Source organism: Crinia signifera, chromosome 3 (genome assembly GCF_055691185.1).
Source record: "Crinia signifera chromosome 3, ASM5569118v1, whole genome shotgun sequence".
Classification (NCBI taxonomy): domain Eukaryota; kingdom Metazoa; phylum Chordata; class Amphibia; order Anura; family Myobatrachidae; genus Crinia; species Crinia signifera.
Window position 1 is genome coordinate 301672415 of NC_139219.1, and position 129515 is coordinate 301801929.

The 129515-nt window shown below is 46.2% G+C and overlaps 2 protein-coding genes across 2 annotated transcripts; one reads left to right on the forward strand and one right to left on the reverse strand.

Moving 5' to 3' along the window:
- Window positions 1–3496: 3496 nt before the first annotated feature.
- On the reverse strand, window positions 3497–79474 carry NOL10 (nucleolar protein 10). Its single transcript, XM_083178548.1, has 21 exons — window positions 79229–79474; window positions 75279–75324; window positions 74381–74479; window positions 69906–69983; window positions 68426–68463; window positions 66930–67066; window positions 65171–65236; window positions 64914–64974; window positions 64159–64244; window positions 62550–62628; window positions 61359–61508; window positions 59651–59717; window positions 55184–55236; window positions 39149–39275; window positions 38119–38198; window positions 37918–38016; window positions 36201–36287; window positions 35622–35792; window positions 34706–34953; window positions 8206–8308; window positions 3497–3866 (listed from the first exon to the last, which is right to left on the reverse strand). Exons 1-21 carry the CDS (start codon window positions 79292–79294, stop codon window positions 3747–3749), a joined length of 2061 nt encoding a protein of 686 aa, XP_083034674.1. The 5' UTR covers window positions 79295–79474; the 3' UTR covers window positions 3497–3746.
- A 9790-nt stretch (window positions 79475–89264) lies between these two features.
- ATP6V1C2 (ATPase H+ transporting V1 subunit C2) lies at window positions 89265–128677 on the forward strand. The gene is made up of 12 exons (XM_083174798.1): window positions 89265–90328; window positions 93277–93344; window positions 108538–108623; window positions 113342–113436; window positions 116143–116234; window positions 117578–117676; window positions 119645–119713; window positions 121541–121633; window positions 122650–122743; window positions 124107–124204; window positions 126498–126627; window positions 128257–128677. Exons 1-12 carry the CDS (start codon window positions 90200–90202, stop codon window positions 128353–128355), a joined length of 1152 nt encoding a protein of 383 aa, XP_083030924.1. The 5' UTR covers window positions 89265–90199; the 3' UTR covers window positions 128356–128677.
- The last annotated feature ends 838 nt before the right edge of the window (window positions 128678–129515 follow it).

The window sequence follows — 129515 nt, forward strand, 5'->3', positions numbered from 1 at the left end:
TTATATTATAACCGTATTACAGACAATGCGGCCGGCTCCCTAGTATGGATATAATGGTGTATGGGTTATATTGTAACCGTATTACAGACAATGCGGCCGGCTCCCTAGTATGGATATAATGGTGCATGGGTTATATTATAACCGTATTACAGACAATGTGCCCGGCTCCCTAGTATGGATATAATGGTGTATGGGTTATATTATAAGCCTATTACAGACAATGCAGCCGGCTCCCTAGTATGGCTATAACGGTGTATGGGTTATATTATAACCGTATTACAGACAATGCGGCCGGCTCCCTAGTATGGATATAATGGTGTATGGGTTATATTATAACCGTATTACAGACAATGCGGCCGGCTCCCTAGTATGGATATAATGGTGTATGGGTTATATTGTGTGCATCCTGAAAATATCATTCCAATTAGTGTGAACGTCAGAAGACACACAAGGGAAACTCATTCTGAGACATCTGCAGGATGTTATAATCAAGGTTACCCGCAGTTTGGCAGGGACATTGGAAAGGATGAGACTTTGTAACATGAAAATATACATTGGATTGGAAGGATGTTTCCTATCTCAGCACGGCTCTGCAGTCAGGGAATACAATGCACAGTCTGTTGCAGGTGGCCATGGAGAAGTCAGATATTTCAGAATCCTACAGACATTCACTTGTTTCTGTTGCAGAGGAAACCAGAAAATAAACAGGTTATCTCTAGAAATGATGCTGTTGCAGACAAGTGTTTCATAAGTTTGTTGCATGTATGAAGCCTAATTTTATTGTTTGCTCATCTGTGTGTTACATGCGCATTAAAATTCTGTACAGAGACAGAAAGATTGGGCATGCACCGCACCTGGCAAATTCTTACCCTGAGGATTCAAGGTGAAACAAGGCTGTAATAGGCCCCACCGTGCAGGGCCAATATAACGACCGCAAACCTGGTGTGTCTTCTCCTCAGGGCCTTTGTTTTATGCCCGAGCTGTTCCCTACCTCTGGAACTCCCTACCTCTGACTCTCCACAAAACAAAACAGGCTCTCAAGTCCCACTTCTTTATCAAAGGCTTCCCATCTCTCGTCCTAGCCCTCTGCTTGTTCCTCACTGACCATCCCTCACCCCACCCAGTAGAATATAAGGGTCCTCTCCCCTCTCCTGATTTTCCTTTCCCTATTTATATCATTGTCTATTCACTACAACGTGCTGTTTTCTTGAACATCATTGTATTTTAGGTCACTATTTCTTTGTTTTGCTTATGTACTTTTTAACGCACCGTGGCACCATATAAATTAAGGAAAATTAAAGTACTAAGCCCATGTCAGGCTTAGGGGGGTAGCCAATTCTGTATTTCGGCTGGTGGAACATCCAGACAGTCTGAATCCCGGTCATTTTTCGTTTGAACCAACAGTCGGAATTCAATGTTCTGACTGTCGAGTGTTGGAAAGTCCATGGATTGGTTGAAAACCAGTGATAAAACAAATTCACAGCCGTTTCTGACAAAACAAATCCGACTTTGAAAAAAGTCAGATCTGACACCCTTCAATGTGTGTGTGTGTGTGTGTGTGTGGTGCTATGGCTAGGCATTCTTGATGAGTAATGTGCAGAAGATAAGCATATCCCTGATCTATAAAGTACAGTACAAAACCAATCTAAATCTGCAGTCAAGTGACTTATGAGTAAGCAGACAAAGTACAATGTCACGAAGTGCTGCTGTGTAACAGATAAACCTTCTCACAGGCAGCTAGAGGAAATCCTCGGGAGACCTGAGGATGACTCCGCTCTGGCAGGAGTCCCGGGATCCGGGTCTTGTGAGCATAACTCTTCCAGGACATTTCCCCGGCTGCCAGGAAAAGGGCCGACATATAAGCAGAGGCATATTGCTGCTTCCAGAGGTAAGGGGCTTGGACAAGGTTACTGGGTGTAGCTCTAGAGTTTAGTATATAGAAAATGTAATAAAATAGATGCGTATAAATTTATAGGACTAAATGTGTACGTCCAAGAAGCAAATTTACTAAAGCTTCTTAAAATGAAGAGGTAATTTTGCAACCAATCAGATACGGTCTTTCATTTCTCTATTGCATCCTAGAAAATGATAGACAGAATCTGGTTGGTTGCTGTGGACAACATCAACTCTTTTCATTTTTAGAAGTGTAAGTAAATTTTCCCCATAATCTACTATTTCTCTTCTTCCCCGTTCCTGTAGCTTGTGGACTGCTATATCCAGAATGGATGCATCAAGACAGAACAGTCACCAGGCATGAGTTGTAGCGCTTACAGCAGGGATGGGGAACCTTCGGCTCTCCAGCTGTTGTTGAACTGCACATCCCAGCATGCCCTGGGATGTTTTGCTATTTGGCCATACTTAAACTGTAGTAGGGCATGATGGCATGTGTAGTTCAACAACAGCTGGAGGGCCGAAGGTTCCCCATCTCTGACTTACAGCCACCCACACGCTGAGGGATACACGCAGCCCTTGGAAACCATGGTACATTTGCAGCAGGTTCTGTTTAAGGTCAGAACACCTTTCATAAATGACGTATTTTTGCCAAAGAACCTGGTAGCAGTCAGTGGGGCAGATGTATTATGGAGAGATAAATGCAAGGGTGATAAAGAGAGATAAATGTCCAGCCAATCAGCTCCTTACTGCCTTTTTTTTCAAACACAGCCTGTAACTGTGGCAGTTGGCTGGAAGTTTATCTCTCCTTATCACACTTGCATTTATGTCTTGTTAAGGCTTAATACATCAGCCCCATGATGAGCAAACACTGAATCGGATTCTTTATTGCGCTGTAATAAAATCTATTGATTGCGGCTCTGCCTGAGATGATGTTTTCCCCTCTACTTCCGGGCAGGAATAAACATTGTGGTGCACTGGCAACTGGTTCATGGTCCCATAAGTATCACTGATGCGCGTGCAGTCCTATTCCAAGAGCTACTATAGCACCAGTTGCTGGAAAAGTTCACGATGGCTATGACAGAAAGGTCTGATAACACAGAGTGCATCCCAGCTTGCTGCATATGGGGATGCGCAGCTACAGACCAGACAGACTGAGTGCCCTTGCAGACCCCTGTACACCACCGAAAGGACCTACAATGGGCACATGGGCATCAGAACTGGACCAAGGAGCGACGGAAGGTGGCTTGGTCTGATGAATCACATTTTATTTCACATCAGGTGAGCGGCTGGGAGTGCCTGCATCATTTACCTGGAGAAGAGATGGCACCAGGATGCACCATGGGAAAAAGGCAAGCTGGCGGAGGCTGTGTTCTGTTCTGTTGGGAAACCTTGGGTCCTACCATTAACGTGGATGTTACCTGGACAGATCACCTACCTAATTGTTGTAGACTCATTCAGGACAATGGCATTCCCTGAAGGCAGGTGGTTTTAATGTTATGGCTTATTTGTGTAATATTGTCAACTCTGCTAATAGGAGATACAAACTGTACATGGAATAACGGATCTGTTGTAGCCGGATAATAACTTATTGCACCGTTAGTAGTAAAAACTAAAACAAATGAAGCTTTATTTATATGCACTGGTGACACATACACAGCGCCATTTATGGTGACAGGCACATGAGGCGGGGCTGACACACCACTGGCGACATTAAAGGGTCATTTGTTATAAGGACACACAGCAGAGGTCCTGTCCATCCTGAGTTGTCAATGTGCCCTTGGTGGCTATAAAAAACACAATAAATTTTCAAGTTGGGTGTCCTTTGGCAATCTACCCAGAAAATGTCCAGCCTCTTAACGGAACGGTCGCCCTTTAGCAGCGTTACTGCGCAAATGTCCCGCTGAGCGACGCAGCTTTTTCCTCTCATCTTTATGCTGTTTCTCAGCTTCTTGTCGCTTCTTCTGCTGTTCAGACTGGGGGCAAAGCAAGGAAAAAATTAATTTTAGTCCAGCTAAATTACCACAGAATCACTATGCCCCCCCTCCCCCCAAGGGATACGCAAAATAATGCATAGTCTGCATGTTTCCACCCACATCAAATCAAGTCGTCTTGTAACTCCCTTTAGAACATTACCCTATATGGGACAAGAGGGTGATTCAGGTTGGTTTGCACAGCACATTTGGTTTGCTAATGGACAAACTCATGTGCACTACAGGTGGGGCAGATGTAACATGTGCAGAGAGAGTAACATTTGGGGGGAGTTATTTTATTTCTGTGCAGGGTAAATATTGTCTGATTTATTTTTACACTGTAATATAGATATTAGTTTGAAGTACACCCCCCACCCAAAACTAATTCTCTCTGCACATGTTACATCAGCCCCACCTGTAGTGCACTTGGTTTTGTCTATTAGAAAACCAAAATGTGCTTTGCAAACCAACCTGAATCACCACCAATGGGCCATGACTGTAGATGAGCAGATTACGGAATATCAATAAGAAAATCTGTCCCCCTACGACAGGCATGAGCTCTCTACAGGTGTTCATAAATATATTAGCATCACTTGTGCATTATAAGTAAATAGTGCCTGACTAAAGTTTTGTGCCACTAAAGCTGCTTTCAAATTGCCTAAACGTTTGAGACCCGGTATTTTGAAACGGTATTTAAAATTGTATATTACAGTTTTAAATCCCTTTCACACTGCACATAAATACCGGGTCTCAAGCAGGTTTGCAGTGTGAAAGCAGGACAGACAGTAGCTATAGGACAGCGTAGAGCATATGTAATGAGCCGCTCACTACATATGCACTGTATACCGGTTCAGAGACGTTCACACTGCATAAAAAACGGCTCTGAACCGTGTAGGACTCTGCTTTTTTTATCCATTTGCAAATACCGGTTATTTGTAACTGGTAAATGCAGACTGGTGCTTTCACATTGCAGCTCTAACCAGTTTAACAGGCTAAAAAATCGGCAATATGCCGGTTAAGAGCTGCAATGTGAAAGCCGTGTTTTATAAATACATGAAACTCATTCATAATAAGCTGTATGGGCTGTACGTCAATGGGCTACTGTATTGTCAAAATATGTTCCCAGAACCTCATCCTCTAACCTGCACTAAGCGTATTATCCCACTGCAGATAAAAAAATGGCTGATTACTCTGGTAGGATTTCGATCTCGGTACAAGAGCCCAAAAGTATTCTCATTACATATCACTTTAAATAGTGGTAGAACTATAAATAAATACATTTTAAATAAATGGTAAAACATTTCCTATGTATGACAGGCCAAAAGATAACAGTTTTAAGCTGTATTCAACATAAAAAATTCGGAAGAATTACAAACTTTAAAAAACAGCCCTTTTGAAAATGTATTTTAAAATTATCTAAACACTTGGGGCACTTCATAATAAAACTGAGAAACATCAGAATAAATAGTTTTTTTTGCTTAAGTGCCTATCAGAATGGAGCTAGCCATTTTGTGGGCTGTCCGGCTTGGCCTACCAAAGTTTCTCAGAGAAGACCACTATTTGATGGTGGATAGGCTGCATTCTCACGAACACTGACTGAATTTACAAAATGGCTGTCTATAGTATGTGAATAACAGGTATACCTTAAAGCAGAGTACCATAAACGCAGCCATTACAGTCCAGGCATTAGGAAACCTCTGCCTTAAAGTAAACACTTAACAGGCTTTAATAAAATTTCCTCAAAAGAATTGCAAACGTACATGCCACCAATATTACTTAAACAATTTGTACTGTATGACAGATATACACTGCTCCATGTGTGGTGATCTCCTATACTGGTAGCAGACACGTGCAGCTGTCACAGTTCTCAGACACAGAGCAAACACCCATGTAAAACATTTCCTATCCCGGACACCATGAACCCCGTTTCCTTTCATTTTAATACAATGTTGAAAAAATCCCAAAAGTGTGACAAATTTTTATTCAGCCAAAATTCTAACATGCCTTCATGTTACATAATTCACAAAATTAACGATTCGTAAAAAAATAAAAATTAAGTTTTATTTTCAGAGAGAAAAAGTGCAATAATTTTTCTAACCCATATTAAACAAGGAGAGGATTCCTTTTGAAAAAGTGGTGTTATCTGACCATCCACCCAGCAAGCTCAATATTCTGGACAGACAGAGTGGGCATTTAAATGTGCCCACCCAGGTGTGATGTCATTGCCGACGGATCCTGTATAATATATCGGCATTGGCTGTGCGTTCTATATCGGTAAATGATGTCACTCACAGACATAACAGCTGTGCACATGAGCCAATGCTGTAGCGATTCTCTCTCTGAATTTTATTCGGGGACTGTCTGTTGTCCCCTCCCCAATGTGGGACCCTATATAACAGTTATACTTCTGGAACATAGCAATGAGCCTCTCACATTAGTGATGGACGGATCATGTAATTAAATAGGAGAAATCTGCAGGCAAGTTTTCTCCTTTCTTCTCTATGAATAGAACCCATGGCACTAACATGATATGTGAGAAGCACGTTACCAGGGTAACATGACAACTGCTGTAAGTCGGCAGGCTCACACCCAGCGCATCACGGGCAACGCTGCCGAAAAAAATGTTCTGCACTATCATATTCCCTGAAATGCTAAATATAAGACGGGCGATGCTTAGTCAATGTAATGTGTCAGTGGAGGAGATGGGAGGATGACTGGACGTGCGCCTAAACCTTACACCGCTCAGAGGCAGGGCGGACATCGCTTACATAACCCCAGCACAGGTTCAGTGAAAGCAAGCTGGGTGTTTTTGGCTGCTGCAGGCCCGGTTTAAGCGGCTTTCGGGGATGTCGCAATGCCTGCAATCCGGGAGCTATTCAATTAGCCAGTGCAATGTCGCGGCTTATCAGGGCTAACGGGATTGCCCCATGTGAGCCAGTTATCAGTGATCAGCTATTGTGGGTAATCGGATACCACCCACTAGTTTCCCCTATGTGGTCACCAAGCATGACAAATCATAATGCTGGAACCTGTACACATTTACATAACTGATAATAGTGTATTAGAACGTGGCTTGTGAATGCATTCATTTCATATTCCGCCTCTCTCAAAACAGAGGCAGCTCACGTCTAACAGACTAGCTCATCTGTACTCTGGATTGGGTCCTTATTTTGTTAATATATGGATTACTCCTATAAATAGTGTTGTGGAGTGATATTGTACAAGTATCATATTACACTCCGCCACCATATATCAAGACCAGGCACAACTTTACGCACCTGACCTGTATACTTAATATAGACCCTTTGGCCATGTAAAGTATATTTTGCATCTGAAAAGATTCACGTTTTCCAAATAGGCATCTACATATTGATCATACTACAATGTGCGGGCCAACAGGAGCGGGTTTATCAAACAAATGTGGGCTTCCCCAAAGGCTGGACGCTCTGATTTACCTGCAGTGGAGGAGGAACAGGCTCTCAACATTCTTACCCAAGTGGATGAATTTCCGTCATTACCAGTAACCCAGGCATGTCCAAACTGTGGCCGTCCAGCTGTTGTGAAACTACACATCCCAGCATGCCTTGCCATAGTTTTAGCATTCCCTAATAGCAACTCTGTTGCAAGGCATGATGGGACTTGTAGTTTCACCACAGCTGGAGGGTCATAGTTTGGACATGCCTGGAGTAACCTATTTCTCCAAAGTTGATGCAATTATATCTACATTGCATAAAGGTATCTATGTACATGGAACATTTCAAAGCATGCAAAGAATAACTAATATATAATCAATAGTTTCAACTGACTACATTGCCTAACAGACAGGTTTATCTCAGCAAAAACCACAGCACTGATCCGTTCCATACTGACTGATCCGCTGACACTTATTGGGCCCATACATCAGAAGAATATCAGGACAATTCTCCACTCTCCTGATGCCTTGGTTGGTGGGACTGGAGAAATCAAACACCTTGAAAATCCTGTGTCTGCCTGGAATTATCCAGTTCTCTGATGGATCGGCAGAAAGGGGAACTGGGCCTTCAATACATGGCCCATATTAAATGCTACCGTTTATAATACTGTCCTATGTCACTTTGAAGTGTCGACTGTTTATAATCTTCTTCCATCATCTATGTATTTGTTTTTCAATTGCTCATTGAGAAACTGTATAAACCAGGTTTAGTTGTTTTCCTCCTTTATGAGCAGAAACACACAGCTCTGGTCTCAGTCTGAGGACCAGGCAGAGACATTGCAACTTCCCGGAACCCGTCCCTTCACTATTACTGGTGTCACAAACGCGAATGACAAACTGAACGTTGCCCCATATAGACGGCTGTCTTACCTTCTTCAGTGTGAACGTTAACTGTTTGCTGCCCACTGCTGTATCAGAAACATTCAGGGTGCCGAGTTTTTCTTCAACTTTCAATCGGTCTTCAAGTGTTTTCCTTAAAAAAAAAAAAAAAAAAGCCACAAAAAGGTTAATATTGAGTATTTCTTGCTTTATTCATTCAAATGTAGATACAATTGTAAATATTTACTTGAGTGTTATCAGTCTATTCAGTTATATAAGCAATTGAAATAGGTTCTAATTAAAAAAGGTCAAATCAACTACTTATACGCTCTATAGTAGCACTATATAGGTCGCTGCTTACTCACATGGGCCAGATTCTCTAAGCTTTAAAAGTGATAAAATGGAGAGTGATAAACAGGCAGCCAATCAGCTCCTGCCTGACATTTTTCAAACACAGTCTATGACATGGCAGGTAGGAGCTGATTGGCTGGCTGTTTATTACTCTCCATTTTATCACTTCTGAAGCTTAGAGAATCTAGCCCATGGAATCACAAGGCGCGATAGTACTAGTGAGACCTTGCAGGGTACTGAGCCAACATTGAGCATCTCAGCAGAGCGCTGGGGGACTAATTGTTCTTAAAAGGCCTACTGCAGGCACCTGATGTGTCCAAGGCCCTCCTGGTTCCCATTCCTTGCTAGTTTGAAAACAGTCCAAGTAAAACTAAAATACATCTCCCCTTATAGAGGATGACTGGGAGACGGCTGCTTCGCCTCGTGTACCCTCAGATCCACAGCACAAGAATAGTAGGACATAAGCCCCATACACTACTGCGACTTAAGACGATCCCCTTTGAGCCGCAAAGGAGCTTCCCAGGTGGCAGGACCGCATGTGATGTATCGCACGTGGTCCTTTTGCAGGTGATACAGAGCACGCGGTCCCATGGGAGGCTGTTCTTGTCTGGGGTCGGATGTGCAAGCAGGTCTGGTCGCCGAGTACGATACGATTCGCACGGGACCACTCATCAGATCGGATCAGACAACAAACGCTTGCAATTTGGCCACTTTTCACCTGATTTCTCAGCCCGATCCATCCCAATCCGGTGACGAGTGGCCGTCAGGCAAATGTATGGCCAGCTATAGGGAATCCACTACACCCAGCTACAGGGAATCCACTACACCGACCATGTCTCTATAACATGGAATGGAAGCCCACAGGCCTAGGTTATACATAGGTCATGAAGCTGGATTGTATCTACAGGTGTTCTAAAGAGTAATAAATCACTTTATGGAACAGGTAATAAGTACAGATGTGAAAAGACGGGTTGCAGAAACACTGCTTAGAGCGCTGACCAAGGCTGTTCTCTCAAGGTGAGCAGCTGCAATGAGGGACTAGTCAGGTCCCGACAAGAATATACAAGAAAGAAAGAGAGTTTTGCAGCGCTCATAAATTCTAATGAGTGAACCAATAAATTAAAATTATTTAATAGACAAATTTTACATATATTGCAAATAAAATGATTTAAAAGGGTGTAGGAAGAACAATATTATAAAAGCAATATCACTTGATGTCAGAAGGACCAATGGGTTTAATGCTCTGGTAAATCTCGACCTGGGTAGAACACAGGGATGTGTGGTGGCTGGAGTCCAAATGGAGCCACCACACATCCCTCTGTTCCACCCAGGTCGAGATTTACCAGAGCAGGTTAAACCCATTGGTCCTTCTGACATCAAGTGATATTGCTTTTATAATATTGTTCTTCCTACACCCTTTTAAATCATTTTATTTGCAATATATGTAAAATTTGTCTATTAAATAATTTTCATTTATTGGTTGACTCATTAGAATTTATGAGCGCTGCAAAACTCTCTTTCTTTCTTGAATAAGTACAGATGTGTCCACATCCACGTAGTCTCAATACGCCAAGTGGCGAGAGATGCCTGGAGGGAGCAAGTAGCCACTTTAACATACACAAAGTGACTAGGAGGCATGAGGAGACTGCGCTGATTCACGTGATATATGAAACTTCTATATTGTGTGCGACTATGGGGCTATGGGACTATGGGTATGAAGCAGTGATAAGAGGAGAAATGATAAAGTACCTGAGGGTAGATGTAGGAAGCAGTGATAAGGGAGAAGTGAAAGTACCTGGTACTTTATCACTTCTCCCTTATCACTGCTTCATACATCTTCCCCTGAGTCTGTACACGAAGCGCAACTCAACTTTCATTTAAAAACAGCTGCGGCTGCTACATTGCAGTACTTTATATACAGACACAGACTCTGTCGCACACAGGTATACAAATGTCATATATAAGCACTCAGCATATTATCCTTGTGCATCCTAGCAACATGCGACTAAAACGCAGTTTTCTGCAAAAATGAAGCAAAAACTTTTTTTTTTTCCTCATGCGACCTGGACCCGGTTCCCAGTATTAAAAAGGGTCTCAAGTTTGCCTTTTGGAGGATTATTGCTTTTTTTTTTAAACGTAAAAAAATAATAATTACATATAAATTCCAACGCCATGTATTCTGTCTCGCTAACACTTGGCTGTGGAATGATCCATGTGGTACTATCAAAGTGTTTTCTGTCCGAGTGAGGAATGAGCAGATGTGGTATGTATTAATGGGTGTGTTGGATATTGTTTTATGGTCCTGCGTTCGGCTGTATCAGTCGTTTGAAAAATTTAGTGCAGAAATAAACGTTAACATATAAAACAAACAAAAATAAAATAATGCAAAATGTGCAGCAGCTGTTTTCCTATGTACGTACGAGACTGGTAAAGGCCAAAACTAACAAAAAATGGTTATTAAATAAGTGCGTAACAACCTTAAATGCAAACCCTACAAGTAAAAAAGAAAATACAAATACACATATCCCCCATTTAGCGAAACAACGCACACGTTACAGCATAATGGCCCTGCACGTTACTCATTAAGCCTGGATTCTCTGGAAGGGGGACTGCTTCCAGCAGCGATTGTCTGCCGATTAGACAAATGTCCTAGATCAGAATAAAAAGTCTTATGTAAGGTTTCAGCTATTCCACTAATGAGGAGCCGTCATTACCCGGGCACAGCAAATGAGATGCAGTCCGTGACAAATAAGCCTGCACTTAAACACACCAGGATGAGACAGTATGAGAAAACAGGGGATTAAGGGGGTTATTCTGGTTCACTCGCAAAGGCACAATCACTCTCTAATGGACAAAACCATGTGCACTGCAGGGGGGGTTGATGTAAGGTGCAGAGAGTTAGATTTGGGTGGTGTTTGTACCTCAAACTGATATCTATATATTGCAGTGTAAAAATAAAGCAGTCAGTATTTACCCTGACCAAAAACAATATAACACCCATATCTATCTTTCTGCACAGGTTACATCAGCCCCACCAGCAGTGCACATGGTTTTGTCCATTAGAGAGTGAATTTGCCTTTGCGAGTGAAACAGAATAACCCCCTAAATCACAGACAAGAGAGCGCTACGGTCATGGCAGGGAAGGTACCAAAGAAGCATTGCTATCGTATCAGAAAACCAACTCTGCAGCCTATTACACCACAAACTATAGCTTGCAATATACAATATTATACATCCTCATATTAGTATTACAACTGTGACAGCTACCTGCTGCTGTACTTCTACACAGGGTTTCCTAACCCTTCCAGGGAAGAGTAAAGTGCTATTTTATATTAAAAAGTTACTAGTAACATGCAAAGCACAATGATGTGAAGAAGTGCTGCCTCGTTCATGCAGAACTTCAGCTATTGCAGTTTTCTCGTTACTGACCTCCCACTGCACTGGATGAGGTTCTTTTGTGCTTTTCGGCCAAGTGTTTATAGTTAGATTGGTAAACAAAACCCATCATATCTATTGGATAAAGCAGCAGGGGCGGAGAACAGCCTAAAACGGTCATATACACATAACAAAACTTGCATTTTGCTACAGTTATGCTGTCATATTCCGACAGTCAAATACCAACAGTCAAGATACCGAGCACCATTGGCCAACAGTCAAAACGCCAGCAAGCTCAAAAGATGACATGCATTATGCCGACATGGTCAAAATTTTAATTTAAAATGTCAACAGGTCAAAAAGCCGACCTGAGTCGGTCATGATTTATTTGCTTTGAAACCGACTTGTTTTTACTTCATGATTCAAGTGGGCATAGAGTTAGATTATTATAGTGCCCGAAGCAGGGCGAGTGCCGCGATGCCATGCCAAGGGGACGCTGTAAACTTAAACGGTGTACATGTCAACATAGACAACCCCCAGAAAATCGACATTTGACATGTCGACATTTTAAATGACTGCATTTTGACCGTGTCAGCATTTGACCATGTCGATATAATTATTTATTATTTATTTATTTGCAGTTTCTTATATAGCGCAGCAGATTCTGTTGCGCTTTATGCATGTCGGCATTTTGATCTCATCAGTATTTTGAGCGTTGGCCAATGGTGGTCAGTATTTTGATTGTCGGGAAATCATACTGAACCCTTGCTACGTAATCAAGGGAACATTATATAAAAAAAAAGGCAATTCTGTTTGGACAATCCCCCATGACCACTGACTCTGTATTACACCTGTACAGACCCGTTTATCAGCTGAACTTCCATGCACACTCACCTCCGTTACAAGATACCAGCTGCAGACCAGAGACGCAACATAACCTTTTGTCACCCATGGTTAATCATCCATTTTTTTAAAACGCTGAAGGGAATCAGCCATTTACACATGTGAAGGCAGTTAAAGGGTTACTGGTTTACAAACCAGACTGGCAGTGGCATTTTTATTTTTCCTTCAAACTGATGCCTAAATGCACTCAATGTGGTGAATCTGGAACTAGGAACAATATGAGAAGCCACCTGCTTATTGGTGAAGAACGTCAGGGAACCCATGCAGCTCTGTAATGAGAATCCCTCTTCTAGCAGTACCGTAAATCCTGGTCAGACCTCCCAGATACCGCCAATGTACTATTTTATGTCCCCTGTCCGCAGAGTGACACAAGATGAACACAAGTATACAGTGCATGGTCATAAATACAACATAAAGCCTGGGAGCAGGTGCACCATGGTCTCTTACTTAAGTATCTCAGGCCAGAAATAGAATTTATATTTGCATCCTCAAGTTCCTCGTTTCTTGCAAACAATTACATTTCCAGCTTAAATAAATCCCAGGGTACTGGTTTCCTATCTGGGCGCCCGCTACGTTAATTGCGCACCATGCTATTCTCCGTATAAAAATCGGATCGCATCGCATACCACAAATGCACATACACGATATTGAACGATGCGATCCGATTTTTATACGGAGAATAGCACTAATTTTTAGTGGACTGATAATGGCAATTTACCGCCCCATTACCAACGACACCACCACTATCCACGTGATCCCGAAGCGTGGCGAGCGCAGCAAGCCCCGCTAAGGGGCGGCGGTACGCGTCCTCCGACTTTTTCATACCCCCACTATCCACGTCGGCGTGGAGTTGAGAATAGAAAGTGTGGCGAGCGCAGCGAGCCCCGCGAGGGGACGCGGATACCTGTGAAGCCCGCGAGGGGACACGGATACCTGTGAAGGTATCCGTGTCCCCTCGCAGGCTTCACAGGTATCCGCGTCCGCTCGCCACGCTTCGGGCTCGCCACACTTTCTATTCTCAACTCCACGCCGACGTGGATAGTGGGGGTATGAAAAAGTCGGAGGACGCGTACCGCCGCCGCTCGCCACGCTTTGGTATCACGTGGATAGTGGTGGTGTTGTTGGTAATGGGGCGGTAAATTGCCATTATCAGTCCACTAAAAATTAAATCGGATCGCATCGTTCAATATCGTGTATGTGCAGCATTGTGCACCGCATGCGATCCGATTTAAAATGAAATCGGATCGCATAGCATCGTATGCCATCGTACATCATCGAGTACCGAATCCGATGCAATGCGATCCGATTTCATTACGGTGCCGTACGTAGAAAACCTGGGCGCCCAGATAGGAAATAAGTACCCATTCCAGTCAGGTGCTGCTAAAATCACATACACCTGGAGTATTCAACATGCAGCTCTACAGCTGCTACGGAACACATCCCAGCATGCACTGCCACAGTGCTGCTATTTGGGCTTGCTGGTGTGTGCCGTTCTACAGCAGCTGGAAGCCGCACATTCATTATCCCTGACGTACTCACCTCACAGCAAAGGGGCTTAACGCGACAGATGTTGGATTTCAAAATGCATCCAAATATCCTTTTATAGACTGTCTAGACCGCAGCTAATAGTTGTAAGTACAGTACATAGGAACAGAAATAAGCAGGACTTAGGCGCATCTGTATTTTTAAGGGTAGATACACATGCTATATGGACGCAAAATAACCACAAATAAACAGTCAACCACATCTAACCTAGTAAGCTGTATATATTTAGATTTTTATTTTATTCTAATGTACTATAACTATATTGTACATTAATTGTGCAGTGCAGCTGGTGCCCTAATAGATATGCAGATTATTTACATTGTTTCTTCCATTAATAGACCTAAAGCAGGAATGGGGAACCTTTTGCCTTCCAGCTGTTGAACTAAATGTCCCAGCATGCCTTGCTGCAGCCTTGCTATTTATTTACAGTTTCTTATATAGCGCAGCATATTCTGTTGCGCTTTACAATAAGAGACAGTGATACAACAAACTGGGTATTTGCAGACAGTCAAAGGTAGGAGGGCCCTGCTCACAAGCTTACAATCTATAGAGAAATAGGCACTGATACACAAGGATAGATATCCTTTATTGCATAAAGTCCACCAGAATGCAAAGGTTCCGGGTGTGCTGTATGATAAGGTGACCCGGCAGTTTGGCCATGGGTCAGGAGGATGGAAACATGAAAAAGAAAGAGAGAAAGACAGAGGATACAGTATGTGTGGACTGTACGGGGGGATGTGATTGGATAGGAACGGTATATGAAGGTTAATTGGCTGGTTCTGGAATCTGATAAGCTTGCCTGAAGAGGTGAGATTTCAGGGAACGCTTGTAGGTTTGGAGACTGGAGGAGAGTCTTATTGTGCTTGGGAGGGCATTCCACAGAGTGGGTGCAGCCCGAAGAAAGTCCTTCAATCGGGAATAGGAGCGAGTAATGAGTGTGGATGAGAGCAGTGGCGTAACTATAGTCCCGCAGCCCCCGAGGTGGTGGGGAGGCGCCAGGCAGGTGTGGGCGCCTGGGGGGTCTGCGGGACTATAGTTACCACCTGGTCCCGGCTCCCGCCCTTCCCCTCCTTACCCCATTGCCGCCGGCGCCGCTGCCTCTAACCCGACACGCAGATCTGTGTCGGGTGACGGGCGGTCCCCGGCTCCGGCTGCAGTGCTAATATAATAAGAGACACTCGGAAAATGGCTGCCCCCATAATGCTGTATGGGGGCAGCCATTGATCTGCGTGTCGGGTTAGAGGCAGAAGCGCCGGCGGCAATGGGGACGGGTAAGGAGGGGGTTAATATTTCGGGGGGGGGGGGGGGGGGGGGGGGGGGGCAAAATGTCCGGCGGGGGGGGGGGGGGCGCAAAAAAAGTAGTTACGCCTCTGGATGAGAGACGTAGATCTTGTGAGGAGTGAAGAGGTCGGGTTGGAAGATATTTAGAGATAAGAGAAGAGATGTAGATTGGTTTATGGCTTTGGTGTGTAAGTAAAAGGATTTTGTATTGATTACAGTAGAGTACAGGTAACCAATGAAGTGACTGACAGAGTAGCTTTGCAGATGATGAACATCTGGCTAGGAAGATTAGCCTCGCAGCTGCATTCATGATGGACTGTAGTGGTGAGAGTCTGTATTGGGGAAGGCCAATAAGGAGACCATTGCAATAATCAATGCGTGAGATAAGAGCATGGATTATTTAATCTAAGCTGAGAGTGTTGCAGGACATGCTGGGATGTGTAAAGGTTTCCCATCAATGACCTATAGTATACAGCATCTCCTTGATTTAGCCTTCGACACCCCGCACTAAACCAAATATGGGCAAACAGGGTGCAGAGTAATACAGAAATATATTTTCATCAGACTCGGAAGAGGAACGATGTGGCACAATTGGTGGTTGTGTGAGACAATGGGAGGAAACAATCAAGAGGTTCTCTGATTTAGCAAGTTACAATAACTAAAACAAATGAAAGACTTGTGACATATCACGTGACAGGCCTTGTCTACATTACAAACACATGACATCCCTATAACTGTAAGTAACAGCAGATAAGAATTTTCAAATAAAATTCTGGAATTACTTCAAAGTAAATCATGAATCTTGGTATTTTCCATTTTCCTTAGTCTGTTTCTCTGGGTTGCTAGTAACTCTGCATTGCCATAGCAACCACAGTCAAATGGCACAAGATGTTGCGCACAGACAGGCTATGAGTTCGCTCTGCTCTGCATGCTGTAAACATCTTTGAACCTGTATGATACTTTGAGCCTCTAGATATTTTAGTAAATGGTAATTATTTGAAGGCAGCTTACAAAAAATACTTTCCAATTTGTACCTTGAAAACATAATTGACACTGTACTATTAACAGAGAAAAAAAAACCGATGTTGGCTCCTACATCAAGCAATGGAATATCAGACAGACGCTTCATTACTGTATCTGATGGGTGCCCTAAATCCTTTGATGGTGCAGCACAAGCTACTAGCTACTATAGCAGCAGGGTTCTTAAAGACAACACCCACCTACTGTCCATGAACTTTTGGCATCAAGTTCTCAGAAGAGGGTAATGGCCCCCTTACATTATGCGATTTGGGCACGATTTTGCCCGATTCGGATGAATCGGGCCGTGAAATCGTCCCAAATCGCATATGGTGACATCCCCTCCGACCCGATGCGCGGCCCCGTGCGCATCGGATCGGAGATGGGAGGTCGGACGGGCTGCACATAAAGGCCCCCATACATTAGGACAAGTCGGACCCAATTCTCCTGTGAGCCGCCCGGCAGCTCCCCGGGAGGCTCACATACAATTTGGCACTTGATGAGCCAGTTTTTACATGTGATAAATCGCTTGCGATTTATCACATGTAAAACAAATGGGGAGCTGCAGGGCGGTGAGGAGCAGTGGGGGCGGGCGGTGGCGGTAGTCGGGGCGGGCGGCGGCTAACAAATGAGTTCCTGGCGGGTGCCGGGTGCGGCAAGTGACCTGGCCGGGCAGCTGTGATCAGATATAGCAGCGCTGCCGCTGCGGGACGGGACGCACAGTGGCGGCTATTAGATTTTCAAAATTCCTGTCAAATGACCGGCCGTTCTGTGATTGGCTGAGAGAGCTCTCAGCCAATCACAGAACGGCCGGTCATGTGACAGGGATTTTAAAAATCTAATAGCCGCCACTGTGCGTCCCGTCCCGTCCCGCAGCGGCAGCGCTGCTATATCTGATCACAGCTGCCCAGCCAGGTCAGTGTGTCTGCCCGCCGTGCTCCCCCACCCCCCGGTGTCTGCATGCATATGCCTGACAGGTGGGCAGGCATATGCATAGCATACAGGGAGGTCGGATGATCTTAGGTGCTGACCGTCCGACCTCCCTGATCCGGTCCAATGCGCACGGGACCGCGCATCGGATCGGATCATACATCACACACCTGCGATTTTGGGGCGATTTCATCTGGTTATCGGCCCAAAGTGCCGAAATCGGATGAAATCGTCCCAAAATCGTATATGGGGGCCTTAAGATTTGCTAAATCTTATGTGCTGCCCGGAGCCATGCTCCCCCACAACAGGGGACCTACCAGAGTCAGGCGCAGGGAGCCGGGCAGCATCAGCGGGAGCAGGGGGGGGCGGCGCAGAGTACCAGAGTACGCAAGAGAAGAGAAGAAAAAAAAAGGGCCATACAAACGCATAGGAAGCCATTCATTGGCTGAGACCTCTCTCAGCCAATCGCTCATTGGCTGAGAGAGGTCTCAGCCAATCAATGGCTTTCTATTCGTTTGTATGGGGTTTTTCTTTTTTTTTGGAAGTGCTGCTGCTGCATCGTGTTCTCCTGCCCGGCTCCCTGGTACTCTGCACCGCCGCCCCCCCTGCTCCCTGCCCAGCGGCTTCCTGCCCGGCTCCCTGCACCCCGACCCCCCCCCCTGCCCACTCTCTGTTTGCGGGCATATTCCTGCTGCTGTCCCCCGCTCCCATTGTCCCTGCAGCTCCCCGGGAGTGGCATGTGATAAATCGCATGCGATTCATCACATGCAAAACTTGGCACATGAAGTGCCATCGCATGTGATCCCTCCCGGGGAGCTGCTGGGACAATCGGGTCCGACTTGTCGTTATGACAAGTCGGACAAATGTAAGGGGGCCTTAACACTGCTTGTTGCAAGCAATCTGAAGCCGAACATAGTGATTCCTGTGCTAGACTATTGCTAGTAACACGAGATGTGAAAGATTAATGTAGCCCATACACTTGTGATCGGATGCGATGAGACATCGGTATGTGATGTCCCATCACATCCAATCGCATCTTATGGTGCCCAAGTGCTTTTTTTCCAGCACCTGATATCGCATACCACATTGGGTGCTAGAAGAGGGCTGTCTGTAAGCGTCTGTGTAACGGAGCAGGCAGCTGGAGGGCCAGCGTGCGGCGGTAGTCAGCGCGGGCTGCAGAATAAAAAAAAAAGGTACTTATGAGTTATCCGGGCGTCCGATTTTTAAATCGGGTCGGATCGGGACATCGCATCGCATGCGACCATCGGATGCGATGCGATGACCCGATTTTTCCATAGGAATCAATGTTAAAATGGACTGAGTCCATTTTAACATGGAATTCAATGGGAAAAAGGGTCCTTTTCATACCCCTACTATCCAAGTGGGCATGGAGTTGGATATAAACCTGTGGCGAGCGTAGCGAGCCACCGAGCCCGAAGCGTGGCGAGCGTAGCGAGCCCAGCGAGGGGACACAGAATACCGTCCCCTCGCGGGGCACGCTTCGCTCGCCACGCTTCGGGCTCGGTGGCTCGCTACGCTCGCCACAGGTTTATATCCAACTCCATGCCCACTTGGATAGTAGGGGTATGAAAAGGACCCCTTTTTCCATAGGAATCATTTTAACATTGATTCCTATGGAAAAATCGGGTCATCGCATCCGATGGTCGCATGCGATGCGATATCGCATCGCATCTGATTGTATGCCTTAACTTAAGGCATACAATCAAAAAATCGGCAGCCCGGATAACTAACAAGTACCAAAAAAAAAAAATCATTTCAAAACACTGGGCGGCCCTATGATTGGCTGAGACAGCTTTCAGCCAATCAGAAGGCTCACATACAGGTGGCCACTGATTGGCCGAGAGACCTCTCTCTCAGCCAGAGTGCTGCCCAGTCTTTTGAAATGTTTTTTTAGTCTGGCACCCGCCGCTGACTACTACTGTATACCAGCCCTCCGGTCACCGCTCCGCTACACCGCCTCCCGGGCTGCTGCTCCCACACCGCTAAACCGACACCCTGGCCAGGGCTCATGCCATACGCTGCCTGCCGATCGCATTGTGAGTGATTTAGATAAATATTATGTGCAGAACATAAGATCCATCGACGTGACATTTGACCGGCAGGCCCGCGTATTGCGTCGAGCGTCAAATGTGCATACAATCCTTTGATTTATCGCACAGATGCGATTGAAATCAAAGGATTATATGCAATATCGCCCTATATGGGCAGCATAAACGCGGATGTATACAATAAGGGCCTATTAAATACAAAGTAAGCGATGTCTCCATAACTGTACAGAAAGTGTACAAAACATGCTTTCCCTGCCTGCATATCCTGCGACCCGTTAGCCTTTAAGGTTCTGACGAACCCTCTCGCCTGACGGAAAATTATAATCAGAATGTAATCTACATTTCCAGTTATGGTAGGAACTGACCTTTAAATGAGACGTTTCAAAAATATGATAAAATATTTTTTTGAGACACGATTTCTGCTTACTAAGAATTATTATATGGTGGGGGGCTACATATTTGACTTCCTCTCCCATTTCTGCTTTTTCAAGACAATTGGTTTGATCTGGATTTTCTGCCACTTTGCCCACAGCTCGGATTTTCCTGGTAAATCCCTGTATAAACATCTCCTGTGTGCGCTGTTTAAGCCTCCGAGCGGACCATGGCAGGAGATCAGTCGCTGGCACAGGCTCGCAGTCTGGAGATCTCCCTTCTTTGAAAGCGGTGGAGAGAATGTGGCTGGCGACCAGTTATTCTTCACCGTGATTGCTTGTGACATTAAGTGGGCAACCGCTAAAAACTTGGAAGTACGGTGTTGTCTAGACACCACACGGAGGAAATGCCGATGTAGTAAAATTAAATTTCCAATGTGTGTGTGCCTTACAAACGTAGTAGGTTTTATTAATAGAAGGTGTTCAACATACATACTATTGTCCGAAAGAATACAGAACTCACAAAAAGAAATCTAGGAGACAGCTCAGTCTCAGCAGCACAAATTTGGGGTATGTGGCACACGTTTGCGGTATGACTGGCCAACAGACAGTATACTGAAAACGGAATCCTGACCACTGGTACTCCGACTGGGGCACAAAAAGGTCCCTAGCGGACTCGACGCACATGCCACGGGCTCACCACAGATTCTTTTCTCCCTCTATGGGGTCATGGACACCAACAAGGGAGAATAGCCAGTTGTTCAGGATTCTGACTGTCAGTGTCAATATCCAGACCACCGGGATCCAGTCAGTCGGAGCGTCATCAGGCACCCCAATTTTTTGGGTCAAAATAATCTATACAGTAACCAAACCTTTAATCCTAACATTAACTGAGAGCCAAGATTTAAATCTTCCCAGATCTAATCAAAGCCAGATACTTGGGGCTCTGTGCCAGAACTAACTCTGGTGCCTCCTCCCCTACAGGTATGGAGAAGGACAGCGCATGCCCCAAAAAAGGGTGTGGTCTTGCTGGGAAGGGGTGTGGTCACAAATAGTACCCACAATTCAAATGATCACAAAGCACCTTAACCCTAATTCAACAGAGGCGATCTAAGAGAAGGAGGCCTGTGTGCAGGCCACCTCCTCTCTCCACGCCGCACACTGAATGGCACAGTTGAGTCTGAGCTCTAGAGGCTCAGACTCTACTGCGCATGCGCAGAACTCTGAAAAAATGCATAACGGACATATTTATTAGTGATTGCACAGAATGCCGGAACGGGTAAGTATTTAAAAAAAAAAATGGGTGTAGTGTGTGCAGTGTGGGACTCCCTGGGATTCAGGGGCCCCATGTGCACCACACACATTGCACCCATTATAAGTACGCCACTGCTATTCACATTCCACCGCACAGTAGTCACACATTAGTACCTCATCGCGGGAGGGGGGTCCGCGAATCGTGGGAGGAGGGTGCCGTGGAGGGGGGGAGGTGTGTGTCACCTGCTGGTGGCTGTGGAGTAATGGTGGATGGTGGGCGTGTACTGTAGCACTGGCTGGGCGGGGGGGGGGGGTGATGTCAAGGGGGTGGTGGTGTGTATCACACTGGTCTTTTCCCTAGGGGGGGGGCGGGTTTGTGTAGAATGCTGGGCGGGAGAGTTATACACACAGGGGATGAGTGTCTTTTCCCTAGAGGGGGCGGGTTTGTGTAGAACGCTGGGCGGGAACGTTATACACACAGGGGATGAGTGAGATAGATCTGGCTAAATATATAAGAGATTCCACACAGAAGTACCCTTTAATTCATGTTAGGCCATACAGTAGATCGTCATATACATGTTATGCTACACTGTGTACCCTTTATACACAATTTGCCACAAAGTAGTACACCTTATTGACATTATGTCACATAGTAGTACTCCTTATACGCAAGACACCACACAGGAATATCCTTATATTCAAGTTAATTTACACATTATTACTTTTGCTACATTGTAGTACACCGTATACATGTTCTGCCACTACACAGTAATGTCCCCTATACACAGTAATGCCACACAGTAGTGACCATTATTGACGAGAAACACTAGTCCTGCAGCCAGATAAGGTTTAATTGGGGGAGAAGGTTTGGGTGACATCACAATCCAACTATTAAAGAACAATACATTATGATTGTTAAATAGATTAATTCAAATATTTGTATTAGTCTGTAATGTATTCCAAGGTCTAACAGACTCTAACATACATATAAGCTAAACTGTAAGCAAAATAAATAAAAGTACAACTTATACAGGTCTAGGGTTAAGGAAACAAAACAGATATTTTGCGTTGCAATGCTATCTTTGATCTAGTTATGGGATTACTGCTCACTAGCTGATAGGTACAGGAAAAAGAAAGGACCAATAAAGCCGACCTTTGCCCGCTGTCCAGAAACTTCTTACAGAGTACCTGCTATGTAGCTGCTAGGAAGCTATTATTAGCAATGCCTGACTGCAATGTAAAGTAAGTGTAAGGATCACAGAGCTCATGTAATCATTCACAGCCAATGTACGGACATACTGTAGCTGGGTCTTAGAGCATGCTCCATCCAAGTACAGACTATTTATACTGGAGTATACGTATTCATGGCTACCAGCGTATGATCAACATCAAAAGGTGATTAAAGATGATAAGAGGAATTTTAATGTATATATTAAAACGTATTTATTTGTATAATTTAGGGGGGAGTGGGTAGGTAGGCTGCATACATTGGGGTACAATGGTGTATCCAGGAATGTAGGCACTACAAATGTGGAAGTGCGCCATAACTCCTCCCCCTCTACACTGCACACCAGTGCGCCATAACTCCTCCCCCTCTACACTGCACACCAGTAAGCACTCCAGCTGCTTAAGCAAGCTTCAAAAGACAGGATGCAGAAGAACAAACAAGGAGGAGGAAAAAGAACAAAATCCTTCTAGATCATCAAACAAAACCATAGATAACAGTAATGGGGTATAGACACAGGGTGATATGAGGCCGATTTCTAAGCGATCGGACTAGATCGCCGCAAAAGGACGCATGGATCACGTTGTGTGCATGCCCCCTGGTCCCAATGCGTCGCCATCGCCTGACTGGATTTATGCCACATGCAGTATAAATCTGGTCACCGCAAGTGTTCTCTCCCAGTGATGGATCGCTCAGCACACATGGCTTGTGTATCGCTAGGTGCTGAACGGCGTTTGTTTAACTCTGGGGTAGCCAACCCTAGTCCTCGAGAGCTACCAACAGTGCATGTTTTGCAGGTCTCCTCACAGAATCACAAGTGAGCTAATTAGCTCCATCTGTGGATCTTTTAAAATGTGTCAGTGATTAATGAGTGCAGCTGTGCAGCAGCTAGGGTGTCTGGAAAATGGGAACTGTTGGTAGCTCTCGTAGCTAGGGTTGGCTACCACTGGTTTAACTGCATCGCTAAGCACAGGGCTCACTCGCCCCGTGCACAGGAGGACACTAGAGTCACTGCGAAGGTAATACAACTATCTAAAGGTTGGGTATGTCCAATGGAATCTGAAGCACCTTTCTTCCAAAATGGTCAGAGATCCAACCACATGGAACCTGTAAAACTAGTTACCGGCCCGTCATTATTATATTAGGATTTGGCGAAGGTAGTAACAGACAACAAAGTCCGGAGGCACTCACTGACCTTGTAGAAAGGGCCTTCAGATTTTCGACACCATGCACTGCATGAGGCCGATCAACTCAAGTTTAGGACTTTCACAGTGGACTAAGATATCCTACAGCAGTGATGGCTTGTTGAACTACAAATCCCAGCATGCCCTGCTACAGTTTTGCTATTTGGCCATGCTAAAACTGATGCAGGGCATGCTGGGATGTGTAATTCAACAACAGCTGGATTGTCAAGGATAGCCATCACTGTCCTACAGTAAAGTCTTGCAGGCCCTCATTTGGGTTATGGTATGCATCATAGACAGACTCATCATAGACAGTCAAATAGTCGACCACTAATGGTCGACAGTCACAAGATCGACAGGGTTGAAAGGTCGACAGGGTCGAAAGGTCAACGACCATCGAATGATGTGGAGCGAGCATGCAAAACTCAGAGTCTTAGCTTTGCGTGCGCCCTGTAGGAGGGGACAGGGCGGGCAGCTGACATCCGGTGCGTCGCTCCCTCATTTCCATGGGAACTCCCAGCATTTTCATGGAACACCCATGAACCGCTGGGCATCCCCATGGTTGCTTCCATCCGCCCACTCCCCCCGCCCCCACTGGTGGATGCGAATGGGAAGGCAAACTTAAAGTTCGCACCTGGTGTCTGCACATGTGGAGACACCAAAACATTGCAATAGACCTGAATAAGGTCCATGGAGTATAGGGAGGGGTTACAGACATTTTCCAATTTAAAGCGCCACAAAACCTTGATCCGCACCCATACCCAAACAACTCCAAGGTCTCTCAATAGAACGACAAAGTATACAACTGTAATAGAAACTAAGGGGCACATTCAATTACCTGAGATGCTTGTGTGGAGGATAGCCCGAACCTTAACAGCCGGAGCTATTCAATTTTTAGACCTTAACCTCTTGCGGTAATCCACAGCTAACGCGCATTTACCCATAGAATCGGTGTGATGTCACAGCCGCGGTAAGAGATTCCTACTGACAGCGGATTTCCGATCACACCTTAGGAGGGTGTGAACAGTAACTCTGGGTAAATGCAGCCTGCGGGCTGCAGCTGAATAGCGCCGGGCACTTCTACAAGCCTGCGGTAAGCCAAGCGGCTAATTGAATATGCCCTATAAGGGTATTACTGTATCTGAGATTTAAACGGCTGGGATAAATGCAGCGAATGAACATACGTAAAATATTGAATGCTTAGATGTGAATAATTAGCACTGCACTGTCTAACAAATTAAAGCGTAATGTTAATAATTCCTAAGAGGCAAAATGCTCTCGAAACAGGACCAACGTTCTCTCGTCGCATTCAAATTTGACCGAAAAAAAAGTAAAAAAAAAAAAAAGAGTTTTATCCCCCTAGTCCGCTCACTGTGCTGCTCTATTGTCAGCATCCGCGCAATCATCTTGTTTTCCCCTCTTAATCATTTATGAAATGCTTTTTATCATAATGAATTCCTGTTTGCCCACTCTCGCTATGAGAATGGATTTCAGCTGCAATACACACACACACACATCCGCTGCCGGACGGTTCCAAATCACTCAGACATTCATTACAAGTGAAAGGACAACGAGCACATTCTGTCTCCTTCTTCAGCAGCCTAATAAGAGCTGAGCTCAGCTAATAAGCGCCATAGTCATATAATTAAAGTTCTTTTTTTGCTTTTATCATTTTTAAAGTATCTGCGCTTCCTGCTTCGAATCTTCGATACGCTCAATGTATAATGATAATGAACTTTGGGGCCAAAACACTTAAAAGAATTAAGCCCCTCCACCTACCCACATTTAGAACGTTAACGGGAGGTTTCAACTTTATAGTCCGTTATTTTCAACGACTAGAGAGGGCTAAAATTTCACCACCGAAATTGTAAGGGTTAATGGCCGCCAATATCATTCTTGTGACCCTGTCTCTTCATTACACGCTTGTTTGTTTCCCATCTGCCCTTTTTTTGATAATTATGGAGTGGACCGTACTTTAATGCGCGACCTAGTTCTTAACAAAAAACATAAATTGAATTTTCCGAGAAGAGATTTTTTTTTTCTTCCCCTTTTAGCATTTCCTTCGTTAGACTCTATAACCGAATAACAAAATAGCAATAAAAAAATATAACCGATTTGAAGGTCAAGATGTTCCGACGTTTTCAAAACAAAAGGAAGGACGATGAGTCAGAAAATGTACCAGTTATATTTATGATAATGCAGAGAACTGGAGGGCTTTAGTTTTTAAATGCTATAAAAATAATGTCATTGAATTGTTTCAATATATAAATACATATGTAAATAAAAAGACGCAAAGGGGGGTATTCAATACGTGCCAATATTTCCCGACCAGGGAAATATCAGCATTCTCCTATTCAATGTGTTGCCATTAACGACAACATTGAACGGTGTCAGATCCAACTTTTTTAAAGGATTGAATTCACGGCCGTTTTTGCCGATACACAGACTTTCCGATATTCTACAGCCGGAACATTGAATTCTGACTGTCGAGTTATTGTTGGCTCAAACGAAAATGGACCAGGGTTTCCGGCAGTCGGAATCCCATATTGAATACCCCCCATAACCTCTATAGAAAAGTCCAATATGTTCTAATATGGCAAAAGTGCATCCTGACATCTTACTGGCAAATAGGACAATAACCTAGATTATAATACAAAATGTTCTGCAGTGTCTGCAAATACCAAAAAGAAAAAAATGCTACCTAGGTAGCATAAGCAGGCAGCGCCAGGAGTGATTTGTCAAGAGCAGCCACTTAAAAGGTGGGGTGGTCAGTCTCACACTAGAAGCAAAACCGATACAAACAGAAAAGTGACGACAAGATAAAAACAAATTATTACACAATGGGCAGTATTCAATGTGAATACTGGCGACGTGCAGCGAATCCTGTTTAGGATTCGCTGCACATTCACCACTGCTCGCTGCGTTTAAGAGCCTCGCCGGCTCCGGTATTCAACGAGTCAGGGGCTTGCTGCCCCTGCCCGGCGAATTTGAGCTCCTGCGGCGGACTCCCTGCCTGCCCCAGAACGTTTGTAGGGGGGAGGTGGGCTCCCCGGGTGCCAGGCAGCAGAGGCTGCCCCCCCGGGGGTGCCAGGAGGGGACTGGGTATATTGACTGCACCCGATCGTGCATATGTAATGATCGGGTGAAGTGAATATATGAATATCTAATGAGCCCCCTGCTGGCTGGTCTGTGTAAAAAAATATATATATATATATTTTTTTATTAAATATATATTCATGTGCTTACAGCACATGAATAAAAATAGCATGCCCCTCCTCAGAATAAAATTCCAGATTTTTTGACACCAAATGTAAAAAAACAAAACACTTTATTTTAAAAGTTCACCTTCCACTTCACCATCTCCTATATATTTGGCTACATCTGTCACTCAAAGTGGGTGTCTGTGTCTATAACGCTCTGTTCCTGGACTTTCCTCTTAATGTGTGATTGCCTTCATCTGTGCTGAACACCTTTCTGAGAAATTAACCTGTTTAAAACAGGTGATGGCAATCATACATTAAGGGGAAGTTTAAAACAGGTGATGGCAATCATACATTAAGGGGAAGTCTAGAAACAGAGCATTGTGTCCCTCCTGGAGAGGGTCATGTTGGGAGGTATGTGACAGAGAACCAGCCCAGTGAGCCCACAGACAGTGCCAGACACCCACTGACTTCCCATGTTGCCCAGCACTGCTACTCCCCAGCCACCAGGTGAGCGTCCCCCTCCCGCGATTTGCGGCAAAACCTCCCCCCCCGCGCGCCCCCCCTCCCGCGATTCGCGGCAAAAATACCCGCTCCCCCGCGACCCCCCCTACCGCGATTCGCAGCAAAAACACCCCCGCGACCCCCCCTCCCGCGATTCGCTGCAAAAAGAACCCCCCCACGACCCCTCCCGCAATTCGCGGCATAACCACCACCCCGCGACCCCCCCTCCCGCGAATCGCGGCAAACCCTCCCCCGTGACCCCCCCCGATTCGCGGAAAAAACACCCGCCCCGCGACCTCCCTCCCGCAATTCGCGGCAAAAAGAACCCCCCCGCGACCCCCCCTTGCACGATTGGCGGCACCCCCCCTGCGACCCCCCTCCCGCGATTCGCGGCACCCCCCCCCCGCAATTCGCAGCAGCCCCAGGATTAAATGGCACATGCAAAACACTGACATGGCTATGGTCGACAATGAAAAAGGTTGACATGAGTTTTTGAAGATTTATTTTACAGTTTTTTAATTTTTTCATATTCATTGTCATGTGTCGACATGGACACCAATGAAGTGGCACACTTATGTCAACATTTACATGTGTTGACCTTTCTGTGTTGATTTTTTCTTGTGGCGATTCGCGTCACACCCCCCCCCCACCCCGCAACCCCCACTCCCGCGATTCACGGCACACACACACCCCCCCGCGATTCTCGGCACCCCACCCCGTGACCCCCCCTCCCGTGATTCACGGCACACCCCCCGCGACCCTCCCTACCATGATTCGCCGCAACCCCCGCCTCCGTAACCCCCCTCCCGCGATTTGCGGCAACCCACCCCGCGACCCCCCCTCCCGCGATTCTCTGCAATCCCTCCCCTCCCGCGATTCGCAGCATCCACCCCCCCACAACCCCCCCTCCTGCAATTCGCGGCACCCCCGCGACCCCCCCTCCCGCGATTCGTGGACACCTAAGTTGCAATACAGGGCATCTTTCATACAATTCTAACCATATTTCTCATATACAAACGTTCACAAATTAAGGGGGCGCAGCCCCTTACGACGGTGTGAAGAGCGCCCGTAGGGCGCGATGAATCACCTAGTAAAAAGATAGCGATTGCTACTCGGTGAATCATGGCGAAAAAAACCTTGAAATGTATTCGCCATCTGGTCATTGAATAGGTTGATTCACCGTTTTAGTCAAAAATTCACCTTACAGCACAAAATCGCCATAAAAACCTGGCGAATCAGCCTCATTGAATACCGCCCAATGTGTTGAATGATCATAAAGTATTCATAAACATAAAAACAATTATATAATAAAATAGACTCGCACCATAAAAAGATCAAAGGGGTCGCAATCAGTGTCCTGTTCCTATTATGCCACCATAATAATTGAATGAAGGTCAAGAAAAGCACAGTGATGTTTGCACGATATATATACCCACAATGGGTGAATATATTCAAACCTCAAGCGCAGGCATTCCCAACCACGGTCCTCAAGGCACACCAACAGTGCAGGTTTTGTAGATATCCAGGTTTGAGCACAGGTGACTTAATTTGTATCTGAGGGATTCTGATTAAACCATCAGTGCAGAAGCCTGGATATCACTAAAACCTGCACTGTTGGTGTGCCTTGAGGACCGTGGTTGGGAATGCCTGCTCTAGCGGTACCGTGTAATTATTCACCCATAGAAACGGGACACTAATTGCAATTCCTTTGAACTTTTATGGTCCGAGTCCATTTATTATATAATTGTTTTTATGTTTATGAATACTTTATGATCGTTCAACACATTGTGTAATACATGTTATTGTTTTTATTATTTTAGCGTCACTTTTCTGTTTGTATCTGTCTGCAAATACCAGTTTTTATGCATTTCCCAGTTTTAAGAGCTGGAGAATAAGTTGCTGGTCTTCATGCTTGTGCCCTTTAAAGTGAACCTGTTGCCGCATAAGTTCTGTTTATAGATTTATACGCATGATTAACTTTCCTTTTTTCATCTACTCTGGTGTAGAAGACATCACAAATGCAATAGCCTCAGTGACATCACAAATGTAATAGCCTCAGAGTTCGAAATCTAAGTTGTTGTTTATTAATTTTTAAAGTGGCAATTTTTTTTTTTTTTACAAGGCATGGTTTTGCCTTTTAAATGATTGCTCCTTTAAAAAGGCATCAGAGTTCGTCCGGCATCCTGCACGACCGTCAGACTCTGAAGCTACTACATTTGTCTGCTTATGTGTCTTACGGTCTTTGCTTGTAAGCTACAGCCTTTATTTTAAGTATTTGCCCTTCTCGGCTCCATATCCAGTTCAGGGACATTTTTTTTGTGACTGGCAGGTAAAATCTCAGCTTGTATTTGCAGTACGCATTTCTAGTTCACAGCGCTGTTCTTTCTTTGGGTGCAATATTTAACTAAACTTTAATTAATTGGCTTGCTCGTATTTGCATTTATTTATACTAAAAGATCAGTTGCTGTGAGCGGCGCTGGCATTTTTAGTGGATATTTTAAGGATCACTCACAGTAACGTTGGCACTCAAAGGGTCAATAGTAATATAACGTTCTGGGCGTTGGCAGTTTTATCTCTGGTAACGTCTTTAGAGTTCAAAGCAAATCCAAATCGCTTCATTTAGGAATATAAGTAATTCAATGTTTCAAGGCCACTCCTTCCTTCCTGTCCATTGCCAAATTGTATGATCTGCACTAACCACCCTCCTACATATCGTGCCCTGACAGCCCCAGTATAACTCTCAGCGTATGGATCATACCACCCCCCCCCCCCCCCAAATTAGTGTACATGTCGACCAATGGCCTCATCCGGATCCCACCCTCTGCTTTTATTTTATTTTTTTTAAACGTTGACATTACAACATGTAACTTTGTGGATTTCTTATTTTCACTTTTACATTTATAAATAGATATTTTTAAAAACATTTCCTTCTTTTACAATGATTACCTGATGGACTTCATATATTGTGCATAATGTTATAATTTAATTTCATCGTTTATTTTTAATTCGGTTTAGGATTTGTGCCCAAATAGTCGGTAAAGTACCATGCAAGCGGACAAGACCCTGCTAATTGTATGCACAGAACACTGACAATAGGGTGGAAATGATCTGGTCATGTCCCTGGTGCAGTGCCCACGAACAGGAAGGAGAACTTGAGTGGGGACAACGGGCTGGCGTGAAGATCAGAAATTGCAACATCTGCAGAAGTTTTAGCCTGGAGTTCATGCACTCTTCCATCCGGATATCAGAACAAGCCTTCAGCATAGTCCTCCAACGTTCTCCTAGTCAGCCATGTTGCCATCTAGTATAAAACTTGAGTTGGGCAATCGCATGTAACTGGTATCATTGCCAGCCGGATCTTTGTATAGGTAAACTACAATGGGGGAGATTCTCTAAACTAAAAATGTGGTAAAACCCTGTTATCAGGGTTTTAACAGCATTTTGGGATGCTTTAAACATCCCCCGCTGGGTTACTGTGACGGGGGGCATCGCCAGAAAATCTGGTGATGCCACATAGAAGCCTATGGGCTTCTACCGCGACCCACCACCACCCCGCACCGACCCCCCCTCACCTGTGTTCGGGCAGCACAGAGCTGTGCTGCCCGGACCGGTGACCTCCTCCTCCCTGCACTATCCTCTTCCGGGCGCAGAAAGGAGGAGAGGGCAGTGCCGGGTAAGGGAGGGAGGGGGGAGCTGCTGGGACCCGCTGACTCACCGCAAAGGAAAGCTCTTAACGCAAGAGCTTTCCTTTACCATTATTATCGCATATGTTAGAGCATATGCGATAATTATTAATGCGATGGGCGGCGAAGGGGGGGGGGGAGCTGGGGTGTGGATCCTGCCCATTATCTGCATAGATCTGGGAGGTATGAAGCAGTGATAAGGGAGGAGAAGTGATAAAGTGCCTGGTACTTTATCAGCGGCCAATCAGCTCCTGACTGTTAAGTTACAGGCTGGGTTTAAATAGGGACAGTTAGGAGCTGAATGGTTCATACATCTACCCCAGAGCACTATCTGTGTGGAGGTTGTATGTGGTATGTATGTGGGGTTAGTTCGGCTTTCCTCTGGATTGCTCACTCATCGAACAGCATTCTAGGAGGGACTGACTCAAACGAATGGCTATGTCATAAAAAAGTGCCGTGTTATAAAAAAAGGTTTCAAAATGTAGTTAAACGTATAAGATAATACTATACTGCTGCTTGATTTAAACACACAAAAGAACACTTTGCAGCCTCCATTTGCCATCTAGTTGGGTGCAAAGGTCCAGTTCTGCTGTAATTCTGCGCCATTTTCTCCCAGCGCTTCCCAGAGGCCCGGACGTCTATACCGTGCCCACATATCAGCTGTCCCAGTCACTTCAGGGAGTGTTTATGACCAGACAGCAGAACTACAGCTGACACAGGCTCGGCAGCAACAGAGAGCACCGTATGGAATCCGCAGCAACTGTGCTGCATTTTAGCAGCAGTAAAGCTGGCTCAGCAGACTGGGCATTCATCTTCTAGAGCTGAACATATTCAGTTAGTGTAACATGACAGGGTGTCCAATTGATCTGTGGACATTGAAACCAATGGCTGCCCTTTGTGGGGACTCGGGAGTAGATGTATGAAGCAGAGGGAGGAGAAGTGGCCCATTGCAACCAATCAGCTGCTCTGTATAATTTTTCATTATGCAAATGATAGATGTTACTTCAGTGCTGATTGGTTGCCATGGGCCGCTTCTTCTCTGGCTCACTTCTCCATACATCCACCCCTCAGAGAGAAAACTAGTTCCCTTCAGGGATGGGACTATTGAAGGGGGAGGATTTTTAGACTTTGTAAATAGTACTTAAACTGCGGTAGATTGGTAGATGGCCCTCTACACCCCAGCGACAGCGTTCCCCCTGGCTGTAATAACACTCCTACTGTATACCATGCTTCTATTCCTATTTACTGGATAAGCCACCAAAATGAGTCTCCCATATGCATATTATACAAAATATTCCGGAATACAATGTTTTTCTCTGAGTGAGACTGAGATACTGACACCTCGTGGCTCAATGCACAGTAACTGTGCTTCATATACAAAATTACTAAAAATATGCTGTAAAAGACGACTGTCTATAAGGTGTATATGAGGCAAATATGTATTCTGTGTGTTTAGTCCACGGTCCCATCCCCAAGCACCACAAGTGCCGCCACCTGCTTCAAACTGCAACAGCCCTGATTTGATCACTGTCTCTGTAATGAATGCAGACAGTCATCTTCATATATATTCATGTTGACGTTTAACACCCAACCTTGCAGATCCTGGTAACTAAAGCCCCTTTCACACCGCACCTCAGACCCAGGATTATTGCTGGCTTGCTGACATAATGACCCAGGACAAGGTGAAAGCACCAAACCTTATAACCTGAGTTGAGCAACCTGGCAATTTGACTAGGGTTAACCTGGGTCGCCTTGTGTATAATAGTCGACCTGGGTTTAATGAGAATGAGCCAGACCGGGGATCGCTAACCCAGGTCCGACCCGTGTTTGCAATCTGTAAAGTGTAAAAACGTGCAGATCTTTTAAACAGTCACCATTTTTGCATGGGTTCCCTTCTGGAACACGGCTTTCCTCCCACAGTTTAATAACCATATTGGTATGTTAACTGGCAACTGACAGCACAAACCACAGTGTGTTCATGCGATAGAACATTTTGGTGCTTAACTTATTGCCTCACAGCACTGAGATCATGGGTTAGATTCCCTCCATGGCCCTAACTGTGTGGAGTTTGTATATTCTCCCCATGCTTGCGTGGGTTTCCTCCAGGTACTCCGGTTTCCTCCCACAATCCAAAATATACTGGTAGGCTAATTGGCTCCCAACAAAATTAACCCTACAATGTCTGTGTGCGTGTGTACATGTGGTAGGGAATATAGATTGTAAGCTCCACTGGGGCAGGGACTGATGTGAATGTTCGGTACTTGTGTAGTTTCACAGCGGCAGTTACGCTGTCAGCGTAGCGTTCCTGTCAGAATCAGCGTAGTGTACCCGCGGCCAGCGTAGCTAGCATAGTCAGACAGAAGTAGCGTAGTGCCATTTAAGCATCCCTGGCAGATCGCTCCAGCAATGAGACACTCCAATCCCCACTATCCACGGCAGCCCGAAGCATGGCGAGGGGACACGTTACGCATCCTCCCAATCTTTTCATACCCCCACTATCCACGTCGGCGTGGAGTTGATTTTATATAGTGTGGAGAGCGCAGAGAGCCACCGAGCCCGAAGCGTGGCGAGCCCCACTGCCGTGGATAGTGGGGGTTTGGAAAGGCGCTACAGAACCCCTAACCCTGTGGGCAGGGTTGCTGTACCCTGCCGCAATAGCTACTGAGACGCAGGAACGTCTCATTGCTGCAAGTCAAACAGATGGAGCGCCTCTCCACTGGCGCCAGCATAATCCCCTCTCCGCCAAATAGAGGGGATCTTGCTGGCACTGCCGGGGTTTGAGAGAGGCGCTGACTAGGCTTTCCAGGGACACCGGGGAAAGATGCAGTTCTCGGCAACAGTACGGAAGTATTGTGTACTTTCATGGCAGCAGCCTACACTGATAACGTAGCCTAGGCTGCCGCCGTAAAACTACACAAGTAAGGCAGCCGTTGGGCTACACTGATAACGTAGCCTAGGCTGCCGCCGTAAAACTACACAAGTAAGGCAGCCGTTGGGCTACGCTGATAAAGTAGCTTAGGCTCCCCCATGAAACTACACAAGTAAGGCAGCCGTTGGGCTACGCTGATAACGTAGCTTAGGATGCCGCCGTGAAACTACACAAGTAAGGCAGCCATTGGGATACGCTGATAACGTAGCTTAGGATGCCGCCGTGAAACTACACAAGTAAGGCAGCCATTGGGATACGCTGATAACGTAGCTTAGGATGCCGCCGTGAAACTACACAAGTAAGGCAGCCATTGGGCTACGCTGATAACGTAGCTTAGGATGCCGCCGTGTCACTACACAAGTAAGGCAGCCATTGGGCTACGCTGATAGCGTAGCTTCAAATGTAGCGTAAGCTGCCGCTGTGAAACTACACAAGAACCGAATATTCAAATAGCCTCCAAAGCACTGCGGAATATGTGTGCGCTATAGAAATAACTTAATAAAAAAATAAATAAAGGCTCACAAATGACCACTGCTAGGAGATATCTTACACATCCTCAAATTCGAGAAGACACTATGCATGGGGCCAGCAGGGTGGTATTGTTTATCCTATATACACACCAAGTGTTCTAGATGGACCTCCGGATGGATCACAGGTCAGCACGTGTTGCAGAGGACAGCAAGCTCAATGGGATTATACAACCAACCACTTGTCACATCCTCACACCTACCTCATCAACTTTTGCTTCTTGGCTGCATCCTGGAAGCTGCGGAACTCCTCGCCCGCTTTTATCTCATAGAACTGTGGCTTGAGAGCCGTTTGCTGGTCCTCCCTCTCCCTTTCCTGCCACCTGGTTCTTTCCTCTTGGCGTAAGAGCTTGCGCTGCTTCCTGACCTCCTCGACCCATTCCTTTTCATCATCGGACGTTTCGGAGCTCTCTGCATCACTAGGTCTTCCTTCTGGCTCTTCCTCTTCCTCCTGGGGACAGAATTAGAAATAAATGACAAACAAGCAGATTTTAAAGTCTATTTATAAACGCTCTTCGGTTCCAAACAGGACAGATACATTTAATCCCTATCGCACCATGAAACAAAAGGAAGGGACACCTGTGTAACAGATTTGTAGCAAGGTCTTAGATGACAGTTTGCACATGCATCATACGATAATGAGCAGCAACAATCGGACAGTGCTCATAAAATAAACGTTATTTGAACTGTAGGCTGAAAATATTAAATTTTATAGCTACAAAGCAAAAACATGTTCTTGGGGTGACATTTCAGCATACACATCATGGCCAAGCCTACGGCAGGCAGCCAGGTTTCCGTGTCCCACTATTGGTCCCGCCTCCTGTCTCCTCTTACATGCGATTGGTTATAAGCAGGAGTTGATCAACTGCCACCTTGAATTCACATATAAATTACTGCTAAGTTTACAATTCAAAAGCCCAACAGCTGCTCAGCCTTCAAGGACAGTACGACGTTGGACCATTGAACCATCCGACACCCTGATCGATCAGATATATGTTGCAATGAAGGTAACCATCCCTTTGGTTTTATATTTTTACAAATGCAACACATGCCAAGCCAGCATGATACTTTTGCTGAGCGTGACTGAAGGGACAGAGGACCCTGTACTCGGTTCTGTACCTCCTTGGTCTGCATCATCTCCATGTTCTTCAGCTTCTTTCTCCGCTTCTGGGTGATTTTCGACACGAGCGGGTTCAGCAGCCTGAACTCCTCGCTCTTCTCGTCCACCTGGAAGTCCGGATTCTCAAACATGACTTTGAATCGGTCGTCGCTGAGAATGTTCGGCATTTTCTGTAGAGAAGGGGGAGAAACAAGGCAGATTGTAGCGTCAGTCAAATAAATCAGCAACCAGATTCAAAAGGAAGGATTTACGTTCTTGGCTGTCCGGACCCCAGACTTATGTGATTTACAAATTTAGATTGGACGCATGCTTTGAAAAAGGGCCCTTCTAGAAGGACTCGGTGGAGCCATTGTAATAACGAACAGTATATGCCCAGTAACGGATCAGTAATCGTCTTTGATAAGTCTACCACAATGCCACCACAACTAGATAAGTTGAAGATGTCCGGCTTATTACTAACAAAAGAAACTAGAATAGTTTTTTCGCCTCTCTCCAGTTTTCAGCAGTATACTACCTAACACGCCCGCTACACTAGCACAACCACACATGACTATTATATACTCCAGACTGCCACTCACCTTCTGCTTTCTCTTTTGCATCGGCCGCTCCTCCTCCTCTTCCTCTAACAGTTTGAACGCAAGCTCTTTGTTCACCTTTGGCAGTTTCTTAAAGGAAAAAAAAAATGTAGAAGTAGAACACGGTGTATTATTATTTTTGGCTGTGGTTTATCAGCAAAATTAAACCATGACGGGAGTCCTGTTCTCACGGAATATCAAACAGATCGCAGAAACATAACACTGTAGCCTAAAGATATTACTGTGCACAGTCATATCTCCCCATTGTCTTCTCACACCTGTAGGAAGAGTCTCTACCACACAGAGCAAGGGACTGGGTCATTGCCTTGACATGGATTGGGGAATTCATATTTAGGGCGACATGCATTGAGTTGACCATTGAAGGTCAACGGGCCCTAGGTCGATACCTGAAATATGTTGACATGGCTAAGTTCAAAAGGTCGACACAAGCATTAGGTTGACAATGGGAAGGTCAATATGCGGTCTGTAAGTTTTTTTTGTCCCGAATGTCAACACAGTCGACATGGACACCATCTAAGAAGGGTATTCAATATAGGATCACGGCTGTCAATCCCTGCTGACAGCTGTGATCTTGGCCTGTTTGTGGTCAGCCCAACAGCTGAACGACAGATGGGATTCAATGTCCCGCCTGCCGATCGGCGCAAAAGGGTTGCGAAACCGGCCGTGGATTGTCGATCTGCGGCCGTGATTGCGTCAATCCATGGCCGTTATCGGCAGAACGGGCCTGACAGCTTCTAAAGTCGGCTTCGTTCTGCCATGATCCCGTTTTAATGCTGTCGCTAAAGACAGCATTGAATAGGGAGCCGCAGCTATTTCCCCTGTTGGCACACTATTTTATTCTCCCACCACGCCGTAGTGGATGTTAGGCCATGCAATACTGCCTGTCGCATGTCACGTCTCAAAAAAAAAAATGTCAGGTGTCAACCTAAGGCCTGTCATCCTTCAGTGATCTATCCAATGCATGTCGACAAGTACTAGTCAACTTATACGCTTTCTCTATATACCTCAGATACAACATAGGGCACAATGCTGTATATAGAGCTTTTCAGACATTTTCTCTGCCCATATAATTTACTAGGGAGGTACTTGGGGTGGAAAGTAGTTAAAAAAAAAAATAGAAAAACGACAGTCAAAAGCCAAAAATGTCAACACAATGTCGACATTGTTGAAATGTCTACATAAGGGTTAGGCTGCAGGTGGGGCGATTAGGTGCAGGGAGTTAATGGCAGCGGTCAAGAAGTTACCAGAACGCCAGAGAATCTGAGGTTTCACCATGAAGTGACCAATCAGATGTCCACTGGGACCCAGAAGATGCTGCTGGAAGCACGGATGCCACCAAGAAAACGTTACTAACCACTGGGTCGCCAGTATAAAATGTTGACATTCGAACATGTTGACATATCATTACTGGCTATAAGATGAATGTCGACATTCGCATGTTAACATTTCTTACCCAACCCCTTGATTTGGTCAATAGCACAAGCCTCAGCCACTGAGCTTGGAGCCAGTAGGTCACCCAAAGATTCCAGATGTGAAATGGAGCACTGGGCTTCTTGGGAGCAATGTTAGTGATAAAGCTTAGAGAGTGATCAGCTGAACGTTATAAACCACTACTCTGGCTTCATATTACAGTCCGTCATACCACAGTGAAGTAGCTGTATTTTGCAGGTAGAGGTGTAACAGCGGCCCGCGCACTTACCCTAATCTGAACACGCTGAGCCCGGGTCTCTTCAATCTTCTGCCTGATCTTCTCCCTTTTGTATTCTTCATAGGCAAATGGGTTGACCATTGCTTTCACCTGAGAAGGCAAAATATATAAAACAATGCGTATGCATCCCATAATATAAGTCCTTTCTCCGAGTCACGCGTGCACATACTGGACTATAAACATTTCCATTACCTTGTGATACAATCGTATATCAATAAAATAGCCGTGCATGTAAGCCCGCAGCATGGGAGATCCAACCAGATGGGACAGTCCTGTACAGCGAGGAACAAGAGAAACACAAGACGTGAGGATGAGAACGGTGGTGGATTACATAATGCAGGGTCTCTCATTCACTGTACAGCTCATTGCGCTAACAGCCAGATGCACGAAGCTTCAAGAGCGAGTTAGATTTGGGTGGGGTTTTAAAGTGAGATCTATATTGCAGTGTAAAAATAAAGCAGTCTGTATTTTCCCTGCACAGAAACAAAATAACTCACCCAAATCTAATTCTCTCTGCACGTTACATCTGCCCCCCTGTAGTGCACATGGTTTTGTCCTTTTGAGAAGGAATTTGCATTTGCGTGTGAACCAGAATAAGGTCCTAGGTCTCATTATAGAAACAGATTCTAATCAATATGCCATACATGTCTGTTGATAGCGGATGTGTTTTTTTTTTTGCATTTTTACCAGCGCCTAACATGGTGCAATATAGTTTTAGATTTTATTAGAACTTTGGGCCAGATGCACTAAGCTTGAAAAGTGATCAAATGGAGAGTGATAAACAGCCAGCCAATCAGCTCCTGCCTGACATTTTTCAAACACAGTCTGTGACATGGCAGGTAGGAGCTGATTGGCTGGTGGGTTATCACTTTTGAAGCTAAGTGCATCTGTCCCTTTATCTTTTAACCCGTTTTCTATGAAATAATTTTATTTCACTGAAGTGTTTGGGACACAGTGACCCTGCAAATGTTCTTACAATGTTTTATGATCAGCCTGGGACAACTAATAGATTTAGGAAAATGGGCCTACCCTGGCACTAAGGCCTGAGATCTCCTTAGCCCCAGTGAAACAGCAGCTCTGCACTAAGAAAATATAGATGTACTTTCCCAAGGAGCTACGGGGGAGGAAATGCACGGGATTATATAATCGCAGATGGAAGCACTCTGCAGAAGTGGGCTGCGTGTTTTCCATTTGCCATTACCTCACAGCAGAGATCACTCACCAAGGTCATCCAGATCTTTCTTCGTGACAAACTTGTAATCATCGTACACCGTGCTCTCTGGGTTTTCCTCCAACTCCTCGGTCAGATTGTCCAAGAAGGAACACCACTTTGGCGCAGGGCCCAGAGCCTGAAACCAAAACACAGCCATGTTTGTGCGCCAAGACACAGGACATATGTGGGGGGGGGGAGATTTATCAAATCTTGGAGAGAGAGAAGGGGGAAGTTATGCTAAGCTTTAGGGAGGGAGATAAGTACAAGCCAATCACCTGCCATGTTACAGGCTGTGCATGAAAAATTTCAGAAACCGCTTGGTTGGTACTTTAGCTTTCTCCAAAATTTGATAAATCTCCTCCATATAAAATTTATGTGCTCAAAGTATTCAATGCTGTGGCTGAGAATACACACCGCACTGGTATACAACACCAACAGGGCAATGACGATATATTGGCATATAAAGTTGTTTCTCTTAGTTGAATCATTGTGTCGATTTTTCTTACTGTCCCCCCCCCCCCCCCCCCCCGCTGGGACCAAAGGTGATGCCAGTAAGGACTAATAATCCAAGTGTATTTTATACCATATACAGAAACATCATCTATTAAGATCCCCATCAAAGGTTACGAATTGCCTGTTGCTTTGGTATCAGCAGTGGCATAGCGTGAAGCCATGGCACCTGGAGAAAGCTGTGTCTTATTTAAAAATTCAGAAAAAAATATTAAATTAAAAGGGTGTTTTACATCATCCTTGGGGTCACTTATGTGGGGGATTTGCGTCATTTGTCCACAAATGTTATGGTTGGAAGCCACAAGAACTGGTTTTGTCTGTTACATTGTTCATAAATAATTTAAGTTGGTTCTGGGCCACCAACCCAAGGCACCCCTGCAAGTGTCCTGAGGCACCCCAGGGTGCCACGGCACACAGTTTGAACCAATGTCTTATACATTTGCACCACACAACAGTACTCCCTTATACATGTGATGCCACAAAGTAGTACTACACATTCAACTTTTTTTACTACACAGTAAAACTCCTTACACATGTTACACCTCATAGCAGTGCTCCTTATCCATGTTATGACACACACACAACCAGTAGAGAGGTCCTTGTATATGTTACGCCTCACATTACTGCTCCTTGTACATGTGATACATCAGTTGCTGTGGTCTCAGCGTTTTGCCTCCTTTTCAGACCTGAGCCTTGCAGAGAGCCAAACCAGGACTCAATACTCCTAAGCATGAGCGGGTTTTCTATGAAGACTGAACTGCTCATCTCTATCTGTGGGTAAGAGTCCTGGCACGGTGACCTCTGAAGTTTTTGGTGCCTGGAGCTCATGCTCAGTAGCTTCCAAACATTCTGTTGGTTATACAGCAAGGTGATCGACCAGTTGTCTTTGCTCACAAAAAGTGACAAAGTCAACAACAAAAGCTCTTTTAATTGCAATAAAAGGTTCAATTTAAGTGCAAAAGAACATTTTCAAAAACCAACTAGCCATGCCTGCCCCCCATAAAAAGAGAAACTATGTAGACACAAATACTACAGTATATTTACATCTGCCTCAGTAAACACATGCCACAATTTAATAAACAGACCTCACTCTACGCCCTGTACCGGTACAGACCAGCAGAGCTTGAGGTGCATCCTACCTACACAATAGCAGGGGCTAAACATACACAAACTAGAATAATCCTGGCAAGGAGGAAGAGCAGAACACAGCTCCAGGCCGGGTATATAAGGGATGACATGGGAAGCTTTACACACAAGGAAAGGGAGGGAACATCATCCAAATGTTAATGACCTCTGCTCTTTATCAGAGGATGACTGGTGCTTACAGTAAATACCTCTTGCTCTCAATGAGCAGGCCAGAGAGCCACACACATGTCACTAGTGCACAGAGGTGGCAGCCATTTTAGAAAAGCTTCACTAGAAAGTCTCTATTTCCATTTTGTGCCTTTGAATTGCAGAGTAAAACATCCTAAGTAATGTACTAGAATCGGTCAAACCAGTCTTTAACATTTACCAAAAGTTCATGTTTTTCAGGCAACCTGTGGATCTATAGCAGGGATGAATGCAGCATGTTTGAAAATGTGAAAGTTAGTAATGAGTATAGCTGTGCACCAGCTAGGTGGTCTGGTAAATGTGGCAGTTGGTAATGACTACAGCTGTGCACCAGCTAGGTGGTCTGGTAAATGTGGCAGTTGGTAATGACTACAGCTGTGCACCAAGCTAGGTGGTCTGGTAAATGTGGCAGTTGGTGGGGGCGTGGCCTGGCCGGCACTGAGAGCGGGTGCGGGGAACGTGAGCTCCGTGAACATCCTACATAAATATCCTGCCCCGGGACCTGCGGACGGTGTATGCATGCCCCAACTGCCTCCATAGACGCTTCTTTGTCACCTGTGCTCCCCGCAGCGCTCCTTGGCGGCTTGTGAAGTCTCCAAACGCTGGGGCCTGCTGAGCTTCGCGCATCTACTCCAGGCGCCGGCGCCATCTTGGACCCTCCGGCAGTTCCGACTAGACGTGGTGCGCTGCTCCGGTGCCCGACTGCGTTGCTGCCGTTGACTGGGTGAAAAGGCGGGTGGGGGTTGCCGGTGACTCTCCGGAGGATAAGCGGGAGAGAGTGGGAGCTGTCTCCTTTGAGGCACGCCGCTCAGCCGCACGGAGAGGCTGGCACCATCTTGCCTGTCTGTCCCCAGAGCTGCAGCTCATATATAGATCTGATCCTGCGCTGGGCTTGGCGGATACCTCTCACCTATACCTGCTGAAACCTGTAAGTCTCACACCTTCTGGACTGCATTATGCTAATGTGTTATCAGTGACACTGACTTTCCCTTAAGTCGCCCTTTATAACCCTGACGTCGTGCTAGCCGTCACCTTTTTACAGCTAAGGGTCGACTCTATTGCAGATTACACTTCTGCTGCCTACTGTGTGGTGTGTGCTGCCCTGTTTGAGACCTTGGTACAGACTTTTTGTCCTCCAACTAACTACTTGGTCGAAATGGAGATGGCGCTGTGTCGGATCCTGCAAGCTATTGCCTCTTCTACAGATAGGCTTATCAACAAACTCAATACTTTGCAGCAGGCCACGGTCTCTATCCCCTACAATAATGCCGCACCTGCTGAAGCGCCAGAAGCCACTGTATCCACGCGTTGTGACATCGCATCTTATTTGACTACTTCTTATCCAGATATCCGTGATATGCAACCACAAGATCCTGGCTCAATAATTGAAAATTTGCCTACAGCTCTGCTTCACTGCTCTATATCCGTTGATGCCCGCCCGGGACCGTCCCACTCTCCTATAAAGTACCTGACATCATCTTGGAAGTGCCTGTATTATTATTGTGGAACTTATCCTACTCTTCCACCTGCCACTGACGAAGACCCGGGCCCTGGGGATGCCTGCCTGGGATCGTCCCACTCTCCTAAAATGTATCCAACACCATGGAACTGTTTGTACTCCTTCTGTGGAACTTGTCCTACTTTTCCAGTTGCTGCTGACAAAGACCCGGACCCTATGGACCTCTCTTCCCCTGGTTTTGAAAAATGGCCGGATTGATAATACACACCACACTATAACCTGAGATATCTCTTGCTGTTTAATTCATATTTCGTTATTTTTGTTATTCGCCAGTTGATATCCTCCTCAGGTTATTTAGGGAAGTAAGCTTATACTTGATTACATTTCTATTTCTTTCTCTACGGGGGGCAGGGGGGGTGTGTATGCTTAGTTTAGTTTACTTAAGCTGCCTCTATATTCAAAAAAGTATCCTATTTTCTTTGCCCCTGCTAGTCATTCGGTCAATATCCTTTTTATTCTTTAAGTAGATGGGTGGGGGGGAATATTTTAGTAGTATGGTTAGGAGGGTAGGGGGTATGTTAACGGGATCCAGGTATACCTAGGTTGGGGGTAGGTCATACAGGGTGGGGGGTTATGGGGAGGTTTGTTTTGGGTTTTTGCTTTAGTGTAGTTAGTGGGGGGTTGTTTTCAGGGATCCAGGTACGCCTAGTTGGGGATGGGTTGTACAGGGTGGGGGGCTATAGGGGTGGGTTGCTTTGGGTTTTTGGATGGGTTTTGTTAATTTTCTATTACTCCTGTTAGACCAGACACTTAAATATGTAATGTCACATATAGTATACAGATTCTCTTTAATGGGTATTATATTGCCAAGCCAAACTACGTTAGTCACAAACGTTGATATTTGCCTACACTCTAGTGTGGTAATTAACTGTGGACGCATATGTATACAACTGATATTCCCGGAACCCAAATGGCGCCTTTGGGCAATGGGAACTTCTATATCCTGTGATGAAACGACTTCATTTTATTTCTTCCACACATAATACTCTTGATCTACTGTGATGTTCAAACACTAATTTTTTATTACTATTGACACTTTGTGTATCATATGTTTTATACGTACCCTGTTTCTTTATCTCAGTATATGAGGAATTTGTCTGTGTCTATTACACCCCATGCTTACTGTGTCCTGGGTGTTCTGTTTGTTTACTTAAAAATCACAATAAAAATTACTGAATTCAAAAAAAAATGTGGCAGTTGGTAATGACTACAGCTGTGCACAAGCTACGTGATCCGGGGAATGTGACAGTTAGTAATGACTACAGCTGTGCACCAGCTAGGTGATCTGGGGAATGTGACCGTTAGTAATGACTACAGCTGTGCACCAGCTAGGGGATCTGGGGTATGTGACAGTTAGTAATGACTACATCTGTGCACCAGCTAGGTGATTGGGGAAAGTGACAGTAAGTAATGACTACAGCTGTGCACCAGCTAGGGAATCTGGGGAATGTGACAGTTAGTAATGACTACAGCTGTGCACTAGCTAGGTGATCTGGGGAATGTGAGAGTTAGTAATGACTACAGCTGTGCACCAGCTAGGTGATCTGGGGAAAGTGACAGTAAGTAATGACTACAGCTGTGCACCAGCTAGGGAATCTGGGGAATGTGACAGTAATGACTACAGCTGTGCACCAGCTAGGGGATCTGGGGAATGTGACAGTTAGTAATGACTACAGCTGTGCACCAGCTAGGTGATCTGGGGAATGTGACAGTTAGTAATGACTACAGCTGTGCACCAGCTAGGTGATCTGGGGAATGTGACAGTTAGTAATGACTACAGCTGTGCACCAGCTAGGTGATCTGGGGAATGTGACAGTTAGTAATGACTACAGCTGTGCACCAGCTAGGTGATCTGAGGAATGTGACAGTTAGTAATGACTACAGCTGTGCACCAGCTAGGTGATCTGAGGAATGTGACAGTAATGACTACAGCTGTGCACCAGCTAGGTGACCTGGGGAATGTGACAGTTAGTAATGACTACAGCTGTGCACCAGCTAGGTGATCTGAGGAATGTGACAGTAAAGCCCCGTACACACAGGGAGATATATTGCTCAGTCATATATTGCTTGCAATATATTGCTCAGTTTCTCCTTTTCATCAGCGACCAGAGATGGTCGCTGATGAAAGGGAACCTCTGCCGGCAGTGCCGCTGAGGTAATCAGCTGGTCGTAGGAGCAAGCTCCTGCGACCAGCGATTAGAACGGGGCTGAAAACGGGAGAGCGCACTCGGCGATTTATCACCGGGGCACACTCCCATCACTGGCAATATGGTCGCCTGCGACCATAATTTCAGCGATTTCAGCCCCTATCGCCCCTGTGGGTACAAAGCTTTAGTAATGACTACAGCTGTGCAACAGCTAGGTGATCTGGGGAATGTGACAGAAATGACTACATGTGTGCACCAGCTATGTGATTTGGAAAACGTGGACTGTTAGATACCGGGGACCAGAAGTCTCAAAATTGCATTAGCACACAATAGAACCACTTAATACTGCATAGAAATAGTTTTGAAAGTCATTAAGCGGACATAGCACTGAAAGAGCAGCTTTAAGCTTCAAACTGCGTTATCTAGGTACCCAAATCATCAGTGAACACTGCCACTGATGGCCAGCATGAGAGCAGGCAAGGAGAAAAAGGAAACCTTTCACCACACAGGCGGGCAGATGTATTAAGCCTGGTGAAATGATAAAGTGGAGGGTGATAATGCAGTAGCCATACAGGCCATGCTGACTGCTAAAACAGACATTTTTACTTATTTTATATACACTGTATACATCTTTGAGTCTGACAGTTGCTGCCTGGTGCCTGCTATGATATGCAACACACAGACACAATTCATGTGACAATTAAAAATACACGAACTTCAGTCTCAAATTAAAACATTTAATAAACAAATAAAAGTACACAGTGTCCCTTCTGGGGATAATAAACCAATCACATAATAAAAAATAAAAAAAAAGTCAACGGTGATAAGAAGCAATGTCCAATCTATTAATTGGCAAACATTTTTATTACCATTGATTGATTTTTTTTTATGATGTGTGATTGGTTTATTATCCCCAGGAGCTACACTATGTCCTTTTTATCTGTTTAATAAATGTTTTGAATTGAGACTGAGGTTCGTGTATTTTTAAGCGCCACACGAATTGGGTGTCTATTTGAATATTTTTTGGAGGCTGGTATACCTCCCTCATAATGGCTGCGGAAAATACATTAACTAGATCACCTCCGCTTTTGTGCCTAACACACCTCTACACATGCTATGCTGCACACCTGCATAGGGAGAACACAACACGTGCACAATGTAGATGAGCAAACTGCAACTAAGCCACACAGTGACAAGTCAGATCTTAAAAAGGGATGCAGCCATACTATTGACATTTGCAATAACGACAGAGATGTAATGGGGGGGGGGGTAGGTGCAGACTGGTGCCAGGTGCTCAAATAGTCCAGACTGGTACCAGGAGTATGTATCTGGGTGGCACAGGAAAAAGCTACTCAAATGTTACAAAGTGTATGTGGATATACTGTACAAGTTTGCATTATATAATCCTGTTAGTAGGGTGGTCTGCCGCCATGCCAGGCTGAATGTGGAAGCTTTATTATTCAATACAGCTGTAACAACAAGTCAGCGGTTATGCGTTTATTGCAGTCTATCCGTTGGTCTCACAACATGCCGAGGATGGCAGCTATGCCAAAACCGATCAGAAGTCAGCATAGCACGAATCCAAGTTATCTTCATGCTTCCGTATGACAATTCCCTGCAGTCACTCATATTCCAAGCTGTGCAGCCCACACTGGAGAGTACATGGTCATTATGGACCAAGGCTCTCCTAGCCTGGATCGGAATACCAGACGTGTGGTCTGCACGGTCGTAAGTCATCCTGTTTTTAAGACCTTTCAACAGACTACAAAAATGCTTTTACACTAGGAAGGATGGAACTACATTTGGTAACAAAAATTGGTACTTAAAAGGCATCAGTGGTTAAAATGCAATTGGACAAATTAACATAATCATGATAAATAGGTTAATTTGTAAAACTTGGTTGAGTGTAGGCAGTGATTGCCTGAAGTCTGGAACCCTTGGACATCACAAAAAGCAGTTTCCTTCTATGTTATGCACTGCCAGAGGCCTACAGCAACGCTGTCTTCAGCTGTTTTTCAGGGATCTTTCTGCTTTTAGCAGCCAGTCCCAAACCCTCCCCCCCCCCCCCCCTGTTCCTGCCCTCTTGCGGTCTTACACCAGTGCTACCCGCCGGCATTCACACTGCATCAGTGACCAGGCGGAGGTCAGGTGGGAAGAGACAGGTGGGTGCCGCTACAGGTAGCGCACCAGTGGTGCCGCACCACTACCTACTGGTGGTATGCCCTGAAATTTTTCTGGGACAGCCCACTGCGGCAGGGCAGCTGAGCCCGAAACCTTTCCGGGCATACCACTAAAGTGGTTAATAAACAAAGATGAACATAGTCCACACAGCTCCATGGAACAGTATTAAGAGTCAAATATCCAATGACTTCTTGACCCTTGGAAAAGAAGGGACCATATATTAAGCAACTGTAATTCCTAAACACTTGCCTCAATTTGGTTGTAAATACACTCACGTTAAAGCAGATAGTCTGCACTTTAAAACCATATATTCATTATATAACGGACTTAAATATGTTTAGATAAACTGCTAAAAATAACAAATTGTGTCAGTGTTCAAATATATATATCGACCCAATGGTTTACAGTTAAATGTACAAGGAAAACACAAGACAAGTGGCACATTAGGTCGCTGCTTAAAACAGGCGGCTGGAGGAAATCACTAGGATTTTCCTGTCGTTGGGTCCGATTCCCAAGTTGCTGTCATTCTCCTTGAACGTGTTTAGACTGGTGTAGGATGCACATGTTTCCACTAAGAACTAGACACAAGGCAGGTGAAGTCTTTAGCACATTGACCTATTTCCCCACTTCAGGGTATTAACAGGACCGTGCCAGACAGGATCACAGTGATAATGAGATCGTCTGTCCGCTCCTCCCTCCCACTACAAGGACCATTTGTTTGCCATCATCCTGTTGTAAGTAGCACATGGTATTCTAATACCTGTATTGTAACAGCATTTACAGCCTGTGACGTGACAGCTTTGGGCCAGGTCTGCTAGAAAAGCATCTCAAAATAAAAAAATACATACACAATATTAAAAAAAAAGCATAAATAAGGATTACAGTATGTTTAAATCAGTTTAGAAAAGATTACCTCATGGTTGCCTACCTGACCTTCTCCATGAGGGAGACAATGCTCTGTTCCTGGGCTTCCCTGGTAATGTATGATTGCCATCACCTGTGGTGAAACACCTTTCTCATCAATTACCTAGCTCCCCACAGGTGATGGCAATCATACATTACCAGGGAAGTCCAGGAACAGAGCATTTTCTCGCTGAAGGAGGGGGGTCAGGTAGGCAACCCCGAATTACATCTCAGAAACAGTTTTGATGTTACAGCGTCAAACAGCCCAACGGATCCCAACTATACTCTTAATCTTTAATATCTCCCCTAAATACAACTGTATACCTATCTATGCAGGTTCCTGCAGCTGGACAGTCTAGGGCAGTGGTTCGCAAACTCGGTCCTCAGGACCCCACACAGCTCACGTTTTCCAGGTCACCCAACAGGTGCACTCATTACTGACTGACACATTTTAAAAGATCCACAGGTGGAGCTAATGATTTCACTTGATTCTGTGAGGAGACCTGCAAAACATGCACTGTGTGGGGTCCTGAGGATCAAGTTTGAGAACCTGTGGTCTAGGGAGTCTATACAAATTCCTATATTTAACAGACTTATGATGCCTACACATGTAGCTATTTCAGGCCATTTTCTGAGCTATCTTACTTAATAAAATACATCGCCCATCGATTCATATCCAGAACAGTGGCTAAATCTATAATAGCTGGATGTCAGGGCCAGTGTTCTCACCAGAGAACACTGGCCATGACAGATCGCTCAGCACACAGCTATTTTGCCCAGTGTGTATGGACAACAATGATGGGGGGAAAAAAAAAAAAAAGTGGGCTGAAAATCGCTCAGTGCATACCACACTAAGCGATTTTCCAATGTAGGACGCTATGGAAAGCCAGCCACCCAGTTGCTCATCTGCTGGTAATTCCAGCAAATGAGCGGCGGCATGATGCGGGGGCGCACATCAGCGCTCACCTCCAGGCCATACACACTGGGTGGCTCAAACAACAAAACTGAGCCGCTTTCAGCTAAGTCGCCCAGTGGGTATGGGTCTTTACAGACAAAGCCAAAAATCTGGGAATTTACCAGGCCATACAGAGTCAGCTATGAAGGGTACGCAGCCCGGCACAGGCATGAGGTTAGGAATACTACTTTTATACCAAAGCCAGGGTTTTGACCCTACTTTTTTCCAGGCTTTTGAACATAAGCTAGACCCAGGCCATTTGAACCCAACACAGAGACAGAGTGCAGGTCACCCCTGGCAACATCCTGTTTTTTTCTCCTCAGTGTGAAATAGGTCTCCAGACTAACTGAAAGGAATGTGGGACTATGAGTTAAGCCAGGTAGCAATGATCATTTTGAATAAACTAAATGATGATCCCAAAATGTCATGTTCTAAAGGCCAAGGAGAGGCTGACATACACAAAGGGAAATGACCAAAGCTTGGAGAAAGATTAAGTGCAGCCAATCAGCTCCTGGCTGCCATGTTTCAGGCAGTTTGGTTGGTTCTTGCTTTCTTTCTGTACATGCATTGATTAATCTTCTATTAAAATATTAAGTAATCCAACTCTGACCAGTAACAATTTGAAAGTACGCCTAGAGCAGGGGCGGCCAAACCGGTCCTCGAGATCTACAAACTGTCCACATTTTCCAAATCAATTAGCTAGTGCACAGCTCTAGTCATTACTAACTGTCACATTTCCCCGATCACCTAGCTGGTGCACAGCTGTAGTCATTACTAACTGTCACATTCCCCAGATCACCTAGCTGGTGCACAGCTGTAGTCATTACTAACCGTCACATTCCCCAGATCACCTAGCTGGTGCACAGCTGTAGTCATTCCTGCCACATTCCCCAGGTGAGAAAAAGATCAACCTGGGTTGATTAGGAGCTCTGGTTCTGAGCCGTTTGTTCAATGCAAATGAGAGCAGCTGCTAAGAAGGGAGTAGTCAGCTCATTAATAAAAAGCAAAAAAGGAAAAAGGGGAGTATTAGGAGCGCTAAAAATTAAAATAAAATTGGTTCTCACCAGTGAATTAATTTTAAAGGAATAACAATTTAATGACACAATATAAATAAAAGGAACAATTCGATCTGGATTTTATTTTTATTTTTCTATTTTTAGTTTTCCCCTATTTTTTATTATATCCGGATTGAATTTTTCCTTTTATTTATATTGTGTCATTAAATTGCTATTCCTTTAAAATTGATTCACTTGTAAGAACCAATTTTATTTTAATTTTTAGTGCTGCTAATACTCCCCTTTTTCCTTTTTTACATTCCCCAGGTCACATAGCTGGTGCACAGCTGTAGTCATTACTAAGTGTCACATTCCCCAGATCCCCTAGCCGGTGCACAGCTGTAGTCATTACTGTCACATTACCCAGATCACCTAGCTGGTGCACAGCTATAGTCATTACCGTCACATTCCCCAGATCACCTAGCTGGTGCACAGCTGTAGTCATTACTGTCATATTCCCCAGATCCCCTAGCTGGTGCACAGCTATAGTCATTACTAACTGTCACATTCCCCAGATCCCCTAGCTGGTGTACAGCTGTAGTCATTACTAACTGTCATATTCCCCAGATCCCCTAGCTGGTGCACAGCTATAGTCATTACTGTCACATTCCCCAGATCCCCTAGCTGGTGCACAGCTGTAGTCATTACTGTCACATTCCCCAGGTCACCTAGCCAGTGCACAGCTGTAGTCATAACTGTCACATTCCCCAGATCCCCTAGCCGATGCACAGCTGTAGTCATTACTAACTGTCACATTCCCCAGATCACCTAGCTGGTGTACAGCTGTAGTCATTACTAACTGTCAAATTCCCCAGATCACACAGCTGGTGCACAGCTGTAGTCATTACTAACTGTCACATTCCCCAGATCACCTAACTGGTGCACAGCTGTAGTCATTACTGTCACATTCCCCAGGTCACCTAGCTGGTGCACAGCTGTAGTCATTACTGTCACATTCCCCAGATCACCTAGCTGGTGTACAGCTGTAGTCATTACTAACTGTCACATTCCCCAGATCCCCTAGCTGGTGCACAGCTGTAGTCATTACTAACTGTCACATTCCCCAGATCACCTAGCTGGTGCACAGCTGTAGTCATTACTGTCACATTCCCCAGATCACCTAGCTAATGCACAGCTGTAGTCATTACTAACTTTCACATTCCCCAGATCCCCTAGCCGGTGCACAGCTGTAGTCATTACTGTCACATTCCCCAGATCACCTAGCTGGTGTACAGCTGTAGTCATTACTAACTGTCACATTCCCCAGATCACCTAGCTAATGCACAGCTGTAGTCATTACTAACTGTCACATTCCCCAGATCACCTAGCTGGTGCACAGCTGTAGTCATTACCAATGGTGTGTACACACGGTGAGATTCCTTTGCTATTCGACTTGCTATGCAATCTTTGCTCTCTCATGTGCTATTTACATACACTTCATGCCATCTGCATTAGATTTCCACTATATAGTCATTGCTGCCCTGACTATCTGGGTTTCGATTTGTGATGTCCTGAGAGCGTGCATTGGGAGCGCAAGGTAAAAAACCTGTGCGATCTGCATACAATCTAGTCAAAATCTCATGCTGGATTGTACCGTGTACACACACCATTACAGTCACATTTTCAAACCTGTTGCATTCATTCCTAATATAGATCCATAGGTTACCTGACACACATGAACTGTTGGTAGATCTTGGACAGGTTTGACCACTGACCTAGATGTTTCATGTTAGTGACTGTAATCACGTATGCAATCATCCACTGTGTAGGTAAAAGGTGGTACTCCCTCAGACAGCTTTCCCCAACAATTTGAGTGAGAGGGTGACAAGCACTAACGCTGCATAATCACAACAAAACTCTGGTCCTCTAATCACCCTCCCCAGTAGTCTCTGGGGCACCTGTGATAAGTTTAGACACACGGTCCCAGGAATAAACTTGACGGGGGTAGAAAAGGAGGCCAAATAATCGGGCGCACAGCTAGTTTGAATTAAGCAATCAACTGGTTTGGTTTGCAAAGAAGTGTGACTTGCTGCTCTCAATTAAGGCTCTCTGTAATCCTTAATAAAGTTAAACCAAATAAACAAATAGAATAAAAAAAAAAAATATATATATATATATAGCGCAAGAGACACTGAAAAATATGACTGTATAAAAATACTATTTTATTTAAGCTTCCTTAAACACAGATATTATATTCAATAAAAAAATACATTGTACATTAAACCCACAAATAAATTAACATAAAAATATATAAAATGACTGTGTCCCTTTGCCAATTTCTGCCAATATTTATTTTCCAAGGAAAACTGATAATGTGGATTTCAATAGCCAGATTAATGGTGTTATTTCAGATGATCATATCCACAGAGTTCAAATGTTTCCAAATGATACTGTTTGAATAGCTGGAGATGGAGCAAGTCCAGATATAACCAGATGTTTTGAGGGTCAATTGGACCGTAATTCTGGCATACACATAGATATCAGTAGTCAGTATTATGGTTGAAATACGGAGGCACCTGTATTATTCTCACTTTTAGCCTTTTGGTGTAGAGACAGGCAAACACGCACTTTCACAGTTACCTTCCTGGATTTATATGCCGTATAGTTCCTCAACCTGACCACAGCATAGAGACCTACTCGCTGTGCCAGGGAGCCGACCGCCGGATGACGGACGCTGCAGGGGAATGGATGTCGCGGCAGTTAGAGGGTGATTGGCAGCTTGTGCCGTGCTCCGCTTTGTAGCGTATGTGCGGCTTGCAGTCTCTGTCACTTTAGAGAGGGTTCCTTTGGCGCAGTGACACACAGGCAGGCAAGGACAAGGGGACAAGGGCACCACGGGCAGGGAGAGCTCTTGACGCGTTTCTCCGTCTTACTAATCTGACGGTTTCCTCAGAAGATATTATCTATGTGTATGCCAGAATTACGGTCCAATTGACCCTCGAAACATCTGGTTATATCTGGACTTGCTCCATCTCCAGCTATTCAAACAGTATCATTTGGAAACATTTGAACTCTGTGGATATGATCATCTGAAATAACACCATTAATCTGGCTATTGAAATCCACATTATCAGTTTTGCTTGGAAAATAATATTGGCAGAAATTGGCAAAGGGACACAGTCATTTTATATATTTTTATGTTTATTAATTTATTTGTGGGTTTAATGTACAATGTATTTTTTTATTAAATATAATATTGTGTTTATGGAAGCTTAAATAAAATAGTATTTTTATACAGTCATATTTTTCACTAACGCTGCATACATCACCTGAGTATCTGTTGGCAACGCACAGAAAAACATCCATGTAACAAACATTGCTAGTGTAAACCTCCTATTAACATTAGTTGCACAACTTCTATCTGGAGCAGGACACGTGAGGAGAGAACGTTGCTAGGAAAATCACTTAATCCCAGGTAACAAGATCATTTCCAGCATGTCAGGGGTGTAGTTAAACCTAGTTTGCTGACGTAAGTAGGTCGAATGCCATCACTCATACATGCCCTCTCATGTCGCATCCACAATTATTATAATACACATCCCCCTGTAATGAATAAAAGTGTATCCTGTTATGAATGCTCTACACACCCAGAACACAACCTGCACAATAAAGGATTCATCGCCGGTGTTTCCCAAACTTTCCCAAGCTTCCGATTAGGACCAGAAATAACTGGATTTGTCTCTGTTGCAAACTATGAGACAGTGCAGGTAATACAGGGGTCAGTTATATTACCGCCTCCTAGCGCTGAGGTCTTGAGTTTAAAGGCCCCCATACAATAGTCTGGACTTGTCCTGAAGGCCCCAACACACTAGAACGATTTTTTGGCCAATTGTCTGATTTCCGACCGATCGTCCGATATATCGGCCGATTTTTTAATATCAATCGCCAATAATCGGCCGATTATCGGTAAAAATCGGCCGATATATCGGACGATCGGTCGGAAATCGGACAAAAAAAAATCGTTTTAGTCTGTGGGGGCCTTAAGGACAAGTCGGACCTGATTGTCCCGTCAGCTCCCCAGGAGGGATCACATGTGGTTAGGCAATGCGTATAGATTGTAGTCTCCACAGCAGCAGGGACTGATGTGAAAGACAGAACTATCGTCAGTAAAGTGCTATCACCGGCACCTGCAGACTCTCAGCTTCCAATCGGCATGGAGGTAAAACTCACCTAGATCATCATGGGGAATGATGTTTTGCTTAGTACAGAGATTGCCTAATGCTGGATACACACCTAGAGATCAATCTGAGCAATCTGTCTGGTGGGAACAAAAATCTGAGAGCATATGACAATCAATTATTTGCGCTCAAATCCTGGAAAGCAGACAATGGCCATTCAGACAAATTAATTAAACCCGTTTGTTTTAACAAATGTATCTGAACAATCATTTGTATCCGTTTTCCAGTGTTTGGGAGCGAATGATTGACTGTCATTTGCTACCATACATTACCACATTTTTGATCACACCAGACAGATAAATCTATAGGTGTGTACCCAGCTTAACGGTTCAGGTTTTAAGTATATCCATACTTAGCCACAGGTGTCAAAATAAGTACCTCGATCAATTTGATTTAACACTGAGTGCCAACATCTCTGTGAGATGTTTAACATATCTGCTAAAAATGCCAACGTCGCTCACATTTGTTATATAAATTCAAACAGAAAATGTTGTGCAAAAAAAGATTATATTTAAGATAAAGATATATATAAAGATTATAAATAAAGGCAAATATTACAGGTCATTATGTTTGAATAAAAAGGTTTAATTGGCAATTTTCACACCTATTTTGACTACTCCACTGGGCAGAACAGGGGGACCCTTGAAATTGGGCCGAAAGTTTAAAGCTTTCAAACCAACAGCCTGCCTTGTCTTATGCGAGTTGTACTCCGGCATCAGGAAGGACAAGCGCTGACCACAACTGTTCCATCTGTTTGATGGCGTCGGTTTTATGGAAAGTGACTCACGGATTAGGACGCTGTACCGTATTAAGGGAAAGCTGGGCGCAATTCCATGTTGTGGGACAGTGTTTATAAGGGGATTTTCATTGGTAGGAAAGTATGTGCTTTGATGGGTATGCCTTGGTTACAGGGAGCCACACCAAACCCACAGAGGCATGTTACTTTCTACACTTCCATGGACGTGACCATTTTAAGTCACAATTACCACAACAAGGAGAGAAAAGACGACATAAGACATCAGCACAGCGCAGAAGGCTCCTTATTCATACACTTAATACTATGCATGTATTATTGCATCTCAGCGGGTGATTGGTCCAAGAAAGCATCAATATAAATGCAGGGTACACCCCCAAAAGTGACAAACAGGAGGCATTTCATGAGACCACACCCCTCGCCCGAGCAGACGTGAAGTTTCTCCCTTGCCGGCAGTTCCCCCCAGTATGAACACTGAGCAATAGGCAAGTCCCCGCAGAATGAACTTACCGGTATATAGTAGACGTTCATTTTAGGGGCTTCATTAGCAGTGAACAGCATTCCTGAGGGGACACAACACCACAGAACATGAGAACTACACCCAAACTAGCCACCTGGCAGCTCTGCAGGGGCCGAGACTAACTTCCTGGTTAATAGTAATAGTTACTCATACACAAAAAGGTCTTAAGGTGCCCATACACTAGTAAGATTAATCTTCAGATCTGGCTGGTTGGAACAAAAACATGGTTATGGATGAGTGACAGTTTTCCAGCATTTCCAGCATTTCTAAGCAAAATGGTCCTTTGCTCTCATCCATAACCATGTTTTTGTTCCAACCAGACAGATCTGCAGATAAATCTGTGTGTGTATCGCCAACTTAAGTATGGCCTAAATAGATGATCAGGGGTATACTCTAGCATCAACTGTTCAAAATAACTATATGCTCAACACGTGGCTGTCACACCAGCAGGGCAAGTGGCTATTGTCAGTATGCAGATACAGAAGGCGAGGGCCTATTTCAGAGATTGTGGAGACCAGGAGGGAGACACGAAGGGGTAGTGTGCCACGTTCAGGAGGCAGGCGGAGTGGGGGAATTGTGCCACGTTCAGGAGGCAGGAAGAGGGGGGGGGGGAACTGTGCCACCTTCAGGGGTCAGGCAGAGGGGGGTAGTGTGCCACCTTCAGGAGGCAGGCAGGGGGGGGAGGGTAGTGTGCCACGTACAGGAGGCAGGCAGAGGGGGGTAGTGTGCCACGTACAGGAGGCAGGCAGAGGGGAGTAGTGTGCCACGTACAGGAGGCAGGCAGAGGGGAGTAGTGTGCCACGTACAGGAGGCAGGCAGAGGGGAGTAGTGTGCCACGTACAGGAGGCAGGCAGAGGGGAGTAGTGTGCCACGTACAGGCAGAGGGGAGTAGTGTGCCACGTACAGGAGGCAGGCAGAGGAGGGTAGTGTGCCACGTACAGGAGGCAGGCAGAGGGGAGTAGTGTGCCACGTACAGGAGGCAGGCAGAGGGGAGTAGTGTGCCACGTACAGGAGGCAGGCAGAGGGGAGTAGTGTGCCACGTACAGGAGGCAGGCAGAGGGGAGTAGTGTGCCACGTACAGGAGGCAGGCAGAGGGGAGTAGTGTGCCACGTACAGGAGGCAGGCAGAGGGGCGTAGTGTGCCACGTACAGGAGGCAGGCAGAGGGGCGTAGTGTGCCACGTACAGGAGGCAGGCAGAGGGGCGTAGTGTGCCACGTACAGGAGGCAGGCAGAGGGGAGTAGTGTGCCACGTACAGGAGGCAGGCAGAGGGGAGTAGTGTGCCACGTACAGGAGGCAGGCAGAGGGGAGTAGTGTGCCACGTACAGGAGGCAGGCAGAGGGGAGTAGTGTGCCACGTACAGGAGGCAGGCAGAGGGGGGTAGTGTGCCACGTACAGGAGGCAGGCAGAGGGGGTTTGTGTGCCACATACAGGAGGCAGGCAGATGGGGTTAGTGTGCCACGTACAGGAGGCAGGCAGAGGGGCGTAGTGTGCCACGTACAGCAGGCAGGCAGAGGGGGTTAGTGTGCCACATACAGGAGGCAGGCAGATGGGGTTAGTGTGTCACGTACAGGAGGCAGGCAGAGGGGTAGCGTGCAACGTACAGGAGGCAGGCAGAGGGGGGTAGTGTGCCACGTACAGGAGGCAGGCAGAGGGGGTTAGTGTGCCACGTACAGGAGGCAGGCAGAGGGGGTTAGTGTGCCACGTACAGGAGGCAGGCAGAGGGGGTTAGTGTGCCACGTACAGGAGGCAGGCAGAGGGGCGTAGTGTGCCACGTACAGCAGGCAGGCAGAGGGGGTTAGTGTGCCACATACAGGAGGCAGGCAGATGGGGTTAGTGTGCCACGTACAGGAGGCAGGCAGAGGGGTAGCGTGCAACGTACAGGAGGCAGGCAGAGGGGGGTAGTGTGCCACGTACAGGAGGCAGGCAGAGGGGGTTAGTGTGCCACGTACAGGAGGCAGGCAGAGGGGGTTAGTGTGCCACGTACAGGAGGCAGGCAGAGGGGGTTAGTGTGCCACGTACAGGAGGCAGGCAGAGGGGGTTAGTGTGCCACGTACAGGAGGCAGGCAGAGGGGTAGCGTGCTATGTTCAGGACTCGGGCAGAGGGTAGTGTGCCATGTTCAGGAGGCAAGAAAGAAGAAAAAACCATAGGGCGCTAATGTACACAAATAACAACACTTTACTTAATAATGAATTGAAAAAGCCACCCTGAGCGCAGCGAAACGCGTTTTGAGGAGCCTTTTAGCAATACTGGCCGGTGACCTGAGGGGGAATTACGCATTTGCAATCATCATTTATTCAATACCCCACATCATGGTCCCGACACAGTAGGAACGGACTCCACAGCCGGCACTATCAGACTACAAGGAGGAGTGCGCAAAAGCCCTATATGCCGGGTAGCGATCCGGTACAAGTGTCGTCCACCACAGGCACGTATTTCCTGTGCACAGGTAGTCTCTGCCTCCTGCCCAGCTTATCAGCTAGACCAGGCTTTCCCAACTACGGTCTTCAAGGCACACCAACAGTGCAGGTTTTAGTTATATCCAGGCTTCAGCACAGATGGTTTAATCAGAATCACTCAGGTACTAATTAAGTCACCTGTGCTCAAGCCTGGATATCCCTAAAACCTGCACTGTTGGTGTGCCTTGAGGACCGTGGTTGGGAACGCCTGAGCTAGACCAACAGCTTGGAGATTGAGAGACGCCGCGAGGTGTGAGCAGCGGCACCTGTTCCCAGAAGCTAACGAGTCGGCCACCCCCTACCAGCGGAAGCCTGGCACGAGCAGCTTTACAACCAGCCACATTCGCCAAGCCATTTGTGGATATTACAAATTGAAATTGCACATTTCTGCTCCCCCCAATTGCCATATATACGGGAGTACCGAACATCATTTATTTGTGGCGAGGACACAACTATACCAGGTCTACAGATGTTTTTCTTTCCCCTGGGACTTACAATAAGCTGAGGAATCCGTGCCATTTAAATCTGCACCAGCTTATCAATATCAACATCAGATACGGTCAATTTTAACTGTACTGTATGTGCCAATCTTTTGATCTATATTCTTTTTAACAATTTGTAACAATGTAATTTTTGCATGCATGCAAGTAATTTTATTATGATTATTTCTCATTTATTTATTAAAGTGTTGTTATTGGTGTACTTTGGCGCCTTATGGTTTTCTATTCTCTCTTGGTAACAATTTGAGAGCGGCATCCCTCTACCAAAAGGCAGCCTGTGTACACAGCACATAGCCACTATCCCAAAGCACTCTAGATCTTGTGTCATGTTCAGGAGGCAGGCAGAGGGGCACAGTGTTGGGGAAGATGTGCAGGTAGAGGAGCAAGGAATTGTCACTATCAGTGTGCAAGTAGAAGAGCTGCGAATGTAACAGCCATCTTGCAGGCAGATAGGGGAGCAGACATTGTAATGGCCATCTTGCAGACAGGTGGTGGGTGGAGCAGAGAGCACTGCAGCAGTCAGGAGGTGGGTGGAGCAGAGAGCACTGCAGCAGTCAGGAGGTGGGTGGAGCAGAGAGCACTGCAGCAGACAGGTGGTGGGTGGAGCAGAGAGCACTGCAGCAGACAGGTGGTGGGTGGAGCAGAGAGCACTGCAGCAGACAGGTGGTGGGTGGAGCAGAGAGCACTGCAGCAGACAGGTGGTGGGTGGAGCAGAGAGCACTGCAGCAGACAGGTGGAGCAGAGAGCACTGCAGCAGACAGGTGGTGGGTGGAGCAGAGAGCACTGCAGCAGACAGGTGGTGGGTGGAGCAGAGAGCACTGCAGCAGACAGGTGGTGGGTGGAGCAGAGAGCACTGCAGCAGACAGGTGGTGGGTGGAGCAGAGAGCACTGCAGCAGACAGGTGGTGGGTGGAGCAGAGAGCACTGCAGCAGACAGGTGGTGGGTGGAGCAGAGAGCACTGCAGCAGACAGGTGGTGGGTGGAGCAGAGAGCACTGCAGCAGACAGGTGGTGGGTGGAGCAGAGAGCACTGCAGCAGACAGGTGGTGGGTGGAGCAGAGAGCACTGCAGCAGACAGGTGGTGGGTGGAGCAGAGAGCACTGCAGCAGACAGGTGGTGGGTGGAGCAGAGAGCACTGCAGCAGACAGGACTGCAGCAGACAGGTGGTGGGTGGAGCAGAGAGCACTGCAGCAGACAGGTGGTGGGTGGAGAGGAGAGCACTGCAGCAGACAGGTGGTGGGTGGAGCAGAGAGCACTGCAGCAGACAGGTGGTGGGTGGAGCAGAGAGAGCACTGCAGCAGACAGGTGGTGGGTGGAGCAGAGAGCACTGCAGCAGACAGGTGGTGGGTGGAGCAGAGAGCACTGCAGCAGACAGGAGGTGGGTAGAGCAGAGCACTGCAGCAGTCAGGAGGTGGAGCAGTGAATATAGCAGGCAGACAGGAGAGGAAGTGTGCCTTTAGTGTTTAAGATGTACATTCTATTTCTAAAAACAGATTCTCACCTGAATTAGGGTAAAGGCACACATCATTGACATCTGTCTCAGGTTCAATAGATGTAAAGATTTTGCCCTATGTAAAACAAAAGTAAATGGTTATTTCCAGGAAAATTAAAACATTACATATTATTTCTACAACATCAAGGAAACAAGAAATCCTGCCCAGCTAGTGGAAGAATAACAAGCTGAATGAGGAGGACCAATGAGGTAATGACTAGTGGAGATTTCCTACAATGTACACATCTACTGCCTACATCCACCTTCTATCTAGAAGCATTATTCTGAAGCTTCTGCCTAAACTGAATGGTCTAAGCCAGGGGTGGCCAAACCTGTCCTCAAGATCTACCAACCGTGCATGTTTTCCAGGCAACCTGTGGATCTATAGTAGGAATGAATGCAGCAGGTTTTAAAATGTGACAGTTAGTAATGACTACAGCTGTGCACCAGCTAGGTAACCTGGAAAACGTGGACCGTTGGTAGATCTCGAGTACCGGTTTGGCCACCCCTGGTCTAAGCAGTAACTACACTAACTCGTCCTACAGTATATAATAAAAAAAAGCCCAATGCTGCTCCTTAGCTCATGGGGGGGGGGGGGGAGGACATTACCCTTCTGTTGGGCTTGATATGAAATCCCGGCGGTCGGAATCCCGGCATTCAAAATCCTGAAGCCGGAATCCCGACAGGGGGGGACAGGACGTGTATCGCCCCCCTTTACGTGCTCGCTGCGCTCGCCACGCAGCGGGCCCGGTGCCTCGCTACGCTCAGCACATTAATTTATTCTCCCTCTATGGGTGTCGTTAACACCCACAGAGGGAGAAAGTGGTGGTATTTCGGCGGTCGGGATTTTGAACGCTGGGATTCCGACCGCCGGGATTGTGACTGCATCCCGCAGTCCAGGAGACACAGTTCTCTTCCTACTCCAACAACTTCGTCTCCACCAGGACATGCTCCCTGCAGGCTTCCGGGATAATTACTGGGTTAGGAACCAGACAAACTAATAAAAGTAATTATTCTCACGCATGAACATCTTATTTCATTAGATCTTTTTTTGTGCGGCTAAACCTCTTCACATCCAAAAAATGTTGGCGTTTGTGCTGCACGCTGGTTATTAATCAGTCTGGGGCCAATGTGGAGGACACTGGCGATCTAGCGTGGCTCAGAACGCTCAGCGGATCGCTATATGTGTAGGGCCCATAAGACACTGATTGGCCTTAAGGTGGTCACTGCCAGGAGGACTGTGTCAGCTCTCTAAAAAGAGAAGCTTTAACAGTTTCCTGCGTGTCGTTATAAACCAGCAGTGTCAATGGCTATGGGTCATTAGTGTTCCCGCTAGGCTGTTTTAGCGGGGCGCTGCGCCCTTTCTGATTTTTAAAGGGCAAAATGCGCCCTGCCCCTCTGGCAGCGCCCCACTAAAACAACCTGCCTCCTCCTCTTATCGTAATACCGGGGAAGTCCGGTGACGCAGTATATAGCAGTGCCCGGCGCTTCACCGGCAGCAGAGAGCCTTCGGTTCAGCCCGCCTCTTCAATGACAATGCCGGCCGGGTATGGATGTACTTAACGGTTGCTATGGATACAATGTCTATATAGAACCACCCATGCCTGGCTTAAATAAGGGGCTTTACTGAAGGACGGCGATTCATCTCGGTAGGACCGGCTTGCTCAGATATACGTGTATTTTATTATTCCACACTGCATGCTTGGTGTTCACTTACATTGTCCTTGTTCCACATTTTTATGATTCGCGAGTCAGCAGATATAATCAGCTCTAAAGGATCGTGGAACTGTATGGATCTGATGGGTAAACCGTACTGGTGATCCTTCACCATCAGTGGTCGGCTGGAGCGGAGATCGTACACCAGGACCTGCACAGGAGCAGACAAACATCATGCAATTATTGACCTCTGCAAAAAGTACAGAGCGGTTTCCTCTCCCTCCAGCGATACGCACACACATGCAGGGCAGATTCGTTCTAGGTGCACACACGCAGGGCAGATTCGTTCTAGGTGTACTTTGCATAAACAAGCAAAAAAATAGCACATTAGCTAAAGTTAAAAAGTCTCAATTTTTAGGAACTTGGGCGTAAATTAGACAAAACCATTTCTTAGGTTTATTTTTAAAAGGAAAACTGAAAACTATTAAAGAAAGGGAAAGGGTCATTGAGTTGCCCAGTATAATGCAACTTTTGACAGTGCATAGGATAACGGACATAAAGGTGATTTTTTTTTTTTTAGGAGACAAAATGTAAAATGAATAATTGGTAAACTCATTAAGATAATGGCTCCAAGTGGTTGTAGGCCGGACTCATCTCATCACATGAGGATTTCCAGATGGAGATACAGACAGCTACAAAATGCATTATACCAGGTGCAGGTCTTACATTGGCTATACAGGGCGCCTGTGTATTAGGTACGAGAACCATCGGTGGCTTTTGCACAAAATTAATGTCTTATGTTTTGTTTTATTAATGTTCTAGTGTAGATTACGCTATATTCTGTGACACAGTTGGAGCAGCTCATTGTAAGGGACGCCGGGTACCCACTAGTGCCAGTGGCATATCTGCCAAGCGCAAACTGAAATGGGATATTCCCATCATGTGATGGAGGTGAATATCTGCATTTGTTGCAATGCTGGGGTTTTAGATTTTGTGTAAGACAATGGGGCAGATGTATTAAGCCTTAACAAGAGATAAATTCAATTGTGATAAGGAGAGATAAACGTCCAGCCAATCAGCTCCTTACTGACTTTTTTCAAACACAGCCTGTAACATGGCAGTTAGAAGGTGATTGGCTGGATGTTTATCTCTCCTTATCACCCTTGCATTTATCTCTTGTTAAGGCTTAATACATCTGCCCCATTGCCTGGTATCACCATCTTCACCAACAATATAAAAGTTCTATCGGTACCTGTCCAGTAGACGTGCCCACTGCCATGTGTAACGGTCCATTGAACTTCAGGGCAGAAACAGACGGTAACCCCTCAATTCTAAAAGAATGGAAACACAGAAACAGTACATGAGCATGTTGTACCTGCTGAAATAACCTGGACATATAACAATCTACTAACCTCAATCACTACAATGCAAACATATACACACACAAAGTATCTGTTGCCATGGTAATAACCTAGGCAATGTATACATTGTGCACAAAATGTTTCACCATTAAAAACTGAATCCTGCTGACTGTATAGTAAACACTTGGAATCACTGGCATGTTCTGTATGGTACCTGACTGTTGCACCAAAATCCAAATCAAATGCCTAGTATACGCAAGTATACCTGGCCAAATTAAGTGGATTCTCATGGTCAGACACCATGTTGCTCTTTCAAAAGAGTTAAGTTCTGATTTTTTTTAAGGTCTTTAACCAAAGACCGTTTCCCTATATCACCAGTATGTGACATTTACCAGACAGACACAGCCTCAGTATTTACAGCCACTGTGGTTTGTAATCACGCAGAGATCCCTCGCACAGAGGAAATGGAGGCGGGGAAGCAGTTTAGTCGTAAAGTGGACTTTTACCTACATAGGTAGCGTGTATACTACTGATCCCACGTCCAATCACACAGACAGATGCTGGTTATGGCTGACACTTTTGCTGCTGAGTAACGTCTGCTTTCTAAACAGGATTTTTACCCATTATTACAACTGGGTTACTATGGCGGGGTAATGGATGAGAACATTGTCATTAATGAATAAGATAAATGGGATTAATATCCGATTATAAAGGAATAACACAACTGCTTCCAGAGATTGTACAGTATGGTGGACAGTTATACCACGTTCACACTGGCTTTTAACCCGCATTTAAATGCCAGGGACTGCAGCACTGAACCCTCGTTCTCACTGCTAGGCAAATTACTGGGTGAATCAGTTCTACGTGGTCATTTGCCTTTTTAACACGGGTCCTTTTGCAGTGTGGCACAACTAGAGTTGGCATACCTGGGTCTCCAACACAGGTAAAAAGAAGGGTTGGAGACCTGGGAAGGTCGACCCGGGTTACGCAGATCACACTAAAAAAAAACCCGTGTTGAAAGGCAAATGACTGGGTCAAAATGCTTGACCTGGTAATTTGCTTGTCAATGAGAACGTGGTATTACGGGAACACACGTCTCAGCGGGATACGGTCATAGGGTCACCAGCATGTTGGTCGACAGTCATTAGGTCGACATGTCTAGGTTGACATATTCATTAGGTTGACATGGGGTTTTTCACAAATCTTTTAAGCCGACATGGTATTCATGCCCTACCATCAACGAGGGCATGGTGGGAGAATAAAATAGTGTGCCGCGACCGAAGCATGGCGAGCGCAGCTACGTTTCAGAGTCCATGTCGACTGTGTCGACCTTCAGGAATTTTTTTTAACCCCATGTTGACCTTTTGACTGTCAACCTAACCCATGTCGACTTAGACTCATGTCGACCAACATGCTGGTGACCTAATAATCCACACCCATCTCAGCTTCCCATGCCTTAGTGGTCACATAAAAGTTAAACCTTCCGGTTATGGAACTCACTCTGTATCTTCTGTTATACTGCCCAAGGCGCAGTCCAGGATCCCCACCCGGCTTCTCATTCGTGGGTCCCAGCATTCCACCTTACCCTGGAAGAAACGAGAAGTGTAAGAAACAAGAGGACTATCGCAGCTACAGGACTTCCTCTTCCCCCTGCATTTGTGTATATAGAAGGTAGGGACTTCAGTATGTTGGATACCAGCACCCTCCCATCTGCCCTTCTGTGCTTTTTACTCAGTAATACTGGTCCTGAATTTCTGTGTACATAACGGGACGGGGTAGGGGAGACGGACACATCAATAGCAAGTCCATGTATTAGTAATGTCAGGGGCCCATCTGATGAGGTTCACCTTGACGTGGTGGATGGGCACACATCTGCCCAAATACGCAGCAAGAAGTTCCATTATACTGAGGCTTATCATGATATCCCTTTAAACCAGGACATTTATGAAGTACACAGGTTCTGTGGCTGGCTAAATTCACTCCTGCATTACACCTAGTTTAAATCCGCCACAGAACCTGGATCTCAGATTAAAGGGAAATGAAAGTAAGCCTAGTATAATTCTAGTGTCCAGAGTAAGCACCAGTGTCTGTTTCTGGCATAGCACTACAAGTCTCAGCATGGCAGCACCTCTGTGTTTAGTATTAGGGTTAAAGTACAGCCAATATACCGTATGGACCATCTACCATACACATCTGAATCTATAAGGTCTGGTATCTGCAGATGTATATAATAACATATTAGAAGTAAATATTACCTCAATTGTGCCAGCAGCAAATAAATGGTGCGCAGGATTGATGTCGCAAACATTAATCTGTCTGAAAGTAAAGGAGATTTGCAAAAGTATGGTTAAATAATGACCTGCGCTATGTATCTATGGATAATACGGATAATAAAGTGTAGTACTATTGTTACTGGAATACATACACATCTGTGGCTACATGACAGTCTAGCACCACCCAGTGGTCACTGTAGATAAAGGACTTGAAGTACAACCAGCATTACAGTACTTACGAGGCATCAGTCTGAAGCGAATTCAGATACCGCCCTTGCTCCAGGTTTAACCGGAACACATCAGAGCTGGAATATAAAGAAATGTTGTATGGGATTGAATGCTGGCAGCGAGTACTAGTCATTTTATTGCCGTTGTGGAGGCAGATAGGCATGGGAGTGCTTTACTCCCTCACAGAGGGTTGTGCTTCAGGCTGCTTGTCTAGACTGTCGCCAGGACTGCTTAGTACCCTGTGGAGGCTGAAGCACTAAGTGGCTGCCAACAGGAACCTTGGACAGGCTGCTATAACGTCATAGCCTCGGTCTCTGTGCGCAGCAAGGTCCTGCAATGTTAAATCCGGAGTATTCAAAGAACTGCTGCAGATTTATGTCCGCCATTCAGCTCTCCCTGCCGGCATCACAGCAATGACTGAAGAAGGAAGCTACACTGCAGTGCAACCATTCAGCTCTCCCTGCCTGCATGACAGCAATGACTGAAGCAGGAAGCAACACAGCAGTGCCACCATTCAGCTCTCCCTGCCTGCATGACAGCAATGACTGAAGCAGGAAGCAACGCAGCAGTGCAACCATTCAGCTCTCCCTGCCTGCATCACAGCAATGACTGAAGCAGGAAGCAACGCAGCAGTGCAACCATTCAGCTCTCCCTGCCTGCATGACAGCAATGACTGAAGCAGGAAGCAACACAGCAGTGCCACCATTCAGCTCTCCCTGCCTGCATCACAGCAATGACTGAAGCAGGAAGCAACACTGCAGGGCCACCATTCAGCTCTCCCTGCCTGCATCACAGCAATGACTGAAGCAGGAAGCAACACTGCAGGGCAACCATTCAGCTCTCCCTGCCTGCATCACAGCAATGACTGAAGCAGGAAACTACACTGCAGGGCCAACATTCAGCTCTCCCTGCCTGCATCACAGCAATGACTGAAGCAGGAAGCAACACTGCAGGGCCACCATTCAGCTCTCCCTGCCTGCATCACAGCAATGACTGAAGCAGGCAGGCAGCAATACTGCAGTGCCAACATTCAGCTCTCCATGCCTGCATCACAGCAATGACTGAAGCAGGAAGCAACACTGCAGTGCCACCATTCAGCTCTCCTTGTTCGGAACCACTTGCATGTTGCAGATGAACCATAACAGCAGTGTAGGCAACAGCAATAGATATCCACCACCTCGGGATAGGGGGCTGAGCTGTCCACATGCCCACCAGCTGTCTGGGACAGATTTAGAATGTAATATTAATCAGACAAACGATTGATTAACCCACTTTCTTCCACACTCCATATGATGGCTAAAGCTGCACCTCCAATATGGTGCCAATAAATGATGAATATGACATTTATTAGAAGTTGCAAACCGATACAATAACCAGAGCAAAAACAACATATTTAAGGCACCCATACACGTCGAAGAATTCTCGAGCAGAGAAGTCGCAGCTGAAGCCCCTTGAAGGAACGCATGCGGACATTCTGCATGTAATATATTGCATGCAATCCCATTCCCGGCTGTCCGAGTTGGAGTTCAGACGTGCAAGCAGGTCTGATCTCCAACTGCAGTGCCCACGGGATCGCGCATCGAATCAGATGTCAAAAACCTTACGATTTGGGCACTTTTCACCCGATGTCTTGGCCTGATCCATTGGAATCGGGTGAAAAGTGGCCAAGCGGCACTAGTGTATGGCAAGCATTCGGTTCATGTTTCATGATTGCCTCTTTTCAGCTACATCATTATACTTCTTATATTTCTCAGCAAGAAAATAAATTACCTTGCTCCAACAAAATACAGGTCACAGGATGGATAGTGATAGGCAAAATCTCTGCCGAACTTTGGTATCCTGAGTCGGTGGTAGCGGCCGTGCTGAGAGTGGAACTCTACATACCGGTCACTCTGCAGGAAGACAATCTGGAACATAACAAGACTAATTACACCTGATTACCTGCCATGCTGCAGCAGGACAAATGGGTCTCACTTTAAGTGACAGAACATTTGTCAGACTAGAATGTGACTGTGAAATATAAAGAACAAAGTGCCCCGGCCCGAAACACTGTAGACACTATGCAGTAAAAGGATATTTCTAAGTACCTAGAGTGACGCTACTTTATTGGAATATATATATATATATATATATATATATATATATATATATATATATATATATATATATATATATATATATATATATATATATATATATATATATATATATATATATATATATATATATATATATATATATATATATATATATATATAAAAAAAAAGTGTACGCATCAATCTCTAGTGTGTATTAATACGCTCTCCTCCTAGGCTCCAGTCTGTCCTTCCCAGTAGTTTGATTGCATGGTGGTTACTGTTAAGACGACACTTCGGTAAGTATGTGTTTAAGTTATCGTCATCGTCATCATCATCATCATCATCAATTCATTACCTAATAAAATGTGAGTTGTGAAATGTATCCTGGCAGTGTGCCCAGTCCAGTGGCAGAATAGCTAGGGTTAGCTTTGGATGCCAATTTTGCCTAAGTGTATGACAAAAGCCAAAATACTACAATCACGTGTAGAAGATTGTTGCATTAATACTGGGGAGGACTGGAAGCAGCAAAGGGTGGTGCTGGTCCAACCGCCCGGCACCTTCCGGGCGGTTAGACCACATACAATACATCTTATGTGGTCCTTCTGCATATGATGTATCGTATGCGATCCCAGCTGAGGGATACAATATATCCTTGGTGCAGCAGTTCCAATCTCTGACAGAATCTGATTTGCATGGGATCGCGCATCGGATCGTAGCTGGAGACAAAACATCCGATTTGATCTGATTTCTTGGCCCGATCCATCAAAACCAGATAAAGGGGGGTATTCAATCTTCGGGTCACGGCAGACGAGCTTGCTCGCCTGCCGTGACCCAGTCCCGTTATCGGTCAGCTCGACCGAGAACATGCAGGCGGGATTCAATGTCCCGCCTGCAGCGGGACGAGAAGGGGGCGTGGCCGCGAGTTGCGGCCGGGAAGTGACGAGATGCAGCCGGCAGCTCGTCACTTCCCGGCTGTTCTCGGCAGAACGAGCCCGACAGCTAGAGATGTCGGGCTCGTTCTGCCAGGAAACCCTGTTCAATGCTGTCGGGGAAGACAGCATTGAATAGGGCCCGTCGAGCATCTCCCCCACGGGAGATGCTCGACGGCGATTGAATATCCCCCAAAGAGCCCAAATCGGACTAGTGGATGGGTACCTTCACACACAACAATCACACCAAGTACATTACCTTTGAATAGTCCTCTGATAAGATGTCAAATTTAATCACTGGAAAAAAACAAAAAACATTTGGTCAAAGAAAGAAAACAAAAATAAATAACGCTTGATCACATGCCGGTCAATTCGGCTATACAGCCAAAAGATCTGAATGTTCAGCAGGTCCCGGTGACGTCACTGAACAATATTGGCGGCCCATATCATTCAGTGTATACGCACAATATCGGTCGCCCATGGCTAAAATGGTTAACTACATCGGCCGCAGCCAGGTTGGCTAGTGTGTACGGGAGTTTTACTTTTGTATTCTGGCAGAACAGTTTGTCATGTTATCATCATACTCCAACATATAATACAAGAAGTTTGATGGCTAAATGAGGAACAAAACTTATGTAGCAGTGGGATCAGAGAACCCTATTTGCCTCGCAATAAGCAGTGTAACATACAGATGGGGCTATTAAATAATGCAACGGATAATATAATATGTGCCCAGTAAATGAAGATGCGGCGACTTATTGCTCAATTAGTGAATCATAATAGGCCTGTGCCTTTAAGGCTCTATATAGAATAAATGCTGGTGGTGGCAATGTAAACGAATCTGGACTAAGGTGTGAGAATTTTTTATTAAAGATAAAAAAAAAGATATAAATAGAATATAAATATTTATTAAAGAACCATAGGATAAAAATTTAGTAAATAAAAAAAATATAAATATACAGACAGAGGGGGTGGACAAATTTTTTTTTTAGGTTGAACAGCAACATATAAAAAATATATAATATTGTTCTTTAATAAATATTTATATTCTATTTATATATATTTTTTTATCTTTAAAGTGCCCCCAAAATGGTGCTTGACACATAAAATGGCGCTCAAGTAAAAAAAAAAAAATGCAAGAGCCAAAATAAAGCTGCACTCTCAGCAACCCCACCACCCTCCAAAAAAAAAATAAAAAAAAATGAGAGACTAGAAATAAATACTTCTACAATAAAATCTGTGTTCCTCTCCTCCGGCACTAAATACATATTGGCTTCCTGGAGCTGGTGGGAGGGCTTACAGGGGGTGGAGTTTCAACCTAACTACTTTTAACTATTTAGTGCTTACTCCTCAGCCTCCCTTTTAAACCCACAGTTGGCAGTGTCCCACAGATAGGACAAAGGAGGAAAGGAGAATCGCAGTATAAATCGCATAAACGATGGGACAGAAACGGCCCCACATATGGGGCAATTTCAGGTCAACTTCATTTAATAAGAGAACGCATTTCAATTAATAAAATCAAAGAAAACAATGTTATAACATCTAACCTTACATCACATAGATCAAATGATCTATGCATGAGATTGCAAACAATACAAATTTATGTAGAATGCTTCATTTTATCAATTAGAACTAATATCTAACAGGGAGAATAATACATTGAACAGGAAGCAGGGTAGAGGATGACAGAGGAGGAGAGTAAAACAAAGATGTGTCTGGTTATTTTATTGGATACTCACCCTCACAATCTAAGCACCTCTCAAACTTCAAAGACAGCTGGTAAGTGTCATAACAACGAACACGGGGCTTGTATGTACCTGAAAAACAATAATGCATTTTACTAAAAGGGGATCACATAGCTTATCTACTGCCTGGGGAAGACAGATGCACTCAACACAAACACCCACTAATGGTCTACTGATGGACAGGCTGCATTTAATGTCTTAGTGATGTCACTGCTACATAGGGCAGTATTCAATGTGAATACTGGCGACGTGCAGCAAATCCTGTTTAGGATTCGCTGCACATTCGCCACTGCTCGCTGCGTTCCGGAGCCTCGCCGGCTCCGGTATTCAACGAGTCAGGGGCTCGCTGCCCCTGACTGGCGAATTTGAGCTCCTGCGGCGGACGCCGCAGGGAGCCTGAGGACGGTGGCAGGCAGGGAGATGGAAGTCTCCCTGCCTGCCCCAGAACGTTTGTGGGGGAGAGGTGGGCTCCCCGGGTGCCAGGCAGCACAGGCTGCCCCCCGGGGGGGCCAGCAGGGGACCGGCTATATTCACTACACCCGATCATGCATATGTAATGATCGGGTGAAGTGAATATATGAATATGTAATGAGCGGCTCGGCTCCGGCCCCCTGCTGGCTGGTCTGTGTAAAAAAAAAAAAAAAGGCACATGAATAAAAATAGCATGCCCCTCCTCAGAATAAAATTCCAGATTTTTTTACACCAATTGTAAAAAACAAAACACTTTATTTTAAAAGTTCACCTTCCACTTCACCATAAAAAGATAGCGATTGCTACTCGGTGAATCATGGCGAAAAAAACCTTGAAATGTATTCGCCATCTGGTCATTGAATAGGGTGATTCACTGTTTTAGTCAGAAATTCGCCTTACAGCACAAAATCGCCATAAAAACATGGCGAATCAGCCTCATTGAATACCGCCCATAGTGATGGCAATGGCTGCATTCATTTGTAAGTGATACACAGTGAAGCTGCATTAATGTTTCAGTGATATCACAGGTGGAAATAATGTATCAGTTGTCACTGGTACACAGCGATGGGACATACTGCATCAATGTGTCACTAGTAGGTAGTTATGGGATAGACTATTCATTTTTAATGAGATCATTGGTACACAGTAAATGTTAGTGATGTCATTAGTACACAGTGAAGGTACAAGCTGCAAAGGTGTGTCAGTGAGGTCACTAACACCTAGTGAATTTATTGGCTGCATTAATGTGTCAGTGATGTCACTGGAACCTAGTGATGAGACAAGCTGCATAAATGGTGTACCTATTTATGGGATAAGCTGCATTAATGTCTTAGTGATGTCACAGGTACACATTGAGTGGGACAGGCCCCTTTAAGATGTCATAGATATCACAATGAGGGGATGGCTGCAATATCGTGTCAGTGATCTCACTGGTAGATTGTAAAAAGAGGCAGCATTAATGTTTTAGTGATGTCACTGATACACAGGGAAGATTAAGTCAGTGAAGTCACTGGTATATTGTGAAGAGATAGGCTGCATTTATGGGTCAGTGATGTCACTAGTACATTGGGAAGAGATTAGCAGCATTAATGACTTTGATGTTACTGGTATATTGTGGAGAACCAGGCAGCATTAATATCTTAGTGATGTCACCAACACACAGTGAAGGGATGCTGCATTACAGTGGCAGTGATGTCACTGGTGCCTACTGAAGGTATAGGTTGTTGTAATGTGTCAGAGATGTCACTTGCACCTTGTGATGGGGCAGGCTGCATTATTGCGTCAGAGAGGTCAGTGGCTATATTAACATGTCAGTGATGTTGACGGAACCTAATGAAGATCTGAGGACTTGATAACTGGATTTGATAGGATGTAATATTTGCTTTCAGAACCAATAAATGATCTTATAAGACAGACAACCATGTATTAAACTAATTTAATTTCTGACTAATATAGACAACCTTCTCAATTTACCATCTTTTGACATGGATAAATAAATGTGATCCAAGACCCCAGATTGATATCAAATTAATAATAGCCATGGATTTGTCCAATGGAATCTGATTTACTACTGAAAGCATGCATTCTGAAATAATGCTGTGGATGAGACCCAGGAAATACCCTATAATATAGCACTGATTACACTCCCGATGGGGACAACAATCCCGAGGATCACTTTTAAACATCCACAACACTATTTTAAACGGAGAAATCATTGACACACAAAGTAACTACTCAGAATCGCACCAATACATACATTTAATAGGTTTCAAAATCATTTGTTCTAATCTAAACATTATTGCTTATATACTGTACTTGTCCTATGAGTAAAGATAACCAAAGTGTATTGACACTAAGGGTGGTATTCAATGTTGGGCGCTATTTCCGACAGGGGAAATAGCGGCTGCAGCCTATTCAATGCTGCAGTTACTGACAGCATTGACGGCAGATTCTGACACAACAGATCCGATTTTAAAACAAGTCAAATCTGTTTTGTCAGTAACGGCTGCGGATTGTCAAATTCGCGGCCCTTTCTTGACAATTTGCGTCCGTTTTGGCTGACACTTCTTTCCGACACTCGGAACACTGAATTCTGGCTGTCGAGTTTCAGTTGAGCTGGGCGAAAACGGTCCGGGATTCTGACTGTGGGGACGTTCTGACAGTTGGAATCTCGGATTCAATACCGCCCTAATAGTTAAATTGGTACTTGTGTAATATCTGGGCGCCCGATTTTTTCATTGTATTGCATCGCATGCAATATAGTGGCATACAATTTATGCGATTTTTCATTGTAAAGACCCAATTTTTAATTGTATAGTCACCCATGGGTGATTTCATGCCCCCACTATACAACTAAGCATGGAGTTGATTTTATATAGTGTGGCGAGCGCAGCGCGCCCCGCAAGGGGACGCAGAATACATGTAAAGTAATTCGCAGCCGCTCGCCACGCTATATAAGATCAGCTCCATGCGTAGTTGGATAGTGGGGGTATGAAATCACCCATGGGTGACTGTACAATTAAAAATGTGGTCTTTACAATGAAAAATCGCATCGCATGCCTTAAGTAGTGGCATGCAATGGAAAAATCGGGCGCCCAGATAATACACAAGTAACGTTAAATTTACTAAGCTTCTAAATGTGAAAAATGTGTAACCCTTTGGTGTCCGCTCCACTCCCTCACCTCTCTATACCCGGTGAAAAGCCTTCTGTGCCCCATAGGGAAGGACAAATGCTGTCCAATCTCAATAAGTGAATTATTAATAGGTATAACTTTTCTTGGTACTTGTGTACTATCACGGCTCCCATCTCATCCCATCTCATCTCATTGCATACCATAAGGCTTAAGATGGTATGCAATGAGATGAGATGTGCTGCGATGGGACCCGATCTTATACAATTTAAAATTGTATACCATTGTGTATGGCATACGATGAGATGAGATGAGATTTTAAATTGTATAAGCACACTAATGGGTGCTTTCAAGGTCAATTGGCCCCCCTATAAGATTTTTACAATGTTAAATGCACCCCCACGCCACCCCCACTATCAACGCCAACCCGAAGCGTGGCGAGCGCAGCGAGCCCGCGAGAGACGGCGGTACGCGTCCTCCGACCTTTTCATACCCCTACTATCCATGTCGGCGTTGAGTTGATTTTATATAGTGTGGCGAGCCCCGCGAGGGGACGCGTAATACATGTAAAGTATTACGCGTGCGCTCGCCACGCTTCGGGCTCGGTGGCTCGCTGCGCTCGACACACTATATAAAATCAACTCCACGCCGACGTAGATAGTGGGGGTATGAAAAGGTCGGAGGACGCGTACCCCCACCGCTCGCCACGCTTCGGGTTGGCGTTGATAGTGGGGGTGGCGTAGGGGTGCATTTAACATTGTAAGCACCCATTAGGGTGCTTATACAATTAAAAATCTTATAGGGGGGCCAATTGACCTTGAAAGCACCCATTAGTGTGCTTATACAATTTAAAATCTCATCTCATCTCATCGTATGCCATTGTATGCCATATACAATGGTATACAATTTAAAATTGTATAAGATCCCATAAGATGGAAATCGTGGGAGCCGTGATAATACACAAGTACCCTTTTCTTTTTACCTACGCTTCTCTAATCTATTAGAAAAGTATAGGTAAAAAAAAAAGTTTTCTTTGTCTTTAGATTTTGCATATAATCAATGGATTCACATTTGAGTGCCAACAGCTCTGTGAGATGTTCAAAATATCCGCGTCGTTCACATTTGTTAAATAAATTCAAATAAAAGTATGTTGTGTTAAAAGAACGATTATATTTCCTATATAAATAAACATTACAGGTCATTATGATGAATAAAACAGTTTGCTTGCCATTTTTCACACATATTTTGACAAATTCCCTTGGCACTCAACGGGTTAATCAAGTATATTTACCCCACGACTGTCCCCCAATTGAATACGGCTCTCCTTTCTTATGTATCTGACCTAGCGAAGAGCTAGTATTCACTTACCGGTTGCCATAATGTACTGCCCATCCCGGGAGATTTTGAGGTTCGTGCTGACGGTGGGCATTTCAAAGTCCTGGATAAGTTCAATTCTCTTCCGAACATCTACGCGCCAACAAAAAGATTTAGACACATTAGTGAGGCACTGCAAGCATACATCTATGTTGGTGATGCATTAAAAGCATACACCCGTGGCAAACGTGTTAGTGACGCAATGCCAACATACACCCGTGGCATACGTGTTAGTGATGCACTGCAAACATTCACCCGTGGCATACATGTTAGTGACGCACTGTAAGCATAAACCTATAGCATATGTGTTATACCCCTTTTACAGCAAAACACACGGTCGCACCCGGGTTTTTGGACCCAGCTTCAACCCGGGTGCAAATCTGCGTTCGTTACCTTTTACACAGCCGCAACCCCCAACCCAACACAGGCAGTTCCTGAGATGCAGCTTGGAGATGACATCTCCAAGCACCGAACACCGCCACCGGTCCACGAACCGCTGCTGGGGGCAAGCGCAGCATTATGGTAATCTGCTGGGCTGCCCCCAGCCCTCGTCGGGGAGGTGAATGGATGCAGTACACAGGCATCCATTCACCGCCTCCGCTGCTGTCTGCAGAGTGCCCCCCTGTGCGGTCCGCAGGTTGGACGTCCCCCATTGATGTAAACGGGAGCCGGGTCGGATGAACCGGCGTACCTTTTACACTGCCCTCTACCCAGGTCCTAGCCATGTTCTACCCAGGTCAGGTCCTGTGTAAAGGGACACGGCGTGACCCATTTACACCGCCACTGACCCGGAGTTTTGCGGCGGTGTAAAAGGGGGTATTAGTGAGGCACTGTGAGCATACACGGTTTACAATGGTTAAAGTGGTGGTTATTTACAAAGTTCAATACTAACCGACATCTTTTTTCTGTAGTGCCCTTTTCTTGCGATCAGAAAGCCACTGGAATGAAAAACAATTTACCATTTAAATCTACATTCCTATAAATATATGTACAATTTAAATGTATATACATGTGGCAGAACTTGGATGATATTACATTGCACCAATCTTTGCCCAATTCAAACTGCAGCAAATTGAGATTTAAATACAGAACATAAGTCTGGGGCTCCAGAGGAGCTAAGAATGTTTTCTGCCAACCCCTGACAAGCATGAGATTGGTCTAATTGTGGTGGTGCAGTCACTACCTCTGGCATTGGAGTAACAGGGGAGTGTGTTGGTACAGTTACTTCTACCTGTCATTAGGTAATGAGGGGAGTGTGCTGGTGCAGTCACTTCTACCTCTGGCATTGGGGCAATGAGGTAAGTGTGTTAGTACAGTCACTTCTACCTCTGGCATTGTGGTAACATGTGTTGGTGCAGTCACTTCTACCACTGGCATTGGGGAAATGATTTAAGTGGTGGTTTATCCCTGGTATGGGGGTAGTGCGTGAAGTCTGGTGGTACAGTCCCTTATACCCTGACATTTTTTAGATGGATGGGGAGAGTTGATAAAACCACTGGCATAGTGGTGGCGGAGTGAATTAGTTATAGCTCCATACACCCGACCTCTGGCATGGTGTGGCAGGGCAGACCATCATACTTATGGCATGGCAACCCATTATATCATTAGCATGGTGGTATGTGTGGTAAAGGAGTCACTTATACCCCTTTTATTCCTGGCATGCTGCTGGGGTATATGTGGTATAGCAGCCCCTTATTTCTGGCATAGCGGTGGGTACATGTGATATGGGAATTGCTTAAATGCATGGCATGGTGGGGAGGTAAGTGTAGCAGTCCCTTATATCTATGGCATAGAGGTGGTGGGGTAAGTGTGGCAACCTCATACCCATGGCATCATGGCAGTAAGGTAAGTGTGGAAGCCCCTTATACCCCTGGCATAGTGGTGGTGGTGGTGCTAGGATTAGTGTGGTGTGGCAGCACCTTATACCCCTGGCATAGTGGTGGTGGTAGGGTTAGTGTGATGTGGCAGTCCCTTGTACCCCTGGTTTAGTGGTGGTGATGGTAGGGTTTGTGTTGTGGCATCCCCTTATACTCCTGGCATAGTGGTAGTAAGGTTAGTGTAGTGTGGCAGCCCCTTATGCCCCTGGCATAGATTGTGGTAGGGTTTGTGTGGTGTGGCAGCCCCTTATACCCCTGGCATAGTGGTGGTGCTAGGGTTAGTGTGGTATGGCAGCCCCTTATTCCCCTGGCATAGATGGTGGTAGGGTTAGTGTGGTGTGGCAGCCCCTTATACCGCTGGCATAGATGGTGGTAGGGTTATTGTGGTAGCCCCTTATACCGCTGGCATAGATGGTGGTAGGGTTAGTGTGGTGTGGCAGCCCCTTATGCCCCTGGCATAGATTGTGGTAGGGTTTGTGTGGTGTGGCAGCCCCTTATACCCCTGGCATAGTGGTGGTGCTAGGGTTAGTGTGGTATGGCAGCCCCTTATTCCCCTGGCATAGATGGTGGTAGGGTTAGTCTGGTGTGGCAGCCCCTTATACCGCTGGCATAGATGGTGGTAGGGTTAGTGTGGTAGCCCCTTATACCGCTGGCATAGATGGTGGTAGGGTTAGTGTGGTGTGGCAGCCCCTTATACCCCTGGTATAGTGATGGTGGTAGGGCTAGTGTGGTGTGGCAGCCCCTTATACCACTGGCATAGATGGTGGTAGGGTTAGTGTGATGTGGCAGCCCCTTATACCGCTGGTATAGTGATGGTGGTAGGGTTAGTGTGGCAGCCCCTTATATCCCTGGCATAGTGATGTTGGTAGGGTTAGTGTGGTATGACAGCCCCTTATACCCCTGGCAAAGATGGTGGTAGGGTTAGTGTGGTGTGGCAGCCCCTTATACCCCTGGCATAGATGGTGGTAGGGTTAGTGTGGTATAGCAGCCCCTTATTTCTGGCATAGCGGTGGGTACATGTGATATGGGAATTGCTTAAATGCATGGCATGGTGGGGAGGTAAGTGTAGCAGTCCCTTATATCCATGGCATAGAGGTGGTGGGGTAAGTGTGGCAACCTCATACCCATGGCATCATGGCAGTAAGGTAAGTGTGGCAGCCCCTTATACCCCTGGCATAGTGGTGGTGGTGCTAGGATTAGTGTGGTGTGGCAGCACCTTATACCCCTGGCATAGTGGTGGTGGTAGGGTTAGTGTGATGTGGCAGTCCCTTATACCCCTGGTTTAGTGGTGGTGATGGTAGGGTTTGTGTTGTGGCATCCCCTTATAATCCTGGCATAGTGGTAGTAGGGTTAGTGTGGTGTGGCAGCCCCTTATGCCCCTGGCATAGATTGTGGTAGGGTTTGTGTGGTGTGGCAGCCCCTTATACCCCTGGCATAGTGGTGGTGCTAGGGTTAGTGTGGTATGGCAGCCCCTTATTCCCCTGGCATAGATGGTGGTAGGGTTAGTGTGGTGTGGCAGCCCCTTATACCGCTGGCATAGATGGTGGTAGGGTTAGTGTGGTAGCCCCTTATACCGCTGGCATAGATGGTGGTAGGGTTAGTGTGGTGTGGCAGCCCCTTATGCCCCTGGCATAGATTGTGGTAGGGTTTGTGTGGCAGCCCCTTATACCCCTGGCATAGTGGTGGTGCTAGGGTTAGTGTGGTATGACAGCACCTTATTCCCCTGGCATAGATGGTGGTAGGGTTAGTGTGGTGTGGCAGCCCCTTATACCGCTGGCATAGATGGTGGTAGGGTTAGTGTGGTGTGGCAGCCCCTTATACCCCTGGTATAGTGATGGTGGTAGGGTTAGTGTGGTATGGCAGCCCCTTATACCCCTGGCTTAGATGTTGGTAGGGTTAGTGTGGTGTGGCAGCCCCTTATACCGCTGGCATAGATGGTGGTAGGGTTAGTGTGGTGTGGCAGCCCCTTATACCACTGGCATAGATGGTGGTAGGGTTAGTGTGGTGTGGCAGCCCCTTATACCCCTGGTATAGTGATGGTGGTAGGGTTAGTGTGGCAGCCCCTTATATCCCTGGCAAAGTGATGTTGGTAGGGTTAGTGTGGTATGACAGCCCCTTATGCCCCTGGCATAGATTGTGGTAGGGTTTGTGTGGTGTGGCAGCCCCTTATACCCCTGGCATAGTGGTGGTGCTAGGGTTAGTGTGGTATGGCAGCCCCTCTTTCCCCTGGCATAGATGGTGGTAGGGTTAGTGTGGTGTGGCAGCCCCTTATACCGCTGGCATAGATGGTGGTAGGGTTAGTGTGGTGTGGCAGCCCCTTATACCCCTGGCATAGTGGTGGTGCTAGGGTTAGTGTGGTATGACAGCCCCTTATTCCCCTGGCATAGATGGTGGTAGGGTTAGTGTGGTGTGGCAGCCCCTTATACCGCTGGCATAGATGGTGGTAGGGTTAGTGTGGTAGCCCCTTATACCGCTGGCATAGATGGTGGTAGGGTTAGTGTGGTGTGGCAGCCCCTTATACCCCTGGTATAGTGATGGTGGTAGGGTTAGTGTGGCAGCCCCTTATACCCCTGGCTTAGATGTTGGTAGGGTTAGTGTGGTGTGGCAGCCCCTTATACCACTGGCATAGATGGTGGTAGGGTTAGTGTGGTGTGGCAGCCCCTTATACCACTGGCATAGATGGTGGTAGGGTTAGTGTGGTGTGGCAGCCCCTTATACCCCTGGTATAGTGATGGTGGTAGGGTTAGTGTGGCAGCCCCTTATATCCCTGGCATAGTGATGTTGGTAGGGTTAGTGTGGTATAACAGCCCCTTATACCCTTAGCAAAGATGGTGGTAGGGTTAGTGTGGTGTGGCAGCCCCTTATACCCCTGGCATAGATGGTGGTAGGGTTAGTGTGGTGTGGCAGCCCCCTATACCCCTGGCATAGATGGTGGTAGGGTTAGTGTGGTGTGGCAGCCCCTTACCTCGGGCAGGGATTTCCCGCAGCTCAGATCGTAGATCCTCACGTCATTGACGTTAGAGACCTGCATGTCTGCGGGAGCCGGTAGTTACCGGGCGAACATACGAGGACGGAGACCAGTTCACCACGTACAGTATATGTATCACACTTGCTGCCTGCCGGATCTTCCTCGCACGCTCGCATGCATGGCAAGCAGGAAGCGGAGGTACAGCTGGCCGGGCGGCGCCATCTTGTGGTTGGCAGCAATCACAGTGACGTCGTGACTTCACCATCTTTTGGCTGGAACAAGTTTAGCTCGTGTAATTGGCGCCATGTTGTGGTTGGAATATCTAACGCACGCTCTTTAGGTTGAATCATCTATCTCCTCAGTAAGGCCCTTATTCTGAATCGTGCGGTACGGCCCGCGTGCGGCCGTACCGCCGATGTTTTTAGTCTGCACATGCGCAGAGGTCAATCTGCGCATGTGCAGCCCAATTCGCCGCAGACGTAGTTCGTCCGCCGCAAAGGGGGCGTATAGGGGCGTGAGGGGCTTCATACCCTCATTTCCCTATGCATACGCCCTGCGTTTCATGGGCGTTCCCATGCAAACGCGGGGCGTATGCATGCTAATGAGGGTATGACGCCAGTGATGGGGGCGGAAAGCTGACGTCGCCGGATGTCAGCTCTCAGCCCCCATACAAGCTATCACACGGACGATTGTCCGTGTGGTCTCAGCTTGCGGGACCTGGTGGGGCGTGCGGCCCTGCCTTCGATGGTCACCGACCATCGAATGCAGGGGGCAGCTCCCACCATGGTGGAGGCGTACGCCCCACCATTTTCTTGCGGATCGCCAGCCGTCCGTGTACGGACGGCCGTGGCGATCCGTATAGTAGGCGGGGATTGGTTGGTGCGGCCGGAGCCCCGTATGCGGCTCTGGCCGCACCGATCAGAATAAGGGCCTAAATGTTTCCGGATAGCGTTTCATACCATATCACCCGGCAGGGGGAGCATGAAAGTAAGGCAACAGGACGCGCTTAAGTGTACCCATGCTTTTTTTTATTTTATTTTTTATATATTTATAAATGATAATAAATCTTAACCGCATAATTGACTACTTTTAAAAAAGCATCTCAGGGAGTTTTTAAAGGGGAAGCCTACTTATATCAAAACATACCGGTAGTTGCCTATCCTCCTGCATTCTGCAGGAGACTCCCTGAAATAGCATCAATCTCCTGCTCTCCCTCAATAGTCTAGCAATCTCCCTCATTTCACCTAGCCCACTTTACACTGTTACATTTTGGGGAAAAAAAGGAATAACAGATACATTTACATTGAATCATCAGCGCCATTTCCCAGCACATTAGCAAGTATAGTATCTCTTACGAACTGCTTGGGGGCTCATCTACATTTGGATATAAGTAATTTTAAAAGATTCCTCTCAGATGTAGCAGTACACACCCACGCTTCTAGGTGCCACATTCACAATCTCTTTTTCACAATCTTTCCATATATTAAACTAGACATGCCCTTTGGATGGAGCATGACACGCCCCCTCAATGGGCGCTGTGCAAAATTCTGCTACGACTATAATCTCCCTGAAACTAGTTTTCAAAAGTAGGCAAGTATGTATCAAAATCATACAATAATACATACTTGCCTATTTTTTTAAAACTAGTTTCAGGGAGATTATAGTTGTTAGTATAATTTAGCAAAGTATCCCATTGAGAGGGCGTGTCATGCTCCACTTAAGGGGAGTGGCTAGTTCCATATATGGAGAGATTGTGAAAAGAGATTGTGAACGTGGCGCCTAGAAGCGTGGGTGTGTACTGCAACATCTGAGAGGAATCTTTTCAAATTACATGAATCCAAAATGTAGATGAGCCCCAAAGCAGTTAGTAAGAGATACTATACTTGGTAAATTGCTGGTAAATGGCGCTGATGATTCAATGTAAATGTATCTATCTCTCATTCTTTTTTTCCCCCCAAAAAACGTAACCGTGTAATGTGGGCTAGGTGAAATGAGGGAGATTGGTAGACTAATGAGGGAGAGAGGGAGATTGCTGCTATTTCAGGGAGTCTCCTGCAGAATGCAGGAGGGTAGGCAACTGTGCAATAATAGCAGTGCAATGTCAGTGAGAGTCTGAAAAATTCTCTTTCCTGCGTTGACTTAACAACTTATGCCCCTTTCAGACCGCACTTTTAAAACGGTAAATTGCCGTTTTTTTACCGTTTTAAAACGGTAATGTGTGCGGTCTGAAAGGTCCAGTCCCACTTAACCGGTTAGAAAATGCCGTTTTTTCTAACTGGTTAAAATGCAGGGTCCTACCCGTTTCTGAACCGGTATTTTAGCGCAAAAATCGGCTCAGAAACGGTATTTAGGACCCAGCCAATGAGCTGGGTCCTAAATTCAGCACAGTGAATACTTAATGAGCGCTCATTAAGTATTCACAGCACTGGAGCCCCCCCCGCGCGTGTCGACACCCCCCGCGCGCGTGTCGACCCCCCCCCCCCCGCGCGTGTCGACGGCCCCCCCGCGTGTCGACCCCCCCGCGCGTGTCGGCGCCCCCCCGTGTCGACTTACCCCGTGCCGGTATCTCCGTTGTGGTTCCCGGCACTGCAGCTCAGTATGCTCGGAAAGCACTTATGAAAAAAGTGTCTTTCAGAAAATGCCATTTTCTGGAAGACACTTTTTTCATAAGTGCTTTCCGAGCATACTGAGCTGCAGTCCACAACGGAGGTACCGGCACGGGGTAAGTCGACACGGGGGGGGGGGGGGCGCCGACACGCGGGGTGGGGGGGCGTCGACACGCGCGGGGGCGTCGACATGCGCGGGGGCGTCAACATGCGCGGGGGGCGTCGACATGCTCTCGGTCGACACGCGAGGGGGGGGGGGAGCTGCACGGAGGGGAGGGCTGAAGGCTGCACTGGCTTTGACCCTGTATTTGGAAAGTTTCCAAAAACGGGTCTGCCAGTGTCAAAAAATCGGCACTTAAACGGTAATATACCGTTTAAGTGCTGCGGTGTGAAAGGGGTTTTATCTGGCAGACCCGTTTTTGGAAACGTTTCCAAATACAGGGTCAAAGCCAGTTATGCGGTCTGAAAGCAGCATTACACACCGGTCTCACAATATACCTTTGCCAAGAAGCCTGTCTATGATCCTGCTGAAGAAAAGCTAGACTTCTCCCCACCAAAAGCCAGGACTGTGCAGGCATCCACCAGCCATCTTCTGGCCTTTCTTGCAGAGTTCCTCTGTCACAGGTGTAAGGAGCATGGCTCAATGGCTGACCGTTATAGACAATTCCCTCACTGGAGTCTGTCAGACCACCGGCTTTATCAATCCACACAATGTAATGTTTCTGTACATGGGAAGTGATGTCATCCAAACTATACACTGTGCAGGAACTAATGGTATGGCTGTCAACATGTCTCTATGTAGATTATTCAAACATGGGTAGTGAGCTCGCCTACCCATTGAGAAATTTCCTAATCTTCAGCTCAAGTGAAGCCTTTTGGAGCCGTTGCCTGTCTATTACCAACCTAATGACTGCAAAGAGGCTCCACTTCAATTCTGATCTAGACTATTTCATCCAGGTCTTTGAGGATCTTTTAGCTGAGGGTGGACAGCAGGATATGGAATCAGCTTAGGACAGTACTGGACAACCCCCATTACCTAAGGGGATGAGTGGAAACTGTGGTGAGCTTTGATGCAAATGTTTCTGTTGCCATGAATCAAAGCAACAGCTCTGTCTTGGGAACCAAAAGGAGACCCAAATACAGGCTTGGGAACCTAAGACAAAGAAACTCACCCCACCCGTGGCTGTTATTGCATGGCTATCGGGCATACCTCCCAACTTTTGACCTGAAGAAATAGGGACACTCGCACGGCCGAAAAGGGGTCGGGGCGTATGCAAATGAGGACTTGGCTTATGCTAATTAGCCGCAACCTCATTTTCATACGAGAATAGATTCTACTAGATTGGGGGGTCTCCCAACTGCCACCCCCCGCAGCGGGACAATGCCTGCCGCGGGTGGGACAGCAGGACAGGACCCGAAAATCGGGACTGTCCCTCTAAAATCGTGACAGTTGGGAGGTATGCTATCGGGCGTGGCCCCTTGGCGATGGGGTTACCAGTTCTTTAAGAATTGGTAGTGGCACAGCCACCATGGACCAACGCAATACATTCATTTTCTTGTTAAGTTAGAACTGTCTAAGGGGGAGATTCTCTAAGAATCTTCGCCGCCCATCGCATTTATAATTATCGCATATGTTGTAACATATGCGATAATAAAGGCAAAGGACAGCTCTTGCGTTAAGAGCTGTCCTTTGCGGTGAGAGTCGCCGGGTCCCAGCAGGTCCTGCTGCGCCGGGCTCTCCTCCTCCCTGCACCCGGAAGAGGATCAGTGCAGGGAGGAGGTCACAGGTCCGGGCAGCACAGCTCTGTGCTGCCCGGACACAGGTGAGGGGGCGATGCGGGGGGTCGGCGCAGGGCGGCGGAGGGTTGCGGTAGAAGCCCATTGGCTTCTATGGGGCATTGCCAGATTTGTCTGGCGATGCCCCCCGCCGTGGTAACCCGGTGGGGGATGCTTACAGCATCCCAAAATGCGCTAAAAACCCAGATAACAGGGTTTTTACCGCATTTTTCACTTAGAGAATCTCCCCCTAAAGGAGGTCATTCTGGATGATTCGGTCCCCAGAAAATTTGCCATGAAGGCGTAGTGGCTTATGGCTTTGGTGTATAGCAGGTGGGCAGGGTGGCGTTCACATGCCAACGCCTGCATTTCCTTGCTGTACCCAAGAAAACGCTGGGTGCACCTCGGAAAATGCTGGGTGTCCTCATGCGAACGTAGTTGGGCACCTGCATTCCGGGGGCGGCAGCTGGCGTCACCAGATGTCAACTGCCCGCACAGTTCTTGGAGAAAGACGCCACAGATCCGCAGAGACTGACTTAGATTTGCAAGCACTACAGAAATCATTCGGATGATTTAGGGCCCACAAGCAATCCTGCAAATGGATGTGTAAGCAAAAAAATCCATCACCGTTTAAATGCACGCCCGGTGGGTGGCGTTACATTTCTCGTAAAGCAGCGAAATACTACTAATTTGCGAGCCAACCAGAATGACCTCCTAAATGTGCTGTCTATTATTTCATATAAATAATTCAGAAATCACCAAAAGTTGTGCAAAGATTAGAGCCATTTCTAGACCATTTGGCTCCCAGTAAAAAAAGGAGCATTTTCTGCACATGTATATAATATCCCTGCTGTGTCAGATCTACAGCGCTGAGGTCATGGGTTCGATTCCCACCATGGCCCTAACTGTGCGGAGTTTGTATATTCTCCCCGTACCTGCGTGGGTTTCCTCCGGGTACTCCGGTTTCCTCCCACAATCCAAAAATATACTGGTAGGCTAATTGGCTCCCAACAAAATTAACCCTAGAATGTCTGTGTGTGCGTGTACATGCGGTAGGGAATATAGATTGTAAGCTCCACTGGGGCAGGGACAGATGTGAATGTTCAACTATACTCTGTACAGCGCTGCAGAATATGTGTGCGCTATATAAGTAACTGTTAATAAACAAATATATGTTCTCAGAGACACCCTGTATGGTTTGTATAATAGTTGTCAGAGGTCCCTACTAGTACATTGCTGAAGACAGTCCCAGGTTTTAAAAATGTGTTACTGAACATTATTTCCCCTTGGAATGTTAGTGTTCATTCTAGCACCCGCCAACTTTGAAAACCCATGAAGTTCCTCTTCCCTGCCTGGGGTGTTGCTGTCTGCTGTAGTGCTTCTAGCACAGTGTGGTCTGTATATCAGCACTGATATGCAAACCAGACCTGTGCTAGTAACGCCACAGCAGACAGCGACACCCCAGGCAGGGAACAGGAATTGCATGGATTTTCAAAGCTGGCGGGTGCTGGCGCTGTGCCCACAGCGTGGCGATCGCTCGTTGCGCTCCCCCAGCTGTGCAGTCCGGATTCAGACGTCGGTCTAATGACTGTCGGAATCCCGACTGTCGGTGTGTTATACCACACCGCACTGGACTTATATGGCAGACTTATACTGCAGCACAGGGCAGCACTGCTGGACTTATATGGCAGACTTATACTGCAGCACAGGGCAGCACTGCTGGACTTATATGCAGCGGTGTAGCTAGGCGCCATGGTGCCCGGAGCAATGGCATATTTCGCGCCCCCCCCGGTAATGAATTGGGGGCGTGGCTAACACGTGTTGGCATGTCACATTTGAAAATAAAAAACTTTAAAAACACAGTAACGTAATCTGCTGCGCTGTATAAAACACTGTAACAGAATCTGCTGCGCTATATAAGACGCTGTAATGGAATCTGCTGCGCTATATAAGACGCTGTAACAGAATCTGCTGCGCTATATAAGACACTGTAACGGAATCTGCTGCGCTATATAAGACACTGTAACGGAATCTGCCGCACTATATAAGACGCTGTAACGGAATCTGCTGCGCTATATAAGACACTGTAACGGAATCTGCTGCGCTATATAAGACACTGTAACGGAATCTTCTGCGCTATATAAGACACTGTAACGGAATCTGCTGCGCTATATAAGACGCTGTAATGGAATCTGCTGCGCTATATAAGACGCTGTAACAGAATCTGCTGCGCTATATAAGACACTGTAACGGAATCTGCTGCACTATATAAGATGCTTTAACGGAATCTGCTGCGCTATATAAGACACTGTAACGGAATCTGCTGCGCTATATATGACACTGTAACGGAATCTGCTGCGCTATATAAGACGCTGTAACGGATTCTGCTGCGCTATATAAGGTGCTGTAACGGAATCTGCTGCGCTATATAAGGTGCTGTAACGGAATCTGCTGCGCTATATAAGACACTGTAATGGAATCTGCTGCGCTATATAACAACCTGTAATGGACTCTGCTGTCACCGTCATTGTAGTCATTGCTGTCATTGTAGTCACCGTCTGGAGGAAATTCACCAAAGCCGGCAAGTGCAGCCCAACAGCCAGACACAGCTCAGCTCATTCAGCCAACTGTCCTAAGAACTCAGATGAGGCAAAAATCTTTCAAATGAGGGAAAGCTTCTCCGATGTAGGGGATGGTCATCAGGAAAGCTTGGAAGAGGTTCTGTCACGGTCAGTGCTGCTACGCTGCCTGCGCTGCCCGGAAGCTGGACCGAGCAGCAGCAGCAATTCAGAAACAGGAGGAGGACGTAGCCTAGGCTAGGTCCGACTCAGTGTCAGCCCGCCGCCCGGCCTCACCGCCCGTGACGCTTGGCGGCAGGGACCGGGCGAGCAGGGCAGGAGGCAGGCGCCGGGCAGGGCAGCCGCCGGCGCTGCGCACGCTGCCCGGCCCGTTAGTTACTTATGCAGAGTGCAGACATCACACTTCACTTGCAGGGATGGGATCATTTGCGGAGGGGGGGGCGGGCCGGCGGCGCCAGTCAACCAATCGCCGCCCGGAGCATGAGCTCCGGTGGCTCCGCCCTCCCTACGCCTCTGCTTATATGGCAGACTTATACGGCAGCATAGGGCAGCACTGCTGTACTTATATGGCAGACTTATACAGCAGCACAGGGCAGCACTGCTGTACTTATATGGCAGACTTATACTGCAGCACAGGGCAGCACTGCTGGACTTATATGGCAGACTTATACTGCAGCACAGGGCGCACTGCTGGACTTATATGGCAGACTTATACAGCAGCACAGGGCAGCACTGCTGTACTTATATGGCAGACTTATACTGCAGCACAGGGCAGCACCGCTGGACTTATATGGCAGACATATACGGCAGCACAGGGCAGCACTGCTGTACTTATATGGCAGACTTATACAGCAGCACAGGGCAGCACTGCTGGACTTATATGGCAGATTTATACGGCTGCACAGGGCAGCACTGCTGTACTTATATGGCAGACTTATACAGCAGCACAGGGCAGCACTGCTGTACTTATATGGCAGACTTTTACGGCAGCACAGGGCAGCACTGCTGGACTTATATGGCAGACTTATACAGCAGCACAGGGCAGCACTGCTGGACTTATATGGCAGACTTATACGGCATCACAGGGCAGCACTGCTGTACTTATATGGCAGACTTATACGGCTGCACAGGGCAGCACCGCTGGACTTATATGGCAGATTTATACGGCTGCACAGGGCAGCACCGCTGGACTTATATGGCACACTGGGTAGCACCCCTAAACTGCTACGGGACACTGGGCAGCACACCTGGAAATATGCAGCAGATGGTGGTGCCCCTTCAATTATACAGCACACTTGGTGGCATCCGTGGAATTATACACCACACATTGTGGTAACTATGAAATTATACAGCACACATGGCAGCAACCCTGGAATTATATGGCACAAATGTACTTTCTTTGTGCATGAAACAAGGCCGACGTGGATAGTGGGGGTATGAAAAGGTCGGAGGACGCGTTCCGTTGCCGCTCGCCACGCTTCGGGGTGGCGTGGATTCAGGGGGTGATGCAAAGCAATGCCAGAGGTGCTTACAATTGTAAGCACCTATCACATATAATCACATCACAGGGAGCGGGAACGTGAAAATCGCATTGCATGCTAGTACAATGCGTTATGCGATGCGATTTCACTACATTTGCGTACGTAGCAAATCTGGGCGCCGTGCTAGTACCAAAATATTTGCTAATATTTTTATATGCAACTTAATATGTTTCTGTAAGACCTATCTGATATCCCAGCTGGGGGAGGCTGTTTCATACCTCCCAACTGTCCCGATTTATGCTACCTATGCCCGGCAGTGTCCCACGGTGGTAGTGCTCCCTGCAGTGCTAGCCATGCCCCCACAGCAGTGAACCGGGACATGGCCTCATGAGTGTGGACCTCAAAGCCATGCCCCTTTTTCCAGAGGCCACGCCTCTTTTTATCTTATGTGCTGCACAGAAGATCTCTGGGATCTGATGTCCCCGCCACCTCTGCTATTCTCGGTTGGTCCCAACTGCTACTGTAGTCCCGGCGCCTGTACAATGATGACAGGCACCAGGACCAGCATATGTACAAGATCAACCTCTGTACTGCGCATGCCCCCCAGCTTTTATGGGCTGCGGTCATGGTGTCTGTACAATACAGATGACAGGTACTGGGACTGGCGCATGTGAAGTACCGAACCCTGGTTCTATGGGCTGCTTCAGCTGCAGGGATGGGAGGGGAACACCTCTCAATAGGACTGCCTATGGATACTGGCAGGTCAAACTACCAATAGGAAGTCACTGCCAGTCACAGTGAAGCCAGTGCCGTCTCAGAGACTGCATCTGGCTTCACTTACAGTAGTAGATTTTTATCTTGGCGGTCTGCAGCCCCTAGGTAAAAACCACCACTGATTCTACTGTTGGCCACATACACCAAACTCCAAGTATTGATAAAGTGGAGAGTGATAAACAACCACCCAGCCGGCCCGCTAATGTCACTTTTCAAACCCACTCTGTAACTTGACAGTTAGGAGCTGGCTGGTTGGTTTGTCACTTTCTGAAGCTTGGCGCCTCTGGCCCTGTGTGCCGATATTCTGTAGAGGGTTACCATTGTGTCCTTGTGTAGCTGTTTACACTGTGCAGCGCTGCATGAGGTTTTGCATCTTAAAGATCTCTGATGATAATAATGATGATAATAGTCAAATAGCTTAAATCATGTTTATTCTTTGGTTTGATTCCCTTCATTGCTATGTAAGTAATATGTACCAAGCCTAATATAAAAGTATTTAGCCATTTGTAAGGGTGTATTCAGAGTGAGTGTTATCAGAGTGAGTGACATCAGTGACTGGCTGCAGGGACAGTCCAGAGCTAGACCACTCCTCACAGGTGCCACCTCCTGAGCCGCCTGAGATAAAGGCAGCACCTGAGCTGTCTGGAAGAGAACAGAGGGCTGCTTAGAGCATCCTCCAACCTGGCACAGAGCTGGCTCATACACTCAGGTAAGAAGCGTTGCACGGATGTGAGTGCTATCTCTCCCCGGGACAGTGTACTGCTGACAGTAATAGCTGTGCAGACAGGTTCTCTCACTGTACGCAATGACACAGCTGAGTGATTGGGAGTTTGTACCTTTTATCTACACATTTAGCAGGTGGGAATTACTAGAGCATTTTTTCATTGCCAAAGTTATTCTGCGACTTGTAGTTCTCCAAGAGCTTGAGATGCATTTTTATTGTTTTTTTTAAACCTGCCTTTGATACCTGTGTCACGTGATCCAGGGCTCTGACACCTCTGTCAGGTTGGAGATGTCAGTAATCCCAAACCCAGGTAACATCACAGGAAGCAGACACCTGATCTGTCCCCTGGTGAGAAGCAATTTTATGTCACTTGCTTTCTGCGGCCGAATACACTGGGATCATCATTACTTCCATGCTGTACTTAAATACTGTCCAATATGTTTTAGATAGAAATAGAATGTATGACGTTCTACCTACATGTATAATATGGGGCAGTACGTATGGTGTAATGGTTAGCATTACTGCCTCACAGCACTGAGGTCATGGGTTCAATACCCACTATGGCCCTAACTGTGCAGAGTTTGTATATTCTCCCCGCACTTGCGTGGGTTTCCTCCGGGTACTCCGGTTTCCTCCAACACTCCAAAAATATACTGGTAGGTTATTTGGCTCCTAACAAAATTAACCCTAGAATGTCTGTGTGTGCGTGTACATGTGGTAGGAAATATAGATTGTAAGCTCCACTGGGGCAGGGACTGATGTGAATGTTCAACTATACTCTGTACAGCGTTGCGGAATATGTGTGCGCTATATAAATAAAATAAATAAATAATATAAGGTAGAACATGATACCCAGTGCTGGGTTCATCTCTCCTTTGTATCACTGTAATATAAACAGATACATTGTCTTCTTGTAACATCCATATTGCAGCGTGAGTTGTGATTGGTCCGGAGTCAGTTTGGAAAGTTTGCTGTAACTTTTCTGAATCACTATTTGCAGTGTTGGAAGATCATTCTAGAGGGGGAAGATGGCTGAGTTTTGGCTGATATCTGTCCCTGGAGATAAGACCAATTTGGCAGCTCTGGAGAGGATGAACACAGTCACCTCTAAAGCCAATCTGTCCCACAATGCCAAGTTCATTATACCAGACCTGAAGGTAAGTGGCACCGGAGTCCTGTCTATGCTGCAGTAGCAGTGGGTTGTATTGCAACAAATAGTTCCTGCTGTAATATCACCAGCGCGTGATCACCTGTTTAATAGATTACGCAATGACAGAACACAATTAGCTAAAGTAGGATTTGTATTAGAAGATGATTACTACATGGAAATCTATCTGATTCCTTATTTGTTCCAGTTTGGAGTGGCTGACGGTTATCATTACTGGTTTATATTGTTGTCTGTAATATAAAATAGTCAGAGGTCTATGTACTAAGCCTTGGAGAGATAAAGTGGATGGAAGTACCAGCCAATCACCTCCTGACTTCCATGTCACAGGCTGTGTTTAAAAAATGACAGTTAGGGGCTGGCTGGTTGGTTGTTACTTAACCTCTGACCACTTGATCACTTTCCGAGGCTTATTGCACAGACCCGGAGTCTGTTTTATCTATATTCAATGAAAACGGCAACCAGAATGATTGTATAAATAATAATAATAGTAATAGTTCTTTCCGTAAATCTCATCACATTCTAGGCTTATAACTAGTTATAGTTCATTTCATGTATACTGAAAGGTTGTCATAAGGGCCCTTATTCTGGTTGGTGCGGTAATGTCCGCGTGCGTTCGTGCCGCCGATGTTTTGTGTCTGCGCATGTGCAGAAGCGTCTCTGCGCATGTGCGAACGGGACGCACTGTCAAATTCCGCATGAAATGTGAACACTACGAACAGGGGGTGGAGAGGGGCGTGAAGGGCTGTTTGGGCTCATTACCATATGCATACGCCTCGCGTTTCATGGGCGTTCCCATGAAAACGCTGGGCGTACGTATGGTAATGCGGCCGTGACGCACGTGTAGGGGGCGGACATATGACATTGCCGGATGTCAGCTGCCCGCCCAGATCCCTGCTTTTGCACGGAGAAATGTCCGTGTGGTCTGAGGTTGCGGGAGCTGGCGGACCACTCGGTCCTGCATTCGATGGTCTGCGACCATCGAATTATGGGGGAGGTTCCCAGAGATGGAGGAGGTGTATCCGTAAGAAATACACTCGTGCTCCGTGCGGTCAGCGGCTTACCGCATTCGGACGGAGTGAGCGATCCGTACGAAAGGCGGGGTTTAGGACACACGGTCCTGGCCGCATATTCGGCTCCGGCCGCACCGACCAGAATAAGGGCCCAGATGTGGTTATACATGTTCCATGCAGGCAGTATAAAGGGAAAGATGTTCTATTTGGGTGAGCAGATCATAGACCGTGTTGACAGTCCAATGGTCGAGCTGAACAAGGTTGACACTGGAAAAAAGTCAACACAAGCAAAAGGTTGACGCATGAAAAGGCCAACATGAGTTTTTCATGTTTTTATGGTGTCAAGACCAACACCTGAGCATGTAGACCCCTAATTAGTGTACGGCGTGACCTCACACGGCTCGCTGCGCTCGTCATGCTTTAGACCTTAACAGTGTTGTGTGCTGAGCGATCTGTCAGGGCCAGTGTTCTCCGGTGAGGCTAGGCGATAGCGTCGCACTGGGCCACACATGGCTACCGCTAGGGTCCCTATCCACTGAGCGATTAGTGATCTAGTGAGAAAATGCCCTGAAATCGCCCCCTGTGTAGGCGCCATAAGACAGGGCTCTTGGGGTCTGACAGCAAGAGGAAATCTTTCTATATCTCTCATACCCCTTTTACACCGCCTCAAACCCCGGGTCTTCGGCGGGTCAGACCCAGGTCAGCGGCGGTGTAAATGTAACACGCCGTGTCCCCTTACACGGGACTTCTACCCAGGTCCTGACCTGGGTAGAACACGGCTAGGACCTGGGTAGAGGGCGGTGTAAATGGGTACGCTGGGTCGGATGACCCAGCTCCCATTTACATCAATGGGGATGTTCAACCTGCGGACCGCAGCGTCTGCAGGTTGGACGGGGGGCACACACAGCCTGCGCTGCTGTCTGCTATACTCTGCAGACAGCAGCGGCGGCAGCGGAGGAGGTGAATGGATGCCTGTGTGCGGCATCCATTCATCTCCCGGACGACTGGGTGCACGGGGGCTGGGGGTAGCCCAGCAGCTTACCCTGGTGCTGGGCTGCCCCCAGCATGGCGATCGGTGTATCTGGCGGGGATCACCGGGGTCCCAGCGCTTGGAGATGTCATCTCCAAGCGCCGCCTCCATCTACATTGCGGGTGGGCACCGCAGTGTAAATGGAGTATTAAATGATTGCATTACCTGCCTACTTTTTTTCACTCCTCTCCAGGAGAAGCCTGGAGAGGAGTGAAAAGGGGGCGGGATGAGGCTACATGTCAGGGGGTGGGATGAAGCTGATGTCACCAAGCCCTACCCCCATGATGCGCAACCGTGGCAATTTGCGTGTCTGTGGATTGGGGGGGGGGGGGGGGGCTAAAATGGAGCAAAATGGTACAATTTGCGTAATTTTAGCCTCGCCCCCTCCCCGCGGACCTGCAAAATTCGGATTATGATGCAGGTGCGATGCAGGAGACTTGCCCACTATCCCGGGGGGCCAGGAGGGCGACCTCCCGGCCAATCTGGGAGGGTAGGCAAGACTGTATACAGAGAGTAGAAATAACATTTCAAAGGTTCTATGTGATTGTGTTTGATTTTCATTCATTCCACAAAGGCGAGTACTCAAAACAAGTTAATTTGTTGTAAAATACTTTGTAATGGAAACAAGGGAGACCTACCTGTAATTGTCACCTGCTCAATGTCAGACCACACAGGAGCCAGACACAATAAGCTTTAAAAGTGATAATGTGGAGAGTCTAAACAACCAGCCAATCAGCTGTCCTTTTTCAAGCCCAGCCTGTGACATTTAGAAGCTGATTGGCTGGCTGTTTATCACTCTCCACATTATCACTTTTTGGTGCATAGTGCATATGGCCCTTAATGTTCCATATCTATCTGCGAAGGTCATTGAACATCTGCCTCTTTCCCCATTATCAGGTGGGCACACTAGACTCGCTGGTTGGACTGTCTGATGACCTGGGGAAGGTGGATCTCTTTGCTGAAAGGTACAACATCCCCTGTTTACTGCACACAATGCGATACGGCTTACTGTTATATATACACACAAAGATCTTGTATTAGCCAACCTCTTGCTTGACTGTCTCTGGAACTAGAACTAAACAGAAGTGGCCGGGGTCAGTCACAAGCTTGTTTACATGTGTGGGGATACTGATCTTAGTAAAAGGTCAGACAGGATTTTCACGCTATTGAGAATCAATGTAAGGATCCGCCATAAACCTCACTGTTTCTTTCAAAACTTAAATGTTCTGGTAAAACTGACATCAATGTGAGGCTCATACATGACTTAGGGGCGCATTTATCATTAGAGAGTGATGCCGGCGCGGTGACATCACTGGACATCGCATTGCGGTACCCTGCAATACCGCCGGGATTTATCAACTGGCAGGCGCAGGGACGGGGCTTCGAAAAGAGCCCGTCCCTGCGATGCCCGGAGCCGGAAGCCGGGGAGTCTGTGGATGCGCGGTTACGCGCTGACCCCCCTGCAACCCCGCTGACTGCACTCGGGCAGTGCGATGTGTAGCCATAGGCTACAATAGGCTATCGCCATATCAGAGAGCCCAGGGGTGCGAAGCCAGGCTGCCCAATGTTGATACATCTGGCAGCTTCGCATCCCCCTTAGAAACCTATGGGCGATGCGGCCGGTGGCGCTGCAGGGGGGGATCGCAGCAGGGATCAGAGATTCCTGCTGCGGTCCCCCTTTAATACATTTAGGTGACACTTAATATTTGCGGTTAACCCCCGAAAATGGGTGTTTTTGGGGATTTAGCCGCAAATATTACTTGATAAATGGGCCCCATAGTCCAATTATCATGTAACGTAAAGTAGAACTTAGTACAAAAGTGATATTATATTGTACTGGTATGGTGGCACAGTGGTTAGTATTGCTGCTTCATGGTACTGGTGTTACAAGCATTGTTCCCATTGTACCTGTAAGCTGCGATATTCTCCAGGAAGTGCTGTGTACTGTAGTGTTCATTATAGCCACCTGCATCCTCCATAACCCATGCAGTTCCTCTCCCCTATCTGGGGAGGCGCTTTCTGCTTTGGTGCTTCTAGCACAATGTGGTCTGTATTTTAGCACTGATATGCAGACCAGACCTGTGCTAGAATAACCACAGCAGAGAGCGGCACCCCAGGCAGGGAAGAGGAGCTGCACTGGTTTTGAATGATGCAGGGTGCTAGAATGGGATATGGTCATTAAGGTCGACAGGCCTTAGGTCGACACCTGAAATAGGTCGACTCATCTAAGGTCAACAGGGTAAGAAGGTCGCCAATGACAAGGTCAACATGAGTTTTTCACTTTTTTTTTGCCGACATGTGACGACAGGAGGTATTTCATGCCCTACCATCCATTAGGGCATGGTGGGAGAATAGAATAGTGTGCCAGGCGTAGCGAGCTATGCGGTGCAATTTGACAACATCCGTGTCGACTATGTCGACATTCAGGACAAGAAAATGTGAAAAACACATGTCGACCTTTTGACTGTCGACATTGCCATTGTCGACCTAATGCTTGTGTAGACTCTCCAACCTGTCAACCCTAGCAAAGTTGACCTATTTCAGGTGTTGACCTAAGGACTGTCTTCAGTGGTCCCATGTTGACCTAAATTGGATGAGCCCAATGACCCATACCTGCTAGAATGAAGACGAATGAACAAAAATAAACACATGTATTTCCTTTTCTTGAATCTCGGGACAATCAGAAGTTGCTCACTATTGATACCATATTTGTTCAAGGATATGTCACATGCAATTCCCATGTTTTCTGGGGGGTTTTACGTGCCATACCCGTCTGCCTGTACACAGACAATAAGAGCACTAAGCACTTCTGTTATCAAAACATTTCCTTTGCTGTCAGTAAATAAATCCTGGTATCATGAAATTATGGTTTATTTACTGAACGTTCTCAGGAGAATGCGCACTGGGCCACAGGAGGCAATAAGATATTGGGTTTCATTGTCTACCATGCACTGGAAAGAATAAAGCTATTTAATGATTATTGTCCATTAGAAAGTAGCATACTGTATTCCAAAATAGGCCCCAGTGCCAGAGTGGGACAATAGAACAGCACAATTGTATTGGAACTTGTAACGATATTGTGTATTATTATTATTATTGCATTTTATTTATTTACTGTATGAAGCGGGCTTTGACAACGAGAGGGAAGAGGGCCCTGCTCTAAGGAGCTAACAATCCATACCTCCCAACTGTCACGCTTTTCACGGGAACGTCACTTTTTTGGGGACATTTCCACGTCCGCTCGGTGCCGGCAGTGTCCCGCAGTGGGGGTGGGGGGGGGGGATTGGGGGCAGTTGGTAGTCCCCCCTGTCACTCTTGATTAGACTCTGGGCATGCCCCCACAGCGGTGAAAACAGGAGTGTGGCCTCGCGGTAGCATGGCAAGTATAGGCCATGCCCCCTTCCTGCTAGGCCACACCCCCAACATTTTGACAAGTGCCTTCAGCGTGCGCACTGTCCCTCCTCACATCTCTAAAAAATTTGGAGGTATGCAATCTAGTGGGAAGGAGCGAGAGTGTGCTATGGCAGGCCGACAGCCGGTGCTCCAACAGGAGGATGAGGAGCGCAATGAAGCTCATTGCAGGCTCGTGGACACCCATGTGGCCGCTGTCAGTTTCTATTGACTGTTGGGCATTTAAACAGTCAGGATTCATCCGGCCACAAGGGGAGACAGGAGGTGCAAGCAAGCGGAAGGTGGCCTGAAGGAAGGATGTAAGCAAAGCAGAGATGGTCAAGGCATGAGGCAGGTGGTTGGAGGAGCAGCCTCAGGACTAGGTTATGCAGCGGAAGGGGACACTTTGATGAATATGAGGGTTTTCAGTGCCTGTGTATGATCTGAATCTGTCATATCCATATACTATGAACGTGTTATGTTTGTCACCTATTATATAGCAGAGGGGCCGATTAGTTTGTGGAGGCTCCAGGGCTGATGCCCTGGTTCCAGACAGTCTGTACGTCGACACGTACAAAAGGTCAAAATGGTCAAAAGGTCAACATGTAAAAGGTTGACAGGTTCAAATTGTTGGCATGACAATGGTTGACACACATATGGTCAGCACAAATGTATTTTTTTTTCATCATTTACCATCCATATGGACTATGATTGGGAATCGTAACCTGTCCTGAGTGGCACGTTGCGTGAATCATGGTGACATTTTGTGGTGTGTACCTTTTTTATATTGACCTGTTGACCATGCCAACCTTTAGATCCAGTCGCTCTATATGTGCTTGACCTAATGACCTTTGACATATTTCTTGTCGACCCAATGAGCCGCACCCCTCGGTTGTGCTGTCTAAAATACATTTCTGAATAATTCTCCACCTCAGACTACTTAAACGTAAGCTTTTATGCAGGGCTGTCTCAACAGATTTGTAGGCCCTGGTTAAAGTAATGCACTGAGGCCCCTACCCTCCCATTCACCACCCATTCACCCACCCATTCCCCCATTCACAGGTCTTGGTGGGCTCAGTAAGCTGAGGTTTTGACTAGGGAGATGAAAAGCATTGTATTGGCTCTTGCTTGGCCCCAGTATATCATAGAGCAAATTAAACTACAAGAATGAATGGGGTACTGCTATAAATTATATTACTGTTAGTAGTCACCATATTCAGCAATATAAAATAATGATGCACTAGACACAGTATGCAAGCCAATATACTGTTCATCTGGCGGAAATCTGACTTGACCGTTATACTTATATACATCTGTAATTTAAAAGATTGTAGAATTATTCTTTGTAATGTGCAAATTTTTGAAAAGAACTCTGAAGTGATGACCTGGAAAATCAGATACCTCGTAACAACATTAACCCTCGCTGTTTATATATGGGACAATGCACCTGCCTTTTTACGTTATGGATAAAAGAAGTCACAGAGGAGTTTTGTTAATATATGAAATCATCAGACTGCAGTGTGAGGGGTCTATTTTGTAAAAGCAAAATCATAATGACATACATATCACCAATGTTTGCAAAATAGATAACGCGTAATTTAAATGAAATGATCTCTTAGGACAGCCGATTTGAAAAGAGGACTATGCCGGCAAGTACTCACTATTGCAGAGGCCCAACATGTGCTGAGAGATTCTTAAGGGGTGTACACACATAGCGTTTTTTGCTAGTGAGCGACTTTAACTAAGCGATTTTGACTAAGCGATTTTGACTATACTAGAATTAACATACTTGGTTGGTATTCATTGCAGATCGCCAGTGGCGTAACTACATTTAAAGCACCACCCCGCCAGGAATTTTGGGCGCCCCCCCATAAGTTAACACCCCCCCCCCCACCCCAGAAAAGTTATCACCCTCCTTACCCTGTTGCCCCCGGACACGCAGATCTGTCTTGTCCCCGGCTCTCCCGGCTCCTAATAAAAAGTGAGACTCGGAAAATGGCTGCCCCCATAATGCAGACAGTTTTTGAGGATGCTAGAGGGAGGCGGCGGCGGCCCCGGCTCTCCCGGCTACAGCTGCTAATAAGTGACACCACAGAGGTCAGTGGCGTAGCTACGTTTTGGGCGCCCCCCCCGCCATGCCAAGCACCCCCCGCCGCCGCCCTGTCAAGCACCCGCCCCGCCGCCCATGCAAACCCCCCCCAATCCCCCGTAGCCTTACCTATCTCGTTGGTCCCGGCAGCTCCGTTCTTCTGCTGAGGACCACCACAAAACGGCCGCCCCCATTCAGCAGACAGTTTCAGAGAACAGTGTGTGCTATATGGGGGCGGACATTTTGTGGTGGTCCTCAGCAGAAGAACGGAGCCGCCGGGACCAGCGAGATAGGTAAGTCTGTGGGGGATTGGGGGGGGGGGGGGTGTAACTATAGCATCGCCCCCCCGCGGTGGCGGGGGCTGCGGTGCTATAGTTACACCGTTGACAGAGGTGTCTCAGATCTGTGATCGCTGGAGAAATCATTCGATAGTCGCGGATCTAATCATGGTTCTCCCAAACTCCATGCTCCCTAGAATAAAGGATGATCAGCCTATTGGCTGAACAGGTGCTGCCACTGAAAAGCGTTGCCTATTGAAACGAACGAGAGAAGGTCTGATGATAAATATATGCATTGGAAATCTAAAACTAAACAGGATGTGCTTTCCACTTGAAATCCAGTCTGGGCTGGTTCCTGTTGCAGAGAAAAGAAAAGTGGGGAGTCCACAAAGGATTTGCATTATATAGGAATCTATGTAGTAAGTAAAGCTGGGTACACATATATACAATCGTCGGGCCGTTCTTCCAATCTGGGGGCAAACGGCCGTTCGATTGTATAGGTGTGTACGCTGTCCCAATTGCTGCTGTGCGACCGATAAACGGCCAAAAACGCTCTTGGCCGTCCACGGTCGGTCGGTCGAAGGTTCTTTGCTGCTTAATATTTCATCCGACAGGACGGCTCCATATCGGAACAAAAGTGAAGTGTGTACGCACCTTCGATCGATATGCTTGACAGTTTGACAAAGCACGGTGGTATGCTGCATTATGAGAGACCCTGTAACCCTTTGCCTGCTGTTTTAACTAATGTGTGTATAATGCCTCACTGCTCAACACTTTAGACGCATCACTTTAAGACATTAATCAATGTTGAAGTTTTAATAGTGTGTTATGGTGCCCTGAAAAGAGCTTCCAGCCCACTCTATTAAAACTTCAACATTGATTAATGTCTTAAAGTGATGCGTCTAAAGTGTTGAGCAGTGAGGCATTATACACACATTAGTTAAAACAGCAGGCAAAGGGTTACAGGGTCTCTCATATACTTCTTCTTGCGATTGTTTGGACGGGAGTACATCGGACGTCGCAAGTAAAATTGTACATATGTGTACGCGCAGAACGGTCGTATGTTTTGGACGGCCGAACGTGTATTCGGTCGATCGAACGGTCGCAAGAAAAAGGAAATTGTACATATGTGTACCCAGCTTAAGCCTTGGAGAGAGATGAAGTGCATCGAGATAAAATGCCAACCAAGTCCTAATTATCATTTTACAAACGCAGTAACATTGTAGCATACCGAGTCAACAAATCGGGACCTGACGTTCCAAAGGCGCGTCCGTCCCAAAAAGGGGGCGAAGCTAAGGGGTGAGTGTGGCCTCGGGTAAAGAGGTGTGGCCTAGCGCTATGGCCCCCATTTTTTTGTAATTTTCAGAGGCGTGTCCAGTGCTTTACTAGCGACTGCATAGCCCCCAGACTCCTCCCTGTACAGAAGAGATGCCAGCATCTCTTTAGCAATCACTGGCTCCGGCACCCCCAACTGCCCTCCCCAGACTGCAGGACATTGCCACTCGTGGGATGGACAGAGGGACAGTCTCCAAATAGTGGGACTGTCATGCTGTAATCGGGACAGTTGGGAGGTATGTTGTAGGTAGGAGCTGATTGGCTGCTGATTTATCTCCGACAGTTTTATCTCTCTCCAAGGCTTAGTACATAGACCCCAAAGTTCCTTAAAGATACATTTTCACTACCGCTACCAATTAATAATTATAGACAGTGGTGTAACTAAAATTTGTCCTGTACCCTGCCACTAAAACTTGTGCGCCCCACCTCCTCTTACCCCCTCACCGCTGCATCTGCTGCCGCTGGCCCGCCGGGACCAGCATATCCGTCTGTCCGTGGTCCCGGTGCTTCTCCTATTACATTTTAAATATCACTTGCAAAATGGCCGCTGCCTTACAGCAGACAGTTATTTAGGATGCAAGAGGAGGCAGCCGCCTCATTCTTCATAACAGCCTGCTGGGAGGGGGTGGCCATTTTGGGGGGGGGGGGGGGGGGTATTTGTGCCGGGACTGCAGACAGGAAGCTCTGCTGGTCCCGGGAAGCCGGGAGCAACAGGCTTGGCGATGGCGGCCTCCTTAGCAGCAATAGCTTACGCAGACCACGCGGCACCCAAACTTACCTAGCGCCTCCAAGCCACCGTGTGGTCTGCAGAGCTATAGTTAGGCCACTGATTATAGATATAGTATAGGGAGTTTTGTGACTTGAAGTTTATGTGTGTTCTTTACGGAGCCACCTCGCATTATTGCAACCAGAGCCGGCCCTAGCCTAAATGACGCCCTAGGCAAGATTTTGACTGTTGCCCCCTAGCACCACCACTAGTTCCGTCTCTGACCCTGCTCCCCTTTCCCAGCACCATCAACCCTCATCATAGCAGTCATCATTTTGGTGCCCCTACCCGCAATATTTTAAATAGGAACAGCACACCCATTCGGTGCGCAGCCCAAACAGGGGTGTGTTCTTGCTGGGAAGGGGCATGGCCACACAATAGTACCCCCAATTCAAATTATTCCACACAGTAGTGCAACTTTATTCACATTATATCAGACGATGGTGTCCCTTATTCACATTACATCACACAGTAGTACCACTTTACCTTATGTACATTACTCCTCACATTATTTACATTATACCCTTAGAAAAAAATCCTGAGAAAATATTGTATTTTAAGTACCTCCATGACTGCACTGCAACCCAGCACAAAGCAGTGTGTGCTGGGCAGAGGAGAAGAGCTGCAGCTGCTGCTGTCACTTAAGGGGAGGGGGCCCGGGGCCCCCACTGGGCCCTTCCATCAGACTTTGGCCTGGGTAATTTGTACCCCCTACCCCTTTCTCTCGGCACCCCTGATAATACCACACAGTAATGCCCCTTACACATGACACACATTATTAATGTCCTCATAACCATAATGCCCCTTACACATTATGCCAACCTTTATTAATGCCCTTCATACACATAATGACACACATAATGCCCCTTACACATATGTTGCCCATTATTAATGCACTTATACACATGACACACATAATGCCCATTACACATATGTTTCCCATTATTAATGCACTTATACACATGACAAACATAATGCCTGTTACACATATGTCGCACATTATTAATGCATTTACACATGACACACATAATGCCCCTTACACATATGTCACACATTATTAATGCATTTATACATGACACACATAATGCCCCTTACACATTATGCCAACCTTTATTAATGCCCTTCATACACATAATGCCACACATAATGCCCCTTACACATATGCCGAACACTATTGCACAACCAACCCACCCGCGGACAGCACTCGCACAGCCGTTAACACTGTGACCTCTGCCTCTGTTGGATACAGATGTTTCCTCATACATCTTGCCTCAATAGGCCATGCAGCTCTCCTGGCCAGTTCTGCTAACGTTGGGTGCCTTTTTTGATGAAAATGTGTCTTATTTGCATTGTTATGACCTGCACACACAAGGAGCTTCCGATGATTAAAATGATATGTGGCATGCCTATATTCTGTGTGCGACTGTGGCTGTATCTGCATACGGAATGCTATGTTATAATGATTTCCATGAATACACTATTTCATATGCAGATACAGCCTCACTCACACACATAATATAGGCATGCTGCATATCATTTTAAACAGCAGAAGCTGCTGATGCCCGTGGGCATTCCAAATGCCCTAGGCAATTGCCTAGTTGGCCTATGCCTAAGGCCGGCTCTGATTGCAACTGCCAGATGGTTATACAATCTAGTGGTTATATGTGGATAGAGTATCCAGTGGTTGTTAGGCTGCAGGCTGAACTCTGCTTACACTGAGCCCTGTGAAATGCTTACTATGAAAGTAGACTACTTAATATTTTATAAGGAAAATATTCACGGATCCTATTTGGGACTAGGTAAAATGAGGTAAGTCACTGACGTCATTCAGGTCTCTGATTACTAACAAATCACACTAATAACACATCTACTTTTCTACATATCCTATAAAATAAATGTTTAATACTGATACTCACCTCTATGGGGGGAATTCAAGTATAGCGCTTGCCAGCAGCGGAAGGAGCAATTCAAGTGTTGCTCCGTTTAGGCGTGCACAGCCGCTGGTGCTGATGTTATTGGTAACTAGGATCTTATAAATCATTTCCATTCCTGGTTGAGAAGCTGAACTATAAATTATCCAACAATTGCTGTAGAGAGAATCTTGAAATTTGTGTTTTATCTATCTTTTATAAGACATGTGACATCACTGGAAACCTTCTATTCGCTAGGTTCATGGAGGCATGTTCACAGCTTGCCTCTCATTGGCTGGAGTACAAAAAATGAATGGGCTATGAATGAAGTTCCAGAATGGCCAAGCAGTTATGGCTGCAAGGTCTTTTCACGGCCCCATATACAATAGATGACATGGGGCACCGCAGGCTGATGGTCAAATGATATAAAGTGTACATACTGACAATATCGGTAAACAAAATCGCTCAGTGACGTCATCGGGTCCTGTTGAACATGCGGGTCATTGGCTATATGGCCAAAATGAACCTTCATGTTCAGCAGACAAGGGGGCCGATACCGGCAGGGAGGGTGTAAGGGTGAGAGGGGGGGGGGGGGGGAGAGCGGGGGCCATGCAGCATATCCCTCGTTCACAATGTCCTCCCTCATCTTAACTTTTCAAATGAGGTCGGTGGTCGTTACCGATGCTGAGTGTACTCCCTAGATTATATAGTAAAAGATATCGCTCATAGAGGCCCTTCTGAGTGATATATTTTACTTTCTAGTGTGTATGGGGCTTTACTCTTACTGCTAAAGCAGTGGCGTAAATAAAATTTGTGCGCCCCCTCAAGCTATTTTTTTTTAATGCACCCCCTCTCACTGCTTATGCTGCCATCGCTAGGTCTGTTGCTGCTCTGCTACCGGCTGCCGGAACCAGCATATCTACCTGTCTGTGGTCCCGGCGCTCCTCCTGATACAATGAAAAAATGTCCCTTGCAAAATGGCCACTACCTCACAGCAGACAGTTATTAAGAATGCAAGAGGAGGCCGCTGCCTCCTTTACATCCTCAATAACGGTCTGCTGTGAGGGAGCAGCCATTTTGTGAGAGGCTTTTATATTGGCAACAGGAGGAGCGCCGGGATCAGAGACAGGAAGATCTGCTGGTCCCAGCAGTCCAGCAGCAGAGCAGTAACAGACCCGGCGATGCCAGCGGTCCCATTAGCGGAGCAGCAATAGCCCCCCACAGACCCCCAGCATCTAAACTTACCAAGTGCCTCCAAGCCACGCAGGGTCTGCGGAGCTATTGTTACGCCACTGTCCCCCTCTCGGTCCCCCGGAAAGGGGCACAAATCTCCCGGAATGCGGGAAGTCTCCCACAACCCCCCTTCCCTCAACTGTCTGTGGGACCAAATGATGCAAAGTGCCCCACCCACCACTGTGCAATGCCTGAAATACTGGCATTGCACGGTGGCAGCATGGCCATGAGGACGCGATCACACTGGCCACGCCCCCAAACACGATGTTCTGCCACCAGCCCAGCCCCCAGTCCTGTCTCTAACCTGTCCAGTCAGCGCCCCCCCCCCACCTCACTGAACTGGCTGCCTTCTCCCGGAGCAGCCAGAAAGTAGGCAACCCCGGCTAAAGGGCCAAGCCCCAGTTCTATTTCACATAGGGCGGATTTTTCACACAAGGGAAGGGGTTCAGTGGCATAACTAGAAATTTTGCACCCCCCCTGTCCAAAAAAATTCTCGAGCCCTTCCCCCCTGTACATCATTTTTTTACCTAAATGCTCATGGGATTACATGCTCAATGACTGGAGTTATATGCTCGTTGCCAGGAGTTTCATGCTCATTGCCAGGGGTTACTTGCTCATTGCTAGGGGTTTCATGCTCATTGTCAGGGGTTACATGTTTGTAGCCAGGGGTTTATGCTCATTTCCAGGGGTTTCTTCTGCAATGCCAGTAGTTTTTTTGCTTGTTACCAGTGGGTTACATGCTCGTTGCCAGGGAGTTACATGCCCATTTCCAAGGGTTTACATAATCATTACCAGGTGCCAGAAGCGTAAGTTCCCCCAATCGCCCAGAGGCAATTTGGAGTTTGGCGGGAACCCCCCCCCCCCCGTAAAAAAAAAAAAAAAGGAAAAAAATATTATGTGTTTGTCACAGAACCCACAGTGAGTTGTCAGGGGTCCCAGTACACTCTGTAAGAATGGGCAGTGGGTCAGGATCAGACTCATGAGCATTCAGAATCAGCGTTCACCAGTGGGTCCCATCTTTCAGTCCAGCAGCAGCGGCGGGCGCACCATTGCTCGCTGCAGCACAGGTTGTAGTCATCCTGTCCCCTATAGCAGGTGTTGACACGGCTCCTGGGATAGAGCCAATAAACTATGCGGGTGTGCTTCAGAGCTCTGCTATAAAAACAGTGGTCACACATGGATTTAACAAAATGTGCTCATGGGTGGATGTCCTGCAATCCTGGCCCGCTAGGGACTATGACGACAGTGTTTGGCAAACACTGCTATGGACTCCCTGCAGCCAGTAGCTGCAGGCTTGTGTTATGGAATACACATGGCTGATATAACAGGCAGTTAGAACCTGTCAGCGCTGTCCTAACTCAGCAGAAGTGAGAGGGTGGATGTGCTCAGACTGCTGCTTCATCACCGGTCATTATTTATTTACTGTGGCCAGTCTTGTGACTTTGAGAGTCTTTCCATGTCACCCTTGGACGGTAAAAGAGTTTTTGCGGCTTAATGTCATGTTTCACTTCAACTCGCTTCCAATTAAACTGTCTGCACACACTACAACTACACTTACAGTCACACTGGAAACGTGGGTATTAGGTGGCAAAGCTTGGGACAAAGCTTGTTCTTTCATGCCATAGATACATTCACCCCTACCCTGCACAAGTTTCAGTCATGCCCCCTGGCAATTTTTTTATTGATAACAATACTTCTGTTTTCCTATTTCTTTGGGGCAGTTTGTCACTAGTTTCCCTGTAAACTGTTAAGTTCCTATTGCTGCATTTTGCAACGAAGGCTCTGCTTAACTGTTTTGTAGCTTGGTAAATAGGGCATCTTCGCAGTGTTAAAACAGAGGGACCTTGGACACATACATAACACTGCTGCCATACCCTCATAATATATAACTGCATGATTTAATATGTGGTAATAATCCAAACCAGCTGTTTTAACATCAAAACCGCTATAATAAATAGGCCCCCTTAGAAAAGAATGATCTCACTCCATCAAACACCTCCTAATGTCCTGTGCAAACTGCTCCTATTGGCCAGTTAAACTCCTCCAATTGGCTAATGGTAACTCCTCCTATTGTCCTGTGCAAACTGCTCCTATTGGCCAGTTAAACTCCTCCAATTGGTTAATGGTAACTCCTCCTATTGTCCTGTGCAAACCCCTCCTATTGGCCTGTGCAAAGTTCCCCTTCTCATACTGCTCCTATTGGCCCATACAAAATTCTTACTTTACAAATGCCACCACCTTGCACCACATATCCATGAAAGGCTGGCAACAGAAATGTTTTGGCCCTGTGTGCTTCAATGCTTCGTTTGGTGTCACCAACTCAATATGAGTAACTGGACAGGTAACCAGGCCCAAGGTGGTCCAGGTAAGTTCCCGTGCAGGCAGGTGGGTGGCCGCTGCCTTTATAAAATACTTGCTAAGCACACTCGATGCAAAAGCTTTGAAAGCTAGTCCGCTAGCTTGTGATTGCCTCTGTGTTTCTGTATGTGTGATTGCCTCTGTGTTTCTGTATGTGTGAAAGAGAAAGAGACGTAGTTTCCCTCGAAGCCAGAAGATGGCAGTGTTTACATTACACATGGACACTATATATATATATATATATATATATATATATATATATATTTATATTTATTTATTTATATCATCATAGACTTCAGCAACCCCCCCCCCCAAAAAAAAAAAGTTGCTAATTTTGTTCCTCTATGCAATAATAAATAAAATAGACGCATTAGCATCCCCATGTTGCAAAATGATTTGTTCCCATAGGCGAATCTAGGGGGTGGTCCGGGGTGCACAGAATTTTGTAGCTGAGGAAAGGGGCTTTCCAACGAGCCCAACCCCGTGTCTCTAGCCCCCTGGGAACCGGAGATACAGCCAGGCAAAGCTGGAACGTTTCCCTATAGAATAACATGGGACCCACTAATTCCGACCCCCACCCAGTTCAATGGCTGCCAGTTCCCCCTTCGGCATCACTGAAGCTCGAGGTTGATCTCAGTCGAACCCAAATCGCTGGGCCTTCAATCTGATACCAGGCTGGATCCAAATGGGTTAATTGGTTCCAGGGATATTGAGGTTAAACCGTTTTTTTTTTTTTTCATTTCTTAAATGTAATTTCATGCCTATTTATTTATGTTTTTTGAGGGCAGATTTCTCTGAAACCAAACAGCCCAGTTTCACGGGACCAAAATCATTCAAAGCCAACTCCAAAGTTCTTCAATATGATACTGGTCTCATGTAAATGGGTCAGTTGGTTCCGAAGATATAGCTGGTTGGTTAAAGGGGGGTAGGAAGAGGGGAGTGGTTGTCTCTCCCCCTCATACCAGAAAATGCAGGGACTAGGCTGGTGTATAAGGGGTCAGCCTGGGAATGTCCCTGCATGATCCTGGGACCATATTCCCGGGAAAATCCCTGCATTTTCTATTGTGAAAGGGGTATTGTTTCAAACAGCCATGACCTGCAGTGCTCTGAATACAGCCGGGCAGCCCCCTGCTCTCTGCCCAGCTGTCAGTGACTGTCACCCCTGCAGTTTCCGCTCCAATTCTTCTCCACGCTTTCACCTCAGCCCGCCTCCGCTTTAATCATGTGCGGCATCATGTGTAATGGGTACTATGGTGTGCGGCATCATGTGTAATGGGTACTATGGTGTGCGGCATCATGTGTAATGGGTACTATGGTGTGCGGCATCATGTGTAATGGGTACTATGGTGCCATCAAGCAATAACCCCCTAGCAATGAGCTATATGTAATGGGCATTACGGTTTGTTATATAGTATGTAATGGGCATCATGATGTGTGGCACAATGTGTAATGGGCATTATGGTGTGTGGCCTTATGTGTAATTAAATTACGGCGTGTGGCTTTATGTGTAATGGGTATTACGGAGTTTGCTAAAATGTGTAATGGGCATTACTGTGTATGGTCTAAAGTGTAATACCACACCCCTTTTTGTGATGCCATGCCTCCTTCCCATGAGGCCACGCCCCTTTTGCCGCGCGGCTAGGCCGCGCAAAGGTTCCCCTACTATTATGTCTACATCTGGGACCACCCATTACCATAATTCTAAATTCGCCTATGTTTGTTCCAGGCACAATCATGCACAGGAGCCAACACAGTTGTGCCACTCTGTGGCCTCCCCCCACTTTGAAGTACTCTCTGCTCCCCCTCCCCTTCAGGACATATACTGCTTACCTGCACAAGCTATGTCTCAGAGCAAGGGGTGGAGGAGGTAGTCTGTGACCCAGCAGAGGGGGAAGTCCCAGAGCCGCACCACTAGTACCACTTTTACACCAAAACTGTGACCCGGCAGTTGTTCCCGTTTACACCGGCGTCCCCCGGCATTATGCTGGGTGAGCGATGCCGGTGTAGTCGGGCCCTGAGCCGGCGCTTGGAGATGACATCATCTTGGACATCATCTCCAACCACCAGGAAACCTGCCGACCGACACACCCGCACTGCTGCCTGACATCCCCTCAAGGCCAACCGACACGCTGGGGGCAAGCCCAGCACCCAGGTAAGCTGCTGGGCTGCCCCCAGCCTCCGTGCGCACCCAGCCTCCGTCCATGAGGTGAATGGATGCCGCACACACGCATCCATTCACCTCCTCCCAGCCTCCGATGCTCTGCATAGTACCGCAGACAGCAGTGGAGACTGTTTGCAGCCCCTGCCCAACCTCCGGACTGACCTCAGGGCGCTGCGGTCCAGAGGTTGGGTCTACCTGATTGGAGGAAATGGGTCCCTGGGTCGGATGACCCGGGTTACCCATTTAGACGGCCCCTGACTCCGGGGAAGCCCCGTGTCCGACCCTGTACATTTGCCGGGTCGGATACCGGGTAACAGGACCCGGGTTTTTTTTTTTTTTTACCCCTTTTACACCAAGCCCCGGCCCGGACTGGAGAGGCAATAAGCTGGGTCGCGGCTCTGGTTTAAAACAGGTATATGTGGGCTCCTGCTAATGCCTATGGTTCCAGTAGCATTCGCTCCTTTTTCTGATTTGCCCCTAACTCTGAATTGGGCCCATTGTGAACCAGTATTCATAAGAATGTAGCACATTCATGGAAAGTAGCATGTGCAATAAATTATTCTGATACTTTTTCTGATTAATAAATATTCTGATTATTTCATGTAGTCACCTTCCGGCACTTTTCCTTCCTCCTACAGTGTCATTAAGAAGATTGCTCAGTATATTGGGGAAGTCATGAATGATTCTGCTGAGAAAGCCCAGGAGAACTTACTGGCCAACGGAGGTAGGTCCTTCAAGGTCCAAATATTGTTGCAGGTCCAAATATTGTTACTTCACAATCTCATTGTGTGTATGCTAATGGATACAGATACAAATGGATTCAGGCAGCATACCGAGTCAACCAGAATGAGGGCCTAAACCCTGGTCACCCATAATACACAGGGTGAGCCGGGTTTAACCCTGCTTATAACCCGAATTGTTGGGTTGGTCGACCCGGGTTATTTGTTTTGGTGCTTTCGCACTGCACCAGGGTTGTTGTCACAATGTGAAAGGGTATAAGCCTTGGATAGAGATAGAATAGACAGAGCTATAGTATCGGCCAAACAGCACATAACTGCCATTTTTCAAAACAACCTGTGACGTGGCAGTTAGGAGCTGATTTGGTTGGAATTTTATCTCTGTTGACCTTTTTCTCGATCCAAGGCTTATAAATAGACTCCTTTGGTTTCTGGAGAGTTATTTTATTACTCTTGGTACATATTTCAGGGATAAACCAGGGTTGCCTACCAAAAAAATCGGGTCCCCCTCCTGGCCCCCCCCAGAAAGGTGGGTAACCCTCACGGTTTCTGGTGGACCCCCGCCCCCCCCCCCCCCCCCCCCATCGCGGGTTCCTCCGCCTGACCACGCTGTTTAAATAACCTGATCTGCAGTGCCGATCTCCGATGAGGGGGTAGGACTAAAGTGTCATAATCGCGTTATTTTAGCCCTGCCTCTCTGTGGAGATCGGCAAATCGGGTCATTTTCCTTCATGGCTCCGGGGCTCCTGCTGAAAATCTTCTCTCCGGGCTTCTCCCGAAGCGGAGATTATAAAAATACAGCAACCCTGGGATAGACTCATTCTCCACAGCTACAGTTTTTTATGGGGGGAGGGGGTAATAGTAGGGGTGTAGTTGTGAGGAGGTAACCGGAAGCCTTCAGGCAACCCTGGTGTCTTGGGCTGGAATGAATAAATAGGCCCAAAACTGTGTTATGTGTGTTCCTGGCTCATTTAAGGCCAGATGTATCAAGCTTCAAAAAGTGATAAAATGGAGATTGATTAAACAGCCAGCCAATCAGCTCCTACATGTCATGTTACAGGCTGGGTATGAAAAAAGACAGGTAGAAGCTGATTGGCTGGTTGTTTATCACTCTCCACTTTAACCCTTTTTGAAGCTTGATACATCTGGCCTTTAGTGTAAGCCATGCTCCAGTCTCACAGCTGGTCTTCTTCCAGGGAAACAGAAGAAAGTGAAACGCGTTCACAGTATGTAAATTGTGTTTGTGTGCTGTGTGTTTTCTTTCAGCATGGATTTCCCAGGTCCGGGCTGCATGAGAGGTTGTCGCTCTAGTTATAGGGGTACAGTGATCAGGTTACGATGGATGTGTGACATTATGGCCACGTAGTCTGGTCACGATATCCGTATGACTCAGATAACGTCCCCGCTCTGTGTTATACATTCTTGTTTCTTCTATTACAGGTACACATGAAATGTAACATGATATTGCCAAATAAATTGACTTATGAAATGTATGTGGTTCCCTTCTGTATAATAGTGAGCTGGCCCTAGGCGTAGGCTATATAGGCAAATGCCTAGGGTGCCACTGCCCCAGAGGGGTACCCAGCAAAGAAGAAGAAAAAGTAGCGCGAATACACCAATGAGTTACTTAAAATAAATGAAGAATTTAATGGTAAACACGTTAAAATCAAATTTGAAACACCTCTGAAGAATAATTGCATGGGATCCGTTCCTAGATATAATGCCAGAATTACAGATCCACAAGCAACCCCAATGTAACAGTCTGTCAATATGCGGAAAGATATAGTTACCACAGTTCAACCACTTGGAGATTTATTCCACTCCGGAATGCATACAGTGTTCTCCATATTGGTGGTGATTAAGAGCAGAGTCCGACTGGTTGGAGCAATAAAGTAGTTGGCAATGTTCCTATAAGTGGGCGGCTGGTCCAGATCCAGATGGAGTGCAATGAGGTGTCCAAAGTCTCCAAAGTCTCACGTAATGACGCGTTTCACTGTAGCTAAGCACAGCTTTATCAAAGGTGTAAACATGAGTCTCTGGTAAGGGCTTATATACCTCCAGTTCAGTGGCAAAATCAGCACACCCGTGTGTACATACAGTAGGAGCCCATCTCATCTATCTTCCTTAGGCCATGGCTCACCATGGCTGGCCATGGCTATCCTATTGTTCTCAGCTGCAATACAATACATAGAACAATACAGTAGGGGATTAGCAGAGTAATCCAATTACTCACTTATTCTTATTATAGGGATAGATGACAGTGGCTACATCTGTAATACAAAACGTATACAAAATAGGGAGAGAATGAATCTAGAAGGCAGAATTCATATACAAGAATAAAAATAATGTCAATTTATCCCTTTATCAATTTATTTAATCACTTTATTAATAAAAACATTATAGTTCAACCATGTAGTGAACTATCGATAATCCAGGTACTTCCTGGTTAGTAGTCATAGTTATAGGGGGGGGGGGGGGATCTTAGAATGCACACCCAAGATACATGAGGTGCTATCATGCTGGGACTTGTAGTTCTGCAAAGAAAAATACATGGTGCAGATGCACACTCCATATTATTAATCAATAATAGAGGTTCTTGGTATATTAATTGGCCAAGAAATATTTGCCCACCAACCAGCTTCACGGTGGCCTCATTTCTGGTGGGTCCCTAATACTAAGTTTGAATCTGGGGGGCGGAACCCCGAAACACATTGTTTCCCTTAGCACACTGAATGATATCAGTAAACAGATTTAAATACTACTTGATAATAGAATTCACAGATCTTGGTTACATCATCATGTATATGAGAAATGTCCCATGGCAACCAATCAACACAGAAGTAACATCTATAATTTGCATAATATAAAATTATACAGAGCAGCTGAAGAGATAAAGTGGAACCAGCCAATCATATCTCAACTGTCATTTTTCAAACACAGCTGATTGGCTGGTGCGTTATCTCCTTCTACTTTATCTCCACTTTATCTCTTCACCAGGTTTAATACATCTGTGGGCGTACACCTGAAATGTGGGGGCATGGCCTGGTAGCAAAGGGGCGACCCCATTTTGTACATCCCCATTTAAAACATTTTTACACATATGAGCACTGGCAAACAACCCCCCCCCCCCCCCCCCCCCACCCATTTCCCGTTCTCTGCTACCCCCATCTCCAATATGTTCATTGTGCCCTGAGCTGTCTCTTACCTCCTCCCCTCGAGACAGGGCCTGGGCTGGGTGTGCTGCGCAGCTAGCTGGAGTCTGGACGTAGGGTGGTGCTGTGGGCGGGCGGGTGCGCAGCAGCAGCAGCTCCCATGTGGATATTATATTATGGCCATGTACAGTGCTTCTGCGCATGTACAGAAGCTACTGTTTGAGCCCGAGAAAGGAACAGCACTGCGCCATCAGAGAGAGGTCTGATCACGGAATGGGCAGCAGCAATGTTATTGAGGGACATAAAGGAGGACACTTTTCTAGGGAGGACAGAACTTACAAAAGAAGGAATGTTCTCCCTAAAGGACAGTTGGTCACCTTGACATTATGGCATGTAGATATGACAGTACACAAACAATACATCTAGACTTCACTCCTCATAAAGAATGAAATAATGCTAAGACAACCTGTCACTGCCCTTGGCAACTAACTTACACAGCATGCTTGGAGTTGTGGTTCAGCAGGAGAATGACAGGTTAGCTACTAATCATGCCACTATTAGAGCAATGGAAACAGGGAACAGTTGGTGCCCTTTGCAAGAGGTGTCAGTTTCATGGCTCCTAATACCTGAGATGGAAAAGTAATAGTTAGGGTCAGCTATCAGTGAGAGGAGACAACCCTGTGCAGTGTGCACATCTCGTATCATGCACCGCCCCACACCGGCAGGCCACATTAACTCCTTCCTGTCCTGTTTCCTCCTCACATTCAGCCAAACCATTAATACAAAGCGCTCAGGTTTCTTCCACAGGCAGCAAACATCGTACCTCTGGCAACTGGGGAGCAAACTTAGGGGTAGATTTATTAAGCTCGGTGAAGTGATAAAGTGTCTGGTTTTATCACCGGCCAATCAGCTGCTACCTGTCATTTTTCAAACCAAGCCTGTAACTTTACAGTTAGGAGCTGATTGGCCGGTGATAAAAACCAGACACTTTATCACTTCACCGAGCTTAATAAATTTACCCCTTAGGGTCCAAATCAGATCTGTTTGGAGCCCAATTAAGGCCCAATTCAGATCCTCCGAACATCGATAAACCATGCATGCGCAGGGTAAGCTATGCGCGTCCGCAGGGTCCGCTAGCGTACGGACTGTGCCAAGGCTTCCGTTCTCTGGCTGGGTGACTGACAGGCAGGGGGCGTTCCCAGGTCGACCCTCTGCGTTTCATAGGTGTTAAAACGGTACAACGCCCATAGAAACACTGGGCGGGCCCCAGCGAACGCAGACATACCCCGGCCAGTCTGGGGCAGGGGCATGATGTTGGTGCCCGTGCAGCCGACACGCGCCCAGCACAGTAGGAATAGTCCTTTGATGGTAAGTAACCATTGAACATTTCTCCTCTGTGCCGCATGCGGACGGATGTCAGTCTGTTAACACGACAGTTGTATTTTATTTGATTGTATTTGATCCTGTCTGACAGAGCTGTTTCCTGCTGCTCATATAATGCATCGCTATGTCTTGCCTTTTGCACAACTGATCTTTGTTTTTGCTTTTTGCAGTTGATCTTATCAGTTATTTATCCCGTTTTGAGTGGGACATGGCTAAGTACCCGGTGAAACAATCTCTGAACAACATAACAGATTCTCTGACCAAGGTGAGGGCAAGGCGATTGTTCATTATTACATCAGTTACATCACAGTGCACACAGGTGTCCCGTGTAATAAGCAGCTGGTTCCGGGTGAGAGATCTACAATGTCTACACAGACTATCAATAGGTCTATCCCAAAAGTTTGACATGCAGTAGGTCGGCGGGGTCAAAATGTTGACATTCATTCACAGGGTAGTGTACGGGGGCAAAATCATTCAACGGTCGCAGTCTGGGCGGAATTAGACTTGCGGTGTCTGGGTCTGAGATCCAGCCGCCCGACCCTAGCAGGCAGCTGCCCGTCTGTGTTTGCATGGGGATGCCCAGCCTTTTCCTGGGCGCACCCAGCGTTTTTTTTGTGGGTAAGCCCAGGAAACATAAGGCATTTGCAATGACCCTTGGCCGCCTCCATCACCCCCTCCCCATGTGAGTGCCACATCAACTGTGCAAGTCACCGCACAGGAGCGAAATCGAAATGCGAATATGCGCATGCACAGGACAGAAACATCGGGGCCCGGTGCGAACACACCAGGGACCGAATCAACGTGCATCAGGCCCTCGGTTTGTTCAAACGTAAAAAATAAGTGTGTCTTTAAGGGGATCCGATACGTAATGCCAGCGGTCGGAATCCCGGCAGTCGGAATCCCGACACTGGAATCCTGACCGCCGAAATCCCGACATGGGGGGGACGTGGATTGCTACGCTCGGCACGCTATTTTATTCTCCCTCTATGGGTGTCGTGGAGGGAGAAAGTTTCGGGATTTCGGCGGTCGGGATTCCAGTGTCGGGATTCTGAACGCCGGGATCCCGACCGCCGGCAAATTGACCGCATCCCCTTTAAGGCTCACAATCTCATGAATCACAACTATGGTTTTGTAAAGTCAGTTATATTCTGCAGATGTTTATTGCTACAACTTATCTTCAATCCTGGAGGCCAAGTGCATATCTTTGTGTACTACAGTATTTCAGGCTTTCTGGAAAAGGGTAGTTATTTTGCTTATTGAGAATTTGGGCAATGCTGCCACCTACTGTTGTAAATGTATAATGTATATGTAAAGCTAAGAAAATCTAATAACCAAATGAGAAGGCTCTGTAAAGCAGAAACTACAACAAGCAGACCAGAGTGTAGTAAATTCTGAGACGACTGCCCGACTGCTTACTGTGAACTAAGGTGCAGGGGAGCGCAGAAATTCTCCCCTCTCCCAACACCTAAAGCAGACCTATTATGCAGAGAGCCAAGGGAATGTGTCAAAATAGGAGTGAAAATTGGCAAGCATTTTTATTCATCATAATGACCTGTAATGTTACCTTATATAGGAAATATAGGGGGTTATTCTTGTTGATTTGCAAGGCTGGGAATTCTTGCGAATGGTGGCCCGGCCGCCACCTATTGGCAAGGACGAATCCCTTGCAGGGCCTGCGAATGGATGTTACACATAATAACATTACCAAACCGTCTAATTGCAATGTGCAGTCATTAGCACATACCACACAAGAGAAAATGCCATCAGGGCCATCTCTACCTATGAGTCTAATTGACAGTTGCCCAATGGTCCCTCAATTGTATGGGCCTGGAGCTGATTTCACCCGCCTCCTCCACTCCTCCCTGAGCTTGCATCGGTCCGCCTTCCCTCCCTCCAACTCTGGAATCGCCAGCCACCATTACTCAGTGGCAGTGCCCGAATTCATCATACCACAGTGACCCTTTAAGAGGTTGCTCCCGAGCTCCGTTACTCCTCCTCTGTGCCATATCCAATGTGGTTCCACCTGTGGCCAATAACCCACCAATAAGGACCCAACTGCTAGAACGCACAACTGTGTTCGATAGTGCCCAACACCCTTCCCTAACATCACAGCCGCTACTAGCACCTTCCCTCCACCGCTGGAGGATGGTTATGGACCCTCTACATTGCTTTGCCCACAGGCCTGCACTAGTGTTATTCAGCCATGGAGTTACTGTGTGCATAGGTCCCATGAGACCTAACTAAATTATTCCCTCAAGGAGAATGAGGATAAACTGAGCCAAGCTCCTGATCTGAGCCACTCAGAAGCCTCAGTTGTTCATTACAGTGATTGGACAGAAGCCGCTGTTCACCATTACAGTGATTGGGCAGAAGCTGCAGTTGACCATTACAGTGATTGGACAGAAGCTGTTGTTGACCATTACAGTGATTGGGCAGAAGCCGCTGTTCACCATTACAGTGATTGGGCAGAAGCTGCAGTTGACCATTACAGTGATTGGACAGAAGCCGTTGTTGACCATTACAGTGATTGGGCAGAAGCCGCTGTTGACCATTACAGTGATTGGGCAGAAGCTGCAGTAGACCATTACAGTTATTGGACAGAAGCCGTTGTTGACCATTACAGTGATTGGGCAGAAGCCGCTGTTGACCATTACAGTGATTGGGCAGAAGCTGCAGTTGAACATTACAGTGATTGGACAGAAGCTGCAGTTGACCATTACAGTGATTGGACAGAAGCCACAGTTGACCCTTACAGTGATTGGACAGAAGCCACAGTTGATCCTTACAGTGATTGGGCACAATTATATCAACTTGAAGGATAAATATATTTGAAAATAATAATAATATTGTTTGGAAAACATCTTATTGGTTTATTAAGGAATAACTCCACTCAAAGCTTAATGTAATGTGATGCCTTAAATTGGGACTAACGACAAGACTGATTATACTTAATTATTTATTTTTATTATAGCAAATGACACAAATAGAAACAGACCTAAAGTCAAGGGCTCTTACATACAACAACATCAAAAGCAATCTTCACAGCCTGGAGAGGAAAACGGTGTACGTATAGATGTTTATGCTTTGCATGCGCTTGAGTGTATTGTTACTGTCCACAAACTTAAGAGTAGTCCAATAGACATAGGGTTTGCAACTTTGCATAGCTATATTAATGTATTTAATATTTTTATCTATCTATCTATCTATCTATCTATCTATCTATCTATCTATCTATTAATTTAGCAAATAGGAACCTCATTGCATCAGTAATTTCTGGCCTACTAGACAATTGGGACTATTTATTAAAAAAAAAAAAGTAGGAAAGCTGTTACATTGGGGTGGATTAATTAACCGGCGATCAGGGGAATTTGTACTTTCCCTGCTGTTGACTCTGGGCTGCGCTGGAGATCTTGTGTGAGTAAGATCCCGCACATGCCCAGTCCAGCCAGCCGGGGGTGAAGGAGACAGCGTGTCAGTGTTAGGGAGGGGGGAGTTTGCGCTCCCCTGTTTTGGCAGGCAAGATGTTAATACATGTTGTCGGTCTCCCCGAAGCAGGCTGAGCGCCGCTATACTAAATCTACCCTATTGTCCCTTACCAACCCATAGGATTAACATAGAAATGTAGAAATGTAGAATTTGATGGCAGATAGGAATCATTTGGCCCATCTAGTCTCGTCTGCCTCTTTATATCTCTCAGTCTAGCCTGCCTATTCTAGATATCATTGTGGTACTATGGGTATTATCCATAGGACCAATCAGATGATCTGCTTGGTCCTATGGATAACACTACAGTTGCTGTGCACTAATATTCATACATATATCTCACTATGTGTTATGGGCCCCATACATCAGCAATCACAATTTATGGATTTCCAGATACAGGGATTTTTTGGCCAGATAAATGGATTTTACAATCTATCTGACTTTGCCCACACATTACAGATTTATTTCAGTGATCGGCAGATTTTTCCATCTAAAGATTGCATCTTCATATCTGGAAATTGCCCAATCGATTGTCATTTCAGCTGTTCATAATGTAAATAGATGAAGAAGATGAATTGGGAATGCCCACACATATAAAAAAGATCTGCAGATAATACCAGATTAATAAACATGTTTAAAAACCTGATTAAGCAATCGATTGGCGTTTTTGATTGGGATTGCCAAAAGGGGAGCCCACACATCTAAAATTAATTGTGGCAATCATCTCCATATCTGAAAATTGTCACAATTAATTGCTGATGTATGGGGCCCTTTAGGTTACAAGCTGCCAGTATACAGTCACCTACTCACTTCTATATAAAACCCTTGGAGTAGTTTCCAATTGGCCTCTTTAATTAATGAATGCAAATGTTCTCATGCAAGAAGCCCCATCCTCACTGATTCCTTCCTCCATTATTCCACAGGGGAAACCTCCTCACCAGGACCTTGGCTGACATTGTAAATAAAGAAGACTTTGTTCTGAACTCAGAATATCTCATCACACTATTAGTGGTCGTTCCAAAGTAAGATGGGTCCAATGTTCTGCTGCTGTAACTGATTGTGTTGTTGGCTGTGGAGAGCCTTTAGTTATACTGTAGACTATGGGGGCTATTTACAAAGCAAAATGACAGGAAAATAACTATGGGCTAAATATAGTACCGTAGCCTCCGAATTGCCGGAGGTTCGGGACTTTGTGCACGTCTGCGTGGTTTTTTTTTTTAAAGCAGCAACCATTTACAAGGCAAAGGGACGACATACATTGAGTTGACACCTGAAATAGGTTGACATGGCCAAGGTTGACAGGGTTGGAAGGTTGACACAAGCATTATGTCAATAATGGGAAGGTTGACAGTCAAAAAATCGACATGAGTTTTTCACTTTTTTATTTGCGCCGACAGGCGGTATTTCATATTTTCCTATGTCATACCCTACCATCCGCTACGGCATGGTGGGAGAATATAATAGGGTGCCGAACGTAGTCAGGCACTGTGCCCGAAGCATGGCGAGCGTAGCGGAAAACGTAAAAAACTCATGTCGACCTTTTTGACTATCTATCTTCCCATTGTCGACCTAATGCTTGTGTCAACTTTAGCCACGTCGACCTATTTTAGGTGTCGACCTTCAGTGGTCGACCTTCATTGAGTCGGCCCTATGACCAGCGGCGTAGCTAAGTTTTGGGCGCCCCCCGCCGCCCATTCAAACCCCCCCCTCAATCCCCCGCAGCCTTACCTTTTGCGCTGGTCCCGGCGGCTCCGATCTTCTGCTGAGGACCACCACAAAATGGCCGCCACCATACAGTAGACAGTTTCAGAGAACTGTGTTCTATATGGGGGAGGCCATTTTGTGGTGGTCCTCAGCAGAAGAACGGAGCCGCCGGGACCAGCGAAATAGTTAAGCCTGCGGGAGATTGGGGGGAGGTGTAACTATAGCACCGCAGCCCCTGGCGCCCCCATATGCACAGCGCCCCCCCGCGGTGGCTGCGGTGCTATAGTTACGCCAGTGCCTATGACCCAGGCAATAGAATCGCCATCCGCCAGCTGACAGAAGGGGCCAAATGCGCACAAGAAACTCACGTGCCCCGTTCTGACTGAGCCCGCCACCGCCCTCCACCGATCCCCCGCCGCTGCCCGCACCCCTCCTAACCCCACTATCCGCCGCCAAGTGAAGGGGACGAGCGTGCATGTGAGAATCTGGCGATTCCCTGGGCTGGCTGAGAGGCGCTACATCTGTAGTTTGGTTTTACCTTGTAAATGGCTGATAAATGTACACTACTGCTGGAGCAGGTGCTGCAGAGTAACCAACTGCCATTATGACCCCTCTCAGCAGCCCATATCCGTCCCAGTCAACACGCATATGGAAGGGACTTGACAGTCACTTTTATGTGTGTGTACATTCCACATCTTTTGATGGTTGGCGACCATCGGAAGATGTGGGAGGTTACCCGCAGCATAGGAATGGATGTTTATACTAGACATCCAATTGCAACCTGTGCGGGCGAACCAGCGTTGTGAGGGGGGGGGATCATTTGCAGGGTGGGGTTTGGGGGAATCGCAAGCCTTGCTATTCAACCAGAATAACCCCCAAGTGCCTATCAGTGTGGCGTTTGTACGCTCTGAAGGTGTTCCAATTTTGGTTTCCTCTGTGTGCTCCATTTTCCAAAACTAACTGTTAATAAAATATGACAATATGACGAGGTCACACACCTTATGTACAAATTGGACTTTTCTAAGTGGAGTATTTTATGGGTAGATAAAGTGGAGAGAGATAATGTACCAATCAGCCTCCATCAGTTTACAGGCTGTATTTCAAAAATAATAGTTAGAAGCTGGGTTGTAGGTACTTTATCTCTCTCCACTATATTTGATTCTAAAGTTTGATACATCTCCCCACTTATAATATGTTAAGCCCTGGACATTCCAGCGATAGACTAAACTGCAAGAGTCAGACTATTATCTATGTGTCCTAAGCATGGATTGTACTTTGCTTTGCAGGACAAGCTATGCTGCGTGGCAAAAAACCTACGAGTCCCTGTCTGACATGGTTGTACCTCGCTCAACCAAGTAAGTCCTTACAATCTGCACTTACTTCAATTAACCAGGAGACTTGGAGGCAGGATGTACCTGACCCATACTTGCCTACTTTTGAAAACTAGTTTAGTTTTGTATAGTTGGTAGTAGAATTTTGCACAGCGCCCCATTGAGGGTGTGTGTCATGCTCCACTTAAAGGGCATGTCTAGTTCCATATATGGGGCCTTATTTTGGATCATTCTTTCTGACAAAATCCTTCTTAGATGGACAAAACCATGTGCACTGCAGGGGGGCAGATGTAACATGTGCAGAGTGAATTAGATTTGGGTGAGTAATTTTGTTTCTGTGCAGGGAAAATACTGACTGCTTTATTTTTACACTGCAATATAGATCTCACTTTGAAGTAAAACCCCACCCAAATCTAATTCTCTCTGCACAAGTAACATCTACCCCACCTGCAGTGCACATGGTTTTGCCCATCTAAGAAGGATTTTGTCAGAAAGAATGAACCAAAATAAGGGCCTTGGAGAGATTGTGAACGTGGCACCTAGAATCATGGGTGTGTACTGCTACATCTGAGAGGAATATTTTTAAATGACTTATATCCAAATGTAGATGACCTCAAAGCAGTTAGTAAGAGTTAATATACTTGGTAAGGTGCTGGGAAATGGCGCTGATGCTTCAATGTAAATGTTTCTACAGTATCTCTCATTCCTCCCCCCCCCCCCCCCAAAAAAAAAAAAATAATGTAACAGTGTAATGTGGGCTAGGTGACATGAGGGAGATTGATAGACTAATGAGGGAGAGAGGGAGATTGCTGCTATTTCAGGGAGTCTCCTGCAGAATGCAGGAGGGGAGGCAACTATGACCTGACCAAAGAGCAGTGGTGGACTTCTCAATAGGCATGCCCTGGGGCAGCACTTGCTGGAAGGTGGCACACCAAGCTGACGAGGCCAGGCGATTCTTTTTTTTTTTTTTTTTTGTTATTGGTACCCTTTTAAAAAAATAAATAAAAAAAACTCATTTAATTTGCAACTGACGGGAGTGGGACAAAGAGAGAGCAAATTCTGGTTGGGAGGTGGTAGTAGGGTTAGGTTGGGAGGCGGTAGTAGGGTTAGGTTGGGAGGCGGTAGTAGGGTTAAGGTCTGTACCCACATGTGGAGGATTCTGATATCGATTTGGTATCAGGAGCCACCGGGACCTGGGGCGGCGCGGGGGTGGGGTCGAGCAGCATGGTTATCCTTTTGGGAGAGCACAGAGGGGGGGGGGGGGGGGTGTTAGTCGAGCAGCATGGCCCTCCTATTGGGATGGCACGGGGGTGTGTGGGGGGGAGGGGTGTTTGTTGAGAAGCATAGCCCTCGTTTTGATCTAGCAGAGAAAGACTTGCCCCAATCTATTTCTGCTTTTGATCCCGATGCCGCGGGATGGTGTGTGTGTGTGTGTGTGTGTCCAAAGACTCCACCCCTGAGTAGGATGTGTCCCCATTACGCCCAGTTGGTGAAGTCTCCCAATCAAGATGTTTGCGTGATGGGGGCTTAATTGTGGAGCACGAATCATAATCATATACAGTACATACAGTATTAAAGATATTGTAATTAAAATAAGGTTCCGCTATTTTAATTACTCTGTCGGTTGGGTTCCCTTAGTCATTTGAAAAATATGAACAGTGGCTGCTGCTCTGAATCTCATCAATAGTTATTCTTTAAGCTGCAAGAGATCGCACTTGTGCTGTATCTAAATAGGGACAATGGTTATTGAAGGGCTGCTGTGACAGGCTGGATGCAGGAGGGGTGATTCTGGGTCAGCGGGGATTGGCAAGTCTCGCCCTGTTGTTCATTGTCCTGTCTCTTTTTTTGGAGGTTGGTTGCGGAAGATGCAGAAGGAGGTTTGTTTACAGTCACCCTATTCCGAAAAGTCATTGACGAATTCAAAGCAAAAGCTCGAGAAAACAAGTGAGATGTGTACTTGTTATTATTACTATCTTCCGTCCATGGGGACAGCCAGCATCATGCTTACATTTAAGGAATCGGGAAATAATGGGGCACAGGAGAGAGGGCGATCTGTGGGTGACAAATCAAATTAATACATAGTCATATAATTGGATGACGCCAGGTACAAATCAACTGGTCCGTCTGGTTTGTGCATCATAGGAGTGTTGTTGGCATGTAGACAGACGTCGGTGCTGGTTGGCGGTGTGCTGGCGGATACGGGATGCCTATCTCAGGTGGATCATTTGCACCGGGCATGGGGTGGGCAAGGTTCTAACAATAATGATTGCAGCTGCAAATGGAATTAGAGTGGGCGGAGCCAGGCATATGCAGGAAGAGGGACTGATATTAGCATAAGGTGGTAATCAGGCCACTGCGGCTGGCCTCCTACACATAATCAGGCCTTGTGTTATAACCCCTGGAACGTAGAATAGGGGGAGCGGCCGGCACAGGGGTTAAACGGCAAGGGTCGCTTGTTTAAGGCGATCCCCACCGTTTAACCCCCTTGCCGGACGCATTGAATAAGGCCCATAGTGTCACTGGGACTTGTAGTTAGCTTAAAAGCTATATCTTATTTACACCCGAATTATGCTGCGGTAGTCATCCCATAGAAGCTGTGATTTTGGCTAGAACCAGCCATCCTTCACAGCCCAGCACACTGTTATGGCATACATATGGATGACTGGCAGTGGGCGCTGTCAGTCAGAATACTGCTGCCCACCCCAAACGAGTAAACTAAACGACTCACATTTCACCTGCATACTTATGTTTGGGATTCCGGCGTCAGCATCTGTACCGCATAATGACGCTGATCTCCTGTTGGCAGTTGGGATGCCGGTGTCGGTATTGTGACTGCCAGCATATCACTTTTCTATGTAAGATATGACTTTACTGCAATACTGATTATTTATATTTGTGTAATACTACTATAAGGAATAATAATAATATTTAATAAAACCCTTGCACTTTCCTGATTCTAGGTTCATTGTACGGGAGTTTTTGTTTAATGAGAAAGAGCTTCAGTCGGAGAAAAATGAGATCATTAAGCTGGAGGCAGATAAGAAGCAGCAGTATGTAAGTCTCAGGTGAACCCCTCTGTATTGCCCAGCGGATGGAGATTAAGTACCAGCCAATTAGCAGTTACAGGCTGTGTTTGAAAATTCAGTTAGGAGCTGGTTGGCTGGTACTTTATCTCCATCCAATCAGACAGGAGGGTCACATTAGAGAGAGAGAACCAATGTATGATGGGCGCTGGTTTCTTGTTTGCTTCAATAGTAGCTCATAAAAAATAGAAACATAGACATACATGAATTAGAAATGTATGTATATGGGATCCATATAAAAATGGTTAGCCCAAATAAACAAGATTTTCTCAAACGGATATCATACCCGCACTCACACGGAGTAATGGGTGTACAAGCACATCAAGGTATCCTTAAATTTCATATACACATCTTTATAAGTATCGGAGTGGAAAAAGGTGAATTCGTACCGTACTCACATGTACGATCACTTTTCTAATCGTATAAAGGTATCTTTCTGAATCCCACAAGTGTTGCTAGGCGGTTATAGCGGAATTCCTCCAACCGTCCCCAAACATCAAAAAAAAAGAAAGAAAACTTTCTCTCTTATTTCAAAGATTTTATTTCAGATAAAACATAAAAGGTGTGCAGGGTGCAGCCTGTACCCAAAGGTGTTAGAAGAACAAAAAGGAATCGTACCTGAGTTGGCAGAGTATGGCCATTCACTGCCAGTCAGGTGCTTCCAGGGTTGCAGGTGAAATCACTGCACAGCTCCTCTCCACCAACGCGTTTCGACAGGTCAAGAGCCTTGAGAAAGACAGTTCACCTGTCAGCTGGCCCAGAGTACATCCACCATCTGTCTAAACTTTGGTCCTCTACACACAATAAAAGTATGCCAAACTCAACCTAGGCAGATGGGTCACCTATTGTGGTGACACCCAGTGCATACTCTGGCTGTCGAAAAAGGGGGCGTGATACAATTGAAAGGGGGAATGAGCAGGCACTAAACATCCCAGCATGCATTTCCACAGTCTTAGCATTCTCTAATTCCAAAACTGCAGCAAGGCATGCTGGGACTTATAGTTTTACAACAGCTGGAGAGCCACAGGTTGGCCAGGTCTCTGGGCTTGTCCAGCACCCAGCCACCGGTGACACTGAACCTAGGGGGTGTGGTAAGACTGGTCGGCGCTTGGGATCTCTACTTAGGAGTTTCTAGGTAGAAGTAATTAACCTTTAGATTGTTTGTTGTTGTGGAGCTACACAACAATACATACTATATCAAGATGGCAGCTATACTGCATGCTGGGAGATGTAGTTCCTCAGCAGCTAGAAAGCCACATGTTGTCACAGCCTGCAGCACCTATGTCCTCTTCACATTTGTCTTGTAACCTATTGTCGGCCATCTTGTATTACAGGGGCCTCTCCTGCGCTGGCTGAAGGTAAACTTCAGTGAAGCTTTCATTGCTTGGATCCACATTAAAGCTTTGCGAGTATTTGTGGAGTCCGTCCTGAGGTGAGAAATATACTGTATAGTCAGCATGTAAGGTACATTTATTGCTTGCCTGAAAATGACAAGCACAAAGACATTGGGCGGTATTCAATGAGGCTGATTCGCCAGGTTTTTATGGCGATTTTGTGCTGTAAGGCGAATTTCTGCCTAAAACGGTGAATCACCTTATTCAATGACCAGATGGCGAATACTTTTCAAGGTTTTTTTCGCCATGATTCACCGAGTAGCAATCGCTATCTTTTTATGGTGAAGTGGAAGGTGAACTTTTAAAATAAAGTGTTTTGTTTTTTACAATTGGTGTAAAAAAATCAGGAATTTTATTCTGAGGAGGGGCATGCTATTTTTATTCATGTGCTGTAAGCACATGAATATATATTTAATTTAAAAAAAAGATATATATATATTATTTTTTTTACACAGCAGGGGGCCGGAGCCGAGCCGCTCATTAGATATTCATATATTCACTTCACCCGATCACTACATATTCATGATCGGGTGTAGTGAATATACCCGGTCCCCTGCTGGCACCCCCGGGGGGCAGCCTGTGCTGCCTGGCTCCCGGGGAGCCCACCTCCCCCCCCACAAACGTTCTGGGGCAGGCAGGGAGACTTCCATCTCCCTGCCTGCCACCGTCCTCAGGCTCCCTGCAGCGTTCGCCGCAGGAGCTCATATTCGCCGGTCAGGGGCAGCGAGCCCCTGACTCGTTGAATACCGGAGCCGGCGAGGCTCCGGAACGCGGCGACCAGTGGCGAATGTGCAGCGAATCCTAAACAGGATTCGCTGCACGTCGCCGGTATTCACATTGAATACCGCCCATTGAGAATCATGGGCTAAGGCAGTGATTCCCAGACTTGTATTCAAAGACCCTCAACAGTGCATGTTTTCCATGTCTCCTCACCGAGGGGTAAATGTATGAAGCTTGGAGAAGTAGTATCTATCCCCATAAAGAATGGTATATGCACCAGCCAATCATCTCCTAACTGTTAATTTACATATTGGAGCTGATTGGCTGGTGCAATATGATGTTCCACATAACATTCTTTATGGGAATAGATACCACTTCTCCAAGCTTCATACATTTATTACACATTCTTTTCAAATGTGTCGGTGAATAATGACTACACCTGTGCACCTGCTGGGTGACTTGGAAAAAACATGAACTGTTGGTGGTCCTGAGGAATGAGTTTGAGAATCACTCCCCTAAGGGAATGAGATGCCTTGGTGTGGGTAAAACCCTTAAATGAGGATTTGAAGTGGCCACACATTGTTGCCCCCATAATTAATTTATTAGATACTGCCGCCTTAAAATGATGCAAATGACATTGCCCCTTTAATATAATCACATATTAATTGCCCCTATAATACTAATTGTTTTGCTCACTTAATCATTAAATAATGACCACATAATTTATAAGTGTATCTATGGGAAACGCACCCTAAGGAAGGCCGTTGGCGGTGTGAATGACCGTAGCCTAAACTCGTGGTGTAGTTTAGCCTATTACCACTAGAAGGCGCTATAGGGCCATTAAGTGTCACTCAAGGTCATGGTTAAGGTGAGCTAATAGTAAGGGCTCTTAGTTACGGTTTATGTACAATTATGTCTTTTTTTTGGAACTTGAGGTGACTCATGCATAGGGATGGCCATCGGCCTTCAATGATTCCTAATCATCAATGGCTTATGGCCGAGGTGAAATGCTTTTGCCATCAATGGGAAAAGACATATGGTTTCCCTATATCGATGACACAGCATAACCAATTTTTTTTTATTTAAAAAAACAAGGTTCTAGGAAACAGAGCATAGCTCCACCCTGACACCCACAAAGCCCTGTCTACAGGTTCTGTTGGGCCCACCTGCTAGTCCGTTGAAGAGTAGGGATGACCATCAGTTGGTGAAATCATTGATGGTCATCCATTGTATAGTTGGTAACTAGTTGGTAATAGCCACTTGCCATATCGTCAGAGTGCATGCCCAGCGCTACTGGTCACCGGGTACACAGCTAGCCAGATACAAGGGCTGTGTGGCAGTATTGGTGTTGTTGTCGTCGTCGTCCCCCCGTCCCCCCCCCCCCAGCACGTGGCGTGAACGAGCCATCTCACCGTTTGAAACCACTTTTATGATAAATTTGGTGGTTTGTATTGGGAGACACACTCCATTGGCATAGTAATCTACAGAGCGATCGTAGAAGCTGTTGGCAGATGTACTTATGGTTTAGATTGAATCAAGACTGTCATTTAAGGCCCTTTTCTTCCAACATTGTTGAGTTTTGTAATTCCTTATCATTCCTGTCTGCCTCAGGTATGGATTGCCGGTGAACTTCCACGCAGTCATTTTACAGCCCAATAAGAAATCGATGAAACGATTACGAGATGTGTTAAATGCCATTTTCAGACACCTGGATGAGGCGGCAGCTGCAAATATGAAGGATGTAAGTACAGCGCTGGAGATCAGCGAGAGGGTGCGAATGGTACGGTGGATAAATGGGAATCTCTAAATACATTGCTTCAGTCCTGACAACGAAATTTACCATCGCAGCTGAGATGTGGTAAAACGGTACTTCTGCTTCACGTAAACTAAGATTTGGTGGTGCAGTTATGGAAAACTTATATAGAGAAGTGATAATAACAGACATGATTGGAGCGGGCGTGAAATATAATAGGGTGTGGTTTTTTTCAGACCACTAAAAAAATAAATAAAAAAAAAATTCAATAAATTACACCATATCGCACATGTCACATGGTAATCATACATGTAATAGGGTGCAGATTTGTGGTCAGAAATCACTTGCAATTTCTGGCGATGTTTTAGTAACGGGAAGTTCCACTGTGTAGCCTGGGTGATACTTGATTGGGTGTTGTCCCCACTCCCCTAGGGACCCCGTGGTGATGTTTCGGCTGGGGGGGGGGGGGGGGTAAATAAAAATTGTCCTCCAGCTGTGGCATTACACTGTTGGCGCCTGGCGCTGGTTCTAAATAAGGGGGCCCCTATGTTTTTGTTTGGAACCAGGACTGGTCCATGAGCTCAGTGCTGGTTTCTTAAATACAGGGGATCCCCACCGTTTTTTTACTTGTATTTGGGGGACCAGGACTGGCACCCACAGTTTTTTACACATTTGTTTTAGGACAGAACCATGCACAGATTTCACTGATCAGCAACGTGCATGCCATAAGCAGGTCTATTTTTCTGCCAATTTTTGATAATTATCACATTGTTCTATAACATTTGCGATTGAGGTTTTCAATGAGAAAACATCTGGATTAGATTTTTGAAATGTGATATTTGGATCACTGAAAAACGTGAGATTTTACCACAAATCACACACTATTACATGTGCGATTATAGGTAACTTGTGATTTGGGCCATTTTTGGGGGGGGGGGGGGGGGGGGGGGGGGGGGGTGCACATGGGTTTGTCCATCTAAAAAGGATCTTGTCAGAAAGAGTGAACTAGAATAAGGCCCTAAGTGAGAATAATAGTTGTCTGTACAACAAGGTGGACAAGTCCATCCTTGATTATGTAATATGCCCATTCACCTTTGCAGTCACAGTGTAACCACAGGTCATACAACCAAGCAAGCTTGTACCTACTGATTTAGGTAAAGTATTTAAGTAACATGTACAGTTATAGTGCCTTATATAATATTTGGCGATAGCTAGGTGGCGTGGTTGGGATAAGGGACGGTGGGGGGAGGGTAGTGTACCTACCCCTGAATAGATGTAGTTTTTAGAATTGGAAAGTGTGTCAGATGGGGCTACAATTATGCAGTTCTATGTAGCATCAATAAGCCACGCAGGCCGACCGCTTCAGATGGGATGTGAGTGACAGAAGCAGAATGTAGACATCTCCAAAACATCCAAATTCATAGAATGCCAACATTTCCATCAGGCTAGAGTTCGGAAAACTGATAGATACTTAAAACAATATCAAAATTCTAATTCTATCCCTGTCGCCTTGAATGTCAACACCTTCAATGATGACATTCTCACGCTGATGTGATAAATTTATTAAAAACAGAGACATTTTAACCTAACACTGATCATGGTAACTTGTTCCCATAGATTGGAATGGATATTCCCGGCTTGCAGCTGAACACCCAAGACTACTACCCCTATGTCTGCTTCAACATTGAACTGACCAGTTTAGACTTTGATTCTTAGGGCTGGACCCCCTAAATATATATTCCTATAAGCTGTAAAAGACGTAACATGGAATAGCGCATTCCCTAGGGACCATCACATGTACAGATGTGGCTACCTGGAGAGACACCGGATCTCGTGATGCCCGGAATAGTAATCAATATCTATGAGGAAAAACTGCAAGGAGGAAGCCATAAAGCCGTGTGTTAGAACCACAGTGGTTGTCCAAACAGTTTGTGTAAAGCGATGATGTCACTGAGCTGTATTTATTTGTAAATTATATCATGGGTACATTTCCTTACGCCTGATGTACAATTTCTACCTACAAAGAAAATAAAGAAAATATACGCATATACATGTATAGAGGGCTGCCCTTAGAAAGTGTGGGCTAATTCCGTGCCCCCCCCCCCCCACCTCAATTACCCAATTAGTCCTTTTCCAGTACCTCATCCCATTTTCAATCCGTCCGTCCCACAATGAAGGCCTAATTCGGCCTGGTTTGCTTATTTGTGAAGTTGCAGTTGACAGCGGGTAGAAAGCCGCCGCCCATACACGAAAATAGCTATCCAATTGCAGATCCATATGCAAATCCAAAATCATCAAATGTGAGTAGGTACAAGGCTTTCACTGATCTGTGACTGAGACAGGCTGGAAGTGGCCATCACTTACAGCAAAGACCCTCTGACAAATGCCTGTGCACATCAGAGTTTTCTTTTTTCTGATGCTTCCAGTAAATGGCATATTCCACCCCCAAGTGCCGGCTTCCTGTCAAACTTCAGCTGCATTGTTTTTACTATCTACACACATTTTAAGCCGCTATTTTCTCTCGCACAAGCAGAACGCAACTGCATAGCGCCAGGTACTGTAAGAAGCCCACGTTAAGCGTCCCCAGTAAATGAATAGGATCTACAGTTGATGAGAACAAAAGAATTGCACATGGATATGTCTTTAGAGCAGGCATTCCCAACCACGGTCCTCAAGGCACACCAACAGTGCAGGTTTTCTAGATATCCAGGCTTGAGCACAGGTGACTTAATTAGTATCTGAGGGATTCTGATTAAACTATCTGTGCTGCCTGGACATCACTAAAACCTGCACTGTTGGTGTGCCTTGAGGACCATGGTTGGGAATGACTGCGTTAGAGCATGCATGTCCAAACTATGGCCCTCCAGCTGTTGTGA

Coding starts and splice junctions, on each gene's coding strand:
- ATP6V1C2 (XM_083174798.1), top strand. CDS start 90,200: ATGGCTGAGTTTTGGCTGATATCTGTCCCTGGAGATAAGACCAATTTG. Junction 108,624..113,341: donor GAACTTACTGGCCAACGGAG/GTAGGTCCTTCA, acceptor TGCTTTTTGCAG/TTGATCTTATCAGTTATTTA. Junction 119,714..121,540: donor GTTGTACCTCGCTCAACCAA/GTAAGTCCTTAC, acceptor CTTTTTTTGGAG/GTTGGTTGCGGAAGATGCAG.
- NOL10 (XM_083178548.1), bottom strand. CDS start 79,294: ATGCAGGTCTCTAACGTCAATGACGTGAGGATCTACGATCTGAGCTGC. Junction 69,984..74,380: donor GCAGTACATTATGGCAACCG/GTAAGTGAATAC, acceptor ATTGTTTTTCAG/GTACATACAAGCCCCGTGTT. Junction 38,017..38,118: donor ATATACGATTGTATCACAAG/GTAATGGAAATG, acceptor TTGCCTTCTCAG/GTGAAAGCAATGGTCAACCC.